The sequence below is a fragment of the Phallusia mammillata genome, chromosome 1 (assembly GCF_965637545.1).
Source record: "Phallusia mammillata chromosome 1, kaPhaMamm4.hap1.1, whole genome shotgun sequence".
Lineage (NCBI taxonomy): Eukaryota > Metazoa > Chordata > Ascidiacea > Phlebobranchia > Ascidiidae > Phallusia > Phallusia mammillata.
Window position 1 is genome coordinate 25,678,974 of NC_137252.1, and position 137,721 is coordinate 25,816,694.

A 137,721-nucleotide genomic window follows, 5' to 3' on the forward strand; every position below is an offset into this window, starting at 1 on the left:
GTCGCGTGTATTTTACGTTATCACATTTTTCTATCTATTTGTTGGCTGTTATGTATTGTTGTCCCCTCAAGGTGCTGAAGCTTATGACATCAAAGTACGTTAAAACTATATGCGTAAATAAACCCAATGAACCAATTGATTCAGCCAAATGACCAGGCTTACTAATGTGAACCAAAGCTGTTCCGGTGATATCGTACTTCGGAAGCAATTCATCGGCAGATTCAGAACACAGTGTATATTAACTAACAATAGGCGATGTCGTCACGCTTCGTCACATTTTGTGCATTACTGGAGCCATGAACAGCACTAACAGCTGTTGTACCTTATTTTCAAAGCAGTTTAAGCGGGATTCGACCACCAGCAAATTAAGAACTTTTATGATGAGATTGCACTCTAAAAGACTGTTTCTTGTGGCAGCTATGGTAATCGCTGGTTTTTTTCTTCATTTGAATGTCAAGTTGTCAATAAACAGGTTAGTTTCTTATAACAACTTTATGAATGTGAGAGCTCGTATTAAGTTGAGGTATAATTGCGCAACCGCAGTTCACCAGATATTGTTGGAGAACAGGCGTCAAAATTTTGTTATTTCAAGCAGCAGACTATTATGTAGTGAAAATTGTGACTCAATCTAGCTATCACTTTTCTGACATTTTGGTATAGGTCACGTGTATATAACCTCAAGAGTTTAAGAACATGATTAAGCATCAAGGGTAAGGTGATACCTCAGAAACTGTTTACAAACGAATTTTTAGTGATGACGTAAAACTAAATGTACCGCTAAGTCGTTTTTTTTTGTTAGTCGTCCTCTATAGCAGGGATCGGGAATCTTTGTTTGCCATTCGGACAGTTTTTGAAACTGAAATTGTATCGCGGACTGGCCTTCAAAAAACTACAAATATTCAGCAATGAAAACGACTAAGTTAGTTTATCACCCCCGGAATACATGGCAAAACGTTTTAAAGCATTTAACTGAAAAAATATACGGCCCTTGTCGACCACTGCTTTATATAGGCTAAATATCACAACAATAGCTTTAGCTTCTCGGCTTACTTATCTAATGCTACCACTATGTGGTTACCAACATTTGCCTGCTTGGGGTCTCGGAAATATCGTATTGGGTCCTGTGAGCAAAAGTGATCTTACAAAGTCAAAACACGTCCCAGAAATAGAAACATTTAATGTGTTTTGTGGGCACGACGGAAGTAATGAAAACTTTGTCAACATTAACTTGTATTAAAATGAGAAAAATTAAATGTTACTGAAAATATAGAGTTCGAAGTTCAGAATTTTTAATGCCTTTTAAATCAAAACGTTTCGATCCACGGAGTGAACACACTGATAGTGAGTTTAACTCCAAATCCTTTTTTCAGATTTAATCATCCTAATTATCACCATACATCAGTTACTTCTAAAAACACTAGAGGATTTTCTCAAACAATCAGGTAAATAAATATTATCAATCGTTTATCAAGCACCACTGCATGGATAACAAACGTAAAATAAACTTTACTAGCGAATATTTACTTATTTAGAACGTCCGGAACATCACTGATTTTGACAAGCAACTTGACTCCAAATGCGCTAAGACAATATCCAAACATAGAATCAAATCGAATCAATGGTTTTAACTCTTTTCAGCACAGGTAAACACGAATGTTCACAGCTAAACTCCACATAAATAAATAGAATATTTTATATATTTATTTAGCAACACTGTTAAAAAACAAATCTAATTTTTTAATGTCAAATTACGATGACACTAATTAAAATCCAAGTTGACAATCGAACTAATTGTTGTTCTGCATTACAGTTATGAAAAGTCACCAATGAAAAGTCATGAATGCGAAGGTAAAACTAACATCTCAACTTGTCAATTGTACTCAAACATTTAAATAACTTTGAGAGTCTTAATTTCGATTTAAAACATTTTTTGTTCCAGTGTTTGACTTGGGTTGCTTTGCATTCAAAAAATCAGTACCTGCCAGTAAGATGAGAGAAATTTCAAGCTTGGAGGAATGTTACGCCGCCTGTGATTCAGGGTACGTCCATGCAAGATGAAGTTTATGCAGTTATACAGTTGATATCGGTTTATAACATTGACAGAGTTGCAAAAGTGCTCGATACATTAGGTCCTGACCTGATAGTCATTTGACACAGAGTAAAAATTCAGGCTCCGGTTAGGGTCGGTTTCGACCCTGTTTACAACTCTGTTTCGAAACGCTGTAAGGTAGTGGACCTATTTGCTGCGTTTTAGACCAGGGGTCACCAAACTACGGCCCGCGGGCCGGATCCGGCCCGCGAGGTCATTTGATCCGGCCCGCGAACACATTTTTGGTTTGCCAAATCGTATTGATAACTTTGTAACATTCAAAAATTAATCTACTCCTTACGAAAGTTTTCCTGTCGCGATATGTAGAATTGATATTACCTATAGTTTTATAAAATTACAATGCCCAAGATTGATCCAAACCGGTTTGTTACGTCACAAACAAGACTACAAGTGTTAATTGTGCGCAAATAATTGCCTTATTTTGTTACTTGTGACGTAATATACAAGCATTGCTCGTAAGATGAGACCAACTATACAATTTAACGGTCGCATTACCAGATTTAAAATAGGATTCTAGAAAGACCATCTCTTGCCCCCCCAATAAAAATCGCCTCAAGGGCTAAGTTTGGAAAGACGGCGCTGGGGCGTGCAAACTATGCGGCCCGCGCTAACCATCATTAAATTTATCCGGCCCGCAGTCAAAAAAGTTTGATGACCCCTGTTTTAGACTAAAGTGAAGAAAGTTTGAATTTACCCTCTGCTTTGTTTTGATGACGTTTTGTGATGTACCGATAATTTTTTTTAGTCGATTTAACATGATCAACTCGACTCGAGTAAATTTAAACTTTATTGAGCGCAAAATGGTAAAGTACACGATTAGTGGATAATGGCTAAACGCGCTAAAGATTTGTAGTTTAAGCATTCGGGCAAAACCCGACCGCGATTTACAACTTAGATGTGCTAAACCAAGGGTGTGCAGTCTTTTTCGTCAGTGGGCCACATAACCAATTTCGGACATCAAGCGAGGGCCACACAATTTTTTTCATGTAACGTATTTACACGTTTTTTACCCTCCTGTTGGTGCAGCTAGCATTATAATATCATGTCGATATTATTTCCACACCCCTGCGTTTTTTTTTTTTTGCTTTTAAACTGAACTTTAAAATCGTCACAACACTTCCTTTCACAACAAAGTAATTGTTTACTATAGACAAAGAGGTGTATTACGTCACATTCGGTATAGATACGCACAAGCAAGTGCGAATATAAGACCATAGGTCTGGGTGAATTAAGTTCCATGCGCTGATTTAGCTTATTCTTGTTAGTTGTTACGTATAGCAACTTAGGAGATTTACCAAAAACTAGCTGGGATTTTTTGCTAAAATGTGCATTTTTACTTGCTCTGGCTCAGAGTGTTGTTGAGGGCCACACTAAACGGCTTGACGGGCCGGATTGTGGCCCGCGGGCCGCGGGTTGTACACCCCTGTGCTAAACGTTTTTCTGCGGAAATGTAATATTCACTTTACTCTTTAAGTTTGCATTAAAATAAAAATTAAGCACATATCAAATGACCGCGTTAAGTAAGTGTGACTGCCACAAAATTTTGACTTATTAAACAATGAAGCTCCAATTTGTCGCTGGGGTTGTATTAGATTCTGCGATATAAGCCACACTTAAATTTGCTATAACAAGTGTTGTGTTTTAGTTTCGCAGCAGTTGCCAGAGGCCGCTATTGCATCTGCAGTGCGAACAAGTATATTGAAATACGTAACATCAGCTCAAAAAGTTGCAACATAGCATGTCCACTACAATCTAACAAGAAATGTGGCGGAATCCATGTTGCAAGTTTGTACAGAGTTGTGCAATGCGTAAAAGGTTGGTTTGTTGGTAAAAACACGCACCCAAAGGAGCAATTAAAGGAACGCTTTTATATTGTGCTGAAAGAGAAACAACTCCCAAACAAACCAGCATTAATTATGCTTTTGCTTTGTAAGCAGCCTGTAACATTTTTAAACTTTCCCTTTTGATAGACCAATAGCAAACACAAGTGACTAGGAAATAAAGTGCGAAATAAAGTAAACTCTGTGAAGTGAATAACAACTGTTTTTTTTACAAACAGTCCATCTGTTAACAGAAGTATGAAATTCACATGTTAAATTGCAGTTAAACTAATGTACCTGCTCCACACTTTTTGCTTTGTGCAATAGTTCATTATTTTAAAACTTTTGGCCACATTTCAGTGCCTTTTCCTGATGATTTTGTGGAAACAAGGCGACTTGGTTGCTTTCACAAGCCGTTGAGCAACGCGGGATTTAAAACAGTTGAGGCAAATTCGTTGGATAATTGTCTGTTAAAGTGTGGAAGCCTGTTAGAACCAATAGCGGCCTTTGACTGGATCACGTGCCGTTGCGGAAAAATGACTGACAAGTAAGTCAACAAGTATCTTTTGCAACTTCTTTTTCAATCTATTTCTTGCCAATATAACTTCATAAATCCAATCCACACAAAACACTTTTGGCCATTTGAAGTTTTATTTCCCATGTTTCTGGAAGTTTCTAGCTAAATGAAAGCATACTTTAAAGACTTAACATACTTGATGTCTAATGTAGGTTAAGACGAACATGAATTCATAAAGGCTTCATAACTAAAATTAGCCCTGAAGCGTCCATGCAACGATCAAGGCACAGATATTCTAAAAACATAATATGTCAGGCCTATTAAAGACGTCATAACGAATCGCCCGGTCAACAAGCACCGTAAGCCTGCCTCGTATGCTGTGAAAGAAGATTGGCCAGTAATCAGTTTTTGTTATAATCTGCATGTAGTTTATATTTTTTTCTGCAGGTTTAACTTGACACATGCTGCCCCATCATGCTATGCGAACGCCACTCCGATATATAGGACTTTAGTGGAAGATAGGAGATGTAGCGTTCAACTTCTGCCGTCGGGGACCATGAGGATAACGACTTTATCGTCGTTTCCAGGATCTGGTAATACTTGGACCAGATATCTTTTGGAAAAGGCCACCGGGTTTTACACAGGAAGCGTTTACACGGATTCTTCCCTATTAAAATCAGGTACAAATAAATGACCAATTAGGTACAGTAATTCTACATTTAGACTTTCGCCTAAGATATTCCAAAACATATTTTAAAGGCAGTATTAACAGCTAATTACTAAATAAGATAAGTAGACATAGAAACAAAAATTTGAACTTTTGCAAAATACTGCTTTTAACTGTAACTTACAACAAGCAAGTTTCTTTTTTACGATTAATCGTGCGGAAATTTGAAAAACAAGATATTGTAATGCAGGTTTTCTGTGTGAATCGCAAAATCAACTCATATCCACCAACTGCCCGATTGTTAAGGATCACATATTTTACAAGAGAACGAAGTTTCATCAAACTATTGAGGTGATCAGAAACCCATACGACGCCATCCTAGCAAACATACAGCGTCGTCATAAAGGCCACACCGGAACCGTTGACTTCGATAAAATTCTGAGCGGTAAATAACATTTAATGCGGTTTTTTTTCTATATTGTTCGGTTAATAAGATAAATCATAATAGGTTTGTAGAAATTTTACAACAAAATAGCCTACCGATAAACGTTTTGTTAAAAAAAAGTTTTCTTTATTTTTCCATTTCTGAAACGATAAGTTCAAGGAACGTGCAAATAAATAAGGCAGCAACACAGGAGGATCAGTTGTTTAAATCAAAATCTTAACGGTTTAACCCTCTTTGTGTTAATGCAGTTTTAGATGACAACCTAAGACAAGGATCCCAGCGATGGCGAAACCACGTAGAGAGGGTTCTAATGGAAAATAAACCATTTCTTATTGTATATTATGAAGATCTTGTGAAAGATCCACTCAAAGAAATCGAGAAAATGGTACGATTTCTCCCCATTGGACAACGCCCCCCAGATTTACATCAACGCTTATCGTGTCTTAGTCAGGAACTTACCGGCTTTAACAAAAGAAAGAAGGTTAAATTTAATTTTGATCTAGTGTCAATCGAAGTTAAAAAACTTGTAGATGCTACAATCGACGATGTTCGACTACAATTAGCAAGAATTGGAATTAAAAACCCTTTGCCCAATTACAATAAACTTTTTTCTGGAGCTTGAAATGTTTCGCTTAAATTCTTTTTAAAAATGACAATAAAAATGTATATTTTTACTTTTATTAGTAAAATCATTGAGAAAAAAGTTCAATATAGTCTTTTTATTAAAGCTATGCTGTTGAAGAGGATTTTTGTGTACTATATATATTGTTTGCATCGTTTCTGTACAACTAAGCAGCAAGTTCAAGTTTCAAAAGTACAAAAACCTAATTGAAGATGGAATTCCACTTGCCCTTAGGGTTAGACAAGCTTGTTCAGTCAAGTGTTTGGCTGGTAGAACGTGATGAGACCATAGTGTAGTCACGTGACTATTTGGATGGGTAGAATTTTAAACAACGTCCCGCTTCAGTGAGTAGAAGTGTTGCACCTTTTTGCTGATATTGTATCTACAGGACTGCAATTTAGCCTTTTCAGCCTTCTGGTTAATTCAAAACATGTGGCGACAATGTCCGACAGATTTGGCTTGATTGTGCACCATAGATACTACATACATGTAGTATCTATGGACAGTAGCGAACTACTATATCAAAATGCTGAAGAAACTTATATGCACTAAACCGTGACGGAATGAATTAATGAAAAACTTTTCTTTTTATTTCAGGTTGAAGCGGCGATTTCTAAATTTATTTATGTGTTCAAAATCTTTTTTTTTTCGCTAAACTTATAACCTGAAATTACATTTTGAAATAAGGATTTAAAAAAGCATGAGTAAAAATCGTTAGCACTGTTAGCGGAAGTGATCGCAAACAAGGGATTTCATGACCAGCGTCATTCTGCCAGAATAATTCATTCAGAATACGGAACCGTACACACGAAATGTAAGGTACCATAACAAAATAAGGAACACTTAATTAATCGCGGTTGTTTATGTCCGATTTTAGCGCATTTTCTCACTTCGAAATTTGGTTTGCGATCGCAAATGGGAAAAGGTGTCTCAGGGAAAACGTTCTGCTGAAAAAACGCGCCAATGCTACCTCGTAATGTCAATTGGAAATGAAAGAGTAAGCTCTTCACTATAACATGATAGCCTTCTGATTGAAAGTTAACTCACAGAACAATTTAATAAGTGCGACTGTTTATGAATTTTTGTTTGTATTTTTTATTTTGTTATGTTACCTTACATTTCGTGTGTACTGTTCCGTATTCTGAATGAATTATTCTGGCAGAATGACGCTGTTATTTCATGTCAAGATGTCATCATTATTTCCTTTTGGATTCACAGGTGTTTGCTGGTTGTTACGAGTTTGCTATAGGTTATCGGAAGCTTAAAATCATATCATTCGGAAGCAAATGAACATATTAAAGAAGCTTATTAGCTTATTACAAAGTTTTTTCTATATAATATGACAATAGAAAACATTCATTTGCACCAATATCTTTAAGTTTTTTTACCAGAGAGAAGCCAGCGCCCAATCGCTTAACGCTAAAACTAAAAAAGATGCGATACTGAAATTTGCACACAATATTCTACGCTTTTAAAGCTTTTCAGCGCACAAACTTTCGAGAAAAAAATATTTTTCAGTTATTAATACGCGTATTTTGAAATTAATATTCAACGATATGAACGTCATAACGCCAGGGGTGCTCCATACAATGTATTGCAAAGTTTTCTCCTGAACACATGCTTTAAAATAAGTCCAAACACAATGTTCTAGCAAATCGGAATCGTGTCCAAATATTAATAACAATATGCCATATTCACCAAAATCATATTCAATGTGCACTGGCCTTAAAATTTAACTCAGCTCTTTGAAATTGACAAATGTTACTCCTTACATTCATACCTTTTAAATAAGCCATCACTCGAGCTTCTAGCAACAAGTTGGCTTTGCCAAATTCGCGGTTAATAATTTATAAATAATATCCAAAATCAACCCAAAAAGTAGTCGATGTGCGCTGGCCTTAAAATTCACTGCTGCCCTGTGAAATTTACATATGTTATTCTCGACAACTATACCTTTAAAATGAGCCATCACTCGAGCTTCTAGCAAATCGGAGTCGGCACCTAATACGCAAATGAAAATTCATAACCGACAACCCAAAACCGAAAAAATTTCACCCAAACAATATTCGATGTGCGCTGACCTTAAAATTTAACGCAGCTCTTTGAAATTGACAAATGTTACTCCTTACATTCATACCTTTAAAATAAGCCATCAGTCGAGCTTCTAGCAACAAGTTGGCTTTGCCAAATTCGCGGTTAATAATTCGTAAATAATATCCAAAATCCACCCAAACAATATGCGATGTGCGCTGGCCCTAAAATTCACCGCTGCCCTGTGAAATTTACATATGTTATTCTCGACAACTATACCTTTAAAATGAGCCATCACTCGAGCTTCTAGCAAATCAGAATCGGCACCTAATACGCAAATGAAAAGTCATAACCGACAACCCAAAACCGAAAAAATTCCAACCAAACAATATTCGATGTGCGCTGGCCTTAAAAATTTAACGCAGCTCTTTGAAATTGACAAATGTTACTCCTTACATTCATAAGATGAACATAAATTCATAACTGGGATCATTTGTGAATAGAGGATTGTACTGGTTTATGCCTAATTTTGAGCTCTTTTTATGCAGGATTCCAATCCCTTGCACATAAAATTATGGGGTGGGAACACAAATAAACAGAAGAATGCCTGATGACAAATATGATATAGATGTTTTGTCTGTTGTGAAATCACAAGGCTATGATAAGTATAAACAGAAACGAAGAAGCCATTCTCGAGATGATACTGTATATGTTTCACATGGATCGGAGAGTGAAATCAAAGAAGTATGCACAGGTAAAACAGCGTTTTATTTATTTTTTAACCTAAGCAGTTTCGATTGTAGTCTTGCACGGGATAAATATATATATATGTTAAATCCTGAAACTTTAATTCATTCTTAAATTTCAGCAGTTATATGTTATATAGACTGTACAGCAATCCTTTTTTGTTTAGTTTGCTTCAAACTCAGGGCAAGCATTACAGACTTCAACTATATACTGCTAACATACAAGTCTGGTTAATTACATGTTGGCAAAAACTTCATCACTTTATGACATTTACACAAAAATTGTTTTGCTTAATTGTAAGGAACTGAATTCGTAATTCTGAGGTAAAACCGATTGGGTGTTTATTTCGAAATGTTCAGTGGCTGATGTTTGTAACCATTTTAAAATCTAAATAAAGTTCCATTTACAAAATTTAAACGACAGGAATACAACAAAAGCAACTATTTAATGATGAAGAATGTACTAAAATAGAAGAGTGCATTAATGAGGTGGTAAGAAATGGTGAAAACAATATGTACAAGGAACACACTGTTGACAGGGCACCATTACGTGTTAAATACTTTTTCGGAGAGGTATGTCATGCATAAAAAATTAACTATGAAATCTAGTTGTGAACTTCTTGATGAAAGCAACATAATACAGCTTGCTTATGATATGTTAGGGTTATACTTATGGAAAACAAATGGATCAAAAAGGACCAGGTCAAGAAAGATTGTACCAGAAGGGCGTAGTTGATGCCATTCCTAGTTGGATAAACAAACTTCTTGTCAAGTAAGTCTTCAATTTTTAAGCAAACTAATGATTCTGTATGTTACCTTATATCTTTTTGAAAGAGTAAAATGTGACTCTGAACAAATGTGTTGTGTACCTATTTTTTTTAAATATGTGACTTGTCCAGGCTCTTCAACTGCTTTTAGGCATAACACAGACTTATTTTGTAGACCTTTAGAAGATGCTGGAATGATCAAGAAAAAGTGGGTGACATCGGCTGTGATCAATGATTACTATCCTGGAGGGTGTATTGTCTCACACATTGATCCTGTGCATATATTTGAGCGTCCAATTGTCAGGTGGATAATTCACAAGTATACTACAGACTAGCAGCAACAGTAGAAAAATTCGACAAAGAATTAAATTGAAAAAAAATTCATTAAGGTATGAAACACCTTTTAAGTTGAAATGTGATATGGTAGTCCGCAGTTCATTTGAGTGTTGGGTTAGGTGGCTATATGGTGTAATATCAATGTAAAAATATTCTTCCAAACCTTTGATTGTCACTGAGTTATTTTGATAGACACAGAACTGTAATATACAGCTTTCGGTAAAATATTTTAATCACCTTTTAAGGTTCTGGCAAATTTCATTAGGGAAAATAACACTGAATGTGCGTAGTACTCGATCAAGTCAATATTATACCTGGCAGCAACAGCTTACATAAATATATTTTAATGTTGCATACATTTTTGTAGTGTGTCCTTCTTCAGTACAGCAGCCCTGTCATTTGGTTGCCGATTTTCCTTCAAGCCAATCCGTGTTTCAGAGCCAGTTGTGTGTTTACCAATCAAGCGTGGAGTTGCCACAAGCATTAGGTTTGAAGTGTTTTTTCATTGAATAATGAATATGAAGTGTCGAACTGTAGCTATGTATCGGTGCTGGTGTGTGTGTGTGTGTGTGTGTGTGTATGTATGTATGTAACAATAGTGTTTAATGCTTGTATGTTACAGAGGATATGCAGCTGACTCAATCACGCATTGTATTCGTCCACAAGACATCAAGCAACGACGGGCTGTAATTATATTGCGCAGGTAATGTGTGTCTTCATTTCTAATTTTTTATGATCGTTCTTAACGGTTGGTAAACTTTAAAACCATGACATTTGTTTGTTTGTTTTAGTTTATCATCCAAGTGGTGAAACAAAAATTTATTGCCATCGGCTTGTAATAAATCCACCATTAAACAGGTCGAATGCTTAATTATGGTTTGTGGTGATTATTATTTACGTGACTGTTTTACTTTGACTCCTTAATGTGATTGTACTTAGCTTTTTTACTAAATATGTTCGAAAATACTATCCAACCGCAAAGGACCAAAACTGTTAGGATTATAAAACAGCCTTTTCCCTAAATTTATTAGTACATTATAAATAACTTTGTTTGTTAAATTAATCTGTTTTGCAGAACATATGATGATGCACCACGGCAAGGTGAAGTTATTCACCATCATACCATTTTGAATTCAGATCGAAACAAAAACCACAGGTGATAGGCTACTCTTTACTGACTAACTGTTTTTTTAGTTTTATTTTAAAAAGTTGTGTATCTTTCAACATGCTGCAACTGCTAAGTCTTTTAATCTCACTTGATCCTTTGCAATAAGCTTAGTTTTGTAAGTTTAAATAAAGTTAATGTTTACATGTACATTGCTTTCCAGTCGAAATCGATCCCTAGGCTCGACGGTGAATGAACGCAATTCAGCCAATCACAAGAGACCACGTCATAGCGAGGGGAACACGCCATATAACGGAGGCTCTTTGCCCAAACGACGCAGATCTGACGCCGATGCCAAACACCGTGAATTAAAGTCAAAGGTTCGCACTACAGTAAAGCAGTTTTATTCGAATTGGTCTGCACTTGTGGAGATGTTAGGGATAAGGATAACTGCTTGACCCAAAGCGTTGTTGTGTTGTTGGTGCGACTAGCAGCATTTGTATTTCATCACTAAAACAGCTGGACAAGAGACAGATGTAAAAGCACTTACGTTTTTAGTAATTCTTTTTTGCATGTTTTCCACTTACAGCATGCTAAACTGTTCACAGCAAAACTTTGCACCACCCGTGTGTGTGTGTGTGTTAAAGTTGTTGCAAAATGGAGAGCGTCATTTATTAACTTCCTCAAAATGATAATTATACAAACAGAAATCGACAAAAGATGACAAACCGAAAAAGCATCATCGGTCGAAATCGGAATCTGGCAACAGTCCCGAAAAACATATCTCCATAGTTGAGAAGTCCAACCAGAGGAGAGCCAAGCCGTTTTTCATGTAAATAACCGTTAACGTTAGCGGGGCTTCTCGCGATTTTTTCTGTTATATTACCGTTGTTTGGTACACATACAAACAAACTCTTACAAGCGAATATACATACGCCAAATAGGTTTGTTGATACATTGTTTTGTTCGCAATTTTCACCCAAATTGTACAAAACACTGTGTTATATATGTTTTTTGGTTGTTTTTTATTGAAAAATACGGTACAAAGCTGTCGAATGCGGCTTTGCAACATTACAAATCAACGTTGATGTCCAATAACTTTAAAGCTTTTCACAAAACATCTAAACTTTCGGTGATTAAAAAACAAAACCATACCGTTAACGGCCGAATTAAGACAGACGAACCGAGAAGCGAAAAACATACATATGTTCCACACCATGTTAGTAGTCGAATCAAAATCTTCCGGATACTGGTAAAGCGAGATGCTTTTAAGTGTCGAAAAAGACTGAGTTATGATAAGGGGAAGGCAGCAGATAGTAAAAGCCAAAAATATAAAAGTTAACACTTTGGCAACAGACTTCTCTCTTCGTCGGTAAGGTGATTCATAACGTTTTCCAGTTATTGCCGTGCAGTTATTGATCACGGCGCTTTGTTTACGCTTGAAAGCTAAGTACGTTGCGCCGCTTATTCCCCACAAAACTATCAAGCTACTTAGTAGAATACCTTGATACAGAAAAAGCTTGTCCATTTTCCGAGACAATGTCATTCCCATAGCGTGAACGTAGTATTCATCAAATGGGAGAACTATTGGTCCAAAACCAATGGCAGATGCGACAAGCCAGCAACAGATGATGCACTGCTTCGCAAGCCTTTTAAAGTGATTCCGCTGAGACGAGTAGATTTCAGGTTTGGCCACTGCAACGTATCTGAAAAAAACATTTACTTGACAGCTGGTTTTGAAGCAAAGATTAACTTATTAAACCAACTTTACCACAAAAGTCAAAATATGCATGCCAAATTAAAATGTTGCTATAGCCTACCAATAAACAGTGGTAGGCTTGAAATTTTTTGTTAGACGGTTCTATCACAAAAATCATATTTTTCAGTAGGATATTAAAAATCGATAAGAGGCAAAATTCTATTGACAGTAACCGGTTCGCTGATCTCATAAAATTTTGTGAGACTGTTCTATAAAACCGGTGCGAAACGGCTGAATCCCACCACTGCCAATAAATTAATTTCAGTTTCTATTTCACAGGTAGGCTAAACCTTACCATTCGCGCAAGTTTTGTATTGCAGTGTTGTCAATAGCTTAACAGTTTAGCTTGTGAATCGATTATTAAGTTGAAAAAAAAAACAAGATTAAAAGACGTAACGAAACAAACCTGAAGGCTGCTGAACACAATAGGGTTAGAAGGGATGCTGCTAGTGAAAGTGCAGTAAGAAAACCGATGACATTTGCACCAAACAAGTTTGTTTGATATGGCTTTCCGACTGGACTGGTGTACTTCTTGCTAAATGTGAATACAACGAAAGGCACGATCACTGTTCCAACTGTTAAATCGGCCACAGCCAAAGATACAACAAATCGCCTGTAAAAAATGTAAAAGTCAAGACCTTTTGTGCAAACGAATTGACATGTCCAATTTTCTCCGATACAGTCCTACTGCACCTTACTTTGCATATTAGACTTATGCTAATTTACAGTTTTGTTACAATCGACGTATGTATTTAATATAGCCTATGATTTTGGAGACCAAAAAGGTTTTATCTCGGGTATGATAGACATACGCGTCCAGTTGCAAGACTTCACAAGGTTATTGCTTGAAAATGTCGCCAAATAAAGGAGGGACACCAATTAGCCTAACAATGTAAACGGTGACGTCATAAACAGTTAAGAATCATCGGCAATATCCATTGGGTAAATCAATAGATTGAGATATCAATAACAATCTAAACTTTTAGGCTCGAGTTGGTTGGATGACTTTGATAAATAAACAACAAACTGTAACGCCTCACTTAACTTGAGACTCGATTCACTGCGTTTGGAACAAAAAAATACATAGTTACACTATTAAAACAAGCTAATATGGCGTTGAAGAGAAAAGGCTCAAAACTGTACCCGCATATTGATTGTAGATGCGTCGTCTTGTAATGAAACATCAAAATGAAGCTGTTTACCGTACAGATGTAGAGCGACAGACAAACGTCAAAAATAACGTGAAGGTAAAATGCAACGATGCAACATCCACTCATGTGCTCGAATATCAGTGACGAACTTTTACAAAACGTCTCACAAATTTCTCTGTTTGTTGTAGTCCAATATGGAATAACAAACACTGGACAAAACGTCATATCTTCAACGACAAACTCCATTAGTTGGACGTTGTTGGTTTTACTTGCCACATTTTCAAGGATGCACTGCAGTTGAGGAATTTGCTTATAGCGACTGGAACTGTCGTTTCGAATTTCTAGCCTGTGGTTGCAAAAGTATTCACAAACGAGTGTGTGATATTTAGAAATAGCACACAGTGTCTTCGTGGTGCAATTCTTTTGCTTTTTTGATGTTTGGTTGTATGCCAAATTCATCATGTAAACAAGAAATGAGTTCCTCTGTGGATTGTACGCATTGCTTGCTCTGGTTTTGTTTGTTGCCGAGTGGTAGACCAGTGAAAACGAGTGAGAAAATTCTTCCGGGCTTATTTCTCCGCAAGCATGTATCACCGCGATTTGGTAAGCAAGGTAAGTACACAGGCAACTGATCCACCACATTTTTTGTACTTCTTTTTTCAGACTTTCTTTTTTTGTAGTTTACTGAAGACAAAAAAATACAAAAATTACTGATGGATTTTTTCAGCATTTATTTTAGCAGGTTGTCTTTTTAAAACGTATCTTTTGGAAAACCACGATCCACCGAGTGCAAGGTTTTACACCAAGACGTATGATTAACTTTAAAAGTGTGGCGAGAATGTGGTTGATAGTATGGCCTAGTTTTAAAATCATAAATATTTAACAAGCATTTGGGTGTTAAGGTCACTGCTTGTATGGAAAGTAGGTGACACCACAACAAAGTTGTTGCACGCCAAATGGAATTATTGTCAAGGGAAAATCACATTATACAAAAAGTAATTAATGGCTGAAATTTAAACAATCGTATTTGAAAGCAGAAACCAGCAGATAACGGTACCATGTTTCTTAGACTTCTTATGCAATGTAATAGGTGCGTTTTTGTAATAGAACTTATTGTATTTTAGTCGATATGCGCCATATTTTTATGTGGAGATTCTTAGCGGCAACAACCCTTTTTTTAAAACGGCTTTCACCATTGATACGAAAAGGTATATCTGCTAACTTGCCTCCGCTAACTCGTGAAAATGTGTAACCAATACTATAATCGTAAAATATATATATAAAAAAAACCAATATATTTCTATTTTTTACAACAATTTTATACTTGTACATTTATAGCAAATTTTAACCAGTCACATAGCGTAAATCTCATTTTTTGACTATCACGAATTGAACTCGGTATAACCTGCGTTAATTTTCGGCATTAATTTATTATTGGTACAGTGACGTTAGTGTCGTAAACCCAACCGAAATCGATCTGCAAAATACTCAATAATTAAAATCTTTACTCACCTAATTTGATTTCCTACCGTGTTTACCAATTACTGTTTTTAATTTTAGATTAGTTAAATTTTTTATGATAAACGGTTTAGATTTCGGGGTCAAGTAAAATACTTTTTGCTCAAACGCAACAAACGTTTTTACACAAACATGCGAATAATACTTTTTGCAAAGCTTTTTCAACAAAAAATCTAAATTTGTAAAAGCGAGATATGACCTATCGTGGGTTCTAACTATTTTGCCAAAGCTATAAAACAAATTTTGTTGTAGATTTTTGACGCTTTTTTAATTTGCTGAAGATGCACACTTCGAGTGAAAATTTGTTGCGCAAATGGACAAATGACACTAATTCACTTGACGTTGACTTAAAAACTTTCTGACACGAGAATCCTTTCACGAACGAAATTGTAAACCACAATCTGGCTGGTTTACATTCCAACTGCGCTTTTTGATAATTACACACTAAACGATCCGGTATTTGTAAAGATTATGGTCAAGTCAAATTTCAATCATTTTTTCACCTATGCCAGGGGTGTCCAAACTTTTTAACGGGGGCCAAATTTTACCAGGTAATCACGCCCGCGGGCCAACGTTATTTCAGAATTAAGACACAAATTTACAGGATTTAAGGAAATTTTGTGATTTTGTTGAGTCAGCACCTTCCTTTTTACCGGTAAATGAAGTTCCATGGAAAGCTTTTGCGTGATGTAGCGTCGCCAAAACCCAAAAACTTAATCCAAAGTTCCAAACTATGGCGGGCCATACGCAAGACAATTAAAAAAAAACAGCCGCGGCCACTTAAAATGCCGTCGGGGGCCGCATTTGGCCCGCGGGCCGCAGTTTGGACACCCCTGACCTATGCGAACCAATGAGATGAAATAACGCGCAAAGACTGCGTAACATATAAACATTACTAAGATAAAATATTGTGGACATCATGGGGATATTATGACAGTGGTTATACCAACCATGGGGGAATTAGTACAAAAAGGGTTGGGAACCACTGTATTATAAAGAATATCCTGATGTTTTATGCTGGATTTTTGAAACATACGATCATTGTTATACACTATCTTTGACTTGAGACTTACTGAAACGCCGTTTCGGGAATAATTCCTTCAACGAAAAGACTCTCTTTTTTCACCACTGTTATTAACGACTAAACCTGTCACATTTGTAGCTATAAGTATAACCTACATTTTACAATCCCTGGTAAAAGATGGATATATAATCTGTTCGTTAAAAACTAAAGCGTTAAACGCGCGTTTAATAACTGATTGACCCTGCGTGTTGACTACCTTCCACCAAATTCACTATGAATATTTTTCAAAGCCAATTTTAATTGACAGGTGCCTTGGTGTGGCCAAAATGACTTTGCGAAACTACCTGCCAGCTAAAAAAGAACTAACGTTTTTGACCTGTGCTCATTTTGTTGCTGTTAGCCTCACGCCAAACTTACAGCATTTTTTCACACCGCATAAAGCACTGCCATTTTAGAAATCGATATATTCCTACAACTCGCTGATTTCAAAGTTTGTTGGTTAGAATACATTAGTTGGAGTTGTGTAGCTGCTGGATCAATATAGGGCATACATGACCAAAATAAAGGCTACATCAGCAAACTCTAGACAAGAAAAAATTTTCTGCCAATTTGATACTATAAGTCTGCTACACGAAATCATTAATTATTGATTATATGGCATGTTGAGTTATTGAGTCACCTACTAAAAGACTTTGTGATGCAAGCCGACAAGAGATGACTGCTGTTATCACTTTCTGATAACGACCTGATATGCACGATGCCATTGCTATATTTGCATGGAAATTTTAGTGTTTCACCGTTCAACATTATCCCCGAAACGGTATACCCAATGACATGCAATTGCCAGTTCAAACGCTTTGGCGGTTGCTATAACACATGGCATTTTGCGCTCTACGCTTTTAATTTATCCAACAACATATGCGATTTGAAATTCAATGCACACTTGAGGTATGAGGGGTCTCAAATTTGAACCTTAAACCATAATATTCCATGAACGCCCCAGTATTTATAATAGCATTAACGTATTTCACACACACTCACAGCTATAAATCGCTGATTTTAATTATTGTGTTTCTTTTTTCACAACACAACTACGTATGAGCTTGCCACAAACATTTTTAATGAGGGCTTTAAGAAGAAGAAAAAACTGACTTCGAAGAACCATTATATTGATTGCTATTGCATGATGTAAAACACTGTTTTTCAGAAGTAGGCTAAACCAGGGGTCGGCAAACTTTTTTTCTCCTGCGGACCGTTTTTGAAACTGAAAATTCATCGCGGACCGGCCTTCGTGAAATTACAAATATTTAGAAATGAAAACGCCTAAATCAGTTATTCATTCCCGGGATAAATGAGCAAAATGTTTTGAAGCATTTATTTGAAAAAGTATACTGCCCGGTGACGAACTCGTCCGAAAACATGTAAAAACCATGTAAAAACTTCGGAATAAATATTTCTCCTTAAAATGCCATTGTCAATTCTTGATTTAAATTGCTGTTTTAATTCAGGTAAACATAATGTGTAACTAACTCCAAAATCAGATTACGTTGTGTTTGGTTTGCACTTTGCCCCCGTGCTGCGGTATTCTCTGTTTATCATCAAGGTGCTGTGTGGGTTAATCGCTGCAAACGTACTTTATGTTAAGCTTACAGGATTGGTCCAGAGCACAATGTTTGACTAAGCACTAGCAGGGATAAATTAGATAAACTACAAAATGAAAGACGTTAAAGAAAGTATACATAGAGGTAATAGCTGGTGTTTGTGATTTCGTAAAAAGTTTAGCATTAAAGAGAAAGGTGGCTGTATCGGCCAAAGGCAAATTCGTCAATCATAGGTTCGTACAGAATACTCTACCTTCTTTATCCCATTACTAAGCGTGAACTTTTTGAACTGTGTCTGCGATACAAGATAAAACGGTCGATACTAATCCTATCGAAAAATCTTATTCGTGGCATTTAGTACAATGCTTCATTGATAACAAACGTGAGTAATTGTCGTGTCATGTGATTTTTCGAAATACGTAAAAGAACTACACTTAATATGCAAAAAACATCACCAGAGACTCAGTACTAGAGATGGAGACAACATGTCGCATATCATAACACAGTGGTCGGCAACCGCCGGTCCGCGGCCCGGTGCCGGACCGCGAGGAGTTCGTTACCGGGCCGTAGAATTTTGTAGGTTAAATGCTATAAAACATTTTGCCCATGTATCCCGGGGATGATAAACTAATTTAAGCGTTTTTATTGCTAAATATTTGTAGTCTTTTGAAGACCGGTCCGCGATAAAATTTTAGTTTCAAAAACGGTCCGCAGTGCAAAAAAGGTTGCCGTCCTAACAGACTGAAAACTTTAACGAGTCTGAAGTCAACCACCGTTTTTTTTTATGTTTAAATGTATATATACATTTCACCTGAGTAATAGGCATCACCAGTATATAAAAACAAACAGCGCTAAAGAATTGTACGCAAGTTAAACCGTAAAGCAATAACACGAGTAGTAAAAACCTGTTGACGGTCAGTTTGAGTTGCACGTGCTGTTAACACAGTCAAAACACACAGCAAAAGCAATCTGTGGCGGGGACAAAAACGCAGATAAGGACGTGCGGAGTCTAACAAAGCCCTGGACTGACTATTGGTTTGGAAATATTCTCCTGCGTCGGCCGAGCTTTCTGGGCTATGTTATTCTTTATTCGGAAGCTTATTGTTTCTTCTGCTTTTCGTGGTTCCTATCGGTCGTCTGCAGTAGCGAGTAAGTTCATTATTACGATTCTTAACGCTTGCTGCATAGAGCCGACATGATCCACAAAAGATCAATTTAGTTCTTGTCTTTTATTCTGGTTACGCAACACACATCAAGTCTCGTTTATCTCAAGGAAAGTAAACGGTGGAAAAGAGAAAGATCAACAATAAAACATTGGCTTTTAAACTGATGCTCCTTTTTCGTGCGATTATTCCAGAACAGTACCTTCCTTTACTCACATCAGTTATTAGTTTGTTTTAAGTTAAGCTCTTGCAAAGATATGCAGCATGCCTGCAATGGATTGCACAACTATTTCGAAACACTATTTCGAAACACCCGGTTTGAGAACAACGATACTGTACTTCAACATTTACAGAATTATGAGAACACATGAAACAGTAAAGTTACACCTTACACCGCTCAATACCATATGTCGCAAAAGCAGCATATAATTTCCATTGAACGAAAAGTCATGCTTGCAAAGTTAAAATTTTCGATTACTTAATGCTTAGCCAAACTAAAGTGTCATAACGGTAGTTTTGAAAGCACGTGACCTCTACAGACGTAAGACGAAAACGTTGTAAAACAATGGCGAAACACTGGTAAAAATGACAGCGCAATTTGCATACATGAATGAAAAGAATTATTTGTTATTTAATGTACGGTAAAGTCATGTTTTAAATATTGAGTTTAGCCCCTATCTTGCTTGCCCACTTTCATACATGTCCAGTAGATGGGTTGGTGGCTGTTCCAAAAACTGCACCCTAAAACATTTACTGATCAGGTCACGGGAATTGACGCTCTGCTCTATGGCATGTGGCTGATAAAGTGCTGCTTTTTCGTTCAAAGTTGACTGTAATACTTTGTGGTCTGTTTGCACAGAAACGACATTCTTTAAATGTAAACTTGGTAACAAACCCAAATAAGGTCTCACATATGTTTTATTGTTTTTACCTTAAATTTTTAGCTGCATAAAACTACTTTTTTCTAGTATAGGTTGGCAAGCTATTGCCTTGCCTATATAGCTTGGAATAAGCTAAACTAAAAAAATGGAATTTCATACAAATGGATCAACGCCACAATGTGCGCAATTTGCATTCTGCAAATGCAATTATCCTATTTGGCCAGTGTGGCAGCACAGCGGACTTTCGAATTGCTTTTATGATTCTTTTGCATCTTTCATGATGATTGTATTGGGTATTGCAACGTTCTACAAAATACTTAAACGCACAAGGTTTGCTTGCTATTAAATTATTATTATTTTTTAAAAAACATACAAGATAAATATGACATGGGATAAAAAAATTAAAAAATGAAGTATCTTTTTGACATGAAGTGATTTCTATGCTTAGTTTGCAAAATTTCCCGCCGAAACAAACAGATTTTTTTTCTGTAGGCACTTAAACTTCTTGCACCATCAACAATCCACATCAAAGTTGTTTAAATTTCAGATTGGTTTGCTTGTTATGTTAGTTTGTGAAACAGTCGCGAGAAGTGCAATTGTTTTTGCGTTGGAAAAGTGTTTCTGGAGTAGAAATTCTGTCTGTGTGCTCACGGTAAAAATCCAACCAAGCTTTTTCTGTATATTTTATGCACTGACCAAAGTTGATAGTTCTTACGTTTCAGGATACTTGCAACTTTGGGTTGTATGTGGCTCTTGTTTATGGAAGCAAAGACCTGCCCACCAAAGTTGCAGAACAAAAATGCAATCATGATTTGGTCTGTTTTTTCTGCTTTTGGAAGTTTTGTGCATTATTTCATGGAATAGTAGAACGTGGTGGTTTATTGATACAACATTGGTATCTCGGGTAAACAAAATAACTTTTCTTTTTTAAAGTTGAAGGTATGTAACTAATATACTTGCAGGTAAATTTGGGATTCTGGTGCTGTAGACTCAGCATAACATTGTGTTATTTCTTTACCATTTTTTTTCCATCCAAAGTCTATTTACTTGAAGTATAAAAGACTTGTTCAAACTTACCAAGACAGGTAAAATCATTTTACCTATTTTAATTCTAAATATAATGTGAAGGAAATTGTAGTAAACCATGACAACACTTTTTAAATTTATGCTGTTACTACGTAATCTAATTATTTTATGGACACACTTCAGTGATAATGTTTCAAAAAGTATGGTTATGGAACATCATCAACTTGGGAGGATTTTTGCAGAAAGGTGTGTATAAAGCAATTTTATGAGGTGTTGTATAAATGACTTTCATTTTTTTCAGATTTATATGTTATTTCCTTTTATGTGGCCAACAAAAAACATAATTTTGCAACTTCAATTGTTAGCATGTGTCGGTTTACTGGTTTCTGGAAGGATAGTTAACTTATATGTCCCAATATATTACAAAAACTTAGGTGGGTCACAAAATACATGTTTCTATTTAAAGGTATGTAACCATTAGTGACACAGTAAACTGTACAAACAAAAACTTGCAATGATGAAAAGTTGCACGGTATAAACATGGCCATTAATGGTACAAACTTAGTATATGCTTCATTAAATATATAACAAATGAATGATTTTATGCTTAGGTATAACATGAAGTTTCAATGTGATTTTTTAGTGAATGCATTGTCAAATCAAACATATTGGGAGAACTTTTGGAAGGAAACAGCTGTGTATGTGTGCATTAAATGTTTACAAGAAACTTCTGTTCCTTTTGGACTTTTATTTGTCCTTCGAGAATTTCTTACAATCAAAGTATCACTGTATAGCAAAAGGACCATTCAGGTAGAGTTTGGAGTGTATTTGAACAGCAAATATATATATATACTCATGTTAGTATTTATTAACTTGTTTCAAATCAGGTAACACTTTTCCGACATTTACATTTGCTGTCTACAAAATGGCATCTAAACTGCAAGATCGGTGAAGTAATGGAATCAATGCAGCGTGGAGTAACCAGTATTGACAAACTGCTTCAAGACATATTATTTAAATTAATACCTGCATTTTGTGATTGTGTGATTGCAATAGTATATTTTACAAGGAGTTTTAATGGTTGGTTTGGTTTACTGTTGTTTGTTTGGATTACTTCATATACAGGTAAGCAAAACACCTTTAATCTTTTTAGGTATTTACCAAAGTATTTATTTTTCTTTGTTTTGATAGTTGCAACTGTGTGGATGATAGAGTGGAAAACTAAATTTCAACGAGTCATGAATCTTAAAGATAACAAAGCAAAACATATTGCTTATGATTCTCTACTTAACTTTAAAACAGTAAGTTTTTTTTAATAACTAACTTTGTACTATCATTTTTAAAGTGGAATTTTCACATTAGGTTAAATGTTTTTCCTCAGAAGAATTTGAAGCACTAAAATTTCAGTCAGCTGTACTGGATTTTCAGGTAAGAACAAAAAATTATAATATACTTCATTTTTGATACTATTCTGGCAATTTAAACGACATTTAGGCTACCCTAAAGCATTGACATTTTTTGTAACTTACAGGTGTCAGAATTTTTCAAGCTATGGTCATTGTCACTATTGCATGTTGTGCAAACTTTAGTTAAATATGCTGGTTTGATTGGCGGTACACTGTTGTGTGGAAAATATGTTTTGGATGGAAAATTGCAGGTACACAATTTAAACAGATGCATGTCAAAATTTTGCAGTTACTCTGGTTCAGTACCCCATTATGTTTACACACTTACTTGGATTGTGTACTAAAAATAGTTTTGCTCTGTTATGCAACAAAACATTTGCCATTAAGTCCAGAACTATATAAGAGCTGAACATGTGTTGTGCATCTGTAGTAAATTGCATTACAAGTACTGTTTTCTAAGTAATATTTTATACACCCGAGTACATACAAATTTTTACAAAAGAGCTATTTAACCATGTAAAAATGTTATCAGCCAAGTACATAAAAAGATTTACAAAGGGTCATTTAACCATGGAAAAATCTTATCATTTTGTGTGAAAACACACTGATAGATTGGTGATTTTATATTGTGTGAAACATACATTGCCCAGTTGTATAAGCCACTTACCTCTCTTGGAAATGATTACATGGAAATTCAAATGAAATTTATTGACTTGGAAAACATTCTGGATTTGTTCAATGAGGTTTGTAAATAGATATGAAATGTTTGAAAAGTAACTTTCAGATTGAAACTTTACTAGCTAAATAATGATTATGTTGCAGAAAATTGATTTGAGAGACAAGAAAGATGCTGTGAAACTTAACTCTGGCACAACGTCTATTCACTTTAATGATGTTTGTTTTAGTTATTTACATCTAAAACCTATTCTGAATCATGTTAATTTTACAATCAATGCGGGACAACGAGTTGCGTTGGTAGGTATATGATTTGTTTTAGTTGTGTGGTATATTAACATTTGCTTTAGTATGTAAGTGTCTCTTACGGATCATATCCTCTGTCAACTGTTAAACTTTTAAAATCAGGGGTGTCCGAAGCTCGGCCTGCGTTGGCGTTTCACGTAGCCCGCGGTTGTAGTTTCAAATTGTTACCTCAGTTGAAGATTCGATTGAAATGTTTGGGAAACAAAACACATTTATTTCCAACCAGTGCTGATTACTCTGCTGCGTTTGTTAGCAGCTTTGGAAAGAAAAGTACATTTTTGTAGTCGTATATTTTTGTTTTAACTCTCCGGTTAAAAACTTCGCAAAAAAACGTTGGCCAGTGGCCGTCTTCACCTGATAAAAACTGGCCCCCATTAAAAAAAATTGGACACCGCTGCCTTGAAGCCCTTTTCCTACAATGAGGGGAATCGCAATTGACCAAGGGATGATTATAACACATAACCTTGTGGACGGTTGCGTTGTTTCGCCATTGATACTGTTTTCGGCTGCTTTTAGGTTGGAGCTCCTGGATCAGGTAAAACCACAATCATTCGACTTCTACTTAGATTTTTCGATCCAAACTCTGGAACCATTGAACTAAATGGGTCTAACATCAAAGATGTGCAGCAAAATTCACTGCGTGACATCATTGGTCTGGTGCCACAAGATTGTGACCTTTTCAGTGGTGATGTTATGTAGGAAACATTACATAACCTGCTGTTTTTGTATAATTAGCTTTATTGGACATATATATTTATACAAGGACCAACATTACATATGGAATGAGTACAACTGATGACAAAGTTACTGATGCTGCCAAATTGGTTGACATTCACGATCGTATTTTGGACATGCCCGACCAATATTTGACATATGTTGGTGAGAGGGGACAAATGTTAACTAGGGAAGAAAGGCAGCGACTTGTCATCGCGCGCACTATCACAAAAGATGCAAACATTCTTATATTTGATGAGGTAGGACGCGATTTCGAGTAGATACAGTCTGCGGGGTGCAGAAGTTACTTCCTAGTTAAAAAAACTTTCCACTGCGTTAGTCCTTTACTTTCACTTTATTGAAATCTACTACGTCCATATCTTTATGAAACTTTTTTGTTCAAAAAAGTTGTGACGAAAATAATTACGAATATATTGTTAGAAGAAGTACGTGTAAATGACGAAATTTGCCAGGTATCGACAAAGTAAAAGATGATTTTTACCTGGACTTAAAAACTTTTGCTTATCTAATGTAAGCAGGTTCCGGTCAATCTGTAATGTTTGCAATGAAAAAATGCGATGTTTATTTGACATTCCTTAAGGCCCGTCCGTGGTAGTTGGTTTGGCTAAGTGTTGCAAGATTTCTTTTTGGTTCTTGTTTCAGTATGCATAAAAAATGAACAATTTCAATTGCCATGTTTTTGCAGCCTACCTCCAATCTTGACAATATTGCCGCAGCAAAGATACTCCGTTCAATTAAAGAAACATACAGTGACAAGAAACATACTGTACTGATAGCAACTCACAACTTATCTATGGCTGTTGATTGTGACCGCATACTAGTAATTCATCAAGGAGAAATTGTCGAAAGCGGCAAGTACGTATTTTTCAGATTCCTGGTTGTAGTTGTGACTGACGTTGTGTTAGGAATTCTAGCCTTCAATGTTTTAGTCGGGGTGGAATCATGGCTCCCGCTTTAACTTACCATGTCAAAATTACCATTTTGCGACAACACTAAACGACAATAAATACCCGGAACATGTGAAATAGCTATGAACTGATGTGTTGGTTAGCTGACATTATGGCCTGATGAAGACGCCCCGAATGAGACGTCGAAACGTAGGGTGATTTGTTTACGTTGTTAAGCAAGAAGGAAATTTTACGAAACATGCCTGGCAACACAATATTTGATGCGTAGTACTGAATTCTAAACTGTTTTATCAAGGATATAAATAACCTGTACTGTAGGTCAGTGGTCGGCAACCGCCGGTCCACGGCCCGGTACCGGTCCGCGAGGAGTTCGTTACCGGTCCGTATAATTTTTCAAGTTAAATGCTATAAAACATTTTGCCCATGTATCCCGGGGATGATAAACTAATTTAAGCGTTTTTATTGCTAATATTTGTAGTTTTTTGAAGACCGGTCCGCGATAAAATTTCACTTCCAAAACCGGTCCGCAGTGCAAAAAAGGTTGCCGACCCCTGCTGTAGGTCATAGATTAAAAAGATTACCGAGCGGCTAGCGCAACCGCTTTGCGTTCGCGGGTTTTAATCTTGTCTCGGCCACTTGTGTTTTCCTGAGAATGAAATTTAAGCGGCGTTGCTCCAACCCAGTGAAATCTGATGGGATGGTGTGAAATTAGTCACCATCTCCCTAGTTCAAAAAAAGTGTTCTAATGTATTTAAAAAAACAGAAGGTCGACGGCGAACCGATTGTGAGTATAACGCAACGCATTCAGGCCCTGTGTGCCCACCGAGGATAAAAATTAAACAAACTAACTTGAGGTCGACGTTAGCCCTTCAATACAAAATGATTTGTTGTTTTTGTAAATAACTTAAATGTACTTGTTTGTATGTAGACACATCGATTTGATTCGGCTGAATGGAGTTTATACTCGAATGTGGCAACAGCAACCAGATCATGATGAGGAGAATATTTGCATGCCTGGCCTCTCTGGCCACTCAATTAACAGTTAATGTGTGCAGATGATTGCTTATAGTGTTGTAATAAAATTGAAATTTGGTTTAAACGATTCAATACATCGCTGTGACCACGACAAGAGAAGCGTTTGTAGTATCTTGACTGTGATTTTAGGCATGGTTTTAAATATTGCTTTCGATTTTTTACCCTTTTTCTGTTGAGTTAGACAGGACAATTAAAAATGAGTTTAAACACATATATACTTTATCTTCTGCGATTATCTATTGAAGTACTTGTGCGAAATACGCTGAGTGCAACGTTCACTACAGGGAAAAAAGTTTGCGTAACAGCCCCTTCTCTGAAGTCTGAACGCATTCGGATTGGTTGCGGATAAGAAAGATCAAAACAGAATCAGTCATGCATGATAAAGTCACTGGGTTACTCTGGGTCACGCCAGGAGTGGAGTCAGTTGACTTATTTCATTGTAGTGGGAGTGAATAACACAGACAGATAGACTATATTATGTTGTTGAGCCAGTCGTGTCGTGAATGTAAACATAAACGTTAGTTCTGTGTTTGATTTAAAGTGTGTTTATGTTGCAACAAATGCTTATGTTTCAGTTTTCAATAGGTTTTGGCATATTTGTTTAGTTTACCATATGTTGATGGGCAGCAAAGCAACAGCCCTTTTCTGTGTTATTTTGTGTTGTTTAGTTGAAATTTCACAACAGATTCAACAATTTGAAAAGCCTTTTAGCTGGAAACATGCGAATGGTTGTGTTGGCAGCGATTGCTTCAAGCGAAAGCCTGTGGTTATGGGTAAGATAATGTGTTTTATTTTGAGGTTTATTAGAAAAACAAGCATGGCAAGGTAAATGTGTTATATTTGTAAAAAATAACTGGGTAGATCACAAGAGTTTTTGCTGTCACATTACTGTAATTTTTTTAAAAAATATGTTTTTTATAGTTCCAGGAGTTCTAGGAACTCAACTGAAAGCCAAGCTTGACAAAACCAGTGTTCCTCACATTTTATGTGCAAAACATACAGACTGGTATAGTTTATGGCTGAATCTTGAGCAATTTCTTCCAGAGATTGTGGATTGTTGGGTGGACAACATTCGGTATGTGAAGTTCAATCGTTCCTAATAGTGGTTTGGCAAATTTTATGTTGTTGCGTATAATGTATATGTTTCAAATAGGGTAAAGCCCTTGTTTAAGATGGCAGTCAAAAAGTTTTATGAAATTTTAGTTTTAATGAAATTAAATTTGTTAAAATATATATCATTTCAATCAGAAACTGAAGATGCCAGTTAAGCTAAATATATGTACGCCATGTAAATTCATTGACTGATTCTGTTACTTGGAAAATGTTTTCCATTGTTGATTATTCTTAGTTGTTAACAGTGATTACCAATGACCATGCTGTCTGTTAAAGAGTCTGATACCGTTCGGTATCATCACTCTTAGTTCAAGTAAAACATGTTTGTGCCACATTGATACTGTTAGACATGCAATTTTGTTCTTAAATGGTGGGATTATAGTAATAGAAATTATGTAAACACTGTATAAGTTTACAGATACCAAATGGTGAATGTGGTTAATCACCAAATGAGAGTGATAAAAACATATGTATAAGGTTTATTTAGGGAAATCCGTTTTTCAGAATATGTTGTGCTTTCAGAATGATCTATGACAACAAAACAAGGCAAGTTCAAAACAATGAAGGTGTACAAACCCGAGTACCAAAGTTTGGATCCACAGAAGGCTTTGAATATTTGGACACAGATAAATATGCAGTAGGTTGGTACTGCTTGATATACACTCTTTTTATGGAATTTGCTAAGCTTACTAAACCCATACATTTTGTTTTTTACAGGAAGTGTGTACTTCGAACCATTGGTTTCACATTTGGTAAACACATGGGGATACACCAGAGGTAAAGACATTTATGGGGCTCCATTCGATTGGAGATTAGCTCCAGGTTTGTAAACGTTTGTGCATTTTAACCTGAATAGTACTGCCCCCAGTGGGTGTTTTGTAAAATTTAGTGTCTAGTGCACATTTTAGTCATACAATTATGTTGTTTGATGAAACAGCAACCAACATGTTGGTGAAGTATCAAAACGATAACTTTAGTAATAGATCAAAACCATCAACAGCATGTCTTAAACTGACGATCACTGTTTGCCTTTTGAACTTTAATACAGTAAAACCGAAAGACTGTAAATCCTTGGTTTAAACAGAATCAGTCGGTTTTAAATGAAGGAATATATATTTCGCCTATGTGGCATCATCAGTTCCTGTAACCGAAATACAATACGATATAAAAATGATTGCTGAAACAAACACGATAAAATAAATAAATAAAAGCAGTAAAACACTAAAACAAGATTTTACTTACTGTTGGTGAAGTATATGCTGCTTGCTCAATAAATTTTAGTTAATGGTTTATGGTTGCTTAGTATATTGCAGAAAGTGTCAAAAAAATTGTATTAACTGACAACAAGTATCATTTAAAGAGCTATAGTTACAAAAAAATTCTGGAATCTGCATGTGATATTTTGTTGCAAATCATTAGTTAGATACATGCATATAGATATATCACCGTGACTGTCATATTATTTTTCAGCCCAGCACAAAACCTTCATCAACAATTTGACTGCACTTGTGGAAACAGCTTACTATAATAACAATAACCAGAAAGTTGTTGTTCTTGGACATAGTATGGGGAATATGTTTATATATTACTGGCTCAAAAGGCAACCAATGTCTTGGAAGAATAAATTTATTGACAATTTTGTATCAATTTGTGGCCCGTACCTCGGCTCAGTAAAAGCTCTGAAAGCAGTTACCTCAGGTATGAAATTAGTAATAAATAACATCATAGAGTTAAAAAAGAATATAGTTTGTTGTGAGGTGGCCACGGACTCGTTTTCCAGTATCAAATGAACCTTTGGGCTCTAGGTTGGAAAACAATGTTTTGAGTGGTTTTACACTGTTTTGTTGTTGTGTGTTAAATGTTAAATACCATGTCACAAGTAGCAGTTTGCTGTAAAAATTTGCGTTGTTAGAGCAAACTGTTGTTAGGCAAAAACTACAGAATATTGTGATATGATTTTACCAGATCTTCACCTATTTGTGCAGGAGAGACTGAAGGCCATGACTGGGTTTTGCCAAGGTTAAAGTTGCGGGACGCTGTACGGACCGCGCCTGCCTTCCCCTTCATGTTTCCACGTCCAGATCTTTGGCCGAAGAACAAACAGACTGTAGTCGTGACTTTTCAGCGAAACTACACTGTGGACGACTACGAGAGTCTGTTCAAAAGAATCGGCTGCGAATGGTGTTATGAATTGTGGAAAGACAACGGATTGGCGCTAGGTTCTTTGCAGGCACCGTCTGTTCCTGTGCATTGTATATATTCCAGTCAGGTTCCTACAGCGGAGGTGAGTGTTTGAAAATTGCGTTGAATTCTTGTTTTGCGGAACTATGTCAATCTGAAACCTACAACTGTTGTAAAGTGTTAAAATCAACTTTCTCAGTAACAATTTTTCGTTATAACTGTCCTTTACTAGGCGTTACACCAGTGTAATCCAAAACCCAGTGTACAAGATATATGTATTTTGACAAATTCGTATGACGGTTAATTCTATAAACTGGGTTTTGGACTTCACTGTTATGTAACGTGTGGAGTTTATCTTTTTTTTCATCTTTTAAGATTATTGTGTTAAAAAAATGTAAGATCTGCGACGCATCTTTCAAACTGCAATTGATTTTTCAGACTTTAATATACGACGAAGATCTGTTTCCTGACGACTCTCCCAGTTTGGTGGACGGGAGTGGAGATGGAACCGTTAATGTATGGAGCGGATCAGCTTGCCTTAAATGGAGACAATCACAAACACAACCGGTTTACAATTTCGAAATGCCCGGTAATTCCCACGTCAAAATCCTATGGAACTCAACGCTCCATTCTTATTTAAAAAACGTCGTACTACGGTAACGTTTTCTTACATTGTTGCGATAGACACCTGGCGTACACCACATGCGCTTAAACCGTAACTTTGCGCTCTAAGTCAACGTAAACGTTAAAAACGTTAAGGACAAACGAATGCAATTTTTGTAACAGGGAATTTTACAATCGAGTTTTATTGCACCCAAGCGAGACTTGTCTGATACTTACAATAACAACGTGATTTACGATTCATCAGAAATGTGGACAGGCAGTAAAAGCACGCTTTTAGGCGCACAACAGACATAATGTTTTTGTTATTGTTAGCCTGGTGAGTTACACAAAAATATTCATGCATCAGGCGCAATGCATTCATTGTGTTTTAATGCATCTGCGTGCACTTTTTAATTTCATGTGTTATTCCTTAAACGTAGAAAAGGAGAATTTTTAGCGTGATTTTACGTTTTTTTGCTTGACAGTGTTTTCCTTAGTGACCCTTTTTTTCTTGCATTTTTCGAGGCGTTAAATTTGCGTGGACAAGTGTGCTGACATTCTTGTAACGACAAAAAGTGCCGTTTATTTCATCGGGTATGCTGTACTATAAAAAATACCAAGAATAAAAATAATTGCCACAGAACTCTATACACTGTGTGTGTCTTGTATCAACACGCTTTTGCAATAACGTCATCACTTTTGTTAGTTAGCTTGTTGGTTTTACCAAAAAATTGTCGACTGTTCTCATAGCGTCAAATGCTTAGTCATTTCCTCAATGAAATATTATAATTCTTTGTAATTTAGTTGATAAGGCATGTGTTTCCTTTTTGTGTGTGTAATAATTGCAGAATACGCGAAACTGTTTTAAAATAGCTGTTGTGCAAGTGTTTGGATGGCGAACAGAACAGAACAAATTAGAACCACCATTATTCGAATAACACTAACTACAATACAATGTCTCGCTTACAAAAAAAGTTTGCAATTTACCTAATGCCTGAAGCAGGGATTAGTGACAGTTACAATGCATTGCGGACAAAGTAGACGTTTTCAAGTTTTCGGCGAAACCTTTACTTTTCGAACCCTGGTCTTTGTTTTCTTCCTCCGCTTAATGACGGAATTGCGAAGCGGCGATTGTTTACATTTGGCGGCTCGAAATCGTCTCTCGCACTCTTCGAGCCACAAAACAGTCTGATCTGTTGACACAGGCAGTTCAATTGTTTAAAAATATCACTTAGACAACTTTTAATTACCCAACTTATCAAAACAAACAACCTTTTTTGTGACTTTAAATGGTAATAGACAAATAGAAGTCCAACCGCGCTTGTGAATATGGAACAGAATGTTCTATTCCGTTAACGGACAGATGTTGTGTTTGATAACACTGCTGAGCCACCTCCGCACTAATTAGGTCGGTTACAAATGTTTATCTTAACTAAGTGTGTTGCACCACTTGACCTAGAAGTTTATAAAGGTCTGCGGTGTTTGTTTTTTAACCGTGTTTTATTTTCCTTTTAACTGATCGCCCACCATGCTTTGTCAGGTCTAAGTTCAAGAAAAACAATATAGAAGCCCTTTAGTTGATCGTTTTATTGCACGTTGCCTGCAATTGTAGCTTGACAAGCACAACATTTCGCGACGATTGGTGATTCGGGGTTACTGCTGGTCATTAGGAAGTGTCATGTGCCCAAGGAAGTGAAATAGTTCCTCGTGACCACGTCTTATGTAACATCACGCGAGGCTAAATATAACTTCGCAAACATTCCGATTTTTTATATATGTCTTGAGCCAACAAACCTCTAACAAGAATGAGTGCAGTAAACACAGGTTAATGCACACCGGCTATGCCTGCACAAGCTTTGTTCACTTCAAAATGTGGTTACACGGGCCAGGAACGATAATTGTTAGTTTAAAGATATTTGCTTATAGGTACGCATACTTTCCTTATAGTGCATATATAGTCGGTTTGAGTAACGGTCATGTAAACTTGGGAATGAAAGTCTATCCGGGTAACACGAACTTTTTTCTGTTGGCGTGGAAGTCTTTCACATTCGAAATAATACAAAGGTTTTCGATGGTTCATAAGAATCCTTCATAGGTCGCAGTGGGCTCACAGGGAAGCCATGCATGTTTGGGGTTTGCAATTACTTAAAAACGTTTTGAGCTTGATTGTTGCAGAAAATGCTTCAACCGTTGCAAGGGTAAATAGTTTTCGTTCAATGCAGAACTGTAAATGGGCCTGAAATTGGAGTCCGCACCTGGCCAGAAGGCAATTTAAAAAAAACTCAAATCAGACCCAAAAGTTGGTAAAAATGTCAAATCGAAAGTCAGACCCAAGTCCGCCCACACTAACAACTCTGGTTCACTGTGTTGGTTGCGATATTGGGTCACCAAAACAAGCTATTCCCAGCAAACACATAAACTTACGTATTTGACCATTTGCTTCGGATGTGTCTTTCAATCCCCGTTCGATGAGCTGCATAATATCGGTCACTTTGTTCGTGGTTTCGTCCACCTCTGACTCATGACGAGGTGTCCACTGTTTTTCCGCCAACAGGGAAAAGATTGCCAGGTCGGCTTGTATGCCTCCGAGTTCGAGTAAGGCTTCGTACCACTCTTGCTCTTTCACTAGCGCCATGCAATAGTAAATGTGCTCGCTTATCGATTTGCCCGAATCAAGACTCACCTTAAAATCAAGATGACAATTCCAGATTAACAATTTTTGTAAAAATAAGTACAAAGGCTATTTTGCCTATGACATCTTTTCAACTAAAACCACAAATATTCCATTGGGGTCGCTAATAATTGGCAATCAGAACAAACAAAAATAAAAACAAAAAAGGCTTTTTTTACATATTTACTTGGAAAAAGTAGCCTACATTATTCAAACGTTTTCTTTTGTTCATATACCCTGGCTTAAACTGACAAACGTGTTTCACATTAGCTTTAACCATCGCAAGATCAATTTGATACGATATTTTTACGTTTCGTTTTTACAGTTACCCAGAGTCGAGAAGATTTCTTTTGAAAAAATTGGTAGTTTATGTCATCACATAATTTTAATGAAATTTTTATTTTAGTGGTTAGCGCAACCGCCTTGTGTTCACGTGGTTAGGGTAATTCCGACTTGGCTGCTTGTGTTTCCTTAAGTAATAGGATCTTAAGCGACATTATTGTAACCCTGTTGAACCGAAATGAAGTCACCGAGTCGCATAACGCCCAACTCATTGCGAGACAAAAAAGCATGCAGGCCAGGATAAAAATAAAATAGAAACATATCATTACAAAATGCCCGACCTTTGGATTGGTGCTGTTGATAAAACTCGAAGCTTCCCAAATTTCCCTTACAGCTGCTAAGTTATAATTGAAGGTTTCGTCTTTCTCTACAATGTATCTGTTGTTGTTTGGGACTTTCGCGAAGTATTTTGCAGCAAATCCGGAATCCCGGAAACTATATGCTTGTCGATGGTAAGATGTTGAACAAAAATATGATGTGGAGTCTCCATCTTCCGGGACGTAGTGAATAGAGTTTGCATCTGATGAAAAAGGGTTTGCAAAGGTCCCACTAAATTCCATTCAATATTCGGCACAAGCATGCCCAGAGTTGCAAGCGGGCCCGAAATCTGAGCCCGAACCCGGCCCGAACCCGAAAGCACAAGCCCGAAACCCGGCCCGAACCCGAAACGTTTTTGAGAAGCCCGTTTAGGCCCGAAATTTTGATTCACAGGCCTATCCACGAAAGCCTTGCAACAAAGGGTGAGAAAGAAATAAGGGAAACACAACAAACACCATGAGCAATAGTAGACAATAACGTAAACAATACCTTTGAAAGTAGGGTGAGCATGAGGTCAAAGCCACAGACTGTTACTTACCTGAGTGATTTTATTTAAAAAAATGGCGGTCACGAAACGCAAAGTCAGGCCCGTTTTAAGCCCGTTTTCTCACAAATACCTAAGCCCGAACCCGGCCCGAACCCGGCCCGAACCCGGCCCGAACCCGAACCCGGCCCGAAAAGCCCGGCCCGACTTGCAAGTCTGAGCATGCCTACTGAGATTTACAAATAGAGGTGTGAAAAAAAAACACGAAACGTTTAATCCCTTATAAAAATCACAAATTGGCAATTTTTACTTTTATAACAAACAGAAAGTTTGGAACTTGACAGCCTTAACCTCATATCAAGATTTCTTTCTAGCTGAACAGAAGGGATTCTGCCACCTTGCGCATAGTTCGAAAAAATGCAAGTTCTTAATTACACACAGGGTCCAAATTACACGACTTTTTCCTGTATAGGATGATACAATAGGAAGTCATGCACCATAGCGTTTTGTATCTTAATTATAACCAAATTGCTAGTAGGATTTTTTTTAAATGTGGTAAGCCAGCAGGTCAGCATTAAAAGAAGTTCGCATTGGGGCAGCAAAAATACGAATATTGTTAATTATGTATAGCAAATCCAGGAGCACTCATCTGTCATGTTTTCGGGCATAAATCCATACACTAAACAGACATGAGGTTGTTTTTTGCTTGCTTTGTGTTGTTTTCACACAATGTTTTTTTCGCAGTGTTTGTTCTTGGACTTAACCGTTCATTTGGGTCGCAAGAGTTAGGACTTTTTGGTGTTGGTCACGCCAAAACGTATTTGTGAATCCTGCGATCTATAGTACAAACTATGGTACTTTCACTAAATTATGTGTTAATTATAGGGTTGGACGAAATTGCGTGTGACCTAAATTGGTCCAACACCAATCATCTCATGACGAAAGTCGATTGTTTGTGCAAGCTTGGGATGTTATTGCGCCACACATACGTAACAATTAGTTAGTTTACGGCAGGGGTGTCCAACTCGAACACACCGCCGTGCCATTTTTGGTTTCAAAATATACTCGCGTGCCAACCTTTGGTACTTTTTCCAAACCATGTCTTAAACGTCATAACGGCACGGGCTCAATCCGAATATTTGGCCAATATGTAGAACCCTATTAAATGGTTAGAAAAAAATGTCGTCAAGTGCCAGTAAACTTGTTTATTATACTCCAGAAACCTTTTATTCTGTTTACACTACACAAGATACAAATAGTTTGCAAGGGACACTGGAGTACTTTGTGTAACATCAAAAATTTTACGTCAGTTTTAAAATGTATTTCCAACTAAACACAAATGCGTTTGTAGTCACGTAATTAATGGAACAGACATCGGTTGAAACGCAACAATTACAATTGTTTCGAAATAAACGGGCATTTTATTGCAACATAAACATGGCACGTTCACTAACGTTTTAGTATTATGTGGCGCATTTACTTTCTGAAATAAATAAAATTATAATTTTTTTGTTAATAAAGTCCATGGACCAACATTAAACAATGCAAGGGGCTTATAGCCGCGTTTCGATGTTGTTATGAAGGTTTGCATTAACGAGTCCTAAGCCGTGTTTAATGTCCATTTGCAAAGCACTGCAACGGCCCAAACTTGATTTAAGATGACCTAATTTAGGCGTCAACAATACACGGTCAGCTATATTTGAAACGTGAATTGGTTTTACTTTTATTTCCTGCGTAACAAGTTCTTTAAAAACTAAATCGTTATTAAAATTACTGATTCGGCAAATCGTCCTTTCGGTAGGTGCATACTTTATTAGACGCACAGCAAACACCCCAACCACACAAATAAATGTGTCAAGTGACTATTTACAATATAATGTGACAGAAACTGCAGGCTAAAACACAGAAAATGTATTGGTATTTAGTCGCATATACCGCACGGGTACATATATACTGCACATGGTATAGGTATCGGCGCTACTGATCAAAAGTCACACCTCTGGCATTTTTTGAAACTCTACGCCTATGGCAAGGAGGCTTTAAATTTTATCAAAAAACGAACAAATTAATGAGTGGGTTGTGTAACTTTACTACTGGTAATCTTTACAGAAGTTAGAAAAAAGACAAGAAGAATCAATAGAAACAAACTTAATTGCGTGACAAATCCTAATGTTTACCATCTGAATGTGCAAAAGCTCGCGTGCCATTTTCAAATGCTCGGCGTGCCACTTTTGGCACGCGTGCCACGTGTTGGACACCCCTGGTTTACGGTGTAGATTTTTTTCTTGACCAGAAAAAAGTCTTGAACACACAAAAAAGTAAGTTGCCAAAGACGGAGAAGGAAAAGCTTTTGATTCTTCTCGTTTTGCAATCCAATTTTTTGTATTCGTTGCTTCTCATTATTTTACGTTTCTCATGAACCATGAACTTTTACTAGTGTGTTTAAAATATGTTACTTATTCGTTTCGGCTAATTCTTGTCTACACAACGGATATGTCATTCACTTTTTTCAAAAGCAAAATGCCCACAACTTTTTCAACTGTATGTTCTCCTCGCTTTTTTGTTCTTCAAGCAGCCTTTTATTTAACTTCTTCCTCTCGATTACTCTAGGGCAGTGGTTCTCAACTCGTTTCGGGCCATGGACCACCGACCCAGTAAAAATAATATCGTGGACCATTTCTATTTGAAGCAAGAATGAAGTTTGCATACGAAACAACCATTTGGGCTTGAAACATAATTCTTTGAAACCAATTTTAAGAAGTGATATACAATTATTAACAGCTAACATTTTAATACTCTTTCAATATATAATATGCAATCATCTCTAGTTTATCAACAAATTTGGTGGACGTCCTGTGGACCACCCAAAAAGTCATCATGGACCACTAGTGGTTCATGGACCACCAGTTGAGAACCACTGCTCTAGGGTATAGGCTAACTAAAAAAATACCCCTAAGTTTTTTTAACACGATAATCTCAGCAAAATGCCACTACCTGAATGAATGAGGGTGTTATAAGTCGGATGTACATCAAGCATCATTTCCGACATCGCCTCCGCCTGCTCTGTATTATCCAACGGTGTAAGATGGCGTATTTCCATGAAAAACGTCTGTTCAAATATATAATTGAGGATACATTTAGTAAGTGCTAATAGGACTAACTTTTTATACAACTTAATTTGAAATATGTTGGCATAGATCGTCACGATCTAACCTTGATTTTCTTGTTTTTCGGCAGTTGTTTTTAATATGTTTGTCGAACCAGTGAGATAAGCCTCAGACTGAAAAACGTTGTTGTAGCACAAGTGATACCCAAAACTTAAACGAATCGAAAACTGAGGAAGCTTTTTAGTAGTTACGCGTTTTTGATAGTTTGCACAGTACAATACCGCAGAAGTAATTACCTTTATATTTGGCATTTCTGTTCGAGCATCGTCAAAAATTATTCTCCAATATTTGTTTATGACGCACTGCTCATGTTCTGCGTAGTGACAGTCGTCAGGATTTATTTCACTGATGGCGGCAAACCGAGTGAGGCTCTTTAGCGCTTCATGTGTACACTGCCGCCTCCTGTGGCCAATTGCACGCCAAAGATGAGAGAGCGTCAGATGCGGGGTTTCAACAATAGACCTGCAAACATTAAGCTAGTGTACATGTTTATATTTAAAACCATCCGAAATGTCCAACCTGCGGTCTGCGGCAGCATTCAACGTAGCTCGCAATTTGTGCAAATAACTAGTAAGTGTGGATGACACCAAAGTAGAGTGCGTCTTTATACAAACGTTTTCATGCAAAAAGTTATAAAAGAGTGTAATAAACGGTACAAAGTTCTTGCTCACAGTCGCACAAGTTAAACTTGTTGTTGTTGTTTGCTTTTATCTGACCTGTGTGCATGTTTTAGGCATAGTATTGGATTGTCCATTCGAAGTTGACAAAACGCAATTCGTTCGTGAGCAAGGCCTCTCGCAAACACAGTTCCTCCAACTGGTATCGCCTCAGTTGTGTTGTCAAACGGTAAACTCTGCAAATCGTAAGTTAATCAGTTGTACCGCGCAGATTTTTAGTAAAAACTCCTGGACAAATAATATGTTGAATATTGTTTACAGAAACTTAAAACGATTCTTTTTAGGTTTTGTTGTCGAAACTTTTTTGAAACAAACTGATATAGGAGTAAATAAGACTGAGTGCTCATATCCCTATTACAGAGTTAGACAGACGGGGCCTTTAATTTTGAGATGTGACTGAAACAAATTTGGACATAAATGCTTGTGACAGCAGAGAGTTTTAGAAAGCTTGCTGAAATACATAATTATTAACCTGCGCAAACTCCACTATGGTTTTGAATCTTGCAATCGCGAAACCATATTTTTCTTGGAGCAAAAGCTTTTGTGCTTCCTCAAAACTTTCGACACACTTGTCCAACGTCACAGCAGGCAGTGGCTTACCTGCACACAAAATAGTTTATCAATTGGCACAAAACTGCAATAAAAACGAAAAAAAATATAGCCTGGTTTTCAGCAGCTTAACATAATTGCATTAAATATCCTTAACCGCACACATTTAGTCAGTTTTAAACCATACTTACGGACTGAAAACCGCAAAATCAAATCTTCCAGAATTCTAATATCATCCTCATGCAAATCTCTCAACAACTGTGGATCAGGAAAATCATCTTCGTCTGGCGATGATTTGCTTCCATCAAACAAAGTTCGACAAACAGGTGTGGACTTACTCACCATTGTTTCTGTTTGTTTTACCAAATTCCCCGTTACAATGCCAAATGCACTGAATGTTGATTTCCTATTTGGTTGCTGATATTGTTCATTATGACGTAACAAGACTCAAATGCTTGGCAACTGCAAGGCGGCACTGTTTATGAGGTAACGTCAGCACAGTTAACGTTTTGCTATGCAGAATGTTAAAATTATGAAACTAAATGGCAGTGTTTTTTGTAGATTAGATTAATGACGCCAGTATCCACTTTTTGCACGCAAATGAAAGAACAGCACACTAATACATAATTGCATGAAGTGCATAAAACAGTAAGAAAAAAATGGGCTACCGTTTTTCAGGTTTAAATTTAAAGCCTGGTAGTATATATCATGTTAGTTTGAGCAGATGTTATTTACCAACATGATTTTAGAATAACATTTATAGGACCGAGGAATTTAATACGTTGATTTCTGTCAAATTGGATTACAGTTAAACATCGATGAACTTGCTCATGTAAAAAAGTTTTGATAGGAAAACCGAAATTGTTTATGATGCGACACAATTAATCCACGTCAAAAGAGCGTTCTTCTTGGTCTGAGAAGCAATGTAAGTATGCAAATTAAGTCCCACATAAAATAACACATACTTTAAATTGAACCAAAACTGTAAAAATAACAGCAGGTGAATAATTTTGAGTTGGTTAATTGCTGGTATTGTTTTAAACGACACAGCACACAATTAACTGATACCGTATCCAATCTTATAAGTGTGTATTGATTTTGACAATGATGCTGTGAAAAAAACTCATTGATTTTATTGATTTATCGTAATGATAAAGTAAAATCAGGTGAGAGATTGGACTTTGTTGTCTATGGATTATGGCGTGGTGTGATAATGCGACAGTAATCTTCTAGTTAGGCGGCTATAAGTGAATAGTGCTGTGTCAATAAAACAATAGCGACAATAAAACGTTTGTTTTGAACAGCGGGAAAAATAAAAACTTTAATTAATTCTTTCTTTTTTTGGGAAGTACTCAGGCCACAAACTCAATATTGTGTGTTTTTCTGGTACCAGTTTTTTTGACAGGTAAAAATGTCGGAAGTGCATCTTGAACGAAGTTCACATTTAAACGATACTCAACTGAGCGAAGGACTGAACGAAGATCATGTTGGGTAAGTTTTGTAATTAATAATTTTTTTCACTCGACTGAAAGGAAATGTTACCGATAAAGCTTGTATTCAATAAGTTTTATCATTTATTGCTGTTTAGTATGCACGAGACGGTTATGATCGTTCTGTTGGGGGCGACTGTAGTCTTTGGCGTTTTGATTGTGATATGGTGTCTCAAAAACGCATTTGAGGTGTGGGCGACCAGGCAAAGTTACAAGCAGTACCTTCGACACCAGCGCAACATGAAAGGAAAGCAAAAACGAACACGGGCCCACTTCAATTCGGGCACCTCATATTATCTTCATTCTCAGGTTAGTTTTGGTTGAACGAAGCAGAGAACAGAACTAATACACGATAAAAATACACGATCATTCTATGCAGCAGTTTGTCGCAACACATTTTTGTTATCCTGTTCAAATAAAAGCAAATAATTTCTGACAAAAATTAAATCATGTCATGAAATTTCTTTTACCGTCCTTGCAATCAAAATGACTCAAGTGTATGCATCACTGATGATGGCATGAGCATTTGCCGAAACGTTTGCTTTTTACGTCTATTTAGGCCGTTATTTTCACCATTAAACTTATAAATAGATCTGTATATAGTGTTGCAATAAAAATGTTTTTCTATTATATGAAACTGTTTTTTGTTTTGTTTTTGCAACAGAGATCTCAGTTTCCCAACACCACTCGTTCGTTGACGACCTTTCACCTAACTTCGTATTAAAGGAACCGAATACTGCACGGGTTACCAAACTGGAGTCCGCTGTTTCTTGGAGCTGATTTCGACCGGACGGACAATAGCTATAGAAGTTTTTTTACATTCTTATTTGATGGCATATCGTGTCACTGTATTAGTGAAAAGTTCCATAAATTGTGTGTCAATGTTGATGCTAAACGATGCTCTTTTATTTGGAAATCCATAAATTTACCTAAGACCTATATTTACTAATTACAAAACAACTTCTTACGTTTTCAATAAACGTCGAAATCAAATGTTTTGTTGGTTGTTAAGCGAACAAATTATTGTGAGTAATCATTTTGTCTCAGAATTCAGATCGGTTTAAAAGATATCGGCATGTCGAAAAAGCCGCATAAACGGAAGGGTAAACAACTTCCTAAGCCGGGACTTACATTTGAATTAATACGAGAATAAAAATAATTCCGCACAAGCAATTACAGATTAAAACGAAGCAGACACGAAAACAGTATAACATCCCCTGAGACCCGCATTTTGTTGAGTGCAAATGCAAAATGCTTGTTACCATTCGTACTTAATTACTTATTAATGATGTTTCCTTAGGGATTTGACAATTGGTGCTGCACACTAAATCAAACCAGCACCACACTCGCGTCGTTATTTGAGTTTTCTTGTATAGCCTATTATTTCAAGTCAACAGTAACATAATTTCAGCGGGATACTCATAATACATGCGTATTTTGTGCCAGACCGAATTTTAGGCTATATGTCAAACAACGTACTTTTTCAAAAAAAAAAGAATTTGACTTCCGGTAAAATATGTTGAAAATCGCCAACATGTTGACCACACACCTACACTTTTGTAGTACGCCCAGTGGTGGAATTCTCCCGCCGGTTCTATACAACCGCCTCACGAAATTTTGTGAGATCAGCGAACCGGTTAGCATTACTGGTCAATGGACTTTTTGTAACAGAACCGGCTGAAAAATATGACTTTTGTGATAGAACCGGCTGACAAAAAATTGGAATCCCACCACTGAGTACGGCTATTTATGATTAGTCGTGATACCACTTTTTACAAAACTTTGTCCTAAAACAAATAGCCTTGCTGACCATTAGAATTTTGAAGGAATTTTCTCTTCACATTGTCGCCGGTGCTCTTTACGTCACACTTCCGTGTTCTAAAAAAGTTTGTCTAATCTAAATTGTTTGTTTAGTTTCCTTAAAGAGCAAGCGCTTAGATATCAGTTAGATATCACTGGACACTGCAACAACAATCGGTTGGCAGTTCATTTCGTTCGGAGTGTTTCGCATAAAAAGATCGGTTCACTTTAATACCAGAAGTCCAGAACGGCAAAGTTTGAACAAGTTCTTTGATTTTATTTGGTCTTGCGGTCGATAATTTGAAATTTCTCCTAATCTTTTTAGTCCAAATAAATCACAAAAGCGCCAAGAAGGTTTTTGTATTTAATTTAAAGTTTTGACAATAAACACACAGCGATCATCCGGTGTAACTTAACCGACTTATTTTGAAGGCAAACATTTCTAGCTGGGAATGGGTTAATTTTTGCAACAATATTTGCTACAATGATAACAAAAATATGCTTGTGCAACAATTTATTGTTTAGGACGCATATTTTAAGCTAACTCTTGTATACCACTGTACAACAAAACGCAATGAAGTGTATTCACGTTGTTAGAAACAGCCCTACAGCATATAGTACCCTAAACTTTCTAGGTATTATGTCACAAAAGGATTTGTTTAAAACGAAACTTTTTTTCTCCTTGCTTGACAAAAGTTGATCAATTTGCGCATGTTATTTTTCAGTAGAAATTTTAAAACTAATAAGGCTGTTAGCCAGCATCGGTAGAAAGTCAATTCTTTGATTAAGCTCACAACTGAACAGTCATCTAGGTGGCAAAGAGTTTTGTGTAAATCGTTAGTTTTTCCATATTTCAATAAACTAAAAAGGCAAGAAAAATAATGATGGTTTCTAATGTCAACTAACAACTGTATTGCTTTATCATGCATGTTGTGGCGTTTGAGTTGAATTATATCAATAATTTCTTAATCAACGTTGTGTAAACAGTTGTTAAATAGTGTTTGTAGACAAAAAATAATTTAGTTTGATAGGCAGATCAGATTGGTAATTTTTGAGACAATATTGTCATTGTGAATGGAAAATTGCAGCTTTTGCACATTTTAATACACATTGATTACTTATTTATTTTATGTCTATGAGCAATAGATATAAAATTCTGCATAAAGTACATACCATAGATGTTTATTGGTTGATATGTTTGTTATAAAGCAGATATGAAATAGACTTTTATCTTATAATGACTGGAATGAATGTGCTTGCAAAAGCGATTTTTGACAACTTTGCGGAAAGTGGAGATGAGCTTGAATTTCATCGTGGTGATGTGGTTACCGTGATTGAACAAAACACTGCTGGTCTTGAAGGATGGTGGCTTTGTTCGTTTCATGGTAAGCAAGGCATAGCACCCGGAAACAGACTGCGTTTGTTGCCGGGAATGTTCGATAATAAACAGATTGAACCAGATCAGGATGTTTATGATGTTCCACCAAGCCACCAATGGAATAGTCCGCAGCATCAAGTAGATGATGATCAAGATGAAGAATATGATATTCCAAGAAGACAACCACAAATAACTGCTGGTGGTTATATGCCACAATCGCCCACTGAGATATATGATGTTCCAAGAGCAAGTCCTTTTCACCAAGTCAGTGACGATGGGGAAATTTATGACATACCAACATCTGCGATTGCTGCTCAGACAAGAGTATTTCATCCAGAAGATGACCAAGAGGTATATAACGTCCCAAGCAACTTGATGGCCATGAGTCAGACACCAGACCCGATGGAAGTTTATGATGTACCCCCTTTGGTATCACGAGGACCAGCACAAAATGAATTCCACCCTGAAGAAGTATATGATGTTCCTCCAAGAAGACCTGATGTAACTAGTGCTGATTTGATTGATGTTCAGCATCCTGAAGAAGTTTACGATGTCCCACCATCTGTTGCTAAAGGTGGTCCGAGAGTTAACTTCGCACAGTCCAGAAGTTCGCCTTCGCGCCAAGAGTCAACTGATTCAGATGTGGTTTACGACATACCCCAGTCCATTAGAACCAGAAACATCCCATCTGGTCTCAACAGCCTAAGAAGAATGAGGAGAGAAATAAATGCTCTATCCACAGCTTCAACTTCTGAAGCAACAACTCAAAGAGATCAACAACCTTCACAAGTTGACTATATTTATGATGTGCCTCCCCAGGTATCTCGAGACTCAAGCCGACAGGCAGCAAAAGACGATGAGGTGGTTAATGGATTGCTAAAACGGCTCTCAATGAACAATGATTTGGATGACAAAAGAAGCAATCGATTGTCAACAATATCAAAAGATTCCTTCAGCAGTTACATTGATGACAACCCTTTACAATACAGTGAGCTTAGGATGGACCTGAACAGTGCCCTTGAGCGTTTAATTGAATTGAAAAAAAATTTAGAAGACACAGTCTCAAAGTTGCTGACAATGGTAAAGAAAAATTGGAGGCAAAGGGAAAATCTTACTGGCAAAGTTTCAGACATTCAAAAAAATTTTGTTGATGTTTTGGTGGCAGTCACCCACTTCATAGCATTTGCTAGGGGTGCAACTGGCAATGCCTTCGCTGTAAGCGAACATGGGGAAGAAGGTGGAGCACCTAAAAATGTTAAGGCTGGTTTACGTAAGTTACTTGTTCCTGTTGAGGAGGATGCTGAAATGCTTAAGCGTGCCTTGGCTGAGTTAGATGAGGGTGGCTGGGATATTGAAAAATTGGTACTTGAGGATGGAATAGATGACGGCGTGGCTTTAGATGAAGTTGACAGCTTTGTTATGTCATCTCGCGCTGTTTCAGACGATGCTGCACAAATGGCTGTGTTTGTCCACACTCACGCTCATCATATTTTTAAGAAATCAATCGAAGTACAACCGGAGGTTGCAACGTCAGGTGTTACTACAAGTCCAGAAAGGGAAAGACCAGCACATGAAATCCATGCTTTGCAAGCACGCCCATTGCCATCTGTGCCCAAAACCAGTGCAACTACTAACTTTACTGCTCCAACCACCGCCATGCCAGGGGAAGATGCATGGTTAGAGGACTATGACTATGTGGCTCTGGAAGATAAGGATGAAACTGACAAACTTATGGGCACCCCTGATAGTTTATCTGGCCTAAACAAACGTCGCACACAAATGCTTGCTTTAGATAAGGAGCTGTCACCAACCATCATAAAATCAGAAACCAGCAAACTTAGCCCAAAGGAACGAATTGCTCTAAACAGTTTGGCTATAGATATTCCAGATTTAATGCATTGCCTCAGTAACTCCATTGAACAGTTTACCAATGCGGTGGAAAAAGGCAACCAGCCACATACATTTGTTGCACTCAGCAAACAAGTCATTCTCAGTGCACACAAACTTGTTTTTGTCGGTGACTGTGTTCACCAGCATGTGGACATACCCACAGTAAAGAATGCAATACAGAGTCATTGCAGTGATATGTGCACCACCCTAAAGCACACCGTGATGTCAACAAAGCTAGCAGCTCTGCAGTGGCCTGCGGTAGGAGCTGTGCAGGACATGATGGATAAAATGTATGACATTGCTAAGTGTGCCCATCAGATTAGACTGACTTTAAACAATATTTTGTACTGATCTAAATTTCAACTTCTTTTTAAAAAAAGTCTATTTTTGGCTGTTTTGTTAACATTTACCTTCAACAATATTTGTATCATTTCACTCTACGAATTTGTATTGTGCCAAATTTAGAATCTGTAGCAACACTAGGGGATGATCTTTAATAAGAAACCATTTAAAAGCATTGAAGGAAGTTATAGAGAGATATACTCATTGTCCAATTTCATGTCATGGTTTTTAGAATTGTTTTATTTTGGTAAAATTAGCGCAATATTTTGACTAACACTGTACAAATAAATGCTTGACAGAGTTAACATGGCTGTAAAAACGTATATCACCCAAAATACAATATGTTAGCTGTAGTTGGCTTACTTTGTTAAAACTTGAGTTAGATGCTTAAGTAATATTCTCTAAGAATTTGGGTAAAAAGCAACATTGCAAAGAAGTATAATTTTTTTATCACTGCTTTTATAGTGTCTTATTTTATGGTAGTGACTTATTAAACTTGTCATTGACAAAACTATCTTATATTTCATTTGTCTAATCATCCTAAATCTGTTTAAGTTTGCTTTTTTTGTATTTTTCTTGTCCTGGTTGTCATCCAATGCCCAGAGAAAATCACTTTTTCAAATGTAGAATAAGCTCAAAAAAGTGTCCTGACAGGTACTTTTTAGCATTTGTCTTTCGTTAAGGGCCAAAACAATAATGAAAAAGAACTTTTTTGGTCATGCAATCTGTGCCTTATTTTTGAATTATGTAAAACTAAATAAATTCATAGATATTAATAGCAATAAATGTTCCAGAGTTGCATGTACATTTTGAACAACTTTGATTGGTTAACATGCCAAGTTGGTTCAGGTTTGCTGATTCTGTGTAGGTAATTTTTGACTCCCTATCATTTCCACCTTAAAAAAATCACATGTAATAATTAAATAGTAAAGATTTTTACTGTTCATTCATATTTTAGTTAATTTTTGCTGTTTTGGGTAGCGATAATTATTGGTACTGCCTTTAAAAGGTACTTAAGCACTGTAGTTCTGGATAAATGTATTTTTGTGCATTCTAACTTTCTCCAGTGTTTTCATTGAACTGATTTTTCATTTTTCTGATATTTTTAGTTTGACTGGCAATGGCAGTTTGCTATTAGTACGTCAACCTAAAACTTTAGGTACTTTTTTGTGATTGTAACCTTTTTAATTTGATACAACTTTTCTTTGCTCGTATACTTTTATTGACCTTTTTGGTATGTTCATCTCAGTAAATTCTTTTGTACTTTAATTATTTGTTTAATGATGCATTGCCCAACAATGATGTGTATGGTAAAAATTTGTATGCTGATATCCTACTAATCTATTTGACAATATCATTAAAATAATGTTGCAATTTGAAGGTAAATGTATTTTTGATTAATAGTTTCATCATTTGAGAACTGTATACTTTATAATGGTACAATATTAAACTTTGGCACATTCTTTGCTATTGGTGCTTCATGCTTTCTAATGATATTCTGTTAACGCAAACTGTGTGAGAAATGTGTGTTGCATTTTAACTGTCAATGCATTTTTCTTGTAGGAACTAGGTTTCAAAAAATTTAACTGAGCTATATTTTTAAATTTGTTAACTTGTTAGAATCCATTTTTAAAACTCCTAGGCTTGAATAAGGTTTGGGATATATATATTTGTCATGTCATCTGTAAATGGGTCTTCTGGCGAAGGCAGCCACCGGGACATGGCAAACACACTGAAAGAAATGCTAAAAATTAACAGCAGCTCAGCCGATTCAGGTAAAGTATTCCTTAGCACGCTTGCATTGCATTTTTATAGGAAGTTATCATTAATTTTATCATACACCAGTAGAGAAATATTTATGTTGTCGGATTGAGTTATTTAATGTCATTAAGGACGTCAGGGCATGATGTACGTAATTGTACATTTTGGTTTAAAAATAGTTGTCTAGTCGGCATGCATGTCCTTATAAGCAAAGTTCATTTTGGGGTTGTGTACTGGCATGATTACCGTAATACCTTTTTCACAGTACTCCAAACCAATCACGTCGGTTCGGGTGATGGACTTCCTACTGATCCTCTACCTAACACGGAGGTACAAAATACCGCTGTTTACAAGAAAAGTATTTGAGTCATTCCATGTTTAGGTGTTACTGGTTTAAATTAATTAGAAGACCCATTTTTAGGAATGAATCATGTGCAGTATAATTTTCTTTTAATAATTATAATATGTGTTGTAAAGATAACTATTAAACAAAAATGGAACTAAAATGGCTTTGCTTTATTAATGGTTTTGTGTTTTGAATTAGCAGTTTCTGATTGTGTATTATTTGTGTTTACCCAAAATATCACATACCAGTGGTGTTGTTTTTGACACTGTTACAGGAAAACACATGCTCGGCTGCTGGTGATACATCCTCAAATGACCAAAACAACTCTGACCATCAAACAATGTATGTTAAAATGTTACATATCACTGCTGAATAATTTGGTATTTTTTTCTGAATTGTGTTGTAATTATGATACACTCATCACCTGTGTAGAGGTTTAATGTTGTACGTAAACTCACATGTTTTAAACTATTTGCTCAGTTTTATGAAAGATTTGGAAGACGGGCAAAGCGCCTTTCTTCATGGCAAAGAGACCACTATTGTAGCCAGTCCTCAATCTGAAATTGATAGTGAGGTTCCTGCAAGCAACAAAGTAAGTCTTCCACATATCCACTTACCTTTTTTTCTTGCCCTTACTAATTTGTCGTAAGTTTATAAACTTTCTTTTGGTTTGTATACGATCAAACACAAATTCTTTTGTTTTGGTGCTGCAGGTTAAAGTAAACACAATAACGAAGTTTGACTGGGAACACAAATACTACACAGGCAGCCTTATATCAGTAACTGACACCTACATTGCATACAGCATAAAAGGTAAATCATTTAATGTCAATAACCTTTTGTATTTTCCTTTTACAAGTTATAAATTATATCGACTATGTTTATCTGTAAGTAGTCAAAAACTTTTTTTAAACAGAACAATGATGTTCCCAAATAGATGAAAAAAATGGCCTGCCTTATTATTCATTCATTTTGTCAAATGCACATGCCGCCATCACTAATATGAGTGGCCATGCCAGTTACACCCATTTTTAACTACTTTAGTCACATAAAAGATTTATAAAATGGTGGCGTGGCATAAAAACGATAGACTAAAAGGTGCACAGGCAATGACATTAGTTTGAAAATGTTAGTTTATTAGAGTTTAAAGTTTGAATCCTAATAAATTTAAGTTTAAATTTCTTCATAGTGCTCCAAAGCATCCTAAAGGCATTACTCTTTCATTTCACTCATTTGTTTTAACCCATTACAACTAAGTATTATTACCAACCACTACAGGTCACACAGCCCATTCAGTGAGAGTGATCAACCGACACAACTCATCGGATCGCGTTTTATTGAAGGGCTTTACTGGTGTAGTTTGTGACGTTGCATTCTCCTCACCATGTTCTAATACAGTGGCGGCTGTGGACTCATTTGGAAATCTCATCGTCTGGCAGCTCAATGAACTGTCTGGAAACATTGTGTATCCTTTGTTTGTTTTGTTGTAAACACAAATTGTGAAAAAAATGAAAAGAGAAGGGTTCAAGCGTTGAATTTAAAAACCAGTAATTTTTTTTATCTATATCATTTCAAAGAATAATAAACAGTCTTTGCGATTTATAATTGTTTTAATGTAGAACTAAAAAAATGCTGGTTTAAATGCAAAGCAAAATTGAGAACATCCCAAGTTTCCATTATTAAACTTCAAATATATCCTTTTGGTACATAAATTATGCAGTTTTCTTTTTTGTTTTAATGTCTAATCAAGACCTTCAAATGTCTATTTTTTGCATGTAATAAGTTTCTAAGGGACATGCCATTTTACTTCTTAACCACCACAATTCACCAGTGCTGAGCGAATGATCCATATTGAAGCAGAAACAACAGGTACTTCTTCTGAGTCAAGTACATACAGAGTTGTATGGATTCCCTGTGTGAACTTCGACAGCAAGGGTAGTAGCATAGATGAAGGTGGAAATTCTTTCGGCGACTCGACAAAAAATGATGACAGTGATACACAAAAACTTCTTGCCTTGTCATATGGAAATATAGTAAGTTTGAACACTAAAAAAGTAGGTTCTAGCCTTATCTTGGCATCCAGCAGCCTAATTTGAAATCCTACATATAACAGGTTTTTGGTCAATTTATACTTCATTAGTTATAAAAAACCCTATTTTTTGTTTACCAATACTGTATTTACTAAAGGCAGAAGTTTGGGATCTAGACAGTGCCTTTGTTGTTGCCAAATCTAATGAAAAAGTTCAACGTTCTCAGCTTCCACAAGTGTTTGTGACGTTCGATGACCATCAAGCAGTAAGTTACATTTCAAGTATATTCTGTGCTCTGGTTAAACTAGTCATGTGGTTCCAAACTTTTTTTCCACAAATTCCCTCCCTTACAAATTCAAAACAATTTCATTCCTCCCCAATAGACTACACAGTAGATGCTAAACCACGGAAAGTTTAAGTCTTTTATTAACTTTATAGCTCATATTCCCAGAGCTTAAGTATCTTTTTACAAACCACAGCATGTACAAATTAAAGTAGTTCCTCCCCTTAAGTTTGAAAACTACTCCCTGGTTGGGAATCACTGAACTAGTTTATGTAATAACAACAATATTTGGTAAACATCACTTTATGATATTTGGAGCACAAAAATTAAAATGGCTTGTATGCAAAAGGATTGAACAAAACTTTGGCCACATTGAATCTATTAACAATAGATCACCTTTTGCTAAAAACAGGAAAAATTATTTTCTCCATTGAACTATATACCTTTTAATGACACAAAATGTGGTGGTTATAGTTAGCCATGAAATAATGTAAACTATTAAAATAGTGCACATTAAATGTCTTTTTGACTTGATTGAGATGTGATATGATAGCCACCAATTCGATACTTGATTGTTTACTATCGTTTTTTTACCACTTAATCACTCATAAATTTGACAGCTATATGATGAAGCACATGACTAACAAAACATGAGACATGCCATGTAGGAGGGGTGAAATTGTTTGTTGATTGTCTAGTTGCATTTAATGCATGCCAAGTTTTGTCTAGCCATTTGTTTATTCATTAGTCAAAGTGGAAATTTTGCAAAACTTGTCTGTGGGTTATGCAAGTGAGCATGACACTAAATTTTCATGGAAACTTCTCGGCTAAAATTTGTTAAGCCTTTTTCAAAAAATAGTATGTAGTTACTAAAACAAGTAATATACACAAGTACGACTTAAAATTGAAGAAATAAAAAAAAAAACATGCAAAAAAATTTGTTAATTATGGGTCCCCTTCCTTGAAGGGGACACATCTTGATTTTACTCGATTTCTTTTTTTTTTTTTTCTTTTTTTTTCTTCTTTTTTTTTTTCTTCCCTGAAGTTTGTCCACCCCATTTTGCCCTGAAATGTTTGATGGATTTGGATGAAACTTTCACAGATGGTAGATATAGTTGTGTAGATGTGCCATCTGCTTCGTTTGTCATGATAACCCCAGTATTTACCCCGCTAGACCCCAAAATGTAAAATGTGGTTTGTGCGCACCACAAACGTTAGTTTTGTGTGATGTTATAAAGACAACTACATATGGTACTCATGTTTAAGGATTGCTTGGTGAACGTGTTTGCGGATAGCAGTCAAGGGGGTTGTTCACAGCCTTGTGACGTCATAAGTCATTAGGTTGTTTGTTAAAACGCCCCCTAGTGGTCAAAATTGAAACATTGGCCAATTTGGACAAAATTTTACAGGATTGTTGTTTGGGTCATCTTGTGACGTCATAAGTTATTACGGTTGTTGGTTAAAACGCCCCCTAGTGGTCGAAATTGAAACATTGGCCGATTTGGACAAAATTTTACAGGATTGTTGTTTGGGTCATTGCAGTTTCATATTTTCAACATTAGGGTGAAGAACCCCATCAGTTACCCCACTAGCCCCCTAAAATGGGTGAATATTTAAACAGGGTCGGAATTGGCTGAAATTTGGATAGCTTGTATAATTTGCCATTTACAATTGATGATTGTTGTGTTAAAACCTGTAGCCCCAGCATTTACCCCACTAGCCCCCTAAAATGGGTGAATTTTTAAACAGGGTTGGATTTGGCTGAAATTTGGATAGCTTGTACAATTTGCCATTTACAAATGATGATTGTTGTGTTAAACCCTGTAGCCCCATCAGTTACCCCACTAGCCCCCTAAAAAGGATAAATTTTTTAAACAGGGTCGGAATTGGCTGAAATTTGGATAGCTTGTACAATTTGCCATTTACAAATGACGATTGTTGTGTTAAACCCTGTAGCCCCAATAGTCACCCTGCTAGCCCCCTAAAATGGGTGAGTTTTTAAACAGTGGGCAATTGTTGGAAATGTTATGCCATTTATAGGTATCGATTGTTGTGTTTTACTTCTTTGTTTTAAACTAGACAAACTTTAAACAATGCTTGAATTGAGTCGATTTGTATAGTTTGAACTTTGCATAGCATGACTATTTAATCCTAGTACCAATCACAGTGTTTTACTTTACAACACCAAAGTTTCTTATGGTTATCTCTTGAAATGCAGTGTTTACAACTTTGCATGTGTGGGGACCCATGAGTTTCTGCCTGCAGAAACAACTAACGTTTTAAAAGACGGTGGCAAATATGGGACCCAATATAAAATAAGTGAAGGAATTATATTTATGTTTTAAAATAGATCATAGTGTATGTGCAAGGGCAATATGTGCTAAGCCACCCTTCTAGTTATATTTTTACAATCCAGAGATTTTGTCCAACTGCTCTAAATTAATCTGAATCAGTGGCGTATCCAAGGGGGGGGGGGGGGGGTTTGGGGGTCCGGACCCCCCCCTTTTCAAAAAGTTGTGCGTAAATTAAATAGGCCAAAATCGTTCCGTTTACCACTGCGTGATAACAGGGAGTCGTTATCTCAAAGACGCGAGCCTTCAATCTCTTGTATTCGCTTGTTATCTAATCGCCAATTGTGACGTAACAAAGGTTTAATAAGGAGGTTTATGCGCTAACAATCGGAAAGTTACGTTCCGGCTAGGACGCTGGTAGCAGTTTCTTGCTAAGTGTAACTGCACTAAGTGCAACATATCAAACTGTTTTTGCATTTGAACAATGTAAAAGTGTTAAAAACGTGTAATGTTGTGTTGCTTTGATCCGCCAAACACGTAATAGTTTGTCAAAAACATTAGATCGATGTAAATCGAGTTATGTTATTAGGGTAATTTGGTGCTTACCAGGCACAATTTATGCCTTCTGCCGTTACCACCTTTAGTGCATTCGTGACTTTGCGCAACTTAACAGTAGGATTACCGCTTCAGCAAGAGATTTAGTTCTTTACAAATTGGACCCTGTGTTTTTAAGCAACGATTTTGATTACGTGACAGTAACGGTTATTTTGCAGCTGCAGTTTGGCTGAGTAAGCTAGATAGCAGCGGCAAAATCACAAAACTACAAAGCTTTTGCTAAAATAAAATTACCTGTTCTTCCTGTCAATTAAATGGGTAGAGATACCGCCAATTTGGAAAAAGTGCTTTGCCGCATAACGCGTCGTTCTGAACGACGTGTGACGTCATAATGACGTCATTAGGGATTTCCCCCAAAAAAATTTTTGGACCCCCCCCTTTAAAAATTTCTGGATACGCCCCTGATCTGAATGTTTTCTTCTGTAGGATATTAGTGACTGTGAACTTTCACCCATTGGAAATGTTCTAGCCACTGCATGCTATGATGGATATGTAAAATTTTGGCAGATCGATATTGAAGACACTGCTCCACCAGCGTAAGATAAAACAACAACAAATTTATTTTCACAGTCAAAATCTGATTTTTTTGTTATGCAGTTGCTTACATTCTTGGAAACCACATGGCGGCAATCCAGTATCTGCAGTTAAATTTGTCGACAACAAACAAAAACCTGCATTAAGGTAGTTTTATTCACATACATTCAACGACAATATAGTCTTCTATCTAGAAGTACAAATAAAATATACATAAAAAAAACATAGCTAAAGTTGTGAAATTTTTATCTATACATTTGTTTGAACATTTTTACTAAAGGTTTTACATTTGATACCTGTTTATATCTTAAAATTTGTTCAAAAAAAGGACAAAATAATATTTGCGTTCTCAAAATCAGTTACTTTTTATGCCAAGTAATTGCTATATTTTAAGGATGTATTTGAATTATATTAAGCTTTTCGTTCTTGGGTGCATTTCTAAACCAGGACTATTTGCTTTAGTGTGTATTGGAGGTTTCTGCTGACTGGCTGCGACAGAAACAGTGAATTGAAACTTTGGTGTGCAATTTCCTGGGATTGTTTGCAGGTGATTTATTTGTCACGTCCATCAACTATTGAACTGTTTGTGTAATGTTAACTTCTAATGGAACCCAGATTCACAATGTTTGGCTGCTTGTAAAAATGTTCAAAGTTTTGAATCTAAACTTTAGGATATGATCATAAATTGCTGCTTATATCATGTACCAGAAACATTTAATATATTGATTTTCGGAAGTAGTGCTATGTAAAAATTATTTGCTTTCCTGAGAATGCAATAGCCCAAAGAGAATGCAATATTTTGTTAAGTCCCAAAGTAGTGTTGTGGGAGACCATCACTTCTTAAAGTTGAACAAACACTACATTGCATTTTTCCTACTTGTCTGTTTGTGTTTTATGTCAAATTGAAACTTGAAATTTGCAAAGAATATGTTGGATTAATCCAAAAATTTTGCCATTAAGTTTTTAAAACTCCTAGCTAGATCCTTTTTGATTCTGTATTAAATGTTTAATTGCTTGCAACAGTTTTTATGTTTAGTTGATCAAGTTTGCACCATCCAGTCCTGCCCATGCTTTACCTGAACTCAATCTTGTACTGAATTTATCTGCAGACTATGTTGTGCTTACTGACATCAATCGAAAGGCAAGAACTGCAAAAATTCCTTTTTAAATACATTTTCATTTTGGTTATAAATAACTTTAATTTTTTATATTAATGGTATAACGTTTAATTTTACCTTTACTATCGCAAACTTGCACCGGACAAATTTGCAGTGTCAAACAGCTAATATATTTTTGTGCTTCTATAAATAGTTTAACTCAGCTAACAAATATACTTCATTTATTTTACAACAGGTCTTGTATGTGATGCAAATGCAAAATGTACAAGATGAAACAGCACAAGTTGCATCAGTGGCACAATTTCAACTCAAATCACCTCTACTGAGTGTAGCCTTTGTTGATGCCAAACTATGCAAGTTCAAGAATGTTCCCAATGGTGTAGAAGAAATTGTTGAAAAGGCAAAAGTTCTTGATGAATCATTTGATGAGGAAGAAGATGAACATAAATCACAAGATGGTGATTACAATGTTTGTGTTAAAATTGTCCTATTTTAACTACTGTATCTCAAAGTGATGCACTGAAGTTTCCATTGGTCCATTTTGTCAATGTTTCCAATTAGGCCTAAACTTTTTTTAAAATTCGGCCTGGTTCTTAGGCCTCAGGGCTGAATATTTGGTTTTTGGTCCAAACTTTTTGAGGCAAGTTTGTTACATCACTTTCAAGTATCTTTTACATCTTTAACTGTGGTAACACTTTTTTTACACTTCTGCTTAAATGTGTAACTTCATTTTGCATCCTTTCCTCAGAGCAAATTATTATTTCAGTTTTTCTCTGATCTTGGTTTCTGCCTTTGATTTTGTCAAGAAAGAGTGAATAAAACTAATTCCAAATCACACAAATAGTGAATAGATATTAGTTCATCCATAGGGTTTCACATGCATTGTTTGTTTAAAATTAAGTAATATATGCACCAAATTGTTAAATAAGATCAAGTACATATAAGTCAGTTAAATATAGAAAAGCAACCTAAATTTGATGTTACTTAATAATAGTTAAATATAGATTACTGATGTATTTTGTAAAAAAGTATAACTCGGACCCAAATTTTGTTAAAAATCTTATTCCACATATTCACAGAAATTAACAGTAATATTATCATAATTCAATTTTCAGAAACAGAAGAACCCACAGATGTGAAGAAATTGGATGGAGTGTTGATCAAGCTATTGGCAATTCAATCAAAGTATGTTGATTGAGAATTTATGTTTTTCATTTGATCAATGTTTCTCTTCATCAAATGCATTTTTTTGAACAAAAATCTAGTTATGTAAAGAAAATACATTGCTAGGTTCTCAAGTTAATTTTAACCATATGTTTAGTTTGTATAATTTGCAATCCCTGTAATATCGTGACGCCATCACTATTAAGCATCAGGAATGAGCCAAATTTGTCATGAATGTAATTTTTATGAAGTCACTTTTAGATAGCAATAAATCAAAGTCAAATCTTGCATTATTTTGAAATAAGCTATTGCTGCCAGGCATAATGTATGACCAAGTATTGCTCATCCAGCAGTTTTATTGTAAACAATCGACGTTTCGACGTCCTATACAAGACGCCTTCATCAGGATAATGACATAACTTGCAGGACAAATTATACAAGACGCCTTCATCAGGATAATGACATAACTTGCAGGACAAATATTTGTCCTGCAAGTTATGTCATTATCCTGATGAAGGCGTCTTGTATAGGACGTCGAAACGTCGATTGTTTACAATAAAACTGCTGGATGAGCAATACTTGGTCTTGCATTATTTTGTTTTGAAATATGTTTGCAGGAGTTTGCAAAGCTTGGATGTTCGATTTATCTCAAATGAGAGTGGTGCAAATGAAGGTGGCATCAGTCACGACACTTTAAGCACCTACAACACTATTTCTGATGATATAAGTAAGTTTTTTCGTGCAAAATCTACCAAAATTTTGTTTGTCAATATTACACAAAAAAATAGGCGTCCAGAAAAAAGCGTTTTTTGGTATTGTAAAGGTTGTATAGAATGCCTAATGCAAAAAGTGAAACTAATAAAAAACATAATTTACAGAGGACACTGTAAGTTTGAGCAGCGCTGATGAAAATCTTTTCCAACCAAGCAAATCTGAAGATCTGCCCGAGCAGGAACCAGTTGTCAGTGTTAATGGATCACTCAGTGACCTGATTGCTTCACATTCTTTTAACTTAATGGAATCACACGAATACAAGCCAGATTTCCAAGAGGAGCGTAAAGATTCAAACCATGATGATGTAAGTTTGGTTGCAAAGCATGTAAAATTGTAGATCATATGGGATATAGCTGTGGGTGAATTTAGAAAAATCAGAGAAGCTTTAATAAATATAGTTTAAAAGTTTGCAAATCACTAACATAAACGAATTTCTTTTGACTGGTTTTGGAAGGATGAGGAGTGCAATGTAGTTTTAAGTTTTCAACACATTAATCAGAGTCAACATAGCATAAAACAAATTCTTCTTGTAATCCAAGAGTTTCAACAAAACTATTGCCATCTTCAGTAAAATATTGTAAGCCAAGCCAAACATCATGTTAAATACCAATAAACAGGACAGAGAATCAGTAAGATTCATGGTGGTGCAATGTTATTATGGGTCACCTTCCTTGAAGGGGGCGCATCTTGATTTCACTCAGTTTTTTTTCTTTTTTCTCCGGTGAAGTTTGTCCATGCACTTTTGGCATGAAATCTTTGGTGAATTTGAATGAAACTTTCACAGATGGTAGATATAGTTATGCAGATATGCCATTTGCTTTGTTTGACTTGATAACCCCAGTATTTACCCCGCTAGACCATAAAGTGTAAAACGTTTTTGTATGTTGCTGCGCACCACAAACGAAAGATTTCTGTGGTGTACTGCAAAAAACAAAACATTTGTATCGTCTGTTTCATTGATGCTTTCTCACAAATAACCCTATAAATGTTTTATTTGAACATACTAAACTAAATTGTTATGTTATTGCATAACAAAAAACACAGACAGAAAGGTTCAGTTTAGTATGAATATTATCCAAAATTGGAATCGACTGTAATGAGCGCATGTTGGTTCAGGACGATTTCTGTATAAGCACAGTTTTTATGTTTATTTGAAGACAATCGTTGCGAATCAGACACCGACATCACCAGAAGCTTCAATTCCTCTTCATTCTCTTCCTCACTCATCAACACAGGAAAAGTCAGTTGCTCCTGATCTTACTCGATCTGTGTCCCCCTCTCCTCAGCAACCTCCAGTTCTACTCACTCCTGATGCATTTATGGCTCCTATGAAAAGTGTAAGTTGGTATTGTTTGCTGCATTTATAAAATTTATTTTGAAGAGTATCCCTTCAAAATAAATTTTATAAATGCAGCAAACAATAGCATCAACAGAATTATGTCTTGCTTTTAATTTAGGCTGAGAATAGTGCCCAGTTTTTATGCATAGTGCTTATTCCGAGTACAAAGTAATTTTAAATGTTTGACCAAAATTGCTAAACATCATGTAATCATAAGCACAAAGTTTAACAAAATCTAACAAAAAAAAAAAAATCAATTTAGGGAAATATGGCGATGTATGTTTTACGTCATGCATGTGTGGACTTGTTGTAGATCATAGGTCATGCTTGGCCAAACAGAACTCTTGGAATTTTTATATCTATTATAAGAATGACATAATTTTGCAGCCAAACAATCCTGTACAATCAACAAACACCAGTTTTACTGCAGTCACTCCTTACAGCAACAGGGAAGAATCTTATTACCAACCCAGCCAAGATCTTCTACTTGGTTAGTACTGCAAACCTAGCATCGTTTTATGTTACCCAATGTTAACATGGTTTGTTCCTACTAAAATTAAGTCTTAGCAAACCAATTGTTTATTGCTAACATCCGGAAGTATTTTTCATTATCTAGGCTCCATGTCGAGAAACCCTTTATCCAACATGGTCCTAAGCCCATCAACAGTTGCATCCGAAGTTCCTCCCATGATGATTCCTCCTGAAGCAGATGATCCAGCTACTCCTCCTTCTTCCCCTGTCCTCCCGCGTGCCTCCTCATCACCAGCAAGAGCCGATCCTCTTCCTGTAGCCAGGACTCGATCAGTGAAGTCTCCTGATCTGATCTCTTCCACTTCCACACAGGATGGAGATCAGAACAAAGAGCTGAATGATCTGGCATCTAACAATCAACCTTCATTGTCTCACAGTCACTCGAGTTTGCTTAGCATGGGATTCGCTGCTTCTGCTTCAGGTATAAACCCTTTTAACAAATAAACTGGATTTGATTCAGCTTGTACTGTTAGCTTTTCTAAAAATTGCTATTTTGTATTACGCAATGTCAGTTTAATGAAAAACAATTAAAACATGCTAGTGTGGGGAAAACACCCAGTTGTCGCACTAGCACATATTTTTGAGTTTGCCTCAAAAAGCTGAACTGACCTACAATTCCATAGTACTAAATATGTAGATTTTAGTACATCTCATAGACGTTTTCTTCGTTTTGAATGGCATTAGTGTCTGCAAGTATCAACCGTTATATTAAAAAATGGACTGCTATTCTACATTCCCGCTTCGGTTTAGCTTTTTTGGCTATTTCTGCCATGGTCGTGTCTGATTTGTAAACACAGCCCTTCAATTTTCCTTCTTTTTGCTTAAGAAATGTAACGCTATTTCCTTGTAGGATCTGGATCGCATGTTTCTTCTGCACCTATGGATTCATTCCCTCCTATTCTGATGCAAACCTCATCCGGAGGTCAAACTGGGACATCATGGCCCAAAGCTCCTGACGTCACAATGTCACGTTCAATGTCATCCAGGTTTCTAGTACAATATGCTTTATATATATATTTTTTTTCACGGGGTTCGAACCCAGGACACTCCCGGGGACGAATCCCGATCAAGGTTTTTTTTATGTCTGTATGTGGGCCAGGCGCGCGTGACCAATCGGCCAAGTTCCTGCCCACTGCTTTATATATTTGCCGCAACGTAATTTTTTTTTCTGTGTAGATCACCACCAGGTGGCAGTATGCAGATTAATCTTGAACCATCTGTACAACAAGAGATTCCACCTCAACAAGTTGATGAAGTGCAACAACCAATTGAGGTTAATACAGCAAAACTAATATGATGTCATTAGTAACTTTCGGTTTCCACCGGGCCATACACTACACTCGCCTTACAAATGTTCATAAAACATGAAAAAAACATAAAAGACACGACTTGTTAGATGTTTTACTTTTCAGTGCAAGTAAATTCGTGTATGACTCTTTAATGCACATTCAATAATTTATAAGTTGCGCAAGGCGAAAAATATTTCACACACAACGTGGCTTGTGTTTTTAAAGGTGTGTTAAAATATTACGTTTCATTGGTCGACTGTGAAATCAGCTTTTGATTTCATACAAAAAAAGTTCGTTCATACAAAAAAATCTGTCGAATTCTCAAAAAAATCGGGGACGAAACCGTAACATCATCACGGCATATTCGGCCGAAATGTTTCGGCCTACCGAGACTTTGATGCATGACTAGTGTCTATGTTTCCTAATACAGGGGTCGACATCCCCTGAAACGCGTGCCAACGTTGCCAGAAGGCAGACCAAACGATTAGCAAATTCATGTTCAAGCATTTTTACCTCAGTTTGTTATGATGTAATAGTCTTAAAATCCAGTCTATGCACGCACGAATCAGTCTGCTCTTGAAAATGATTAAAGTCAGCCGACGCAAACCACTGTTGCACACAAAATTGTTAACATGCGAAGTCATTATGATTTTTAACAAAACAAGTATATTGGCATGCGGCGTTCAAAAAATTACCAAGCTTCGCTCTGAACTTGCAAAGTCAGTAGGATTATCTTTTGTGTTTATTGTCTGCAGCCGAGACCTGCACTGGACGTCCAAGAACTTGTTCGAATTCTCACCGAGCTTCGACATCAGCAACGTGACCTGCTAAACGACCACCAGAGGGAGCTACAGACCATGACCAAGAAACAGAGTCAAGTACAGAAACAAAACGACACATCTCTGAAGCGATCTGAGCAACAAGGTATCGTGGGGAAAAATTGATTTATCTTTACTGATCAAAGCAACGAAGTTTTAAACAACATTCAATGTAGCGCTTTTAAATCTGACTTGGTGAAAATATTGAAAAATATCAGTAGTTTGTAACTGATTACATTTAACGTTTTTTACCAATAACTAAGTTACGCAAAGAGCAATTAGCCCCTAAATGACCTAAGACTATTTATTTTCTGAAGTGTTAAAGTTTTGTTAACTGAGTAGAAAAAAAACTATAAATAAATAAAAACATAAAAAGTTTGTTTCGAGTGAAATTTGTTAATCTAAAAATCCATACAATGCATATTTTTTAACAGGCGACAGACTGGAAAAGTCTCTAAAATCTGTGTCGGAAAATCAACGTCGCATGTTGAACGACATGAAGGCTATGCAAACTGGTGTGACCGAAGCTACAGCAAATAAGATAGGCAGGGTTATCAAGACTGAAATCAAGCAGTCCGTTTTACCAGGTAGGGCTGTATGACAATGACACAAGGTGATGTCTATAGGTGTGTTTTGGTCCTGTTACATTATGGTAAAATACGAACTTTTTAGTGGTAGAAAAAAAAAGAAATTTTTTTATGCACCTTTTATTAAAGGCTGATTGGTTAAGTGCTTATTTAAAGAGGTATTTTTGGGTAAAGTTTTTACCGTTAGACGCTACCTAACAAATGTGTCGCCTCAGGATTGGCTGGTAGCCTCGAACCCATCAAGGAACAACTGAGTCAGTCGGTTGTCCAGAAGCTTACTGCAACTGATCACGTGATGAAAGAAAACATTGCAAAATTGGTGAAATCGAAGGTGAAAAATTATTAAAAACAAATTGGCTTAATTAATTTAAAAGGTTGCCATAAAGTTTACGTTTACATTTGCTAAAGACTACGTACCAAATACGTAACAGTTTTAAGATGAAAATGATTTTTGTGTTACTTCCGAAACGATTTGCAAATTTCGTTTTTTACCTACAACGATGTCCTGATACTTGCCGAAAATTGGATAAAACTTACGGATATTTACAAAAAAGTAATGAAACTTATAGATACTTACCTAAAAGCGAGTAAAGATTGTTAATGTTTGACTAAAAATAGCAAAACTTATAGAGACTTGCCTAAATATAATAATAAAGATTGTAAATATTTACCTAAAAAAGTTACAAGATTTATAGATATTTACCTGAAAAGTAAATGTGATTTATGAATATTTACCAAAACGTAATGATTAAAAAACAAAAAAACTGAGTTCACGTGTGAATATACTTGTGTAGGAAATGGTGGACAGCATTGCAGCAAGTACAGCGAAATCCCTTCATGGACAAATCGTCAGCAGTCTTCCTGAGATTCTCTTCAATGCTGTTGTTCCACCCGTCGAACGATCAAGTCAAGCAATGTTCCAACAACTGGCGGAAACCTACAATAGGGGAATGCAAGAACGTATGCTATTGCTTTGTTTGTTATTCAGGGTTGTAAGTGAACCTGGAATTGCCCAAACCCGGTTTTTAAACGAAGCCCAAAAGTTCTTTGAACTGTGGCAAAAAGAGTGTGAAGATAGGCCTGAGCCTTGACCGAAAAGCCTTTTTTGCCGATTTGTGTGCAGTACATCTAAAAACGGCACTGTAAAACGTCTTGTTACCTTGCGCAGATCGAAACACAATAAACCATAGGAATTTTATTCTCGCCTTCGATGAACACGAAAGATTTATTTTGTGTTCTAACACGCGGTGAATAATTTATTTCAAAGTAAACCTTTATTCCTCATTCGAATCGCACATTGAACGCAGGTTATTTTTCTCCCTCTTGTTTGCATTTTTATTACTCATTTAACGTTTCTGACTACTTAAAATGCTGAGACAATGAAACCTAGTTAAATTCCACACACAAAATTTTAAGAGAACTACAAACAAAACACGTCTTCAACTTCAATTATGTTAAAATTTAGCTAACCTGCGCCAACATAATACGTGAAAATAATTTCTGGTGAAAATGCATTTTAACAAATCTCAAATTTTTGTGAAGTTGTGGCAAAAATGGAGAAGCAACTTCAGTATCGCTTGAAACCTGAACAAGACCGTCTGCAGAATCTCATCAAGGAATCGTTCGATGCCACAAGTCAACTGCAAGCTGCAAGTAAACGTCTTTCATCGGACGTTGCGAATGTTTTGCAAAAACAAATTCCTGCTGAAGTAGAGAAATCGCTTACCAGGTTAGATGGTTAAAATTCTTGTCAATTCCTGTTGTATAGTGTACCTTATAACTCATATGACCCACTGGATTGTTTTTGGCCCTACCCTAAACCTGTAGTTTTCAAGTTTCCTTTGCCTTGAAATGAAGAAAAATATGTAAGTCCGAATAGCACAAACATAGCGTTTTTATCGAAAGCTGTACTCTAGACTTGGGATTACAGTGCATTTTTATGCTCAATGGTTTAATTTAAATGCTAAGTTTTTTTAAAAAAACAGTTTGCTGATCTGTCATAATAAATATGATAAAATATAACTGAAGTGTGTATGAAGAACTCCCTGCATCCTTGAAAATTACGAAAGGAATCGGTTCCATTCATTTCAAAAGCGAATCCTACATACCCTTTAGAATCAATACTTCAGTACCATTACAATACTTCCATCTACACACAGATGCGAGGAACGTATTACCAATAGTGTTCTGGAGGCTGTCAAAAAACAACAGCAGTCAGCATTCGCCGAACAAACTAAAGCAATAGGTGACGTGGTTCGTGGAATCGTCACTGCCACCCTCGATGACAAGCTGGCAGCGTCAGGTGACAGTAGCACCTTGGCACCTGGCACATCGCCGGTAGCAGGAGCCCTTGGTTCTCGTCCACAAAGTAGGGCCAACATTTTGGACCAACAACAGCAGATTCTTAAGTTATTGCAACAAGGAAACGTTAACACTGCATTCCAGACGGTATGTTGAACTCATTTATAATAGCGAACACGCTTTGGATGGTTTAAATCTAAACTAAATTGCTTACCTAGAGCTGGTCTTTTTCAATACAGGTCTAAAACCAGGCATTTTGTTCATGAGTTTCCAATGGGTCAAATGTGCCGTTGAAAACAGTTTTTTTACGTATGTTTTTCAACAAAGTAACAGGAAATATGTTTTTAGGCTTTGACGGCTTCTGATCTAAACCTTGTGATGTATGTTTGTGAAACTGTGGATCCGTCTGTGGTGTTTGGAGTGACACCTTGTCCGTTACAGCAACCAATACTACTATCTCTAATACAACAACTATCTAGCGATCTTACGACTAAAACTGAAATCAAATGGAAGTAAGTTTTTGTTTGTATCTCTTAAAGCAAATCTACTCTTGCTCCGTATGTAAATTTTATACGTTTTTGTAAAGATGTTTAAAATCAACAAATGTTCTTTGCCTCCGACATTGAAACATTGCATTAGTTTCATGGATGCTTGGCCGGTTTCTATAGTATTACTCTATAGCCAACAAACACTTTAATTATATTTATTTATTATGTTTTATACAATACTTTTAACTTTAGAATTAGAATCACCCACCTCGTTGCTTGGTGAATAAAGATTTTAATAAACCTTATATGTCTATCATGAAAAACAAGTCATTCGTCCTTGAGTTTTTAAGGTAGCCTTGCGAAAATAAATTTGTTTTTCAAGAACTTGCGATTTATACTTCGAAACCGAAACCAATTTTAACTGTAGTTTTGCAACGATCCCAGCCATTTACCAAGACGTAAGTGCCAAAAATGTTGGTGATGCGCAGATCTTGTTTTGCTTCATTGCCCCAAACAAAATTCTGTTTGAATAGTGAATTTGAAGTTGAATTTTTATTACGATTACTGTTTCGAAACAAGTGTTTTTTTGCAACAGGTATCTGCAAGAAGCGGTAATGAACCTTGATCGCCGCCACCAGGTGACGCAAGAGTACATGCATAGCGTGTTAAGTGCCCTTGTGCAGAAATTGCAAACTTGCGCTCAAGGACCGCTTGAAACGCCATCACTTGCCAAAGATCTTAAAATGCTTTCCATGGCTGCTCAGTCTCTCATGAAGTAAAGGATCCTACTGTGAACTCATTTCAAAGGACTTGCGCCACAAGAACGGTAGAACATAGTGTCCACCCTGGGCGTTGAAAACGTTGTTGGGAATACTTGTTTGAAATTCAGTATTTGGAATTTTGCAATGTGCTTCAATGCAATAGCGAAAAATTTGCAACGGTGCAACCTTAAATGTTTTTAGTTAGGTAAACTACTAAGAAAAATGTATAACTGGAGCGACAGAACGATATTGTGCCTTACCTATTCCAAAACTAAATACAATAAGTTGTTATGGTGCTCTATCGTGTACTACCTATAACTTTAAAGCAATATAACATTGTGTAATTATCCAGTGGACCATTTCGACCAGCAGTTTATGTGCCAATCATCAACTTTCGTTTTGTTAATATGCTGTGGTGTCTGTAAATCGGCTAAGTTGGACAATTGTTTTCCTTACAGCCAACAACGTTTGTCATAAATGCAGCCATGTGCATGTAGCGCTGGTTGCAAGAATTAGGGTAGACCATTATCTTCTATGAAACATATTTCGTTTTACTGTTCGTTTTCTTTGATTTTTGCTAGTAGACCCGATTTGTTGTGCTGGAACAGCATTTTCATTCATTTCGTTTCCTGCAACTCCCTGTTTTATGCGAAACCATTTTCTAGACTTTTGAAAACTTTACCGGTTCAGGCGCTATTTCCTTCTCGTGTCGACCTTCATAAATTTCGGTTCAAAACATGCTTTTATTCATTCACTTCAGTATGGTTATGTGGTTTTTTCAAACAGAATTGGATAGTAAGGCGATCTAACACAGGGACTCGTAACTTTTTTTCTTATTTTATCTAGAAAACATGTTGTAATTTTCTCATGGCCCACTATTCTGATCATAAGGTTCCTTCACTAATGCTTATTGTAACACATACACGTGTTGTTTTAGATAGTGATTTAATTTATTATAAACTTACAGATGAACTCAAAAAAAGGTTCTTTGTCAAAAAAACTAAGTAAGACTTTTACGAGTTGGGAAAAGCATTTTTGCCTAGCTTCGTAGCGGACTGGTTGAGAACTGATTCAGCAGGTTCAGCTAGAAAACTGTTATTGCAAATTAAAATCAAAATTGCGCGGCCTTGACCGACAATTACCATATTGATGTCTCAGATAAAACACAATCGTATATATTTTTTAGTTTGGAAAGGATTCACCTATTTCTGGTAAAACTCACTTAACATCGGTTAAAATTTTGAAGCTAACCAACAGATTGTTTTGGGAAAACTAACACTACAAGGGGATTTTTTGAATTCAATTTTAATTTTTAAACGCCACACACAACAATCACAACTGAATTATAAATGTATTAACAGTCGCGATATAATAAAACAAGTAAATTAACAAAATATAAATATATATACGAAAAGTTCAAATTGGATTCATAAAAAGCGATGAAACGGTCATAAAGGTCGTACAAACTGATGCCTTTAATATAAAGGGAGTATCGTACGTTTGACATATCAGAACAATTGAAGAAACAAGCTGTACTCAATCATTGACAATAACATACTAATTTGTGTATCGCATTGTAAAATGTGTCAGTGAAAACCAAGAATCTCGTTCAACAAACGGAAGCAAAAGCCATGGGCTGTACGTGCGTCAAAAGTGATTGCTTTGAACACGAAAATTAAAAACATACAATTTCTTGATTGTAGGTTGCCCCGAAAAATAAGTCACAAAATGAAAGTGTATCTAGAATATTTGTAGCATGTAAGAAGACAACCTAACTAAGTACGTAAAAATCTACTACAAGCTTGGAGCGCATTGTGGAGACCTTTTATAGTCTGTAAAAAAGTACAATATTTAACCAATTGTAGCACATGGTCACAAGACCATGCGGTTTGATATGGGGCAACAACTGTCCCTAATCATCTTGTACTTTCTCGGACTCGGAAATACAAGGCAGCAAGACCGATCAGCCGAAATCCAACCAGTAGGGCGATCATGACACCGATGTCTCGTCCAAAGTTTGCCTAAACATAGAAATGGAATTAAAATACAGCAGCAAAGCAGTAAATATGAGACACATATGTTATACATGCCAAACTTTATTTAACACCGATAATGTCTTACTACTATAGCCTATAGGCTATACTATAGTAGATTATAATCTACTGGCAATCTGGCACGAATTGCAATAATCTTTCGAAACTTGTTTTATCAATCTAAATCAGTGGTTCTCAAACTTTTTTATTGTCGGGACCAAAAAGTATTTTTTAAGTGTGTGGGGAGCCGCAAAAAAACGAAACCTTGAGAAAATCACTAAAGAATACGACTTTGAAAGGTAAAATAGCAATGTTTGGTGGTTTTCTGAGGTCTGGTGCGAGCCGCCAAGTAAGTAGTTGGGAGCCGCATGCGGCCCCGAAAACCGAGTTTGAGAACCACTGATCTAAATAGTACTTGGCTTTGGCGACTGGAACAGTTTGGTTCTAAATCTTGTTGCCAAAGAAATTGTCACTTACATTATGAAAGCCTAAACTGAGTAAAACCGCCTCTCCGTCCTGGAACAGACACGGTTGACTTGTATCTTCTACTGTGCTTGTCATACTTTCCTCTGTGAGGTTTTTATACTGCGGACAACCTGTGGAACATATTTAAATATTACCAAACGAAAACAACTTATTGTCGTGCGTTAGCTCAATATGTATTGTTTGGTTCTTACCCAAGTATCCCACGCTGTCCCATTGGTTGATATTTAAAAGTTCGTTGGTGTAGAAAAACCAAGAGAGGTATTTCAGCCAAATCAAGTACACCGGGATGTTACTGCGATAAAGTAAAGCAAAAATAACTTCAGATGTAGCGAAATTTATAACCCAAACTAATAAAGTGCCTGTAGTGCCAATCTCGAATTTACTTTTACTAGATTTCTGCTGCTATATATTCCAAAAAAGTCGAATTTTTATTTGAATAAGTCAATTGACTATACTCAGGGTTGCCATACGAAACAAAACCATATTTTTAAACATTTTTTTGCATTTATACGAGTCATGACAAATCACATGCCACATTTTTGCCAGAAACAATCTGTCCCAGCAAAGACAAATCAAGGACAAAAACCAGGACATTTCCCAGAAAAAATGACAATAATTGTTTCTTAGACATAGCCCTTCGAAGTAAGGTCGGTGCTAAACAATTGTGGTTACATTGTTGAAAAATTACTACAAAGTTAGATGTCCACACATAAAGGGGTAATAAGAAACGATTTTTTGCCATAGCTGAATTTATCTAAAGTTGGCTAAAAGTTGCAGCAATATACTTACTCGCTTGAAATAAAGAATCCTCCAAGCAACAGCAGGGGCATCAGCACAGCCGGCCCAACTGCAAGTGCCACTGCCGTGCTAGGTGACATACAAGAAACCATGTAACCGAATGATATACAAGTGTTAGTGAGCAGAACAACCAGCCCGAAAAAAACGAAAAACTTGGTCGCCGTCGGGAAAAGACCTGCAACAAAGAAATGCAACAATTTTAACGCATAGCCAGTTAGCTTCAATTTAAACGACATAAAAAAATTGGCGATTAGTGAGTGAATCACATAATTAAAAGCGATTAAGTGAATCACATAATTAAAAGCGATTAAGTGAATCACATAATTAAAATTATCCAAATAAGTGATTTATGCGATCATACGATTTATGGATTTCATCAAATCATGCGATTAAACAAACGTAGCGTTTAAGCGAGTTATTCGATTAAGTGAATCATGCCTTTGTGCGTTTAAACAGTTTTCGCGATTAGTTGATTCCTGCGTTTGACAGGAGGTGTGTTAAATTCATTTGTTAAAGACGTTGTAATAAACTTCTAAAACTAAATGCTCTTGAAATATATCAGTTGGATAAAGCATACAAGTAAAAGTTTACCAAACATGAAGTAGACGATTACTGAGTAGACGAGCGGGAGTATCACGTATGTCGGCAATTCCGCCAAACTTTTGGTAAAAAAGTAAACTGCCGTACTGTACATGCCGCTGAAGTGTTCGCGTCGAAAGAGTGGGATTTCAGAAGGAAATGACTGTCAAATAAAACAATTGGTGTCAAAAATCAATTTAAGAACAAGTAAATAAGTTCGCGTACGTTGAGAACAGATGTAACATTCGAGAAAGTCATGTTGGTTATGACAAGAAAAAGTGATCCGATTACGGTTGTGGCTTCGGAACTTTTGTACGGTTGACCATAGGGACGAAGATAGACCAACCCAACAATCACAGCGGCAAACTGAAACAAAACTAATTCTGTTGAATGATTCAATTTTGCACAAAATTTATGTCAGTACGTTACTTCAGTTTAATTTATCCAGCAGTTAGCTGGTATTCTAATCTTTTGTACAAGTCAATTAAATGGGTTTTTTAAGAAATTTAAAAAAAAATTCTACAACTTTATTTGCCAGTTTTGTCTAAACAAGCGTCACCAGTTTAAGCAGACATGTGATCTCGACTTCAAATTTTTAAGCCAAGTTTTATTTTTATTGTTTTTGAAAATTTAAATAAATGGGACTATAATGACCCTAAAATAATAAAGCATGTTGCTTTTAACGTCTGTTTAGTTCGTTTTATTTTCCTAACTTTATAATTTTCTAAAATAACTCAATTATTTATGTTTTTTGTAGCTATCTAAAATTACTTTGTAAAAAAGAGAAATACACTTTAAACGCGTTGTCAGTTTTTTTTCGCATTGTGTAGACAGTTGTACTTACGATAGTTTGAGCGAGCTTGACTTGAGACAGCAGAGGGTTTCGGTAAGTGGTTTTCAAAGCGCGGACCATGCAGGCGTAAAACTGACCAAAAAATCCGACCCTGTAGCGTGGCTTGTTCTTCTTTCGTCTGACGTGAGTCTACGAATTTACAAAGTATCAATCAAAAACTCAATGTCCAAATCCTGGTTAGTTAAGTAATGAGTAATTGTCGAAAATGTCTGAAAATTGTCATGCAAAATAGAAGCACAATCTCACCAACAGTTCGTCTCCAACGGGACAGTCATTAGTTGTGGAGTTAACAAACTTGTCCACATCCTGGGAAAAAGCTGATTGGTCGTATTTGTCGGCAAACATCGCTATCTTATCTCTGGAACATAATAACAATCAGTTTTATAAAATCCACTTCGTGTCCCCGATAATTCTCAATGTGCTGTCAGCGGTACCGTTTTCTCTATTAGCATATTTACTGACTATCAGTTTCTGCAAAAGACACTTACAGTTTGTTGACACAAAACGCCGTTTATTTTAAAGACAAAGACTTTTTAGTTATTTAGAAACTTATACGACACCGTAAATTTAAATTTTATTTGCCACTATTTTAAACATAAACAATTAATAGTCAGTTAACGCACTTTGATTCTTGTTCCTTTCCCGGGATAACCGACACTTCCATGATGTAGAAATCGGCCGGATTGTAGTTCATTGGGCAAGGATAACCGACACTGCACAACAATATCAAAATACAAATGCAATAATTTGTTAATAGTTCTTTCTTTTTTTGTTACGTAAAGTAGACATATTAAATAAAAACACAACTGCACTTACTTGGAGTAATGATCTACTGCCTGCTTCGCGTCACCATGATAAATAACTCGACCCAATGATAAAAGTAACAACCGATCAAAAATTTCAAACACTTCGGAGCTTGGTTGATGAATTGTGCACAAAACGGTACAACCTAAATTACAGACAAGTATTATCGTTCATACTGTACAATAGTAAAATTCGCCATTGCCAAGCTCTTTTTCTTTTAAAGTTCACTAAAAGTTTTATTAAAGATCGTTCAAAGAATGTTTGTTCTTAATAAACAACTCATATCTTACAGTTAAATGAGGTTTACCTTGCGCACATACGGTGTGCATACATTCCACTACAATCTTTGCAAGATACGAATCTAATCCAGATGTGGGCTCGTCACAGAAAAAAATAGATGGGTTGTTCAAAAGCTGTCAAAAGAAGTTAAAATGAAGAAGAAAAAAATGTTTTATAAAGTGAAAGAAACGTTAAGGCATTATTACTTTAGTTAACATACAATAAAACAAGAAAACAAATACCACAGATTAAGTACATAACTTTAGTATTTTTTGACTTGCATCACTGACAAACTCTACACCCCGTTATGGACATTGTTCACAATACTTAGAAAATGTCATTGTACGTGTATTTGAATACAAACAACAAGAATCAGTACCTCAGCAGCAAAACTCAATCGCTTCATTTCTCCGCCCGAAATCGTCTTGGATTTTCCTGGTGTTCCGATTTTCGTATTTTCACACTTCTTCAGTCCCATTTGTCCCAACACTTCCTGTACCCGCGCACTTTTAACTCTGTCTGAGAGCGAAGCATCCATTCGAAGACGAGCCTACTCAAAAATTGTTTTTTTAGATTTAAAGAAGCTTCATTATGCTCCTTGGAATGAATACATTTAATGCATGTAACAATGTATGCTAATAATACGTTTGAGCGTTGTAATTTCGTGCTGTTTTTTCCAATATAAAGTTTTTTTTTATTTTTCTCATATCTGCGGGTGTTTCTTGTCAAAAGCTTCTCACCACATTAACAAATATTATCGCACAAACTGATACATTGCCGCTGAAACTCATTCTCTTTCCTATACTTTAATTAAAAATCTTGAGTTTATTTAAGTTATGTTTCGACGACAGCACAAATTTACTTTTGTCAATCATACGACGCTTTTCGCTTTGTGTAACCTCTGTACACACTTTATTACTGTAGGGAAATAACATGTATCCATCAACGTCGCTAAACCAAACTTATTCAATGTGTTAAAACGTGTATTCAAAAGTTCATAGTGTAATATAATATCCATGTATTTGAAGTGGCGCTGTCTTGATTTTAGGGAGAAAACTCACTGTAAACATCAAGTGTTCTTTGACGGTCAATTCTCCCATGAATAAATCATCTTGCTGGACATAGGCGGAAATATTTGTTATGTCTGGACCCAAAGCTACGCCATTGGCTAGTATCTGCACAATGTACAATACAATTAAATCAATATGATACAGTCTTATTTCATCTACACAACTTTAAAGTACTTCTCCGGAGATAGAAAGGTTTTGTCGGTTTCTCCAAGTCAGTATATTTAACAGCGTAGACTTTCCTGCCCCACTGGATCCCATGATCGCAAGCAATGTTCCCGGTTCCGCATATCCAGTGACTAAAAAAAGCAAACTATTTACTGGTTCAAAAATGTGGATTTTGTACGGCCAAACAATATCGACAAAATCAGGTAAATCATGTTTTATCTCTCAAAAATGAAAAACAGGTGCTTTCTTATTTTTACCCCCATAAGCAGAACTTACCCCTGTTAATAAGCCCTGTAGTGAACAGTTAAAGCGATCGAGGTTTTGTATTTTTTTAAAACAACCCTCGACATTAGATCATTTTTGCAAATAAAAAATTACCTCCGGTGAGAATTTGCTTCTCTGGTGAAGTTTGTTTGCCAATGAGGTTAGTTTTAGCGGGAACTTTCACATTTACATCTTTCCAAGTCAGTCGAACCTTTTTCGGTTTCTGTTCCTCCATCGAAACATGTTCGTCAATTGTGAAAACATTTCTCCCACTTTCTGTTAGATTATTTGCTGGAAATACAACAATAAATAGACGTTTGAACTCTAATTCAAGCAGATATGGCCCAAGATGAAATTTTATCAATCAAAAAAATGTTTACTGAAAAACTATAAAATGGGCTGATTAGCAAAAGATTCAAAAATTGTTTCTCTACAGTTAAAATTTCTGAGGAAAAATGCGTTTAGGTGCAAAGTATTTGTAGATAATTAAGGTTCAAAAACTTTTCCAATTTATGACTAAAATATATGTTTAACATAAGTTTTACTTATGACCGTGTTACGATTTCGTTAGTCGTTCCGCGATCAATAAATACATACACATATATAAAATATTTATGTGCATATATATATAATCAAACACAAAGCAAAAACAGAGGTTTGTTGATTGAGACTTTGCAGACACAATAACTAATAAAAACAACCGTTGTTTCTTACTTGATATCCCATTGGAATTGTAAACTCCAAGGCCGACGTTGGAATGCGTTTCCTAGGGTTAAATGGACAAGTGCGTTATTGATTGTTAATGTTTGTTCAGTAATTGAAAGAGAAACCAAATTTACCTTGCTTATCCCGGTTTCATGGTGATCACTATTTTCATTTTCCAACGTAAAAGCATAATTATTGTGCATGATTTTCCTACACCTAATAGTATTGGGTCGTTTGAGAGTTTGTTAAGTTAAAGAACGCTGTAAAAACTTCGAAAAAAAAAATTGTTTAGATTATTTTTCATCATATTTTACGCAATAACTTTTTTTATGTTTTTTTCAATTAAAAAGTCCACTGCAGCCTAAAGTTTGTGGTTCAAGTCCCACCCTATTTGTTGTTGAGACTTTTTCCGGCAAATGCGCTACTCCTACCCAGCGTTACGTACTCAGGGCCGCATAAAATTCTGTTCTATATCAGGAAAGCACTCAGGCTGTTTGGCCATGCACTTCTTGTGAGCAAACAATCCACTAAAGAATTTTGTTTGAAAACAAAGAACAATTCAGAAAACTAACATTGCAAATCTTGAGACCTTTGTTACTTTTTGAATAAGTTCTTTTTAATAAGTTTTTGAATAAGTTGTAACTTTTTAACTATCTGGTTTATTTCTACAATGAACTAAATTTGCATCTTCACTTCTGAGTTTGTCCACAAACCTAATTTATTTATTAAAACTGTTTTGGTGGAAATTATCTTCAAACGTTTTCAACACATAAAAACTAAGTGTTGCAAATTAATTCTGTCTCGCTTTATATACTTCGTTTCACAAACCTTCCAATACCAATACACCACCTCATGTCGAAGCATTGAATTATGTCACCTTTAGAACATCACCAGCGATTACATAAGCTTAAAAGCTTGAAGTGCCCTGGCAAAAAATACTTCACATCACAATTAACCCATGAGTGAGAAATACTTTTTTCCAAACTGTTACATCAGACCGTGGAGGTCGTCTACCCTGGTTTTATTTGCTTTTGGGTTGCCCGGATTCGAGCATACGCCTTATATTTGATGTCGGGTGGGACTCGGGCCACATAACAAACACCAATATACATCTTACCTTCGTTCATAGTCCACACTCACGTTGCTCAGCACTGGACGGTTATACGCACGTGACAATCCTGAGTCATGGGGAGCTACTAAACTTTCACCCACATAACGCAAATGCCAAGTCACCCGAATAACAGTTGATGCCTGTGGAGTATTTCCACTTGATACGATATTGCTTAATCCAACATGGTGTGATTTTGCAAAAGCCAACAAGCCTTATGGCAACACAGACAACGACTCATTTCCGTCAAGATTCATATTACACGCGGAACGTTTTGCCAACACAAGGTAGGATGTCATGTCCTTTGCACAAGACTCGGTTTACTCGGATAAGGACAAAAACGTTTAGGCTTGCCGTAGTTAAATACAAAAACCACTTGCATTATCAAAATGCACTGCGGAATCTTTCTCGCAGCTGTTGTGTTTATGCGCATTTTTAATCTCTTTTTAGTGTGTTTTAAAGAAACCTACCACAGAAGCCAGCGAGAGGGCATGAACGCCTCACCCTGGCTGCGTGGGGGCAGATGTTTCAAGTTTAGGGTTAAGACTGGATGTGTTAAACTGAAGCATAGACTACAAGTATTTGTTAATTTTATACTGCTGTAAAAGTAGCTTGACTGTTGTCCTATAACATTATGCACATATTTAACTTTATCCGACCTGAAGCGGAAATGTAATGCTTGGTTTAAGCTGGTTTGAATTATTACGACAGTCCTGACATGACGGGTTTGTAGAAAGTTGTCGATTCATGGTTTGTTTTTCTGTTGTAAGACCATGATATTACAACTTGAGAATTTCTCGTCGAGCTGCTAAACAAATATTAAAGTAAACAGTACAAGGGTTAGTTTTAACTTGTTTCTTGGCACAAAGATTTTTTTGTTCTTCGTTATGTCTGACTAAGAAAAAGTGACATACATGTAAAATGTAGTAGGCATAAGTGTGACTATAATTTATTTACCATTAACATAAGGCAATAATCACTTACAAGCAAAATTGTACTAAACAACATAGATTGAACTAACTCAGACCAGTAAATATTGCAAACCGAATTTTCTCCATGCAACAACATAATATAGCACAATACACCAACACAAATATTTTTTTGAAGTTTATGTGCACCATAGTAATCAATTATATCAATAATATTCTAAACACCGAAGCGCGAATATATGGTTAATGATGTGTGGCAGCACACAGTTTGTAGCATTACCGAAACGACACCAGTCATGTAACCCAAATTTGCAAAACAAGTTATAATTACATGGTCAACGTTACTCACTTTTTACTTTCTGTTTATAAATACGCCAAAATCCAACACCATTTTACAGCACCATCCAAAAATTCTAGTTCCAGTTTGTTTTAAATCGAATTTCGGGTGGGTGTAAGGAATTTTGGGTTTACGCTTAGATTGTGTAGTTCCTTTCTGTCAGAAAAAGTTTGAGTCAAAAAAAGCTTTGAAACCTTTCAAAATATATTTTTTATGTCAAATCTATAAATTTAAACATTGATTTCGAAAGGAAATACTTACAACTTTGTCTCTGTTATAAAGTAACACGCTTTGTATGTGGTAAATCCGTTGAAACCAATCTTTGTCATTGCTGAATAACCTTCTAAATCTACATGTATAACCGAACAGTATTTGAACAACTTCATAACACCAACCAGCATTTCAAGCAAATAACTGCTTTCGAACAGTGATTCGGGGCACAGTTGTAAGTCGGGCAGAGCTTGTCGGCCCGAGTTCGGGCTTAGGTTTCTTCAAAAAGGGCCTGTGACTTTACAGTCTGTGTCAGTATTTTTTTAAATCAATTTAACCAGCTAAGTAGCTAGGTGCTGGACTTGACCTATTGTCAAACAATCCCAAAACGCCTTGTTCAAGATCAATTGTCTCTTATTGTCTATTGTTTGTTTTTTTGTCTTGGTCTTTCCTGATGCTTCAAATACCTGTCAATTATACTTTTGGGCCTAAATGGGCTTATCAGAAAAGATTCGGGTTTAGGCCGGGTTTCGGGCTTGTACTTTCGAATTCGGGCTGGGTTCGGGCTGTAATTTCAAGCCCGTTTACAACTCTGATTTGGGAGCCCTGGTCTATGTAATAAATCAATCGGCTAAAAAAATGAAACCAAAGCACAAGTATAATTATTTGCCGGGTAGTGCCCAAAAACATTTATGAAAAAAATAATAAAATATTTTTTTTAACAAAGCGAAACAATTCTTCGCAAAACCCACCGTTCCAAAACATCCAATCACCAATGTTCAGTTCAACTATACTTGTATCTTGAGATATAATGTCCATCCCGGTACAAGATACCCCGTATACAGTGGTGGGTTTCAAAGCTTTGCCTTGGACTTCCTGATGAAAAGATTATTTTTCTCATATAAAGCTTAACAATTGAAAAATACTTCAGTATACATATAGGCCTACTCAACTATATATAATAATTAATTCTTAACTATAGGGTTGTTTTTTAAAAAAGAATAAGTTTGGGCCCCAAATATACAGCCGAATAATTATTAACAGCTAGAAAATTTCCTAATAGATATTTAGGGTTTAAACAGCCAAAAACGTTTAGCTGAAAGTTACTAAATTCACTATTATCGCTTTCTGAAAAGCAAATGATTTTTTTATGTGCGAACATCAATAAACAGTATGCCTATGTGAGTTGAAAATTTAAGACCCCAATACAAGGTCAACATCTCCTCTTTGCAGTATTAAGAAAAGCCTTACCTTTAAAGGAACTGGCGTTAGTTTCGCGTTTTCCATGTAGACAATCAGAAAGCTGTTGCACATACTTTCAGCCACATGATACGACACCCGACCTGGTAAAAATTATATTTAATAAAAAAACGTAAGGTTAGATGCCAATGCCACAGCTTTCATTCTTACGTTGCGTTTAGAAGTTCTTTGTCCAATAAATATGATAATTACATTACAGGCGTTCTACAGGAAGATATATCGTGCAATTAGGTTTCAACGTTTTAGTTTTGTTGTGCATTCAATGTTTAGGTAAAATTCAGGACTATTATACCAATTTAGTAATTAGATCTGTGATCAGTAAAACTATTTAATCACCCACCGTCGGTCACGGATGCAGGTTGCAATCGAAAAGGCTGGCCCGGGAAAATACCTGCCGGGTTCTGCAATTATTTTTACTCCGCTTTCCGCAGGAAAATAAGTGTCCAATGCTTCACGGATAACAGTTGTCATCTACCAAAAGCAACAACCTAAAACTAATTTAAGTCCGATATTACCTAAAATTTAAGATAACGGTTATAACCGAAAAAAAGAAGCTTACTGATTCAAATGAAGCTACAGTATCAACTTCCTCGGATCCAGGAAATCCCCCACCAATGTCCAATATTTCAAAGTTAAAACCGCTTTTCCGGGCAAAGTCAAACAACAATTTTGAATCCTGTATTGCCTTTCGAAAAGTTTGAGGATTTGGGCCACTGCTACCAACGTGGAAACTGTTGCAAAAGTTTGCAACTCAAAATTTAGCACAATTTACATTGACTGTGTAAACCAGTGGCTTCCAACCTTTTTTGACAAATTTCTCCCCTATCAATGCAAAAATGCTAGTTCCTCCCCAATACACTACATAGCAGATGCTGAATCACACAAAGATAATCTAAAATGGTATTTTTTATCAACTTCACAGGTTATATTCCAAGAGCTTTAGTGCCTATATACAAATCACATGTAAAAATTGGAGTAAATTCCTTCCCTCAAGTTTCAAAATTCCTCTCTTGGGAGGAATTCTTATTCGGAAACCACTGGTATAAGCTGTATATTTTTCAGTTTATAATTTATTCAGGCTTTTAGAAACTGTATGATTGTTGTATTAAATGTGTTATAAGTTTAAACAATAATTTTATGTTGCAAAGAATGTACCTGATTCCAATCACATCCAACATCAAATTCTTGGCTTTCTCAATGAGTGTTTTCGAATATTCAACTGAAGCACCAAACTTATCTCCAAACACGGTTCGAGCTTGTGTGTCTTTAGTTTTAATGCGAAGTATAAGCCTTAAAAGTTCATAATCTGGTTTAAGTGAAGTCATGCAGATTGGCAATAAAAAGGTCCAAGCAAACGTATGATGCTTAGCATGAAATTGGGGACCTTATGCCAACAATATGATAGATGTATATCATGTGTAGGCAGTGGTGATGTCTGTTCTATCACAAAAGTCTATTGACAGTAACCAGGAATGCTAACCGGTTTGCCGATCTCATAATATTTCTTGAGACGTTTTCATAGAACTGGTGCGAACCGGCTATAACGTCATAACGGCATTTCTTTAAGGCAAAACATGGACAAGAAATTCTTGATGTGTGTTTGGGGTAAAAACAATAACCATTATAGGTGGGCTATTTTCACATGTAGTTTATGACAAACTTCGTTGCGTAAACTGGCAATGTTTTTTTCTAAAAGCTAACATATGAAGTATATGCGACATAAGGTGTATCAAATTTCAAATTAAATTTAAACCTTACTTTCGGAAAGAGTTGTTTGATTTTTAGTAGCTCCTCTTTGTTGTCAAACGTCATTGTTGTGACGCCACGATCCCTGGCGTAGCAAAGATGTGACACCATTTTACAACAGTGTGCGTAGATAATTTTTTCCGGCTCCACTCCCATATCCAATATCAAAGATAACTCATTCTAAAAAAACTTATTTGTTACTACCAGGACATTGGAATTGACGTTGCGTTTTTGGAGAGAACAGAAGTGCAAGTCTGGTTTCGTTTAGTTTATGTTTTTGTTTTGAAATCTGTTGCTAATGTTCAAATTTTGCAAAAGACAAAAGTATTAAAGCCAAATGTGTTCTTTTATAAGGTTGATTTTGGGGTAATGTTAACCGATACAAAGTGGCCAAGTTTTGATTTGCGTTTAAGTTTTTAAAAAAAAAATTTGTTGGACTTTTTTGCCAAAAAATGTGCAAGTTAAATGACCTCTGGTTACTGCCAAATCAAATTGGTTAGAAACAGAAGTCATACTACCTTACTGGCACAGTCAAATCCGCATCCCAATGCAGCGATTGTGTTAATGACAGGTCGCAAAGCATTGGCTTTCACTGCGTAAAACACTTCCACTTGAGGCAGTTCTTTCTTCCACTTTTTGTATTGATCTAAAATTCGCCCAATATCTCCAACTAGAAAAGATTCATCCCAATCCTGTATAAGCGCAGCAGTATTAATTTCCGGTAGATAGCGCACGCAACTATTTCATATGCAATCTGTTAAAAAAATGAAGGTCAAGGCCATTAGAATTGGTCTAAGGTTTCATAATAACAATAAAATGAACCTAAAACCCAGTTCTTTGTGTTATATTCAGTCCCTAAACCTATCCCCAGTCTCATTGTTATTTTAAAAAACTGCGTTCGTTACGCCATTTATCGGTATTTCGAAAATCTTTTAAACCGTAAATTCTTACGTTAGTAGCTCTACAAATTGTTTTTGACAAAAAATTGGTATCTTTCGCTAAAAACTAGAGATGTACCGAATATTCGGTTTGCCGAATTTATTCGGCCGAATCGATCATTTTTGCAAAGATTCGGTTTCGGCCGAATAATTTGTTGCGATTCGGCCGAAACCGAATCTTTTACGAACACAAATTTAAATCGTTAAACGTGTCTTTTCTGCTTATTATGGTCCACGCAATCTTTCAAAACCCCAAACATAACGAAAATTGCGTCAATGTTTATCTTTTTCAACACATTATCGTTTTTTCACGGTAGTAAAAAAATTAGTAATTCATTGGTAGGTTGCCAATCATGCTTAAGGCAGTTTTAAACCCCACAGAACTGAAATAAGGACGAAACACAACTATTTTGCACTGGTTGCCTGGTAGATGAACATTTTTTTCACGTTAAACGCGAAGCGTGCGACTTCGCGTGACGTCATAAATGATTCGGTTGATTCGGCCGAATTTATTCGGCAAAACCGCCGAATATTCGGTTTCGGCCGAATCGAAATTTAGCCGATTCGGTACATCACTACTAAAAACTGTGTCAACGAAAATCCCTAACCCTATCCTATGTAATCGGTGCTTACCCTGTGACCATTTGCCTCATATTTTTGCATGATCTTGTCAAACTTAATTCAGAATTACACTTTCAAACTTTGATGGTTTAAAAACAATTAATAGTACAACTATTACTTCTTTATTTCTGTTTCGATTAGCGATTGCTTGTGCCGCTTTCTTTAAGGTTGTATCATCTCCAACCACTGCCACTTGCTGATGCTCAGGAGAGTGAAGAGGAAGGGACATAAAGTTATCGTTGTCTTTAGTTTCAGCATCCATTCTAATTGTAAATTCTTTAAAACTGATGAAATGTGCCAGATATGTTTCTCCTGTACTAACAAACTAAAACTCTTGCTAATATCAATTTCATCAACAATGTATTGAATTTAATAAGTCCTTTTAGTTGACGCAAATGTGGAAAATTTACCCTACTATATGAAAAGGTTAACCCACTTACTACAGTGTTTCAAACCCATTGTATTTACATAGTTGTCGGTTCTAATCCCATTTTGATCACTAACCAAAACGTTTAAGAGACAATGCCTCAACCCAATGGTATCTGATGTGGGGAAATAAATAGCCATATCTAAAAACCGAAAAAATCAATTACAATGTGACCCTACAGACAACCAACAGAATGCAGACAACTCATAAGTAGCTACCAATAAACATGAAGTCAATCAAAAAAAATAAACAAAACACATTAAACGTCTGAGCAATACCCCAAGCGGTTACCAGACTTTCAAATATAACTTATCTCAAATGACAATTAGAACTCATTTTTGTATACTGTGGTCTGTTCGCCACCAACATTCGGAACAGTACCAAGTACACATAAACTGCAGATATACTAATATAGGGCATGAAAGGCAAACTATGAACTGAACCATGGTTGAAATAACACTTAAGCACGCATAATCAACACCAAACACTCCAAAATTGTCACGAGGGTATTGCTTCTGCGGAACTTGATGATTTATAATGTACAAAGCATATGCAGTATGGTTAAAGAAAACGAGATCAACATTCTCGAAAACTGTGTGAAGCGCATTTTCGGTATTTTTCACTTACGGCCTTGTAAAACGTAAAGGGCCAATTTGTAAAAAAAATCAATTTGTAATGAAATACAATTAAACTTATGCAGCAACAAAATCAAACAAAGCCCAAGTCACAACAACTGCAGCAGTATAAGGATGCTCAACACAATTGCGGATGTGACGTTGCACAGAGATAATTGTGGGTATTTGTTATCGTGTTTAGTTTCCTTCCACACTCCCGGTCCAAGCTAAATATGTACCTTCGCAAAACAAGTTTTAGTTAACAAACTAAGAATTTATTTACTTTTTGCCAATGATTCCAGATTAATTACAAATAGGCTATATTACAGCAAGACTATAGACGCTATCTACTTTGCGGTGGTAGTTCGTGGCCTTAATTGGCAGAGGTTCTGTGCAAAAAAGGGCAACTATTTCTAAAATTGTGATTATTCGTTGCAATTGTGTCGGTGTATGGAACGTATGTTCAGCATTAACTACAAATTTCCCCGTTATATTCGGCACCAAATTAAACAAACTACATATGGTTTTAAGTTGACGTAATTGTTCACAAAAGAGTTCTCCTAAGCGTATTGGCGCCTAAGCGTATTCAAACCACCTGTGCCGAGCGCATCGAGAATCGGAGAAGTCTAATACGCTTTGCCTTTTTTCTTTTTCGAAAACGAGAGAAATGCGTATCGAATACGCTTAAACGCTCCATGTAAAGAGGCTTAATGGCTGCATTGGGATGCGGATGTGACTGTGCCAGTAAGGTATTGCGACTTCTGTTTCTAACCGATTTGAGTTGGTAGTAACAAATGAGGTTTTTTAGAATGAGTTATCTTTGATATTGGTAATGGGGCATAATGCAATTTTCCATTAACTCGGAAATACCGTTAGCGAAACCGTTCCGAGTAACAAAATTTCGTTCCAAATTGAACAATTTCGTTTCGGAACGAAAATTTTGTTCCGAATTTTGTTCCAAGTTACAAAAATTTCTGGTATGTCGTAACGAAAATTTTTGAACAGAAAAACATCGTTAAATTGGGTGTAACAAAAAATGTTGTTATCGTATTTTTTTTTTACCGTATATTAGTTCATTAGGTGGCGACAAAGAGAATTTTTAAGCATATTTTAAACATTTTGTGTTTTAAATCTGCACATACATGGTGAAACCATAAAAATTGAATTTCGTTCCCAAAAGTGTTAGCTGTCACAAAATTTTGATACAAAATTGTTAATTGGAAGAAATTACGTTACAAAACTATTTGGTGGAACAAAATTTTGTTACGGAAAAGTGTTAGCTGGAACTAAAATGTGTTAGAAAAGGTATTTGTTAGCAGAAAATTTGGTCACGGAAAAGTGATAGTTGGAACAAAATTTTGTTGCGAAAAGTATTAGCTGGAAACAAACTTTAAGTTTCAAAATCATCGGTTTTAAACAAATTTAGCTCCCAAAAAGCTATAGCTGCAAGAAAATTTTGTTACGGAAAAGTGTTAGTTAGAACAAAATTGTTACGAAAAGTGTTAGCTGGAACAAAATTTTGTAGCGGAAAGTATTAGCTGGAAACATACTTTAAGTTTCAAAATCATCGGTTTTAAACAAATTTAGCTCCCAAAAAGCTAAAGCTCTAAGAAAATTTGTTACGGAAAAGTGTTAGCTGTAACAAAATTTTGTTACGAAAAGTGTTAGCTGTAACAAAATTTTGTTACGAAAAGTGTTAGTTTGAAACATACTTTAAGTTGCGAAAATCACCGGTTTTCAATAAATTTAGCTCGCAAAACGCTAAAGCTCTAAGAAAATTTGTTACGGAAAAGTGTTAGCTGGAACAAAATTTTGTTACAAAAACATAGTTAGTTGGAACAAAATTTTGTTGCGAAAAGTGTTAGTTGGAACAAAATTTTGTTACAAAAAATGTTAGCTTAAACAAAATTTTGTTACAAAAAGTGTTAGTTGGAACAAAATTTTGTTACGAAAAGTGTTAGCTGGAACAAAATTTTGTTACGGAAAGTTTTAGTTGGAACAAAATTTTGTTACGGCAAACTGTTAGATGGAACAAAATTTTGTTACGAAAAGTGTTAGCTGGAACAAAATTTTGTTACGAAAAGTGTTAGTTGGAACAAAATTTTGTTACGGAAAACTGTCAGATGGAACAAAATTTTGTTACGAAAAGTGTTAGCTGGAACAAAATTTTGTTGCGAAAAGTGTTAGCTGGAACAAAATTTTGTTACGAAAAGTGTTAGCTGTAACAAAATTTTGTTACGAAAAGTGTTAGTTGGAACAAAATTTTGTTACGAAAAGTGTTGGCTGTAACAAAATTTTGTTACGAAAAGTGTTAGTTGGAACAAAATTTTGTTACGAAAAGTGTTGGCTGGAACAAAATTTTGTTACGAAAAGTGTTAGTTGGAACAAAATTTTGTTACGAAAAGTGTTGGCTGGAACAAAATTTTGTTGCGAAAAGTGTTAGCTGGAACAAAATTTTGTTACGAAAAGTGTTAGTTTGAAACATACTTTAAGTTGCGAAAATCATCGGTTTTCAATCAATTTAGCTCCCAAAAAGCTAAAGCTCTAAGGAAATTTGTTACGGAAAGTGTTAGTTTGAAACATACTTTAAGTTGCGAAAATCACCGGTTTTCAATCAATTTAGCTCCCAAAAAGCTAAAGCTCTGAGGAAATTTGTTACGGAAAGTGTTAGTTTGAAACATACTTTAAGTTGCGAAAATCATCGGTTTTCAATACATTTAGCTCCCAAAAAGCTAAAGCTCTAAGGAAATTTGTTACGGAAAAGTGTTAGTTGGAACAAATTTGTTACGGAAAAGTGTTAGTTGGAACAAAATTGTTACGAAAAGTGTTAGTTGGAACAAATTTTTGTTACGAAAAGTGTTAGTTTGAAACATACTTTAAGTTGCGAAAATCATCGGTTTTCAATCAATTTAGCTCCCAAAAAGCTAAAGCTCTAAGGAAATTTGTTACGGAAAAGTGTTAGTTGGAACAAATTTGTTACGGAAAAGTGTTAGTTGGAACAAAATTGTTGCGAAAAGTGTTAGCTGGAACAGAATTTTGTTACGAAAAGTGTTAGTTTGAAACATACTTTAAGTTGCGAAAATCACCGGTTTTCAATACATTTAGCTCCCAAAAAGCTAAAGCTCTAAGGAAATTTGTTACGGAAAAGTGTTAGTTGGAACAAAATTGTTAGGAAAGGGGTTAGTTGGAACAAATTTTTGTTACGAAAAGTGTTAGTTTGAAACATACTTTAAGTTGCGAAAATCACCGGTTTTCAATACATTTAGCTCCCAAAAAGCTAAAGCTCTAAGGAAATTTGTTACGGAAAAGTGTTAGTTGGAACAAATTTGTTACGGAAAAGTGTTAGTTGGAACAAAATTGTTGCGAAAAGTGTTAGCTGGAACAAAATTTTGTTACGAAAAGTGTTAGTTTGAAACATACTTTAAGTTGCGAAAATCATCGGTTTTCAATCAATTTAGCTCCCAAAAAGCTAAAGCTCTAAGGAAATTTGTTACGGAAAGTGTTAGTTTGAAACATACTTTAAGTTGCGAAAATCACCGGTTTTCAATCAATTTAGCTCCCAAAAAGCTAAAGCTCTAAGGAAATTTGTTACGGAAAGTGTTAGTTTGAAACATACTTTAAGTTGCGAAAATCACCGGTTTTCAATCAATTTAGCTCCCAAAAAGCTAAAGCTCTAAGGAAATTTGTTACGGAAAAGTGTTAGTTGGAACAAAATTGTTACGAAAAGTGTTAGTTGGAACAAATTTTTGTTACGAAAAGTGTTAGCTGTAACAAAATTTTGTTACGAAAAGTGTTAGTTTGAAACATACTTTAAGTTGCGAAAATCATCGGTTTTCAATAAATTTAGCTCGCAAAAAGCTAAAGCTCTAAGAAAATTTGTTACGGAAAAGTGTTAGTTGGAACAAAATTTTGTTACGAAAAGTGTTGGCTGGAACAAAATTTTGTTACGAAAAGTGTTGGCTGGAACAAAATTTTGTTACAAAAAAATAGTTAGTTGGAACAAAATTTTGTTGCAAAAAATGTTAGTTGGAACAAAATTTTGTTGCGAAAAGTGTTAGTTGGAACAAAATTTTGTTACGAAAAGTGTTGGCTGGAACAAAATTTTGTTACAAAAAAATAGTTAGTTGGAACAAAATTTTGTTGCAAAAAATGTTAGATGGAACAAAATTTTGTTACAAAAAAATAGTTAGTTGGAACAAAATTTTGTTGCGAAAAGTGTTAGTTGGAACAAAATTTTGTTACAAAAAATGTTAGTTGGAACAAAATTTTGTTACGAAAAGTGTTAGATGAAACAAAATTTTGTTACGAAAAGTGATAGTTGTAAGAAAATTTGTTACATGAACTGTTAGCTTCAACCATCCTTTAAGTTGCAAAAATCATCGGTTTTGAATAAATTTAGCTCGCAAAAAGCTTTAGCCGTAAGAAAAGTTTGTTTCGGAAAAGTGTTAGCTGGAAAAAAATTGTTACGAAAAGTACTAGTTGGAACAGAGTTTTGTTACGAAAAGTGTTTGCAAACACGCTAGACCGCACGATACTGAATACGTAATTCACATGCTAAACTGCCACTAACTCCAATTGACAGAAAGAACAAATAATTTTCGCGACAGCTTTGTATTTTACTGGTTTTGCCGCTGGTATCTAGCTTAATCAGCAAAACTGCAGCTGCAAGATAAGCGATAAGCGACAGGTGATCAAAATCGTTGCTTAAAAAGGGGGAACAGATTCTCAAGGACTGAACGCCTTTCTAAAGCGATAATGCTAAAGTTGCGCAATGTCACGAATGCACTAAAGTTGGTTACTGTAGAAGGCATAAATTGTGGCAGTCACAAATTCCGTGTACCCTAATAACATAACTCGATTAACATCGATCTAATGTTTGGGACAAAACTATTACGTGTTTGGCAGGTCGAAACAATACAAATGCAAAAACAGTTTGATATGTTGCATTAAGTGCAGTTAACACCAACCAAGAAATTGCAACCAGCGTTCCAGCCGGAACGTAACTTTCCGACTGTTAGCGCATAAAACTCCTTATTAAACCCTTGTTACGTCATAATTGGCGATTAGATAACAAGCGAATACAAGAGATTGAAGGCTCAGGGCTTTGAGATAACGACTCCCTGTTATCAGCGGTAAACGGAAACGATTTGGGCCTATTTAATTTACGCAAAACTTTTTAAAAAGGGGGGGGCCCGGATTTATTATCACATTAATTTACAACATGATGAACAGATTGAGTTGCACAATAAAGATCAGTTTTAATGTATATTACGTCATAATCTATATTGTGATGCTTTTACTACCTGTTTTATCGCATTGTTTGCACACAATAGGCCTACAAAAAGATTGACGCATATGACTGCTAGGCTTGTAATACTCTTTTCAGTAACACAACATCTGTTTCGGGCAGTTTGAAAATCAAAAGTTTTGGCAAAGGAGTTTTAATTACATCACGGCCGCCAGGACATATATTTTAATATGGTCGTACGGCCGCAGATTGTACAGCCTTGACTGAAAGTATGAGGAACGGTTTAATTACTATCGTTTCTATTCATAACATAATAATTTGTATTTACAAATTAAATTTCGCTAAATGTCTGTTTATATAATAGCTTTGAAAAGTAAGAAAAATTTAGTTTTATCAGAAAAATCTAAAAAAAATACTACAATTGTTATTGACTGTTCGTGAGCCGCATGCGGCCGACGGGCCGAGAGTTTGACAAGCCTGCTGTATCTGACTGCAATTTGGAGTTGGCCAGTGAAAACCGTTTAAATTTATGTCAAACCGTTCGTGTGTTTTATAATCGAAAGGTGTTTGTCTGTATGTCAGCTAGCCTTAATTTTAACGGTCGTGACCTGCCCAAAATGACCATGTACGCTGCTTATTTCCGATTTACTCATTGGAATGACCTGAAACTTTGCATGCTGTATCTAACTGTAATTTTGAGTTGGCCAGTGAAAACCGTTTGAATTTATGTCAAACCGTTCGTGTTTTATAACCGAAAGGTGTTTGTCTGTATGTCAGCGCGCCTAATTTTAATGGTCGTTCCTTGCGAATAATGACCATGTACGCTTCTAAATTCCGATTCACTCATTGGAATGACCTATAACTTTGCATGCTGTATCTGAGTGCAATTTGGAGTTGGCCAGTGAAAACCGTTTAAATTTATGTCAAACCGTTCGTGTTTTATAACCGAAAGGTGTTTGTCTGTATGTCAGCGCGCCTAATTTTAATGGTCGTTCCTTGCGAATAATGACCATGTACGCTTCTAAATTCCGATTCACTCATTGGAATGACCTATAACTTTGCATGCTGTATCTGAGTGCAATTTGGAGTTGGCCAGTGAAAACCGTTTAAATTTATGTCAAACCGTTCGTGTTTTATAACCGAAAGGTGTTTGTCTGTATGTCAGCGCGCCTAATTTTAATGGTCGTTCCTTGCGAATAATGACCATGTACGCTTCTAAATTCCGATTCACTCATTGGAATGACCTATAACTTTGCATGCTGTATCTGAGTGCAATTTGGAGTTGGCCAGTGAAAACCGTTTAAATTTATGTCAAACCGTTCGTGTTTTATAATCGAAAGGTGTTTGTCTGTATGTCAGCGCGCCTTAATTTTAACGGTCGTGACCTGCCCAAAATGACCATGTACGCTGCTTATTTCAGATTTACTCATTGGAATGACCTGAAACTTTGCATGCTGTATCTAAGTGAAATTTGTAGTTGGCCAGTGAAAACTGTTTGAATTTATGTCAAACCGTTCGTGTTTTATAACCGAAAGGTGCTTGTCTGTATGTCAGCTAGCCTTAATTTTAACGGTCGTTCATTGCGAATAATGACCATGTACGCTTCTGAATTCCGATTCACTCATTGGAATGACCTGAAACTTTGCATGCTGTATCTAACTGCAATTTGTAGATGGCCAGTGAAAACCGTTTGAATTTATGTCAAACCGTTCGTGTTTTATAACCGAAAGGTGCTTGTCTGTATGTCAGCGCGCCTTAATTTTAACGGTCGTTCCTTGCGAATAATGACCATGTACGCTTCTGAATTCCGATTCACTCATTGGAATGACCTATAACTTTGCATGCTGTATCTGAGTGAAATATGGAGTTGGCCAGTGAAAACCGTTTGAATTTATGTCAAACCGTTCGTGTTTTATAACCGAAAGGTCTTTGTCTGTATGTCAGCTAGCCTTAATTTTTAACGGTCGTTCCTTGCGAATAATGAGAATGTACGCTTCTGAATTCCGATTCACTCATTGGAATGACCTGAAACTTTGTACGCTGCATCTGACTGCAATTTGGAGTTGGCCAGTGAAAACCGTTTGAATTTATGTCAAACCGTTCGTGTTTTATAATCGAAAGGTGCTTGTCTGTATGTCAGCGCGCCTTAATTTTCACGGTCGTGACCTGCGAATAATGATGATGTATACGCTTCTGAATTCCGATTCACTCATTGGAATGACCTATAACTTTGCATGCTGTATCTAAGTGAAATTTGGAGTTGGCCAGTGAAAACCGTTTGAATTTATGTCAAACCGTTCGTGTTTTATAACCGAAAGGTGCTTGTCTGTATGTCAACGGGCCTTAATTTTAACGGTCGTTCCTTGCGAATGATGACGTTGTGCGCTTCTCAGCTGCATTAAGTCTTAAATTTTGGAGCTGATATTGTACGTCATAACATTAGGCCTACTGTTCACATAAAAATTCGCTAATGTAGCACTAGATAGTCTGTAAACACTGCATTCCTCTCAGCACACAATCAAATATTCACTTCTTTAGAAGTATGAAAAAAAGTTTCAAGTGCACTGGTTAAAAACAAGTACTCTACGACAGATGTAATCAAATCATGAACTACAGAAATTGCCAAAGATTAGAACAACAACAGAAAGGATCACTTTTAACAAAATCATTTAAAGCCATGTGCAAAATATGGGTGTACGTTATCTAGTGATGTGTTATGTATTCTATTAAAATGATGAAATCTATCACTGTTTCGTGTTTGTTTTGTGTCATGTTCATTGTACCTTGATGTGTGTAATTTTGATTGGAATGGAAGCAATAATTTACCAACCAAAGTATTTTATCGTTTTGTAACACACCTTTTGTTACAACTTTTGTTAATGCTATAGCTAATGTTACAAAAAAAGGAATATATTCTTTAGAATCATTTTGAACTAGCTATGGGACGTCTTGACAATAATTGATGAGTCAACAATATACAACTTGCTGATTCAGCACTTATTGTCACTGTAAAAGCCTACGCTCCGTTGCGTCATCTACCACAAATTCAGAAAGAAACAGAAAGAGAAACGTGAACAATATGTAAAAGAAAAAAGTAGAAAGAAGCTTAAGGATCTCGACACACCAAAGAAAGCAATCTTGCAATATGAAAACAACAACAACATCACAAAAGAAATGGACAGGATCCGTCAAACTAAGTTTGGAAACTTAAAAAAAAAACAATTGGAGCTTTTGTTGGGCGACATTTTCTGTCGTGTTATATGCAGACTAGGATGCAGGGGTGGAATATTTAGAGCAGGGGCGGGCAACATACGGCCCGCGGGCCGGATCCGGCCCGCGAGGTCATTTCATCCGGCCCACGACCATATCTTTGGTTTGCCAAATTGTATTATTAACTTTGTAACATTAAAAGTTAATCTACTCCTTACAAAAGCTCTCCTGTCGAGATATTCCGAATTGATATTACCGTGTTTCATAGGATTATAACGCCCAGGAGTTATCCAAAGCCAGATTGTTACATAACAGACAAGACTACAAGTGTTAATTGTGCGCAAACAATTGCCTTCTTTTGTCACTTGTGGCGTAATATACAAGCATCGCTTGTAAGATGAGAATAATTATACACTTTAACAGTCTCTGACCAGCTTTTGAATGGGATTGTAGAAAGACCATGTATTGGCACACCTATAAAATCGCTTCGCGGGCTAAGTTTGGAAAGACGGCGCTAGGGCATGTAAACTATTCGGCCCGCGCAAATCATTATTAGCACTCATCCGGTTCGCAGTGAAAAAGGTTTGGTGACCCCTGGTTAAGGTGGTCAAAAATCCGTTTTAAATCACTGGATAAATACGCAATTAATGTATCGATTCAGGAATCCGGCCCGCCAAGTACTTCATTTTCTCACATCAGGCCCGCCGATTGGAGAAGTTGCCCGCCCCTGATTTAGAGGAATGAGGCGAGATGAACTGTTAGGAAAAGAGGAAACTGCCCAAGGAATTTTTCAATTTTAGTTGAAAAGCAGAAAGAACAAAATCGACATGGTTGCATTGTTTTGTCCAAACTTGAATATGATCACCTCAAGGTTGCATCTGACCATGTATGGGCTTTTTTGAAACATAAGCCGGGAGAGAAATCTCAAGCTTTTCCATCATTGGTTACTGCTGGTGCTGAAATGGAAGCCACTACATTCAATAGGCTTTTCAAACTGGTTTTTATCAACGTAAATGGCAGTTTCAGCAACTGATGTCAGAAAAGTAATAACAACCAAAATGCGAGATGCTCCAGCAGAAGTTCAAAAAGCAGTTGCCAGGGCCGAGGGGCACTCAATCGAAATGGCAAATCGGGTGTATGACTTGTCTCATCCTTTGGAAATTGTTGAAACAGCTAGGATGGCTATGGAGGAGGTGGTTTCAAGTAAGCACCCATTTACTAATTCATTTTCAACTACCCAACAGGATTTTTCTTCAATAGTTTCTGTTTCGCAATTTGGTCAGTTAAAACCTTTTCATCATTATATTCTAGATGATATAAGTATGTTTTAATATGATATTAAATAGTTGTTTGTTTTGTACAGAAGATATATCTCAATCTCAACCGGATCAGGAGTCGTCAGAATCTGGTATGTATATGACTTACATACTACAATCAATGTTAGACAGGCATTTACATGTTATAAGTAAGCAATCTAGTTGTACATGGTGTGCTTGCCACCTATACAGTCATTCCATAACGACCATTGGGGTAATCTAACTTTATATTACATTATACAAAAGCAGCAATGCCAATAAATTTGACATAAGAGTCACAACTCAAGCATCTTCCTGCCATAAGAAGGAAATTTTAAACTAAACTCTGCAAGAATTTTGACTGTTATGTCAAATATACTGACTTCGTTATTTTTAGAGTTACGCTTATTTTGCACTAACTTAATATTATACTTGTCTAATTTCATTTACTGTGTCACAGAAAGTGGAGAAACAATCGCAACCACAACGTCAGAAAATCAAAAACTCAGCACTGGTAGGCTTGCGTTTTTTGCTTTTAGTATTTTATTTATGTCAATGCAATTTTAATAACTGACAAGTTTACTTGATTGCAACCAATCGCTGTCATGAACTACCTCTGAACATAGTGCATTGAAGTTGTCATAGTCCAAGTCATGGCAGTTATAATTGTATTTACAATTATTTATATTATGTTTCTTTCTTCATACCTAATGTCAGACACTCTAAAGTAGTTGCCTTCAACCTATAGGTAAACTCCGCTCCCTAGGGTCGTCTAAACCTTTCTGGGGTCGTGATATAAAGTCCCAAAATTCAAATAATTATCGAAAAACAAAACTATATTTTTTTTGTTGTAGTTCGAAACCCCAACTCACGTTTTGCAGTACAGCTTCGCTAGTGAAAATTGGTTGGCTTTACCGCTCATTTGATTGGCCAAATTGAATAAAACGTTTGGGTTGAGTTGTTGAGTTGAGTTCTAAATTTTAAAGGGGTATCTCACGTTGGTCGCTGAATGTAATATTTTAAGATTACATAAAAAAATAAGCACGCAAATTTACATGAAAATTAGTTTCAGCTTCAGCATTACTTCAATGAGTTCGCATGTTAGTGTTGATTTGGTTTTCTTTAAATTGGGGTCGCTTTTGAAACAGGGTTGGGAACCACTGCTATATAGTATTGTTTTTAACAGTTTTTGTCGCTGCACCCGCATTACACAAGGGAATTCTTGCAACATCAAACCAGCTAATTGTCAGATAAAGACAAGCAAACAATAGTTACATTAATTATCTTAAATTAAAGAAGAAAAAATAAAGCCGACCAGTCACAAATTGAGCAAGTGGGTATAACTGCTTCCACGTTTGTGAGAGTTGTGAGATTTGTGAGACCAAAGTTTGAATCCTAAATTTCTTTCACCCACCCGAAGTTCGATCTAAAACAACTCGGAATTATAAAGAAATTAGGAACTGTACTGTAAAATAGTGTTGAGTTTAACTTCCATACGTCATTAACCATATGTTTGCGCTTCGGTATTTATCAAATTGTTGAAATAATTAATTACGCTGATGAACCAAATAGAAATAAAAACAAAAGAATTTTTGTTGGTGCATTGTGTGTCTTTCTTGTTGCGAATAATTCCAGATTAATCATAAGTAGGCTGTAGTACTGCAAGACTATAGGCCAGGGCTGGGCAAACTTTTCAGTGCAAGGGCCGCATTCAAAAGTTCTAAATCTTATCGGGCCGCATAGTATTTCACCAACAGCCGCCAATTGCTTGCTTGTTTTTGTTTTAAAATAACTGGTGTAAAGAATTAGGTTTATATTATATATATACCATTTAAAGCCACCTAAAATGCTTAAATTATTAGTTTCTAACATGGTGCATAAGTTTAGCTAAACGAAGCTGATGGTTTATGACATCATAATCTGTATTGTGACGATTGCTGTGCCTGTTTTTTCGGATTCTTTGCAAACAATAAGCGGATAAACAGGCACCGCATATAGTTAATAGGCTGGTAATCTTTTTTCCAGTCACACGAAATCTGTTTTTAGCAGTTTAAAATAGTTGGCAAAATAGTTTTAGTTACGTCACGGCCTTCAGTGCATGTATTTTAATAAACATGGTCACAGCCGCACAAACCCGTCTCCGCGGCCGCATGTGGTCGTACATGCCTGATTTAGCCCAAATGTTAACATAGCATATTTTCAGCTATAAACATAAATTTGTTGTCACTTGATTGGACAAACATTGGTTGAAACGCTACAATTGTAATTGTTTCAAAATAAACAAGCACGTTGTTTTGTTAATAAATTCCTTGCGCCAACATTAAACAATGCGAGCCGCATTTAGTATCCATCTTTAGGTGTTGTGCGGGTCTGTGTTAACGATTCTGAAGCTATTTTTTGTCTGTTTGCAAAGTACTGCAAAGACGTAAACTTGATCCAAAGTGACCAAAGTTTTCGCGTCAACAGTGCAAAGTGGGCTGTATTTAAAAACGTGAATCGCTTTCACTTTTATCGAACGAAGAAGTTATGTCAAGTGACGATTTGTTTAAGAACGTGGCAGAAACAACAGGCTAAAGCACGAAAAAAGTATCTGTGTTAAGTTCCAAAGTATGGTACGGTTACAGATACTGCACATGGTATTGGTATCGGCAAGTCGCAACCGCGGTATTTATTTTTATTTTTTTTAACTGTACGCCTGTGCTTATAATACTATTCAGCGTTGCTCGGTAACTATCTTTTTAAAATTTACTAACATTTGGCGGGCCGCATGAACTTCTTTGCCGGGCCGCATGCGGCCCGCCCCTCCTATAGGCTTTGCCCACCCCTGCTATAGGCTTTGCCCACCCCTGCTATAGGCTATAATTTGGGCTGGCAGTTCGTGGCCTAAATTCTCAGAGGTTCTGTGCAATAAAGTTAACCTTTTTGATGTTATGTAAACGTAAACAATCAAGAAAAGACAGATAAAAATTATAATTATGAAAATAAATACATTTACAAAAGAACATGCCAAATATTTGTTACTCACTATAACGAAAAACACAATTTTACTTTTTTTCGTTTAATTAAGGTCCTTTTAAACCTGGTGGAGGAGTGTTTTAAGTTATAAATTATATAATGTACAAAAAAACTATAAAAAAAACTGGTAGCCTCATTGCTAAAGCGACAAAATGGAAAAAAGTAGGTGAGGTAGAATAAAACGTGGACATTTATTAAGCAGACGCTTTGACAAAACAAGTATAATTATTGAATGGATTAGACTACTTACACACCAACTTGACTGACTGGATCACAGTTATTTTGCAAACAACTGAGTCAAATAAGATTGCCATAAGGCGGATATGAAGCTATGCAAAGGTAGTAAAGTGCCCACGTTAGGTACTGCTGTGGATTTACTGTGGAGGTAGTTAAGTCACCACGTTGATTAAGGCACTTGTTGATGATGCGATTAGTAACGTTTCAATGTTGCGCGTAAAATCTAAACTCTACTTAGCAGCACGTGCAGCTAAAACCATTTGTGGCTCGGTGAATGTTCGGCGCAACTTTGTCGCTGATATATTGATCCTAATAGTGCCATAAAAAAATTTGGCTGTTCAGGTGCAAGCGCTGTGGAGTTTAGATTTTAAGCTAAATAAAAAATACTTTTAATTATTACACTAACTAGTTAGGTATGTTTTGAAATGTTTCATCCCTGTCAAACGCAATGAGTCGCTGAAGAAAATTAATAAATTAAAAGGGTTGGAAATTCAAAAATGCGCTGTTGAATTTCAGTAAAGTATGCTGTATTCTGCATTACATTTTTCTTGCAATTCCAACCACTGTTCCCATGCGACCCTTTAAAAGTTGAATAGGCGGCAACATACAAGTTTATTTCGGATCCACGGGACACATTGGCAAAGGAATACAAAACAATCTTTACTTGTAATGAAATACAATCAAACTTATGTAGCAACTAAAAAAAGACTTCAGTCAATAATTGCAGCAGTATAAGGATAAATACGTGTATAGCGTGTGGTGTGTGGGTTCAATATATTGAAATACCCACAACTAACTCTGTGCAACGTCACTTCCGCAATTGTATTATGTATACATAATACAATTGTATACATAATATTATGTATACATAATATTATGTATTATGTATACATAATACAATTGCGGAAGTGACGTTGCACAGATTTAAATGTGCGTATTTGTCATCGCGTTATGTTTCCTCCTGCATTCCCGGTCTAAGCTGAATATGTACCTCAGCAACACAAAAGTTTGAGTTATCAACTAAGCATTTTTGTACTTGTTGCGAATGATTCAAGATTAGTTACAAGTAGGCTATATTACCGCAAGACTAGGTTATACTCTGCGGTGGCAATTCGTGGCCAAAATTGGTAGATGTTCTGTGCAAAAAGGTAAACCTTTGTTTTGATGTTATGTAAACGGAAACATTGAAGAAAATACAGATAAAGTTTACTAATTATGGAAGTATATACATTTACAAACAGTGCACAACCTACACGATCTCATCAGTGCAGCTAGGGACAAGACCTAGGCGGTATTGGCAAGTGCAGCCATCTATAACGCCATTCCAATTGAAAGCTGAAAAGTCATCCCTTACCAATTCTGTTCGATGTCACAGCTTGGCATAAACCTTACAGGTTGAAACAGTGTGCACTGTCTGCAACTTAATTGGAACGATGTTTTAAAGTTGCTTACTTAGTTTGTTTGCAATACTCCTCGCATTAGAACGTAACATATGGTTCAATTACCACACTTGACGATTCCGCTTTTCGGTAATGTGCTATGGTGGGGTAAAAAGGGACGTTTGTAACAGAAAATTTGGCCTACTCGGCCATGATCACTTGATTGCGCCATAACTGAGGTCACCAGATAGAAACTAAACACAACTTTGAAATGGTAAATGCATAACAACATTTTAGTTTAATTGTTTAGTTTAATTGTTTTTTGTTACAATTTTGTTTTGTTGTGCTGTTACAACAGTGACAAGGGAATAGGAATGTTTTTGATGTGTTGGGCCAACCCTATTTTTATAGTATAAATATTTTCGAACTTTGTGTTTTCAAAACGTTTACCATGTGTTGTGTTATTAATACGTATATCAAGTTATAGTAAATGGGATACTATAGTATGATTCTTTTTTAAGCTTGAAGTGTGTAAACAAAAAAAATGTAGACACTGGCCGCCGTTGGTAAAATACCGACACATGTCTAACTATGAACAAACGCTTATAAAATGTTAGGTAAACTTCACAGATTTCCAACGCAACTTGTCGCGTTTAATGAAGTGCTTAAAACATACTGAACCTGTCGTCGTAATTTAACTTTTTACTCACTTCCTTTTTTGCTTATAGCATGCACCATGCCTAGCGTGAAGCATTTTACATCTGAAATTTAAAAATAATTTGTTTTGTTGCTTTTTAGTGTATTTAAAAAGTTAAAACTTATTGTTCGTACAGACAATTTGAAGCCATTATGCATAAGCTTTCCAAAGTAGCCCATTGGGGAGAAAAATTTGCTTTACGTTTTCCATCGCCGTTTACACTAAGGCATGTCTCTCGATGCACTTATGCGTCCCACCCTCTAAAAGGGTTGAAGGGCCAAGCAGCAGTTTTTGTTGCCACAGCAGTAATGGGTGCTGGAGGCTACGTTGTATATAAGGTCGTCAAAAGTGACCAATATATGAAAGAAATACTCCGACGGTTTAAAGACAATGGTGGCATCCCAAGCGCATGGAAAAGTGTTAGCCTGCAGATGGAAGGGGTGACTGAAAATAATGAAGTTGCAAACCGAAATAACGAAGGCTTCCGATCTGAAGAGATTTTTAAGAAAATTTATAATTGCCTTGAAGATTATTGGAAAGCTTTTAAACAACAAGTTGGTGACTCAATAAACGTCAAAATCAATATGTCCACAGTAGAATGTAAAGCAAACCATTATTTGGAAAATGACATCAAGCAAAAAACTGAAAAGGTAATATGTTACATGACACACCTGTGTACAGCCGAGCCACTTCGTCGCACAGATCACACAGGTCAATGCCATTTGAATCTTGCCAACTGTAATGGTAATGGCTTAAATATGCATACAAGCAAAGCATGTATAACTATAGGCTCACCAACTTACCGGTAAATAAACCAAGTTGCAACTTGGATTCGCTATAATATAGAACACGTGCTCTCAATAACAGGTTCTGTAACATCGAATGCTCAATTTAACTCAAGAGTTGACATATGTCAAATATATTCGTTAACAGTTTGAACATTGTCAATAAATTTCCTACTTACAGCATATATCCGTTAGTTATCTATTACAATAGCACGACAATAAATTTGACGTCACAAAGTCATTGTTGCCAATAGCGATGTCAGGATGATATTGCCCACACCCGTTCATGACAGTTTATGGCGCCAACAGAGGCGAGAAATCTTACATTAGGGCTTTCATAAGAGGAGACCCGCAGAAATGCAATGCACTTATTTACCCATTTTACGAAAACATCTGCTGCATTATAAAAATACGTTGAAGTGAAATTCGCTCATTTCGCCAAGAGCATCACAAGAGTTACTAGGCCCAGAGTTGCAAGCGGGCCCAAAATCTAGGCCCGAACCCGAAAGTATAAGCCCGAAGCCCGAAGCCCGGTCCGAACCCGAAACGTTTTTGAGAAGCCGGTTTAGGGCCGAAATTTTGATTGACAGGCCTATCCACGAAAGCCTTGCAACAAAGGATCAGAAATATAAACAGAAATATGGACAATGGCGTAAACAATATGCTTTAAAGTCGGGTGGGCATTAGGTCAAAGCCAGAGACTTGTTATGCCCGAACCCGGCCCAAAAAGCCCGGCCCAACTTGCAACTCTGAGTAGGTCACACATTTTAAAGTAATTTTAAAATACGTTTAATTCTTGCAAAGTTGATGAAGATTTTCAACGATCCTGTTCATGGCACAATGATTTTTCCTCCAAAGCTGGTGGAAGTCATCGACACTCCACAGTTTCAACGTCTAAGAAACATCAAACAACTTGGAACAACTTACCATGTCTACCCTGGTGCGTCGCATAACAGATTTGAACACAGTTTGGGGTAAGCAATGCCTTTTTAATACTTTTGTAATTAACTGAAAATTTCTTGCGCATTCAAACAACAGAACAGCCCACTTAGCTGGAAAATTCATTCGAATGCTTCAATTGAACCAACCCGAGTTGGACATTACTGAAGATGATGTTCTTTGTGTGGAAATTGCTGGACTCTGTCACGATCTTGGTAAAGTTCTAAGTTTGCATATGTAGCATACAAATGTCAGCCTCACGTGTAAAAAACATTCGCACGTTTATAATTTCTCGTAACCACTGTTTAATACAAAGTAAAATAATTGTTTATCAGCTAAACTTAATCAATTTTTGACTAATAACATAGCTCGATGTCGCGTGCTAAACGACTTTGTGTACCGCTTGTACAAAGACATGCATAACAATGTTTATGACTACTGTTATTTTAATTTGTCTCTTGTTTAGTATGATAATTTATGACTTATAAATATGCTTTCGTTGGGTAGTCAACAGTCTAAACCAGTGATTCTCAAACTGTGTGCCGTAAGAGATTTCCAGGTGTGCCGCGAAATATTTGCTGTTTTATAGTTTAAACATCCTCTCGTGTTTTAGAACTTTATGACGAAACACTGGTGTGTATGACAACGTTTTAAAGCTCATATTTTAGTTATTGTAATAAAAAGCACCCTTATGCACCAAAATAAATGAAAAATTAACATTCTTTGAACAACTTTTGTTATCTTAAATTGCGAAGTGTGTCGCGGAAGAAGTTTTAGTTTTGGAATGCGCCGCAAGCTTAAAAAGTTTGAGAACCAAATTCATAGCAATAAGTGACTTTTTTATTTGTTTTTCACATTTTTTTGCAGGTCATGGACCATTTTCACACATGTTTGACCAAATGTTTCTCTCGGCTGTAGATGGAAAAAACGAGCAGTGGCAGGTATAACTATACTCCGTTTTCATGTTAAAGCCACAACAAAACATAGATCGAAGTGATCTAATGTCGCCTTTTTCACCCCACGAGTAAAGGCTAACGAAGTTTGCGTTCCTAAATTTTCAAAAGCATTTAACACAAGGAACGTTTTATATTTGTTTTGATTAAGTGGTTGTAAAATATTGTCGGGTAAAACCCAAACATAACATAATCATAAAATCTGAGTTTTCGGAGTTTAAATTCGATAAATTATCAACTGGTTTGTATTTCCATTATTAATTTCAGCACGAGCAAGGTTCCTGCGACATGTTTGATTACATTCTGAGAACCCATAATATCAAACTTTCAAAATGCGATGAACGTCACACAAAAATGGCAAAAATGATTAAATTGATGATAAAACCACCAAAGGTATGTAAAATAGTTCTAAATCGGATATTGCCTTTTAAAATCATCTATGTTAAAGTAACAGACACTGTGATTATTTTTACAGAAAAATGGCCCTCAAGAAGACCGGGACTTAGTGAAGGAAAAACCGTTTTTGTATGAGGTAAACACATAATTAATCATGCGTTTGGTTAGTGATTTTCAACCCGGGTGATTCATACGAGCATGAAACAACCCAATCGAAATTGTGAAGTTAGTTTTCTTTAAAACTTTTTGTTGTTGTTGTGTTTAAAACTAGATCATATCAAATGAGCGAAACAAGGTTGATGTTGACAAGTGGGACTACTTTGCTCGCGACTGCCACCAGCTGGGCATTCGAAATAGCTTCGATCATGAGAGGTTTATGAGATTGTGCAGAGTAATAGAAGTAGATGGGGTGAAAACTATTTGTGCACATCAAAAGGTAAAATTTGTTTACCAAAGTAAATTTAATTGTGATGGATCTAGTATATTGATGTTTATGTCAGGAAAGCAAGAACTTGTACGAGATGTTTCATATAAGGGCAGCTTTGCATAAGCGTGCATATCAACACAGAATCAGCTCTGCTGTAAACTTGATGTAAGTTGAACACACAAATTGATTCTAACTTATAAAACCTCCATATATAACGTCAAGAGTAGGAATTTTAAAATATATAAATTATAATTTAAAGCAGAATTTGTAAACTTATTTCTAGTTATAATTTGTAAATAATTTTGTGATATTTTGACCTGCTGCAGTATTCCTGACATTTGCATCATTTTAGTTTTTTTTACAAGAACACACTACCAACAACAAATTACAAACGGAAACCTAAAAGCAACAAACAAACTTTTTTTTCTGCTTTTTCCATCTTATTGGTTTCAAACAAATTTGGTTATTAACAGCCTTAATAGTAAAACAGACAGTTAGACTAATGCCATACTTCAGCCTCATTAGCTGTATACACCGATTGTTGACAACAGAGCTACACAGAAGATTTAACAGCAGTGTATCTGTTTATACTACTTAGGATTTGTGACGCTTTTATATCCGCTGAAAAGAACGGCTTTTGTGTTGGTGAGTACAAAATGTCCGAGGTGATGGAAGATATGAAGACGTACACAGATTTTGATGACAATGTAAGTGAAAGTTTAAACTTGTTTGTCGTTTATTTATTGCTTTAACCCCACTGCGACTGGTAATTCACTTTTACCAACATTTTGAAAAGACGGGGATTCCTTGTTTTAGTAAAGATTTCAGTTGGTGTGCCTTTCAATGCATTATATTGTGTAGTAACTAATAACAGGTATAACCTTAACAGATCATTGACCGGATCATGCAATCCAAGTTGGCTGGTATGGAGAAATCTCAGGACATTTTGAAAAGAGTTAAAAGTCGCGACTTTTACCGTTTTGTGGGATCGAAAATAATACCACTAAGTCAAAAAGAAAAGGTACGTTTTGTGTAATTCGTATTCATCATGTTAAATAAGAAAATCTTTCTATGTGAAACATATAGGGAGAACCTTTGTTTAGTGTTACCAACCGAAATAAAACATGTATCTTTTCGTACGTTACCTTTACTACAAGCCAGATGTAAATTTCTATGAAGTGTAACATATGTGTAACATAACAAAAAAAAGCTCAAGCAATGTCTTGACCGTTATAAAACTCGCAGTGTGATGATCGCAAAGCAATTGCTGAAAAAATTGCAAACATCGCTGGTTTACCCTCGGACAGAAACGTGCACGAACTTGTTGCTGTTAACGTAAGTGTTTTCGGTATTTAAAAGTAAGATGGATGTCAGATTAAATAAGGAACCCTTTGACTTTTGAAGGTGGCAAAATTTGACTACGGCATGAAACATAAAAATCCATGCGACGAATTTTACTTCTACGCGAAAGAAAAACCGAATGTGGCATTCAAGGTGAAATCTGAAGAAGTTTCAGAAATGCTTCCAAAAGTCTATGGGGTTAGCAAACTTTTTTCAATTGTTAAAAAGCCACCATTTGATAAAAAAAATTGCCTCAATGTTTGTTTAGGAATATGAGATTCAAGTATTCTGCAAAGATAAAGTATACGAGAAAAAGGTCAAAGAAGCATTCAAGACATGGGCAGAAAATGTTCTTTAAATACATAAATGTTTAATAATACTTGCTTCTTATTATACAATAATTATTAAAGATCATAATTATGTTACTTTAATCTAGTCTGATTATATTAATATTAACATGTATATAGTTTTGTGGTAAAGCTATCAATAAAAACTCATTTGATATGTCAACTAAACAATTATTTCGACTGATTCACGAAAGTGGTATTCGATTAGTTTTAATCACATTTCAGATTTGCACGTTTGTTTGCTTTGCCTCTGTAATTGCATTGATTGATTAGTAATTTTTATTGTAGGAACGTAATAAAGTGGAATAGTTACCAAGCTGCAGTGGTGATTTTAGAAACCGTTTGTTTCGGCAATAGGCAGTAAGTTTCAAACTAACACAAAAATATGAAAAGTGGTTTCAATGATATTATCATACCAAAGCCTCAGTTTGTAGCAAAACGTTTTCTGTATCACTGAAATTTCTTAATTAAAATAGCAAACATTTCTGAAATTGACATTTACATTATAGGTAATCTGCAGACACTGATTAGACCTATAAGATCATTGTAGATGGTGACAAGGCGAAGGCCGTATTGGCTTGTGTAACATGTAGGACGACATTTCAGTTCGTTGGAAATAACAAGATAAAAAGCCATGCCTCACAAATTCTGTTCGATGCCACCTCTAAGCAGAGTGGTGAGACCTAAATAAATTTATCACAAGCACTCCAATCTTATTTTTGATGAGTGATAGATTGTAATAAGTTAACATACTAAATGGAGAAAAAGACGTAAAAGATTAGGAAGCCTCTGCATGTACTTTATCTCTGGGTAAGCCTTTGCCCAACACAGTGTCACACCTAATTTGTAGTTTGTCAGTTGGAAAAATACAACTTTCGTTTTAGTCGAAGAGATTTACAAGCTTTTATAGCCTTTTTGTAGACTTTTGTTATGATACTTTATTATATGGGCGTTTCCATACTTTCGTCATAATACTTTAATATTTCGAATGTAAATTACACAAGCAAAATCAAACGTAACTAAATATGAGCAAACCGCTGTCTTATTTTACAATATATAAGTCCGATACTAATTTACATTTTAACGGTTGTTTAAACTACGGTACTATACCCAACATGCATAGTGCGACCGTGCAGAAATCAGATTTACATTTATCCGCAAACTAGTTTTACAGGATTATGGAGGTGTACAAAAATTTTGATCACCTCCGACATAGACTGTTAGCAGAATAGGTCCATTGTGCAATTATATCTAGACTATCTTTATGTTGTTATGAGATGTACAATTAGAAATATCTGATTATGTTAACTAAAAGGATACATGCCACCAAAGATTTGGGTCAATATTGCATAAATAATTAGTTTGTAAAAGCATCAAGCCAATATATGATAAATAACCTGCAAACAGTGCAAACTGTTTCGACCTACAAAGTATCATAAGTGTGACTGGTGACAAGACATAAGTCATATTGGCTAGAGTAGCCATCTGACGGTAGTTCAGTTTGTTTGAAATAATAACCAAAAGCTACGCCTCGACCAGTTCTGTTCGATGCCACAATTAGGCATAAACCACAGAGGAAACGAACGAGACCTTATATTATAGTTTAAAACTGACGGGACCTTATAGTTTGAAACACTGTGTGCTTAATTAGAACTGTATTTTGAAATTGCTTACTTACAATGCTTTGTTTGCAATGCTCTTCAAATTACAACGTAACAGATCGTTCAATTACGTTGTCACAGTATTTACACTTGATGTATTGTGCGCAACAGTCTGCTTACATATTGGTTGATTATTTACGAAACCGTATTATTCGCATACAAAATAAAAAAAGATACACTACAAAGGTAGGTTTCCGTGACCTTGATTAGGTTTCGCTGTCACTAAGCCTTTGAGCAAGATTGAAACAGGTTCAAGATGTCGATTGAAGTAAGTGAATTTTGGGGTATGATTATAGTGAATGTAGTGAAGTGACGTTGCTCATTTTGTTGGTTTCAGTAGGCTGCAAACTAGTGATGTTTGAAAACTTTTCTTTTAAAAACAACAAATACAAATAAATCAAATACGACTCTTGACTCAATATTTACTTGTGGTGGATTGTGCGCAACTGTCTGCATACATATGGTGGATTATTAATGAAATTATTTTATTCACCGTTAAACGACAAGGTGCTCATTACATCTGTATACATTTGTATACCTATAGGTCTTCTAAACCTAAATAATTTTGGTTGTCTCTCAGTGTTTAAGCAATATTTCTGACACATTTTCAAGATGTCTAAGGAAGTAAGTAGATTTTTGTGATCTTTAATACTGTTTCTTATTACTTAACTTCAAAAAATATTTCTTAAATTATAAAATTATTATTTCGAATTTCAATCTTTTGATTGTGATTTTTAAATAAAGGGGCGAAAATAAAATACTTTTCAGTGGAAGTTGCTTATGTTGTCAGGGGCATGAGACCCACAGCTAGTGAACATAGAAAAGTATATTTCAAAATAATTCTTGCAAAACAGATGAAGATTTTTAACGATCCTGTTCATGGCACAATGATGTTTCCTCCCAAGCTTGTGGAAGTCATCGACACTCCACAATTTCAACGTCTAAGGAACATCAAACAACTTGGAACAGTTTACCATGTCTACCCTGGTGCGTCACATAACAGATTTGAACACAGTTTGGGGTAAGCGATGCCTGTTTAATACTTTTGTAACTAACTGATAATTTCGTATTGAAACAACAGAACAGCCCACTTAGCTGGTAAATTCATACGAATGCTTCAATCCAACCAACCCGAGTTGGACATTACTGAAGATGATGTTCTTTGTGTGGAAATTGCTGGACTCTGTCACGATCTAGGTGAAGTTCTGATTCTACAAGTAAATCCTACAACTGTCCGCACAAAGTGTTCTTGTGTAAAATAACATTTTCTCGTTTCCCATTTCTCGTTGCCAGTGTTTGTAACAAAAGTAACATAACTGTTTAGCAGCTAAACTTAATGTAATCAAACATTGAGAAATATCAGAGCTTAATGTCGCAATGTGTGCTGAAAGTCCTTCGCGTACCACTTGTACAAATACGCAAACCACAATTTATTTAAACTTCTACAAATATTCCAATCTGATAGTTTCTTAATAATTTATGGCTCATAAATTTATTTTTGTTTGATAACCGACAGCAAAATCTCAAAGCGGCCATGTATTTCTCCATATTTGCAGGCCATGGACCATTTTCACACATGTTTGACCAAATGTTTCTCTCGGCTGTAGGTGGAAAGAATCGAAAGTGGAAAGTATGAACTTTCGTTCTTTTTATCAAAGTTTATTACAAAATAGTTTTCGAAGGTTGAATTCCAAAGTATTGAGTGGAACTTGGTATATGTGCTAATTGTTAATTGCATTATTGATTTCAGCACGAGCAGGGTTCACGCGACATGTTTGATTACATTCTGACAACCCATAATATCAAACTTTCAATAGACCCTGACCTTGATGATAAAATGGTGAAAATGATTAAACTGATGATAAAACCACCAAAAGTAAGTACAAAAGTTCTAAGTAGGGTTTATAATGAATTGAAAAACAATTAGGGTAATATTTTAAGCAATTAATTTTTGTTAAGGAAAACGCCCCTAAAGAAGATCAAAACTTGGTAAAGAAGAAGCCGTTTTTGTATGAGGTGAGCATAAATAGTGCATTATATTAGTGATTTTAATCGAGGGTACCAACATACAGAAAATAGCAATCTCGGAAACTTATTTACTTTCGCCCACGTGGCAACGGTTTCAATCCATCAGTTGTTTGATTTCTTACTGTTTCAAGAATTTATGTCTCCTCGATTTTAATTTTCCTTCCTGATATTGCTAAACGGAAGTATTGTAACCGTTTTTTCAATGACAAAAATTGTTTATGATTTTTACCATTATCAGTCTGTCCATGCAAGTTGTTTGTATGGTACTTTGAAACTCTGAGGCACAGTAAGGTGGTATAATCTTGCGCGTAATGAAAAGATATGATTTGCTTAAACTAACGTAAAAGTAAAAAATAACCAAATCGAAATAGTTGAGCCTAATTGGTTAAAACTGCAGTGGCGGGATTCACATTTTTAGTCAGCTGTTACAAAATTTCCATTGACAGTAACTAGTAATGCTAACCGGTTTGCTGATCTCAAAAAATTTCGTGGGACGGTTCTAAGAATAATTGTATATAGTTCCCATACAGCTTGCGTAAAGTGTGTTGATTGAACATTTACAGGATTTGCGACGCTTTTATTTCCGCTGAAAAGAACGACTTTCGTTTTGGAGGGCACAAAATGTCAGATGTGATGAATCACATGGAAGTGTACACAGAATTTGATGACAATGTAAGTGGACTTTACATTGTATTTAATATACTTTTTCTTATTTTATGATCTTAAATAAAGATAAAGATTATCTCACGTTCATTCATATAGATCTTGCTTTTCAGCTTTGTTGACAGAAAAAAATATCACATTTTGTATTTCGTGCAATTTCACTGATATCCAGTGGGATACGAAGTTAAATAATGAAATTTGATAGTGGCAAATACATCTTGTGCAGATCATTGACCGCATCATGCAGACCGATTTGGAAAATTCTAAAACCCTTTTGCGGAGAATTAAGGAGCGCAAATTTTATCGTTTTGTGGGATCAGAGATGTTGACCATCAAAGAAAAAGATAAGGTATACAACAATACGGCTGTAAATGCAAATTCATTAAAATGACTATCCAAAGTACCAATTCGTTTTTTTAGTTTATTTTAACACGACATGCATATGGAAGGCGTAATACCGATCAAGTAATTCTTATACCTACGTGGCACTAACTCGAAAAATCTAGCCAAAACATTAGGGGCTGATCTCAATATAAATGTTTTCATCTTAGTTGACTTTAGCATCTTTGTTTAAACTCAGTACGGTGATGGAATCGAGAACAAAATCAGGAAGGAAATTCTCAACAACTTACCAAAAGACATAAAAAAGGCTGAAAGTGAAAGTGTTGCTGTGCATGTAAGAGTTCAATTAGTTCATACTGTTCATATTTGTTTGTATTTTAATAGACAAGTAACTTTTTGTCCATTATTAAGTTGGCCAAATTTGTTTGTTTTTATTTTAATAGACAAGTAACTTTTTGTCCATTATTAAGTTGGCCAAATTTGTTTGTTTGTAATTTAATAAACAAGTAACTTTCTGTCTATTATAAAGTTGGCCAAATTTGACTATGGGATGAAACGGGACAATCCGTGCGAAAAATTTAAATTCTACAGTAAAAAGAATCCGGACAAAGCGGTGTCAGTGGATAAGAAAAAAGTTTCAGAAATGCTTCCGAGTGTGTTTGAGGTCCGTAAGTTTTACTCATAAATCATACCCGTTTGTCCAACTTACTGTAATGTTTAACAGGAATATGAGATCCAAGTGTTTTACAAGAATTCACAGGATTCTATTGTTCTAGTCCACAAGGCCTTTATCCAATGGCAAGAAAGCAAAAATATTTAAATAATCTTTGACTTTAAGGTCAATTATATTTGATTTTTCAAAAAATATTATTTTTAGATTGTTTGTTGGCTGTAGCCGTGTTACTAAAATTTAGTTTACTGTCGAATGCTTTTAAATAAAAATATTGATTTGTACAAACAATATCAAATGCACCAAAATGTTTGAAGTTAATTCTGGCCTATGCTGATTATCACTAGATATGAAGAATCAAATCGAGACGTTTCTGTAATAAAAACGCTGTGTAATTGTTTTGTGTGCAATTGAAGTTGTGTGTTTAAGGGACCGGATGTTGTTGATTAAATAAACGGGACTAAACTTCTGGTTGTCATGTAGAGTAACTATACAGCATTTTGTGTTATACTGAAGAAATTGTGTCCTAAAACGTTACGTTTGATGGTTCCAGTAAAATGGTAATGCTATAATTCAATTCAGTAGCAGAAATGTCAGTATAAGTAAATTAGATATTGTTTTGCATTTTTGCTTCGGATATTATAATGTTTAGTAAACAAATTTTTACAATCCGTAAGTTGCTAAACTGCTACAGTATGCTGTTAGCGCACAAAATATTCAATATACTTTTTACCCACTTGTTTTAAAAAAAACAGTAGGATAGGTAATAAGAAAAACAATTTCTATTTATAACAATGGTAAATTAAATTGTGTTTCGCGTCGTCGGCAAAAAAGAAGGTTCAGTCACATATGTCTTTAGTTCATTTCTGTTGAAATATAAGAAAGTTATTTTATAAAGTGTGATTAAAATCAAACAAGATATCGTTTACTTACAGTTTGGCTTTGGTGATAAAGAAACAGGCTTTGTATGTTGTGAAACCGTTGAAACCAAATCTTGTCAGTGTTGAATAACCGCCAGTATCTTCAAAATATTAAACGTAAACAAATATAGCTTTGTGGGCAATACTTAACTTTCATGATTTGAAATAATATCTCGATGTTTATTATTAGCGTGACTACCGTAGAAGGTTATAAGATACTGATTCAGAGAATAAAATGAGCAATATTTCATACCTTTCCAATACAGCCAATCTCCAATGTTAACCTTCTCAAGCAAGATGTCTTTGGCAACAATATCAAGACCACTACACGAGACCCCGTAAATAGTGGTAAGATGAAAATCTTCGCCTTTGGACTAAATGTTTGAAAATACACTATATGTTGTTGCATATTATCATTGGTGTCTTATTTAATTGGCAAACCTCTAATGGAATCGGATTATATTTTGCATTCTCCACCGCAACCCCAGTGAAGCTGTTGTATACTCCGTCACCAACGTGGTAATACATTCGATCTGAAATACATATACAATCGTTACAACGTATAAATATGCCAAAACACCATCAAAAACTTAAAGAACCTTGTGTAACTTTTTTCGCCGAAACGTTTGTAACCAGTGCCATAGAGAGGGCAGGGAAGAAGCGCCCCGGCTCTGCTATTATTTTTACGTCGCTTTCCGCATCAAAGTGACGATTTAAAGACTTACGTATGACATGTGTTATCTATAAAAGTAGTCGCTCATATAAATTTTACAGTACACCACTTTTTTACACATTATTGCACTTGCACGTTGCACCTCTTCAAAGGGCGACTCGTTGTTTTCTTCCCCACTTCCTGGAAATCCACCACCGAGGTCCAGCAGTTTAAAGTAAAAGCCACATTCTTGGCCAAACACAGTGTCAGACAAGTCAAACAGTGTTTTGGCGTCTTCGATTGCTTTTGCGTAAGATTGGATATCTGGGCAACCGCTTCCAACGTGAAAACTTGCAAAACAAATTTTACGTTTGAATACATTCCCTGCGTAAAAAATAGTGTTTTTGATTTAATAACATTGTTTACAAACGGACAAGTAAACTGTGTAATGCCATTTAAAATAACTGTAGTAAGCACCCCATAACCTTAACACTACCTGATACCAATCACTTCAAGCCCCAGTTCTCTTGCTTTCGCGAGTAACAATTTCGCGTATTCTGTTGATGCACCGAACTTGTTTCCGAAATACGTGCGTGCTTTCTTGTCGTCAGTTTTTAGGCGAAGTACCAATCTGAAAAGAATAGTCTCATTTGGTAGTTTCAGATACTTTTATAGGCGTTTTAGATGTAATCAATTGTAATTCTGTTTTAAATTTTATTTTAACTGGCTTTGAATTACTACATTTTCAATGATGATGTATTTTATCCTTGCCTTGCAGTAGAGAAAATCTTTCTGATTTTTAACAATTCCTCTTCGTTGTCAAACGTCATAATCCTGACGTCATTGTCTCTTGCGTAAGTGAGGTGTGAGATCATTTTACATAGATGAGCATAGATAATCTTATCTGGCTTAACGCCACAGCTTAACACCAACGCGATTTCGTTCTGAAAAGTAAGAAATTACTTTTGAATAAAAGCAAAATTTATCTAAAAGCTAACGCTATACTTCTTGTGTGCTTAGTGCTTGCCCGTATATTGTCAATGCCATTTATTTGGTATTAAGTTTTTTTTTTGTATTTTTCTTCTATTTAATTAGTAATGCACATAGCGGATGTTTGCATCTATAATATGTACAGTAATGAGATACTTCTTTATTATTTTTAAAATGATCAATACGAACTGGAAAACCAGCAATTTTTGTAGCAATTTGTTTGTGTTGTGTTTCAATTTTTTTATGGGGTTTGAACCCAGGACACTCCCGGGGACGAATCCCGATCATTTTTGTGTGTCTGCATGTGGGCCATGCGCGCCAGACCATTCGGACAAGTTTCTGCCCTTTATGTCTCACCTTACTGGCACAGTCAAATCCGCAGCCCAATGCTGCCATGGTGCGTATGACGGGACGAAGAGCGTTTGCCTTTACTGCATAAAATACTTCAACTTGAGGGAGTTCCTTCTTCCAGCGTTTGTATTGATCCAATATGCGACCAATGTCACAGACTTGAAAAGTTTCATCCCAATCCTAAACCAAATCACGTTCCTTTATTGCAAATCTATTGCATGTGCGCATGAATTGGCTAATACCTCTTTATGTTTATTTCTTTCTGCAATTTGCCGTGCAACTTCAATGGAGGTCAATTCGTCATCCACTAAAGAAACTTGTTGATTTACGGGTGAGTGAATTGGCAGTGGAAGGTAGTTGTCATTATTATATTCTGCATCCATCGCCCGATAAGGGTTTATCAGTTCAATCTTGCAAATATAAAGTAAGCAATATGAAATCTCGTCAATAGTAAAAATTCTTCGGTTTAATGACCATTATCTAAAAGTTCTGGTAAATTGATTCTGGGAATCATTTTCTGTTCTATTCTTGCAACGATTTCCACCCATCATTATTTGTATCATAAGTTGGGAAACGTTTATTTCCAGGTTAAAATCAGTTTACAATCTTGTAAAGAACAAATATATTTCACTAAATAGGTAACTTCAGTGTTATAAAAGGCTATAAAACGAGATAAAAATTAGAAAAGGCTGATTATAACCTGGAAATAACATTTTCCAACTTGTAATTGCAAATAAACACGCAAAACACTAAGAAACTCAATAAAACAATACATTTTATATACAGGTAAGTTTTAGCATTTAAACCAAACACGTGTAAACAGCATTTTTTTCAGCACCTAACACGTGTAAACACATAAACGGTCTGCCACAACTTATATGGAACACAAATTTTTTGACACTTTCTTCGCATTATCTCGCTTATAGTCCTGCTCTCAGCCATGTAAGTCTTCATTTAACGTTAATCCAAAGTCTCATTGACCACCCACAGTCATGTACCAGCTCAGCCAGTCAAATACTTTAGGTGTTAAATAGATCTGACATGACAAAAGAACTGACAAAAAGAAAGTGAAACAGTTTCTTGTTGGCAGATATTCTCAATTTTAAAATTCGTTCTATCATTACAAGTTTTTTGCAATGGTTTACTTCAAATAAAGTACTAAAAATCGTATTTTAGGGTAAGTAATTGACAAAATATAAGAAATACGCTGGAAAATATGTTATAGCACTGCTATTCTATCGCGGCTTCTCTTGATCACGATCTTTTTCAGAAACATGTTGTATCGTATTACACACCAGCACCCAAAAAATGTGATTAATCAGCGTTTGTTTCCTTTACATGCAGTTACTAAGTAAACAGTTACTTGCGAGAAATTTGCTTTCACAGTTTCAGAAACTTTTGTGGAAACGCAGCAAATGGTTAGTCAATATACATCCTGAAGGATCGTTAACCCATGTACCAATTTAAATAAACATGAAAGATGCTTTTAGAGTTCGAGCCTTTCCAAGCATATAATAAATGTCTGTACGTTTTGCATCTAAATTTAATTGACATGCTGCACGTAACTTTAACCATATTGGCGAGGATATATGCTGCTGATAAAAAACGTAGCCAGAAAAGAAACTTGATATATCTTACTGACTATGATGCAATGTTTGCCGCAAGAACGGCAGTTATACAATAAAAAAACCAGTACCGTTTTAGGCAAATGCAGCATACCGACAGCTTTTTTTTAGCTCTCATCCTGTTTATGCGGTCTAAATAGCAATACAAAGTCTATTTGAATTTATGCAGTGTGTCAGCAAAATATTTTCAATTGAGTATACTCGCGTAACGTGTCCATCTGATTTCTGCGTGTACTTTATTTATGTTTGTTAAAAATTGGATTTTTTTTTAAAATTAGATTTTTTTTTAAATTAGTGTTGCATAATCCAACATGGTGTGATTTCAGCACAGACTTAGACTGATTTCCGTTTTCTTTGAAACTCTCTCTTTTGAAACGCGATCAGGTTTCAAAATGCACGCTTATTTGTTAATTGTGACTGCAAGCCAAGTTATCTCATAAACAATTTTACAATTTTTTGAAGTTCGCGGCGATTAGCAAAAGTAGAAATAGAGAAGATAGAACTAAAATGGAAAACATAAATGCAAGTAGAATAGAAGTTTGCGACACGAATTGTTTGAAACAAGCTGATACTGACAACTTTTTGTCACTGCCTCTTTATTCCCCACTGCCACAGCAAGTAGCAGTAGTTCCGGATGGTACAACTTCTATAGAAGCTGCCAGAGCAGTTACGGCTAGAAACGAAGGAAAAGGGGTAAGTCGATATATGTTACTTAAGTTTATGTTGCTGTAAATAAAATGACAACATTTAACAAAGTCAAACCTCGTTTTGGGTCAATGTTTTAGGTAGGCTATTTGAGACGGAATTTTTAATTGTAGAACAAACCTCTGCCTATTAACGGTTTTTGAACACTATTAGTTAAACGTAAGTGTAATGTCATAGCAGTCTACAAGAATCAGCCTGTGTAACAGGGTGGTAACCGACAGATCTGTCTTCACTTATCAGACGTACAAAATATTGTACCATTGGTTAAACAGTTCTGTAAAAAGTAAACATTTGCACATTGTTAGGATTGGGATGAAACCTTCATGATTGGTGACCTGGGAATGGTGTTTAAACTTTACAAAAGATGGAATAGGGAACTACCTCGTGTGGAACTGTTTTACGCACTGAAGGCAAATGGTTTGCGACCTGTGGTCAACACAATGGCTGCATTAGGATGTGGATTTGACTGTGCCAGTAAGGTACGTAAGCTTTTTTGAAGGAAACAGTAAATACTTTTATCAGGCAATTTAAATAGAAATTAAAACTTGTAGAATTGCCGCAAGCTTGGACCTTTTAATACAACCAAAATACAAGGCTATCCACTAAAACAAATTCAAAATCTGTTATTACATCGCGTTTTTTGCTAAATAAATTAACAATAATCCAAGTATTTTAAAGTACCAGTGCATTAACAATTGCGTTATATTTGTCCAATCTTCCCGTTTAGAATGAGATGGCCCTTGTTTTGGGCTGTGGGGTAAAACCCGAAAAGATCATTTATGCACATACGTGCAAAATGATGTCACACCTCACCTACGCACGAGATCATGACGTCGAGTTGATGACGTTTGACAACGAGGAAGAGTTGTTGAAAGTAAAAAAGATCTATCCAACAGCGAGGTAAAAAAATGTCTAACACGTTTTCAGAGAGATATTTTAGCTCTTTTAGGTATATGACTTCAGTTTTAAATGTGTTGTTGTAGCAAAGAAAGTATGGGACAATGTTTGTGTAACTTTACCCAGATCTTTCAGCCTGTAACCTATCGAAAATGTGGAGGCCTTTAGACGCCGTATGTTCTCCTCTGACACTCAATGTTCTAATTTCAGTTCGACAAATTCATTACCGTTGTAGTAAAACAAGAACTCAGAATGTTAACTGTGGCCACATTTATGTATTGTATCCAATAGACTCGTGCTGCGCCTGAAAGCTGACGACTCAAAGGCACGAATGACGTTTGGTGACAAGTTTGGGGCCCCATTCGATTACTGCAAATATCTGATCAAGAAAGCCAAAGATCTGGACTTAGATTTGATAGGTATCAGGTAAAAGAAATTTCAAATTTTTATAGCCATATGTTTAGGGTCGTTTCTTATGCAGTTACGAAGCCAAATAGCAACCAGAAATCAAAAATCCTAGTAAAAACTCTGATAAAGGTAGACTTTAACATAGCACTTTTAAATTAACCCAGTCAATGGTGGCAGAAAACGATGTTTGATCCAAATTAAACGGGCCGGAAATCGTGTGGATTTTGAACGGTTTAGTTCTATTCAAATTCAGCATTATTCTGTATTCTCTTACGAACTGCATAGCAGAACAAAACTTTGAGTTTTCTCTTGCAGCTTTCATGTTGGAACCGGCTGCCCGGGTTTGGAAGCAATTGCCACCGCTATTGAAGAGTCGCGTATGTTGTTCGAATTTGCTCGGGATGTCGGTTTTGCATTCACACTGCTCGATATCGGCGGAGGATTTCCTGGAACCGAGGAAGCAGATACAGTTCTTCCCTTTGAAACAGTTGGATTTACAACAGCAGTTCTCACACTCTTTTAATTTTTGTTGTAACAGTCTCTTAGCAATTTTTTTGATAATTTTTAAAAGTTAATTTATTCCTTTCGAAAGTATTGCCACAACAACATGTAGAATAAATATAGTTTTGTTTCCTATTACTTTGCGTGGGAATGTTTCAAGGACAATTTATTACGTCACAACCACGACATAAACAGTACAAATAAAGTGCGCGAACAATCGCCTCTGTTTGCTACTTGAAAATGAAGCAATAGACCACTTCTGATCAAAATTTTTTTCCGTATAATTTTTTCTTGTACACTCACAAGGCAAAAGTTACACTCACAATCTAAAAATAAACAAGATTGAAGGAAAGCTCCTCGCAGGCCCTCTGAAATCCCGTGGCGGACTCCTAACGGACCGCGAACCCCAGTTTTGAACAACATTTCCTAGTACATTGGTTTCATAACATGCATAATTATTATTTACCGCAGATGGCAGCTATAATTCGCGGTGAACTTGACAAACATTTTCCTGAGGAATGCGGGGTGAGAATAATTGCCGAACCTGGCCGCTACGTTCCCGGGAGAGCGTTTGGACTTGTCACAAACATATCGGCCAAAAAAGTCATTAAAGGTAATACTAACGCCGCGCTCTGTTGTACCTTTTAAAAAAGACCATGCATCTTTGCAACTGACCGAAAAAAAGACCATGCAACTAACCGCCCATTGACATCGTCCTGTACTTTGAACAGATAATTATAACTTTGCGGATTTAAACCATTCTTAAACAGAAATTAAACAAATAGGCACAACACGTTACCATCTGTCAACTTCGAATGTACAAACATATGTTTTACTACAGACCGTATGATATACCATGTCAGCGACTGCATCTTTCACAGCTTCTTCCTCTGTAATTTGGAATCTGTAAAACTGAGGCCAGTTCCACTCAAGGTATAAATACACTTGCTTCCGGTTACCGTTTTGATTTTAACATGCCTAATTTTCATTTGCCTACTTTATTTCCTTTTTCCCTACTGTCATCATAAACCGTTGGTGCCAAAAACACAAAGGATCTATAGGAGGGCCGAAAGCTTCAGAAGTGTTAATCGACGTTTATTGGTTTCGGAATATTTTTTCTGGGCAAAGGGATGAGTTAACCCAACGTAGATGTAAAATAATAGTAAATATTTTTGGTATTTTTAAAGAATTTCAAATATAGATTATTAAAATACGCTGATTTATTTCAACGCGAATCATTTAAATACATATTTGTAGCCAGGAAAGGAAAAACTTCATCCTACCACAGTCTACGGAGTTTCTATGAGCGGTGTCGATGTCATTGAGAAAGATACTCTAATGGAGGAAGCATATGTAGGGGACTGGTTGTACTGGAAAGGTAGACTCTTTTTTACCATATAATTATTTGAGAAAATCGCGCATATATGTACTAATAATTTTATATAACTTATCCGACGTTTTGACGTCCCAATTAAGAGGACTTTATCAAGATATTGGCACACTACCAAAATCTTGTATAAATTAGAAAAAATGCCGGAAGAGCAAATGGTTTATGATTAAAACCTTTTCTGATTCGCGAGTTGAAAAAAAAAACTGAAACATAAAAAAAAGGAATTAAGTTTAAAATAAGCTGCTATGCGGCAATCTATAGAATTATACTTTCAATTTTCAGTTGGGAGGGACTTATACTTGCATGTGACATTTAACATAACTAATTTGATTTCTAGATGAAGGAGGATACTCGGCACTCATAAGATATGGCTTCAACGGCTTCACAATGTACAAAGCTTGTTACTTTATTTCAGAGTCAGATTGGTACGTTTAAAACAAAAACACGCATACAAACAATAAAAGTAACACTTACCACTCGAAAATGTAATTCATATTATTAATAAACATTTGGCTAAAAATATAACTCCTTACTATTAAGTAAAATGCAGTAGAATTGTGATTAATCATTATTTACAAAAACAACACCTAAGCTTTTTATATTCACAGGAAAGAACTCCAATCTGCATCGCTCTATCCGAAATTGCTACCTGATACCAGAGATTTTATTTAGTGCCAAAGATATCAAAGATTATATTTAAACTGAACAAAGGAGAGACCTCAATACTTAGAATCTAACTGACAATGCTCGCTGTATTAAGAGGAGATATATAGTGTATTTTCGTGTTTATATGCTTGCAAATAAATTATTGTTACGGAGAGTGGTGTACAGTGATGAATTTAGCCAAAACCCAAATTGGACTCTATACCAGTGGGTTTGCATATAGCCTCAGGGGATTGTCTATGTCCGACTGTAATGTCGAGAGTAAAAATACGAGAGTTGAATAGTCTGAAAACTCATTCATTTGTGCCTAAGACTTTCTTTGGTGTTGAATTTTGTTACGACAGTTGACATGGAGCCCCCCGCCCACGATAATGGAATATAGGGTGCATTATCTTAGTTGATTTGTTTGAGGGTTTTTCATTTGGTGTTACGAAACAACATTGTTGTAACTTATGAGGTGAAGAGCTAAAATGAAAAACTGAAGAGTAACTCAGGCACCAGCTGTACATGAAGTGGCTTTCGTTGCATAAATGTTGCATTTGCAACAACATTCTCTTTTTGCGTTGTAGTAATACATTAGTAAAAGTCGAAAGCCGTGCTTGATTCTTTTATTTATTTTAGCGTGTTTATTTTAGCACTCATTTTTATATATCGATTTGTATTTCGATTTCCAGGAATGATTATGCCACATAGGCGAAATATATCTTCCTTTATTTGAACCGACTGATTCTGTTTTACTATGAATTTTATCGTCCATTGATTTTACTGTATTATTTCAACCGACTGATTCTGTTTTACCAAGGACTTTCTCGTCCATTAGTTTTCTTGTTAAAAGGGCAAACATTGATCGTCCGTTTAGGCCAGTGGTTCTTAACCTTTTTTCTGTTGTTACCCACAAAATGTTTTGATGGATATCAATTACCCCTTAATAGAAACGTTTGCCATCGAAGTTACTTCTTTTTTATTTTGAAAATGTGGCAGGACGCCGATAAATCTATTAAGATTGAATTTTTATTGAATTATTTTGAATACATTTTACCCTCATTACAAAATGTTTGCTGGTTGCAATAATGATAACCAAGAATCTAATGATAACTATAACAGAAAATCTATGTTACCCCTTTTAAAATGCCAAATTACCCCTTTGGGGGTAATTACCCACAGGTTAAGAACCACTGGTTTAGGCCATGCTGTAGATGGTTTTGATCTATTACTAAAGTTGTCATTTTGAGATATAAAAGAAACACGAAAATTGTATCACTTGCCGTACCCTATAGACTAGAGCAGTGGTTCACAACCTATGGGTCGCGACCCAAAGTTGGGTCGCCTGAACATTCTGTTGGGTCGCTTGTTTTAGTGACAATTACAGCATCTACTTTTTGACACCTCGTAACGTTACTTTTATATTACCCAAGGGCTTTAAATTGTTGCCCAATAACAACTTCACCACAACTTGTCGTGATAGTGGTTAAAACTGTTTGTGACGTCATAAAGTGATGTGTTAGCTCACAGAAGAGCGTTGTTTTTAGCTCACAGAACAACAGCGTTTGTTCGTTATAAGGTTACTGATTTGCTAAACTGGCATAGTAATTTTCAAAAAGCTTTCCCAACTTACAGACAAAAATACAACTAAAATAGCATGTCCATGGGTCGCGAGAAACCACAAAACTAAATTTTGGTAAGTATTTGGGTCGCGTTAAAAAAAGGTTGGGAACCACTGCTATAGAGTATACTCCCTATTTTCGAGCTCCTTTACGGTATGTTGGTTGAAATTACAATGATTTTGACCATATACAAGTAGCATAGTGTTTTCACGAAGTAAGGCAGTAAACATATTTTGTGTTTTACAAACATTAACTTAGATAGAGATAATAATTAAATACTTTCAGTATGGGCTTAAGACACGATTTTTTGTTTCTTTCAATGATTTTTTGTTTTGCTTTTAATCTTAGAGGCAGTTCTTGCTACAGTTAAAGCGTTGACAGGACATTGCGGTTTTGATGATTGTGATATTTCCTCTGGCTGTTTCACGAAGTGCCACATATCCGTTTAGTTCAAATGAATTGCTTGCAGTACAGCCATTACTTTCAACATACTGAGTCTAAATTTTGGGTATGTGCTAAGCTATAGGACATGACTGAAAATTTGTAAAGGCTGATTTATATGACTTGTTTGTGGCAAATTATTTTAGCAATATTAACCAGTTAGATATGAGTCACCGTACACGAACCTACTATATAAATGGTTAATATGACCGCATGAATAGTAAGCATAAAACTATAGAATGATTGTATAGTATGAGGTTGTTGTTGTTGTTTTTCAGAGCAAAAAGAAAGTCTGTAGTTGGATAAAAATCAAGACAGGGCAAATTAATATGGAAGTGTACAACACAAAATTCTCAAAACAAGCTGATACTGACAACTTTTTGTCGCTGCCCCTTTATTCCCCTCTACCACAGCAAGTAGCAATTGTTCCAGATGGCACAACTTGCAAAGAAGCTGCCTTAGCTGTTATTACAAGAAACATAAGAAAAGAGGTAGGGTAAAGTTTGTAAAAATGTCAATTTAATCGTGTCGGGTTAACAGTTATATCAAACCTAGATTCGAATACTTATTTGGAATTTATTTGTTGTTATTTGCACAAACGCATGCAGGTAAATCTTACTTACGGCAAATCTGAATATCATTTTGTAGGACTCTCCGTTTAAAGGCTATAATAGAACTAAAACTGCACCTGGAGTAAACACTTATCGGTATATAGGCTACAAACAGAACACAAAACCCTAAAAAACAGCTTAAAGTTTATCTATTTGATAATTAAATTAAATTTATCATTAACAAACGATAAATATTCAACATTGCTGAAATTAACATTGATTTAACTTGACCAACTTATACTCATCTAAAGGATTGGGATGAATCGTTTGCAATTGGTGACCTAGGAGTCATGTTGAAGCAATATAAGCGCTGGAAGAAAGAACTTCCTCGGGTTGAGGTGTTTTATTCAGTAAGTGCGAACGCACTCCCTCCTGTTATCAACACAATGGCTGCATTGGGATGTGGATTCAACTGTGCCAGTAAGGTAATGACAAGTTACTGAATGTTGCGAATGTGCTTCTTTGATATACTTACAATCATTTGTACCAGTTTAACTCGGATTTTGCCAAAGTATCATTAAACAGCCATATTTACCTTGTTGAGATCATTTTGCAAGTGCATTGTATGAAAACATTGTGTCTTTACACTACAATACATGCGTTTTTATTCAACAAAAGCAAGAAATACTTCTAATGGCAAAGAATGGCGCTAACAGTTTCTTTTGTTTTAGAACGAGATGGCTCTTGTGTTAAAGTGTAGGGTGAAACCCGAAAAAATATTTTGCGTCCATACGTGCAAAATGTTGTCACACCTCACCTACGCACGAGATAATGACGTCACGATGATGACGTTTGACAATGAGGAAGAGCTGTTAAAAATTCAGAAGTATTTTCCTTCGGCCAGGTAAAACCTTTGAATAAAAGATACGATTATTTAGACACTAATGTTTTCACAAGTAAACAATTTTTTACAAGTAAAAATGTCTAATATAGTGATTCCCAAACATTTTTGTCCTGTGCACCCTTTTAGTCGATATTCAAATCTAATTCCCCCCTTCAAATTTAGTTTGCTAAAATATCCCTTACAACGACATTTCAATGTAATTCTTACAACAGAAATTAAACTGCCTAAAATCGATTATACGAGAACTTTTCTAGAGATTAATATTGTGACACAAATTTCCCCCTACAAATTACAAAATCCCCCCTCCCCTAGTGGTGAATTCACCCCTGGCTGGGAACCACTGGTATAGGTTGCTTGGACAGTTTCTGTGAACAGGTTCAAATGTTAGTTGGATAGTTTACAGAGACCTACAACAGTGGCTCATCAACTCAAAGTGGCTGATAAATTGCTTATTTTTCCGAACAGACTTATTTTGCTCTTCAAAGTTGGGGAATCGCAAGCAGAAACGAATTATGAAACCAAATTTGGAGCGTCGTTTGAATACTGCAAATTTCTGATCAAAAAAGCCAGGCAACTAGAATTGGACATAAGTGGAATCAGGTATGTACTTCAGACAGATGTTTTTTTTTTAGTTATTGTAAACACTTGTGTAAACAATAACTTAGAAACCATGGCCACAGAGACACAAAGCTAACTGTGAAGATTTAAAAAACAAAAATTGTTGGTAGTTTTGTAACACTGTTTATTCTGATTATCTAAAAATGACCCAAAAACGCTTAATGTAAAGCCATGTCGTTTGTTGGCAGTTGTCACGTGGCAAGCGATCGATCCAATCTAAAATCAATTTCCACCGCTATTGAAGAATCGCGTATGCTGTTCGACTTTGCCTGCGAGGTCGGGTGTTCAATTAAACTGCTTGACATCGGCGGAGGATTTCCTGGAACCGAGAAAGAGAATACGGCACCGGCACTGCCTTTTGAAACAGTCAGATCAAAGTTTGTTCGCTCAACATATGCTTTGCACATGATTCATTTTTCAGATAGCTGCAGCGATTAGCGATGGACTGGACAAACATTTTCCTGATGGATGCGGAGTTAGAATAATTGCCGAACTGGGTCGATACATTACTGGAACGGCGTTCGGACTTGTCACGAACATAACAGCAAAGAAAGTTGCTGAAGGTATATCTGCTTCTTCTCAGTCACTTTGCCCTTTTAGATTATGTCAAAATAAACGACTTTTGCGAACTACTACAAGATGTGCTTCGAAGACTTTGTCTTTGCCGTATCACGTCTGTCTGTAACACCTTTTTATCAGTAGAAAAAAACTGTAAAAGCTTTTCGTCCACCATGTTGCATATTTAACAAATCTGTCATTTAACTGGTGTGACGCTAAACAAAATACTAGTTGCTTTTTAGAACTTACCAGAACGGTAGAGTTTCTTCATAGCAATGACGTGAAATATTTGCGAGCACACAAGCAAAAATGCGCAAGAGCATGTGTGGCGAAACGTCATCAAGTTCTTAAAAAACAACTTTTATGTTTGGCATTACACCAGTTGAACGACAAATTTGTTAAATGTCATCCATGCTATTCAAGCAACTTCATGAAATACCCCCCCCCAAAAAAAAAAAAAAATTGGGCTTGTTTGTTTTAGATCGTGTTGTATATCACATTGCCGACACTATCTACAACAGCTTTTCCCCTGATTGCCCAGACGCAGTAAAGCTTGCGCCTGTCCCCTTGAAGGTAAACTAATCATTAGATTTGGTAGTATTCTTTGTACTTTTTAACTTACACTGCGACACATTATACAGTATTTTTTTAAATTCGCGATTGCACTATAAAACTCGTCTTCAGCTTTTATAGCTAACGTAATTGTGTTCTTAAATTAATCATGTCAGTCTTGACTAAATTACTACAATGATGCGTGAGTTGTCTTAAGTTACTGTTATTTAAACCTTTGCAGTTTCAAACGGTCCTATTTACACGTATATAGGCTAGACAAATCCGCAATAAACTTGATTCAAATGTTCGCAATTTCAGTCAGAGGAAAGTGATATCCATCCCACCACCATTTATGGAGTGAGCTGTAGTGGTTGGGATATTGTTTGTAAAGAAACCTTGGCGAAAGAAGCAAATGTTGGAGAATGGTTGTACTGGAAAGGTAGGTTGTTAGTTCATTGCCACAATGCTATAGGTTATTCTAGTAGCCTATTTAAATTGATAAAGAACATACAGTTCCAATATGAAAAAGAAACCATTTACCCACAGCCTAGTACTATGTTAGTGATTCTTTATCTTTCATAACCTGAAACCATATACAACTCTCATAATCCCGTACCCCTCAACTAACCTAAAAATGTAGATGGTAAACTTGTGAAACTTATTGTCACAAAATTGGTAAGAAAATAAATTCGAATAACCCTGGTAATCGAATGCACGTGAGCACATCCTCTTGTGATGAAACCAAATTTGCAAAAATATTAGCAAAAGGGCTGTTGTTTTGGCGTTTGTGGGTGTCGTATTAAGAGCCTTGCCTGGTCTTTTAAGAGCGCAGCAAAACACCTATTGGCCCAATGAGCTCCGACTAGCAAATGCTGTTCCATACATGCTAAGGTCATGTATGTGCTCGTCATGCAAACTATGAAAACCCGTAAATCTACGTAAGGGTATTTATGCATTACGGAATTCAATTTATTTTTTGTCAGATCACGGAGGTGGTGCTGCACTGGTAAGATTTGGATTCAACGGATATTCGATGTACAAAGGGTGTTATATCATCACAAAATCAGACTGGTAATGGTAGATTAAACTCAAAAGATACAAAATGGAAAATTACCGACTGGTATTATTGTCGATACTGCGTAATATTGACGATTCAATTTTCAGCAAACATTAAAAAATCTTGACTTAAGGTTAATATACGAAAGGTTTTATGATTAAAAATTATAACAACGAATATTGCAGGTCTTTAGGAAATATAGCCTTACTTGGAGAGTTGTTTGCAATCCTATCTATTTTCAGGGAAGAGCTTCAAGCCGCTTCAACATATCCATCGATGTTGCCCAACACAAGAGATTTTATTTAAACTTTGACGAATTAGTGTCGTTAATGCAGTGTAACTTAATTCTGAGGAGGCTATCTGAAATGTGTGTCACATATTCTTTGGTTTTTGTGCTAAAGAAAGTTTTTGCAGAAAATAGTGTACAAACTCGTTTCCTATCAGCTCGTATACATCTGTGTTTTAGTCGCATTGTACATTATTGTATTTGAGACACATTTATCAAAGGAACATGACGCTATCGGACCGTATCTGTACATTGTGTTGTATATATTTTGCCTTCTACATGTCTCTTACAATTATAAAGATGAATATTACCCTAATAGGCGTAACGACGTTTGAATGCTTAAGTAATGCAGTCAAAGTTTCTTCCTTATAGGAACAACACAAACAGCCCAAGCAGGATTAGAGCCCACAACCTTGTAATCACAGGGCAACTTTGTAACCTTATGGCCAATTTGTTCGGTGCTTAAAGTGCCATGTTCTTCGAGTTGCAGTACTACAAACGAAATGTAAGCTTAGTTGTAAAAATAATGCTTTTTGTCTCTGCCGCGATTTGAATCTTCACGCACAGATCGTAAAAGCTTAAAGCGTATCATTTTCACCCAATAACGTATCGCAGATTATTCAAAACTCGACCAAAATTGACATTGCGTCAAACAATATAAGTTTTGAAGCATTATCGCCAAAATGCACTGTTTACGTGATAAACAATGCGTCAGAGTTGTGAGTCGGGCTGGGCTTTTCGGGTGGGGTTCGGGCTTAGTATAGGCCCGTCAATTACACTTTCGGGCCTACACGGGTTTCTCAAAAACGATTCGGGTGCGGACCGGGTTTCGGCTTTGTACTTTCGGGTTCGGGCTTCAATTTCAGACCCGTTTACAACTCTGTAGAGCACTAGCAAAGCAAGTTTAGTTACATTTCTGGTGTAATAAGTTGAGTTTAAATTTAGAAATACTGTTTACACGTACGGACTAGAAAACTATCTTAAGTCAAGAAATAAACTCAAAATACCTGTAATAAACGCCACCGTCTGTTTTTAGCCGAAGTAGGCTACCAATCTGTGCAGAATAGTTTAAGATGTCAGTTTCAAATGCTCCTATTGGTCATAGTTCTGACGGCTTTGTCTTGCGCGTAAGTGAGGTCCGAGATCATTTGCGGGAATGACCGTAAATAATTTTATCTGGATTAACGCCAAAGTACCAAAGATATTTCGTTCTAAAAAGTAAAGGTTAAATCAAAATTTTGAAAAAACGCGACCGCGTAAAAGTTTGCAGTAATAAGGTCTTTCTTTGAAAATGACAAAAAATACAATAAGAATCTAAGTATTTTTGTCTCATCTCACACTTTTTTACGGAGTTCGAACCTAGGACACTGCGGGGGACGCATCCTGATTAAGGTTTTTTGTGTCTGTGTATGGGTCAGGCGCGCCGGGGCATTCGGCCAAGTGCACATGCAATGATTACAAACCCTTTGTTGTTTTGTTTTTCCTGCAATTTGCCATGCAACTTCAATAGAGGTTAATTGCTCATCCACCACAGAAACTTGTTGCTTTAGCGGGGAGTAAATTAGCAGTGGGAGGTGATTGTCATTGTTATATTTTGACAAAATAACTCCTACAAGTTAAAAACGTGTATCAGTGGTTTCCAACCTCTTTTGTCCTGTGCACCCTTTTCGCCGAAATTCAAATCCAAGTCCCCAGCACTACAAATTTAGTTTGCTAAAATATCTACATTTATCCTTTTTTTTTTCTCAGCTCATATATGGCAAATGCAGCAAAAACACATAGCACAGACAACCAGTAAGAAATTAATATTGTGACAAAAAATCCTCCTACAAATTACTAAATTCCTCCCTGGTCGGGAACCACTGTGCTACAGCATAGACTATTCAATCACAGTTTTGTTTAGTCACGATCTTTTTCTGAAACATGTCGTTTCATTTTACACACCAGGAAATATTTTGTGATTGATCAGCGTTTGTTTCCGTTTCAATAAATCATAGTTACTGACAAGACACTTGCTTTTACAGTTTGAAAACTTTCGGGTGAGAGCAAATGATTAGTCAGTATGCATCACAAGGGACGATTATCTGTGTAGCTTTTTAAGTAAACTTGAAGAAATGTTTTTGAGGTTATTTCTTTTTATGCAGCCAGTGCGCGCGCGTTTTGCTTTAAAATTTTATTGGCATGCTGTATGTAAATTTACCCATGTTGGCAAGGATATATGCTGCTGTTAAGAAACGTAGTCAGAAAATGAAGTTTGACATATCTTATCAAATTTATGAAGTTTTTAACAACAGCAGTTATATACAAAATGAAAACTACAGTACTGTATTGAGCAAATGCAACAAAACAACAGCCTTTACTTCCTGTTTAGCTGTCATCCAGCTTATCCGGATTTATAGCAATACAACGTCTTACTGATTAAATGTGGTGTGCCAGCAAAATAATTTCCAGTCAGAACTGGTATGCCGTGTGTAACGTTTTCTGTCGCGTGTTCCCCTTTTTTCACGCAAACGTCACACAATGTGGCTCAATAAAAAACGCGGACACCATAAAGGAACGACAATTCGTTTTAATGGTATGGTCAATTCCGGTTTTTCTGCACAAGAAAAACGAAAGCATATAAAGCATGAATCACAATATAACACGCAATAAAGTAAACATACCGACTGTTTGGCCACAGGGGTTTTGGTATTAAATGATGCTTCAAAGGCCGAACAAATCCTGCACAAACAACCAAACATTTACAGGTTTAGAACAAAACTTCACATTACAGTACAAAGCCAAACTTACCAGCAAAATGGTTCACAAATGCAGCTTTATCAAACTCAGCAATTTATTTATACTTTCTAGCTGCTAAATAAAGGTATCAGAGTTTAGATTGATGGCTCGAATTCAAATTCTGCCTGTCAGCAGTTCACAAACGTACACCACGAGGCAAGTTACAAATGATTGCAACATACACAGTACACAAAAACTGTTGCGTCACAGGACAATTGTTATACGTTTGCTGGACAAAGTTATATTTACAGCAGTTGACAAAAACGACGTAACATACCCCCACCCGAATGTATCTCCAGAGGGACATACATTCTAAAACACAAAACGTCGTTGAATACATACCGAACAAAACAAACGAAAATGAACATCGCAAAACCGTTTACAATTTGCCGGTCGCGCAATCACCGCGGGAGTCCATCACCAAACACAGTTTGGTGATCGGTCGTCTGACAGAGGTGGCACCGGTTCTCACCAGTGCAGAGCGCACGACACCATGCGCATCCGGAAAGGTCGACATCACTCGGCCGATTCTCCAACGTGCTCGCGGAATGGATTCGTCTACAACCAACACTAGGTCGCCTGCCTCGATGTTCCTCTGCTTCGAAAACCACTTCTGTCGTTCAATGACAGTGGGTAAGTATTCACGCACCCAGCGACGCCAAAACTGGTCAGCTAGGTATTGCACTTGTCGCCAATGGTGGCGAACATAACAGTCCTTCTTCACGAATGGGCGACGACCGCAACAAAATCAAATGATTGGGAGTCAGCGGCTCGTCCGATTGTGGGTCCATAACCACTGGAACAATGGGTCTACTGTTGAGAATTGACTCCGCTTCAACAAGCACCGTTTCAAGAGTGTCGCGGGTCACGCTTTGTGCCGTCAGCAACGCAGAAAGAACTCTTCTTACAGACCTGATCATTCTTTCCCAGACACCGCCCGTATGGCTTGCCACAGGAGGATTAAACGACCATTGGATGTCCTGTTGTCTCAAGAAGTCATCAATGCTCTGTTGATTCCATCTTCCGATAGCCTCTTTTAGCTCACGCACGGCTCCGACAAAGTTTGTTCCATTGTCGCTACAAATCTTAGTTGGTCTGCCACGTCGTCCGATAAATCTTCGCAGGCAGTTGATAAAAGCATTCGTTGACAAACTGTCAGCTACCTCCAGATGCACTGCCCTGACCGTCATGCAGGTAAATAGACAGCCGTACACCTTCACTTGGCTTCTTGCTTGGCGCACCATTAGCGGTCCAAAATAATCAACGCCAACGTACGTGAACGCAGGCCTATGGGAGTTCACACGATCAATCGGCAATCTGGCCATAAGTTGCTCGCCAACGGGCGCATTTCGTTTCCTGCAAACACACAATTGCCCAACACACGGCGTACAGCAGCTCCGCCCTTTATAATCCAAAATTTTTGACGGATTTCAGACCAAGTGTGACTCATTCCTGAGTGACCTACGTCTCTATGAAACTTGACAATCAGCAAGTCGGTGAGGTGATGTCTGCCTGGAAGTATAATAGGATGCTTCGCATAATCCGAAATAGAAGCCAATTCAAGTCTCCCTCCAACGCGTAGGAGACCGTTGCTAAGGGTGGGGCCAAGCTTGTCAAACGTTCGAGAGTGCTTCGTTTTCTTCCACTGACCATTGCCTTTTCGCAGATTTTCAAGCACCTCTGGAAAGGCTTGTTGTTGCACAATTCGAAACAGTGCCAATTCAGCTTCTTGAAGCTCTTGAACCTGGAGGGTTCCTTTCGGAATGGTCGTATTTCTATCTGCACACCGTTTCGACAATAAAACGCGCTTATACCGTAACAACCAAGCGGTTGCACGTCGTAGGCGATTCCAATCGGAGTAATGATTGATCAGTTTTGAGAGAGAATCCGTCTCGCAAGCGGTTCCACAAGTGAAATTTGCACTGACCTTCTTTGCTTCCATTAAAAAATCATTTCTATTTGAAACTTCTTCTTCTTTAGGCCAAGCTGATTCGTCATCCCAAAGAAACCGTGGGCCGGTTAGCCAAACGTTGTTATTCACCATTTTCTTCACAGACAAGCCACGTGAGGCGTCGTCGGCAGGGTTTAATTTGGACGGAACATGTCGCCACTGCTCACTTCTGCTTCCACTGTCAATCTTTGCCAATCGGTTTGCTACAAAGGTTTCGAAACGTTTTGTAGAATTCCTAATGCTCATCAACACCGACATGGAATCTGTCCAGAACGTCGATTCGCAGTCGGGGCAGTCCAACTCTCGTCGCAGAAAGCCATCCATTTTAACCGCTAGCACCGCTGCCGTCAACTCCAAGCGTGGTATGGATACCGTATGTATCGGTGCAAGTCGTGACTTGCCAAGCAAAAAACAACAGTGCACCTGCGTATTGTGGTTAACAAGGCGCAGATAAGACACCGCCCCGTAGGCCGAAGACGATGCGTCAGCAAAATGGTGCATTTCCATCTTAACTATTTTTCCAAAGGAAGGAGGTTTAATGCAGCGTTGAACTCGTACTTGGCTTAACATAGGAAGTCCCCCCATCCAGCTTCTCCAACGATCAGCATCTTCATTTAAAATGTCTTCGTCCCATCCCAACCCTTGACGACAAAGGTCCTGCAACAGTATTTTGGCACTTACTGTTACAGGAGCAACAAGACCCAAGGGGTCGTACAGCGCACTGACGGCAGACAAAATTCCACGGCGCGTCACCGACTTATTCGGCATCTGCACATCGAATTCGTCATTTGGGACGTTGTCAGGCTTGCGCGGGTGCAAAACAGGGTGGTGTGGAAGATACCACTCTCGTTTACTTTGGCCGCGACCTTGCGAAGAGATCCTTTTCGCGTATCCCTTTTGGATATAGGTTTCCACTGTGTCAACGTATCGCTCACGAAGTTTCTCGTCCTTCTTTAGTCTTCGTTCAAGAGAACGGAGTCTTCTTTCTGCCAACACGCGGTTGGGCGGAAGTTGAGTTTGATTTCCTTTCCACATCAAGGGCAGCTGATAATGACCGTCTACATGCAACACGTCATGTTTCATAATTTTGAGCGCCGATCGGTCTTCACGCGAAATTCTCTTGTCATCAATAACGGTTAAATCAGAAAAATCGGTTCTCCACAGACAGTCGATCTCTTTGCTCATGTTGTCGTCAAAACTACTTACGTAGTTTAAATCCGCTGGTGGGCGCAAACGATGGCCCCAACAAAGACCACCCAAGGGCCGTTTTTACTGCAATGGGTTGTTCGCGGCTCCCGCAGCGCGTCTCCTGGAAAACCATCAGTTCAGGAGCATCAACACCAATCATGAGTGTCACTTCTCCACCTTCGATCTGTGGAAACTCTAAACCGCGCAAGTATGACATCCTTTTCAGTTTTGCCTTTGATGGTAACTTGTTAGTTTTTACCGGAAGCTTATCTATAGCCATTACACTATTAAGATTAATACTAGGTCCATCATCAAAGGCAGGGGCAACAGACAGGGAAACTACTTTCGTTGGCATAGTTTGCTCGTGGCCTACAGTTCGAAGCGATACAGTACGAGACTCCCCTTGCAAGTGTAGGGCATCCACTAGCCGTTGACTACACATAGATTTAGTGGCACCGGAGTCCAAAAATGCATAAGTGAGAAATTCTAGGTTGCCATTTCGCGCCCGAACTGGTACGATATTCATGTACATATCACCACATATACTGGTATTGCCACATATTGCCGAAGGCTTGGAATCCGATGCCAAGTGAAATGAATTAACTTCACTGGGTACCTTTTCTACAGGTGCAGAACTGCGGTTGGCTTCTGCTCCAAAAACCTCCCGATGTAGCAGCGTATGATGAGAGTTGGAATCACAACCGGAGATCTTGCACTGATCCTCCTCCTTGCAATCTCTTGCATTATGTCCTTTCTGCAAACACTTAAAGCACAGTCTTTGCCTCCGTGCGAATTCGTATCGTTGGTAGACAGGCTTCTTTTCAAACGAGTTGCAAGTAGTCAAATCATGAAGTCCTGTGCAAAACAAACAGCGAGCCTGCGGGGCTTCAGTTCCCTATTTTTTCTTTGACCACTAGGCGTCTCCCGTACAGGGCGATTGGCCCGTCTAAACGACGAACTCGCCACGTCAGCTTGATTATCGACAAATTCGGTCAGGTCATCGAAATTAGGTTCTCGATCATAGGTTTTAATTATACGGGCGACGTCTTTGTCCCATTGCTCTTGCATGTCACTGGACAAACGACGCACAATTGCCAACAAATTTTGAAATGTGTCCAAACCTGCGTTCCCTTCGATTTGGGATAGTCCTCGGCGTATCCTCCTTCTCCACTGAGCATGGAACAATGCTTAATCAAATCGTTAGCATCACCGACACAAAATTGCTGCAAGTAACTGAGGCGCTTGTCGTCGTCAGAAACATGGTCAGCAATATGGCATTTAAAGCTACGAATAAAGGCATGGTGCTCCATAGGATCACCGGCAAACTTTGATATTTGTGGGGGTGGCAGTCTAGCGTCTTTCTTAACAGGTCGCTGTTTACTAGTTGACGGTTGGGTCTCCGGCAAAGCGCATACGGGCAGATCAGACATTGACAATTCGCGGACTTCGCCAACAACACTACTGGTGTTTGCACAATTACAACGACATTTGGGCACGAACGGATTGGCTTCGGGCTTCAAATCTAGTTTTCTGGGTTTAATAGGTGACGGAACGGACTTACTTGGTTCGTCGGATTTTGTAACCAAGGGCTGTGCAACTGCCGTATCTAATCCTACCAATGGAACAGATAGGGGTACTTCAACGGGGTCTTCCTCGTAGGAGTTCACTTCCAGCTCTGCCATGTGAAGTGCATGTTTGAGTCGGATTGCCTTTTCTATCTCATCCAACTTCCGTCGCTCTTCACGGCGCTGACTTTCTTCTTCGCGGCGCTGACTTTCTTCTTCACGTCGACGAAGTTCTTCCTCGCGTTCAACACGTTCCTTCTCCCTCTGAATAGACTGTAACTCATAATTCTGCTGTATTCGCAGACGTAAATTTTGTAGTTTTAATTTCGATCTCCGCTTCATTTCTAAGATAGCCGAACTAGATAATGTGCGCACGCTACTTATCACGGAACCATCCACTGATGGTGGGCGTTGCGCTACATTCTCCAGCGGATTCGATGTAGTGGGCTCGCCATCGCGGAAGGAGTGAACACTCGCTTCGACCCATTCTTCCGTGCGTTGGTTCACGTCGTCTAACTCGAATTCGGGATCGTCTGCTGCCATCTTCGTCGTGGTTGTGTTGGTACTGAACAATTGACAAACGGCCAGTCGAAAAACTTTTATGTAACGTTTTCTGTCGCGTGTTCCCCTTTTTTCACGCAAACGTCACACAATGTGGCTCAATAAAAAACGCGGACACCATAAAGGAACGACAATTCGTTTTAATGGTATGGTCAATTCCGGTTTTTCTGCACAAGAAAAACGAAAGCATATAAAGCATGAATCACAATATAACACGCAATAAAGTAAACATACCGACTGTTTGGCCACAGGGGTTTTGGTATTAAATGATGCTTCAAAGGGCGAACAAATCCTGCACAAACAACCAAACATTTACAGGTTTAGAACAAAACTTCACATTACAGTACAAAGCCAAACTTACCAGCAAAATGGTTCACAAATGCAGCTTTATCAAACTCAGCAATTTATTTATACTTTCTAGCTGCTAAATAAAGGTATCAGAGTTTAGATTGATGGCTTCAATTCAAATTCTGCCTGTCAGCAGTTCACAAACGTACGCCACGAGGCAAGTTACAAACAGGGCTGCCAATGAGAATTTCAACAAAACCCAAGACTCACAGCAAAATAGCCAAAGAATTTAAATGAAAACCCAAGAATGCAAAATGTGTTTAGAAATGCAATTAATTAGGAAATTTACTCGTTTCATTGACAAATATTTGACAATTTACAGTCCGGAAATGCAACTTTACAAACTTTTGGTAGGAAATGGTCAATGCAAGCAAAGGGAATATTATGTTCAATAAAATATGCAGCAATCGCCAGTTCGCTCTTGGCTGTTTGATGATCATCATCTGTTTTCTTTTTCATAAAATTAGTAATGTCTACAGTATATTTAAAAGCTTTAAAACTTCTTTGATGGTTCGCAGTTTTTATGTTTAACGAACATTGATCTATTTGCATTTTTATTGCTTTCACTGTATACTTATCTACGATTGCTTTCACTGTATACTTATCTAGAAAGAATTAAGGTCTAGAATAGAGAGAAAATAAAAGAGATGATAAAAGGGCCCAAACAGTGCAGCTACCCGAAAAACTTTTCTCGTTAAAATAGTTCTTACATATATCTATTTCATCAATAGGACTCAAAACCCAAGAATTGCTATAAATTTCAAAATAAAACCCAAGAACCCAAGACGTCAAGTAAAAACCCAAGCTTTGGCAGCCCTGGTTACAAATGATTGCAACATACACAGTACACAGGCAATTGACGTCACGCATTGGAACATTAATTGTCACGCAATGGTACACTAACTGTTGCGTCACAGGACAATTGTTATACGTTTGCTGGACAAAGTTATATTTACAGCAGTTGACAAAAACGACGTAACACCGTGTCCATTTGACTTCTGGCAACATTAAAAGACGTATTGATAATGTCCGAGTTTTTTCCTGTTTTTCACAAGATAATGGAAGAAAATTCGATTCGAAAAAGCACGCGGTTTGCATTTACACCTGTTGAAAATCAGATTCAAAAAAGTGTTGGAAATGTAAAAACAGCATTTAGTTTATGTCATGACTTTAAGACAAAAATTATCTCACTGATATTTTATACATGGTCATGGGTGTCCGCAGGAAAAAATACAGGGGAGGGCAAAACTATCGTCACATCGCCGTTCGATAAACGGTATTTCAGAACAAAAATCATCTGACTGTGCTACTCATTCTTGCCAATCCCAAAGTAGCAAAGTAATACAATAAACACAATATTAAACATCACTGAAGTATGTGGTAGGTTGGCAAATACTTTTTAACGGAAGTAGGATTTACATTGAAGATATCACATAATGCCTGTTTGACACATCCATCAATGACGTAATAATATGCTTGTTACCGAACTATTGTTAAGTAATAATGTTCGATTCACTTAATTTGTTGTAAAACCTTATTCTGTTCTGTTACAGTTACACTTGTAATAAAGGGGTGGAGACCCAGGGCGTCTTCAATTTACGTTCCAGGAATAGTTTTTGTATCACACTGTGTGAATGTTCATTGTGTTTTGTTTTAAGTTGCGGATACCGTTTGCGTTTTTCTTTTTTCCAGGGGGGACAATTATCCATTCGTGTAGAAATTTCCAACTGTTCCGTGGCGGTTAGAAAACGTAGAAATAGACACGATAAAACGAAAATGGATATAAGAAATGCAAGTACAATGGAAGTTTGCGATACAAATTATTCGAAACAAGCCGATACTGACAACTTTTTGTCACTGCCTCTTTATTCCCCTCTACCTCAGCAAGTAGCTGTAGTTCCAGATGGCACAACTCCTATAGAAGCTGCCAGAGCTATTACGGCTAGAAATCAAGGAAAAGAGGCATGTTGTCGGTATTACATAGGTTATTTGATGTATATGTAAAAAGAAGATCCAACAGGATGCCAACTTCGCTTTTTAAAACATTTTGGGTGGAATTTTTAATGACACTACAAACCTGTGCATAGAAGCGTAATTATAAAGTTTCAGCAAAATGTAAACATTACCACATTGTTCAGGATTGGGATGAAACCTTCATGATTGGTGACCTTGGGATGGTACTTAAACATTACAAAAGATGGAATAGGGAATTACCTCGAGTGGAACTGTTTTACGCACTGAAGGCAAATGGTTTGCGACCTGTGGTCAACACAATTGCGGCTTTGGGGTGTGGATTTGACTGTGCCAGTAAGGTACGAAAGCTATTTTTCTGTACACAGTAAATATAATTACACCAGGCAAACTAAAAAGAAAGTAAACTATATAATAACCAAATTTCAAACTTAATGTTACTTTATTTATAGAATTACCACTGGCTTGGAAAAAACAAAACTAAGTTTATAGTGTAGCATATTTTCTGCCACAAACACACTGCTTCACTCACAACACCCTTGTATTGAATGACCCCTAAGCGCTTTGACTAACAGCAACGCAATGAAATACACCCACTTCACGCCACATCAGTACACCGGTTCATGCACACAAAGATAATACGCTACAATAGCAAAGAAGAAAATGCTAAATAATCAACGATAATCCAAGTAGCTTAAAGTAACAGTGCATTTACAATCGAGGTATATTTGGTAATCTTTCTGTTTAGAATGAAATGGCCCTTGCGTTGAGTTGTGGGGTAAAACCTGAAAAGATAATTTATGCCCATACGTGCAAAATGATGTCACACCTCACCTACGCACGAGATCATGACGTCGGGCTAATGACGTTTGACAACAAGGAAGAGTTGTTGAAAATAAAAAAGATTTATCCAAAAGCGAGGTAAAACTTGGCTAACACGTTTTTGAACAGACTGTACTTATCAATATGCATTCTTAGCTTATTTCTGTTTGAAAAATCCGTAGACGATTGTTGTCTGCTCAGCATGTGGTTTGAAGCAAAGAAAATAAGCAGAAACGTTTATAGAATTTTACCAACAGTTTTTACCCTGTAACTTGTCAAAATTGCCTTGGTAGTCAGACCAGTGATATACCGAATATTCGGCTTGCCGAATTTATTCCATTTTACTAAAATACGGGTTCGGTCGAGTAATCCGAATCTTTTACAAACACAATTAAAACCGTAAAACGCGTCTTTTCAGCGTAACAGGACACACAACCTTGCAAACTATGCCATGAGTGAAATCGCTTCAATTATTATGATTTTTTAACATTATCGTTGTCCACATCAGACAAGTCAGTTATTTATTGACAGGCTGGCAACCATATACTCAGCAGAACTAAACTAATAATGAAACACAACCATTATGCTGTGTAACACCACTGTTTGCCTGCTGGTAGAAAAAAACGCTTGTTGTCAGTTTCAAACGCACAGCTTAGTACTTCGCGTGACGTCATCAATGAATCGTTTGATTTGGCCGAAATTTTAATTCAAGCGTCTTTGCAGCCCGGTATCATGGAAAGTCCTGATATAAATTCATCATTTTCAAATTGTTGAAGTGTAATTGTTTTATGAAATCTTGTTCCCTGTTACCTGTCAAATATGTGTAGGCATTCAGATGTCTTTTGTCCTGTTTTGAACAGGCAAAGTCCTGATTTGAATTCGACCTTTTTATTGCCGTTTCTACAAAATTGTTTAAGTGTGACTGTTATACCATATTACACTTTTATGTGTTGTTTCCAACAGCCTTGTGCTACGTCTGAAAGCTGACGACTCAAAGGCACGAATGAAGTTTGGTGACAAGTTTGGGGCCCCATTCGATTACTGCAAATATTTGATCAAAAAAGCTAAAGATCTGGACTTGGATTTGATAGGTATAAGGTAAATGATTTTTCCATCAATTTAATAGTCATTTTAAAATTTATTTGAAGGGCGTCTCCTATTCAGTTCCAAAGCCAAATAGCCACCATAAAAAATAATCTCTTCACATTACATATTTAAACGCAGTTTAAACCTACAATAAACGAATTGGAAACCATGTTTAGTGTGGTTGAGATTCAGCATTATGAAACATAATAAAGCAAGTGAAAGAGTTTTCGTTGCAGCTTTCATGCAGGAACGGGCTGCCCGGGTTTGGAATCAATTGCCACCGCTATTGAAGAATCGCGTATGTTGTTCGAATTTGCTCGTGAAGTCGGTTTTTCCTTCACACTGCTCGATATCGGCGGGGGATTCCCCGGAACTGAAGAAACAGATAAAGAGCTTCCCTTCGAAACAGTTGGGTTTTCGAATTTCATCATTCATCGAGAACATACTAATTTCGTAACAAGAATAATTATACCGCAGATGGCAGCTATTATTCGCGGTGAGCTTGACAAACATTTTCCTGAGGAATGCGGGGTGAGAATAATTGCCGAACCAGGCCGTTACGTTCCCGGAAGAGCGTTTGGACTTGTCACAAACATATCAGCCAAAAAAGTCATCAAAGGTAATACGAACGCGGCGTTCTATTGTACCCTTCCGATCTAATGCTGATCAAGGTGTTTTTTCTGTGTCTGTCTGTGTGTGGGTCAGAAAGTAGATTTGAAACAACAAAGAACATAGAAGCACAAAAGGATGTGGTTAAATCTAAAAACAGTTCTTTTTCTACAGACCGCATGATTTACCAGGTCAACGACTGCATCTTTAACAGTTTTTTCCTTTGTTGCTTGGAATATGTAAGACGGACGCCAGTTCTTCTAAAGGTAAAAAAGTTTTATCTGGATAGCCGTGATAATTTTTATGTGCTTTTTATCTTTTCTTTTTTTGCCGTTGTCATAGTGAAAAAACTTGCAAAACATATTAAGCGCAATGGATTTAAAAGGAGGGCTTTTCAAAAATAAAGCTTTATGTACATCATTGGTAGTCAACGTTTTTGGGTCGCGGATTTTTTGCCCCCAAAAAACTAGTAATAATGTTTTTTTACGTTTCAAGGGTCATGGCCTATCAAAAACCTAAAACAGTCGCATTTCAGTTCTCAGATTTAGAATTAAAAAAAATCAGCTATGACACAACGCAGGCAAAAAAATAAACCTGTGGTCAAATATACACCCAAATGGGGCCCTGCTCCTACATTTAACTTGAAATAATTTTTAGCCTATATAGCCGAATCGTTAAACCGGTGCCTAATTGATTTTAGTCAGGAAAGAAAAAACTCCATCCCACCACAGTTCACGGAGTTACTATGAGCGGTGTCGATATCATCGAGAAAGATACTCTAATGGAGGAAGCATATGTGGGGGACTGGTTGTACTGGAAAGGTATAGTCTATTTTTACCATACAGTTGCAGCTAAATGATACATAACACGTTTTGAGACATTTACACAAAGTTGGTAAAATTTACAATTAGTAAGCATCAGTATTTCCAACAAATATACGAATTGCTAGTGTTTTTCCCAGACATATTTTGTACACCATTTTTTACTCCACCGGCGTTTTTACACAACGCTTCGTAGCCTTATTCAAAACGGCTTTATTTGGTATAGCAGATAAGTCACATACAATTGACGGTAGAGCAAATAGTTTTAAGAAAAAAAATCTTTCAAATAATTAGAAAATCGGAAAAAGAGAATTGGTTCTTAAACGGTTGTGTATTGCCATATACCGTATACGCGGAATCTTTGAAATCAGACTTTCATTTACGCGTTAATTAAGCGTGACCTATGCTTGCATTTGACATTTAATATGACAAATTTGATTCTCAGATGAAGGAGGATATTCCGCACTCATAAGATATGGATTCAACAGCTTCACAATGTACAAAGCTTGTTATATAATTTCCGAATCAGAATGGTGAGTGTATAATAAAATGGATGCAGTCAAAACAGTTCAATAATTTCCACTCGCAAATCAAATTGAAACGATTAATCAACATTTGGCTAAGGTATAAACAACCAAATCTATTTGTTCTCAAAGAACGGTAAACACAAAACAGTTAAGTGAGTCGATTTAAATATGTAAAAATGCAATAGAAAAGTTAATATTATTACATAACTACTAACTTCATTCGCATGTTCACAGGAAAGAACTCCAATCCGTATCACTGTTTCCGGACCTACTACCTGATGGCAGAGATTTCATTTAGTAGCTGAGATATCAGAAATTGCATTTAAAAAGAACAAAGGAAATACTTTTCAGAATGTAACTAACCATGCTCGTTGTAAGAAGAGATAATTAATGTAATGTTTGTATTTACACGCTTGCATATATTGTTTTGTCGCAGAGTGGTGTGCAGTTACGAAATTGCCAAAACACATATTGTAGTCTAAGTCGGTTGGTTTGAAACATATAGTCTTAGAGCAGTGGTTCTCAACGTTTCGTGGCCCTGGCCCCCTAAAAGTAATTTTTTGGCCTCGTGCACCCATTCATGTAACCTTGTAAGACTTGTGGCTTCTGTGGCCCCCTTAAAAATGTAAATGGCAAACTTGTGTTGGAATTCGGTACTAATTTCGGCTTTAAACAGGTCGAATAGAGTAAACAAGAATCTAATCAAGAAAAACCCCAATATAGACAAAAGTGTGTAAAATAGTCGAATACATTAGGAATAAAGTTAAAGTTATCAAAAAACAGAATGGCTTTTATTGGGTGTTTCTGGTGAATTTACACCCGTTGGGTTTGGCGAAGCAACATGTAAAGTAAAGACGAGCTTATAAACACTAGAGAGTGACTGCCAATAGAAATTTTTAGACACATTTTGCTGTTTGTTTTTAAACCATGCAAATTGTCTTTTAGGAAAGGAATTTGAACACTAGAAGAAGTCATAGATATTGAGTCATAGATACAACAAAAACAGAAAAGTAGCCAATGTCTATGTGACGTGCCATATATCCTTCTTTAGTCCATAAGAGCTCGTATCGTATCGTATTTTATTTTGTTCACGTGCACTTGAACACGACAAGCACGGTTGAAAAAACGCTAAAATAGTACCAAGGGAGGAAGGGTAACAGTAAACGGTGACACACATACAGACATAAAAAACTCTGATCGCAATTCGTCCCCGGGAGTGTTCTGGGTTCAAACCCCGTGAAAAAAAATACACAGCTAAAGAGGGCCTGAGAGGTTGGAATCTCGTTGGAGTAACGAGTGGCGCAAAGCAACGCGACTCGGGTTTGACAACATGGGTGGATAACGTGGATTCCAGCCGGTTAAATAATTTTAAAATAATTTAAAGAATTTTTTGTAAAAAATGTTAAAGCAGTGGTACCCAGACTTTTTCATTATTTTTTCAAAACGGTCCCTTTGCGATTATTTCGTGGGCTCGCGGTCCGTAAGTCAGAATTTGTATTGTAGAAAATCGAAAGTTGATTGCAGGATTTCAGCTAAAGATCCACAGACAGTTTGTGAAATCACAGACAAGAAA

At 36.5% G+C, this 137,721-nt stretch overlaps 20 protein-coding genes across 23 annotated transcripts; 13 read left to right on the forward strand and 7 right to left on the reverse strand.

Annotated features, from left to right (window-relative positions):
• Nucleotides 1–273: 273 nt before the first annotated feature.
• LOC145229649 (sialate:O-sulfotransferase 2-like) lies at nt 274–6,233 on the forward strand. The gene is made up of 10 exons (XM_080094987.1): nt 274–472; nt 1,371–1,442; nt 1,533–1,643; nt 1,811–1,848; nt 1,940–2,039; nt 3,756–3,925; nt 4,291–4,477; nt 4,895–5,127; nt 5,365–5,559; nt 5,808–6,233. Exons 1-10 carry the CDS (start codon nt 297–299, stop codon nt 6,179–6,181), a joined length of 1,656 nt encoding a protein of 551 aa, XP_079951113.1. The 5' UTR covers nt 274–296; the 3' UTR covers nt 6,182–6,233.
• Nucleotides 6,234–7,325: 1,092 nt separating this feature from the next.
• LOC145237753 (RNA demethylase ALKBH5-like) lies at nt 7,326–12,179 on the forward strand. Its single transcript, XM_080100736.1, has 10 exons — nt 7,326–7,399; nt 8,761–8,966; nt 9,383–9,531; nt 9,621–9,730; nt 9,901–10,029; nt 10,429–10,548; nt 10,684–10,764; nt 11,137–11,217; nt 11,390–11,546; nt 11,874–12,179. The coding sequence occupies exons 2-10, from the start codon at nt 8,816–8,818 to the stop codon at nt 12,000–12,002; spliced, it is 1,107 nt and encodes a 368-aa protein (XP_079956862.1). The 5' UTR covers nt 7,326–7,399; nt 8,761–8,815; the 3' UTR covers nt 12,003–12,179.
• Nucleotides 12,180–12,244: 65 nt separating this feature from the next.
• LOC145209608 (adenosine receptor A2a-like) lies at nt 12,245–13,630 on the reverse strand. Its single transcript, XM_080079932.1, has 3 exons — nt 13,624–13,630; nt 13,332–13,563; nt 12,245–12,872 (listed from the first exon to the last, which is right to left on the reverse strand). Exons 1-3 carry the CDS (start codon nt 13,628–13,630, stop codon nt 12,245–12,247), a joined length of 867 nt encoding a protein of 288 aa, XP_079936058.1.
• Nucleotides 13,631–20,743: 7,113 nt separating this feature from the next.
• Nucleotides 20,744–26,418, forward strand: LOC145224591 (ATP-binding cassette sub-family B member 6-like). Of its 3 annotated transcripts, XM_080091144.1 has the most exons (15): nt 20,744–20,915; nt 20,986–21,167; nt 21,226–21,348; nt 21,473–21,535; nt 21,933–22,099; nt 22,177–22,414; nt 22,481–22,590; nt 22,652–22,717; nt 22,821–22,946; nt 23,307–23,438; nt 23,518–23,670; nt 24,193–24,371; nt 24,440–24,650; nt 25,097–25,266; nt 26,248–26,418. In XM_080091144.1, exons 4-15 carry the CDS (start codon nt 21,478–21,480, stop codon nt 26,363–26,365), a joined length of 1,728 nt encoding a protein of 575 aa, XP_079947270.1. In that variant the 5' UTR covers nt 20,744–20,915; nt 20,986–21,167; nt 21,226–21,348; nt 21,473–21,477; the 3' UTR covers nt 26,366–26,418. The 3 variants fall into 3 exon arrangements, with proteins under 3 accessions (XP_079947270.1, XP_079947260.1, XP_079947264.1); XM_080091134.1 differs by lacking the exons at nt 20,744–20,915; nt 20,986–21,167; nt 21,226–21,348 and adding an exon at nt 21,591–21,723 and having other exon boundaries at nt 21,485–21,535; XM_080091138.1 differs by lacking the exons at nt 20,744–20,915; nt 20,986–21,167; nt 21,226–21,348 and adding an exon at nt 21,591–21,723 and having other exon boundaries at nt 21,485–21,535; nt 23,346–23,438.
• Nucleotides 26,419–26,909: 491 nt separating this feature from the next.
• Nucleotides 26,910–30,899, forward strand: LOC145224615 (lysosomal phospholipase A and acyltransferase-like). The gene is made up of 7 exons (XM_080091155.1): nt 26,910–27,127; nt 27,276–27,429; nt 27,990–28,108; nt 28,185–28,289; nt 28,938–29,165; nt 29,453–29,751; nt 30,087–30,899. The coding sequence occupies exons 1-7, from the start codon at nt 26,968–26,970 to the stop codon at nt 30,306–30,308; spliced, it is 1,287 nt and encodes a 428-aa protein (XP_079947281.1). The 5' UTR covers nt 26,910–26,967; the 3' UTR covers nt 30,309–30,899.
• LOC145209622 (spermatogenesis-associated protein 16-like) lies at nt 30,289–38,804 on the reverse strand. Its single transcript, XM_080079933.1, has 8 exons — nt 38,651–38,804; nt 38,383–38,510; nt 37,950–38,086; nt 37,470–37,695; nt 37,061–37,175; nt 33,546–33,784; nt 32,676–32,934; nt 30,289–31,444 (listed from the first exon to the last, which is right to left on the reverse strand). The coding sequence occupies exons 1-8, from the start codon at nt 38,802–38,804 to the stop codon at nt 31,299–31,301; spliced, it is 1,404 nt and encodes a 467-aa protein (XP_079936059.1). The 3' UTR covers nt 30,289–31,298.
• An 823-nt stretch (nt 38,805–39,627) lies between these two features.
• Nucleotides 39,628–40,936, forward strand: LOC145204688 (uncharacterized). The gene is made up of 3 exons (XM_080077284.1): nt 39,628–39,950; nt 40,048–40,258; nt 40,614–40,936. The coding sequence occupies exons 1-3, from the start codon at nt 39,871–39,873 to the stop codon at nt 40,671–40,673; spliced, it is 351 nt and encodes a 116-aa protein (XP_079933410.1). The 5' UTR covers nt 39,628–39,870; the 3' UTR covers nt 40,674–40,936.
• Nucleotides 40,937–42,930: 1,994 nt separating this feature from the next.
• LOC145214693 (breast cancer anti-estrogen resistance protein 1-like) lies at nt 42,931–46,925 on the forward strand. The gene has a single exon (XM_080083279.1). The coding sequence runs from the start codon at nt 42,987–42,989 to the stop codon at nt 45,366–45,368; it is 2,382 nt and encodes a 793-aa protein (XP_079939405.1). The 5' UTR covers nt 42,931–42,986; the 3' UTR covers nt 45,369–46,925.
• A 36-nt stretch (nt 46,926–46,961) lies between these two features.
• On the forward strand, nt 46,962–65,143 carry LOC145214685 (enhancer of mRNA-decapping protein 4-like). The gene is made up of 29 exons (XM_080083269.1): nt 46,962–47,134; nt 47,386–47,450; nt 47,741–47,808; nt 47,947–48,058; nt 48,180–48,279; nt 48,745–48,931; nt 49,298–49,499; nt 49,654–49,761; nt 53,112–53,221; nt 53,283–53,366; nt 53,682–53,766; nt 54,256–54,360; nt 54,573–54,795; nt 55,453–55,522; nt 56,119–56,228; nt 56,380–56,579; nt 57,433–57,612; nt 58,002–58,104; nt 58,231–58,566; nt 58,996–59,131; nt 59,322–59,418; nt 60,190–60,358; nt 60,687–60,839; nt 61,055–61,170; nt 61,634–61,799; nt 62,382–62,568; nt 62,999–63,287; nt 63,489–63,652; nt 64,224–65,143. Exons 1-29 carry the CDS (start codon nt 47,035–47,037, stop codon nt 64,405–64,407), a joined length of 4,209 nt encoding a protein of 1,402 aa, XP_079939395.1. The 5' UTR covers nt 46,962–47,034; the 3' UTR covers nt 64,408–65,143.
• A 605-nt stretch (nt 65,144–65,748) lies between these two features.
• LOC145209638 (protein white-like) lies at nt 65,749–79,836 on the reverse strand. The gene is made up of 23 exons (XM_080079935.1): nt 79,693–79,836; nt 78,539–78,707; nt 77,425–77,575; nt 76,829–77,000; nt 75,762–75,885; nt 73,543–73,747; nt 72,560–72,641; nt 72,435–72,486; nt 71,835–72,011; nt 71,466–71,587; nt 71,283–71,396; nt 70,601–70,771; nt 70,250–70,355; nt 69,955–70,087; nt 69,762–69,851; nt 69,385–69,496; nt 69,130–69,267; nt 68,511–68,651; nt 68,298–68,448; nt 67,698–67,881; nt 67,100–67,200; nt 66,900–67,018; nt 65,749–66,410 (listed from the first exon to the last, which is right to left on the reverse strand). Exons 1-23 carry the CDS (start codon nt 79,834–79,836, stop codon nt 66,306–66,308), a joined length of 3,063 nt encoding a protein of 1,020 aa, XP_079936061.1. The 3' UTR covers nt 65,749–66,305.
• A 9,948-nt stretch (nt 79,837–89,784) lies between these two features.
• Nucleotides 89,785–91,014, forward strand: LOC145209321 (uncharacterized). The gene is made up of 3 exons (XM_080079597.1): nt 89,785–90,276; nt 90,437–90,481; nt 90,829–91,014. The coding sequence occupies exons 1-3, from the start codon at nt 90,087–90,089 to the stop codon at nt 90,933–90,935; spliced, it is 342 nt and encodes a 113-aa protein (XP_079935723.1). The 5' UTR covers nt 89,785–90,086; the 3' UTR covers nt 90,936–91,014.
• Nucleotides 91,015–97,287: 6,273 nt separating this feature from the next.
• Nucleotides 97,288–101,187, forward strand: LOC145209654 (deoxynucleoside triphosphate triphosphohydrolase SAMHD1-like). Its single transcript, XM_080079936.1, has 12 exons — nt 97,288–97,455; nt 97,520–97,635; nt 98,288–98,361; nt 98,641–98,766; nt 98,849–98,905; nt 99,041–99,205; nt 99,270–99,361; nt 99,795–99,903; nt 100,086–100,217; nt 100,442–100,531; nt 100,601–100,735; nt 100,806–101,187. The coding sequence occupies exons 1-12, from the start codon at nt 97,289–97,291 to the stop codon at nt 100,893–100,895; spliced, it is 1,353 nt and encodes a 450-aa protein (XP_079936062.1). The 5' UTR covers nt 97,288; the 3' UTR covers nt 100,896–101,187.
• A 1,970-nt stretch (nt 101,188–103,157) lies between these two features.
• LOC145209670 (deoxynucleoside triphosphate triphosphohydrolase SAMHD1-like) lies at nt 103,158–104,588 on the forward strand. The gene is made up of 6 exons (XM_080079937.1): nt 103,158–103,169; nt 103,400–103,566; nt 103,627–103,762; nt 104,062–104,175; nt 104,296–104,421; nt 104,505–104,588. Exons 1-6 carry the CDS (start codon nt 103,158–103,160, stop codon nt 104,586–104,588), a joined length of 639 nt encoding a protein of 212 aa, XP_079936063.1.
• Nucleotides 104,589–107,561: 2,973 nt separating this feature from the next.
• On the reverse strand, nt 107,562–109,544 carry LOC145209686 (ornithine decarboxylase-like). Its single transcript, XM_080079938.1, has 6 exons — nt 109,404–109,544; nt 109,168–109,341; nt 108,592–108,764; nt 108,317–108,451; nt 107,971–108,170; nt 107,562–107,701 (listed from the first exon to the last, which is right to left on the reverse strand). The coding sequence occupies exons 1-6, from the start codon at nt 109,542–109,544 to the stop codon at nt 107,562–107,564; spliced, it is 963 nt and encodes a 320-aa protein (XP_079936064.1).
• A 1,709-nt stretch (nt 109,545–111,253) lies between these two features.
• LOC145231831 (ornithine decarboxylase-like) lies at nt 111,254–115,507 on the forward strand. Of its 2 annotated transcripts, none has more exons than XM_080096365.1 (10): nt 111,254–111,479; nt 111,797–111,970; nt 112,219–112,391; nt 112,680–112,814; nt 113,112–113,301; nt 113,769–113,910; nt 114,139–114,230; nt 114,555–114,675; nt 115,025–115,112; nt 115,296–115,507. In XM_080096365.1, exons 1-10 carry the CDS (start codon nt 111,294–111,296, stop codon nt 115,357–115,359), a joined length of 1,365 nt encoding a protein of 454 aa, XP_079952491.1. In that variant the 5' UTR covers nt 111,254–111,293; the 3' UTR covers nt 115,360–115,507. The 2 variants fall into 2 exon arrangements, with proteins under 2 accessions (XP_079952491.1, XP_079952492.1); XM_080096366.1 differs by having other exon boundaries at nt 113,112–113,283.
• Nucleotides 115,508–117,679: 2,172 nt separating this feature from the next.
• LOC145209415 (ornithine decarboxylase-like) lies at nt 117,680–122,165 on the forward strand. The gene is made up of 10 exons (XM_080079694.1): nt 117,680–117,886; nt 118,258–118,431; nt 118,678–118,850; nt 119,316–119,450; nt 119,657–119,834; nt 119,890–120,031; nt 120,508–120,599; nt 120,897–121,017; nt 121,562–121,649; nt 121,878–122,165. Exons 1-10 carry the CDS (start codon nt 117,725–117,727, stop codon nt 121,939–121,941), a joined length of 1,329 nt encoding a protein of 442 aa, XP_079935820.1. The 5' UTR covers nt 117,680–117,724; the 3' UTR covers nt 121,942–122,165.
• A 3,202-nt stretch (nt 122,166–125,367) lies between these two features.
• On the reverse strand, nt 125,368–125,889 carry LOC145209702 (uncharacterized). Its single transcript, XM_080079939.1, has one exon. The coding sequence runs from the start codon at nt 125,887–125,889 to the stop codon at nt 125,368–125,370; it is 522 nt and encodes a 173-aa protein (XP_079936065.1).
• Nucleotides 125,890–125,996: 107 nt separating this feature from the next.
• LOC145209718 (uncharacterized) lies at nt 125,997–127,835 on the reverse strand. Its single transcript, XM_080079940.1, has one exon. It carries the CDS (start codon nt 127,833–127,835, stop codon nt 125,997–125,999), a length of 1,839 nt encoding a protein of 612 aa, XP_079936066.1.
• A 1,034-nt stretch (nt 127,836–128,869) lies between these two features.
• On the reverse strand, nt 128,870–129,969 carry LOC145209734 (uncharacterized). The gene has a single exon (XM_080079941.1). It carries the CDS (start codon nt 129,944–129,946, stop codon nt 128,870–128,872), a length of 1,077 nt encoding a protein of 358 aa, XP_079936067.1. The 5' UTR covers nt 129,947–129,969.
• A 931-nt stretch (nt 129,970–130,900) lies between these two features.
• On the forward strand, nt 130,901–136,630 carry LOC145235035 (ornithine decarboxylase-like). The gene is made up of 10 exons (XM_080099557.1): nt 130,901–132,274; nt 132,451–132,624; nt 133,032–133,204; nt 134,069–134,203; nt 134,428–134,599; nt 134,669–134,810; nt 134,975–135,066; nt 135,501–135,621; nt 136,067–136,154; nt 136,383–136,630. Exons 1-10 carry the CDS (start codon nt 132,089–132,091, stop codon nt 136,444–136,446), a joined length of 1,347 nt encoding a protein of 448 aa, XP_079955683.1. The 5' UTR covers nt 130,901–132,088; the 3' UTR covers nt 136,447–136,630.
• The last annotated feature ends 1,091 nt before the right edge of the window (nt 136,631–137,721 follow it).

Excerpts from the sequence above, each read along its gene's own strand:
- LOC145229649 (XM_080094987.1), top strand. The coding sequence starts at position 297 with ATGAACAGCACTAACAGCTGTTGTACCTTATTTTCAAAGCAGTTTAAG. Across the intron at positions 3,926-4,290 it reads AGTTGTGCAATGCGTAAAAG|TGCCTTTTCCTGATGATTTT; the intron begins GTTGGTTTGTTG and ends GCCACATTTCAG. Across the intron at positions 4,478-4,894 it reads TGCGGAAAAATGACTGACAA|GTTTAACTTGACACATGCTG; the intron begins GTAAGTCAACAA and ends TTTTTTCTGCAG.
- LOC145237753 (XM_080100736.1), top strand. The coding sequence starts at position 8,816 with ATGCCTGATGACAAATATGATATAGATGTTTTGTCTGTTGTGAAATCA. Across the intron at positions 8,967-9,382 it reads AATCAAAGAAGTATGCACAG|GAATACAACAAAAGCAACTA; the intron begins GTAAAACAGCGT and ends TTTAAACGACAG. Across the intron at positions 10,030-10,428 it reads TTTGAGCGTCCAATTGTCAG|TGTGTCCTTCTTCAGTACAG; the intron begins GTGGATAATTCA and ends ACATTTTTGTAG.
- LOC145209608 (XM_080079932.1), bottom strand. Across the intron at positions 12,873-13,331 it reads TTGTGTTCAGCAGCCTTCAG|ATACGTTGCAGTGGCCAAAC; the intron begins GTTTGTTTCGTT and ends TGTTTTTTTCAG.
- LOC145224591 (XM_080091134.1), top strand. The coding sequence starts at position 21,597 with ATGTTATTTCCTTTTATGTGGCCAACAAAAAACATAATTTTGCAACTT. Across the intron at positions 22,100-22,176 it reads ATAGCAAAAGGACCATTCAG|GTAACACTTTTCCGACATTT; the intron begins GTAGAGTTTGGA and ends GTTTCAAATCAG. Across the intron at positions 22,415-22,480 it reads TTGGATTACTTCATATACAG|TTGCAACTGTGTGGATGATA; the intron begins GTAAGCAAAACA and ends TTGTTTTGATAG.
- LOC145224615 (XM_080091155.1), top strand. The coding sequence starts at position 26,968 with ATGTTGATGGGCAGCAAAGCAACAGCCCTTTTCTGTGTTATTTTGTGT. Across the intron at positions 28,109-28,184 it reads CACAGATAAATATGCAGTAG|GAAGTGTGTACTTCGAACCA; the intron begins GTTGGTACTGCT and ends TGTTTTTTACAG. Across the intron at positions 29,166-29,452 it reads TCTGAAAGCAGTTACCTCAG|GAGAGACTGAAGGCCATGAC; the intron begins GTATGAAATTAG and ends CTATTTGTGCAG.
- LOC145209622 (XM_080079933.1), bottom strand. The coding sequence starts at position 38,804 with ATGGTGAGTAAGTCCACACCTGTTTGTCGAACTTTGTTTGATGGAAGC. Across the intron at positions 38,087-38,382 it reads CCATAGTGGAGTTTGCGCAG|AGTTTACCGTTTGACAACAC; the intron begins GTTAATAATTAT and ends TACGATTTGCAG. Across the intron at positions 31,445-32,675 it reads CGAAGCAAATGGTCAAATAC|ATCAGACTGTTTTGTGGCTC; the intron begins GTAAGTTTATGT and ends CTGTGTCAACAG.
- LOC145204688 (XM_080077284.1), top strand. The coding sequence starts at position 39,871 with ATGTCGGAAGTGCATCTTGAACGAAGTTCACATTTAAACGATACTCAA. Across the intron at positions 39,951-40,047 it reads CTGAACGAAGATCATGTTGG|TATGCACGAGACGGTTATGA; the intron begins GTAAGTTTTGTA and ends ATTGCTGTTTAG. Across the intron at positions 40,259-40,613 it reads CATATTATCTTCATTCTCAG|AGATCTCAGTTTCCCAACAC; the intron begins GTTAGTTTTGGT and ends TTTTTGCAACAG.
- LOC145214693 (XM_080083279.1), top strand. The coding sequence starts at position 42,987 with ATGACTGGAATGAATGTGCTTGCAAAAGCGATTTTTGACAACTTTGCG.
- LOC145214685 (XM_080083269.1), top strand. The coding sequence starts at position 47,035 with ATGTCATCTGTAAATGGGTCTTCTGGCGAAGGCAGCCACCGGGACATG. Across the intron at positions 55,523-56,118 it reads CTATTGGCAATTCAATCAAA|GAGTTTGCAAAGCTTGGATG; the intron begins GTATGTTGATTG and ends ATATGTTTGCAG. Across the intron at positions 58,105-58,230 it reads CAGCCAAGATCTTCTACTTG|GCTCCATGTCGAGAAACCCT; the intron begins GTTAGTACTGCA and ends TTCATTATCTAG.
- LOC145209638 (XM_080079935.1), bottom strand. The coding sequence starts at position 79,836 with ATGGATGCTGAAACTAAAGACAACGATAACTTTATGTCCCTTCCTCTT. Across the intron at positions 72,012-72,434 it reads CAATTCCAATGGGATATCAA|CAAATAATCTAACAGAAAGT; the intron begins GTAAGAAACAAC and ends TTGTATTTCCAG. Across the intron at positions 71,397-71,465 it reads ACCTTTCTATCTCCGGAGAA|ATACTAGCCAATGGCGTAGC; the intron begins GTACTTTAAAGT and ends TACATTGTGCAG.
- LOC145209321 (XM_080079597.1), top strand. The coding sequence starts at position 90,087 with ATGGCAGTTTCAGCAACTGATGTCAGAAAAGTAATAACAACCAAAATG. Across the intron at positions 90,277-90,436 it reads TATGGAGGAGGTGGTTTCAA|AAGATATATCTCAATCTCAA; the intron begins GTAAGCACCCAT and ends TGTTTTGTACAG. Across the intron at positions 90,482-90,828 it reads TCAGGAGTCGTCAGAATCTG|AAAGTGGAGAAACAATCGCA; the intron begins GTATGTATATGA and ends ACTGTGTCACAG.
- LOC145209654 (XM_080079936.1), top strand. The coding sequence starts at position 97,289 with ATGAAGATTTTCAACGATCCTGTTCATGGCACAATGATTTTTCCTCCA. Across the intron at positions 98,362-98,640 it reads GAAAAAACGAGCAGTGGCAG|CACGAGCAAGGTTCCTGCGA; the intron begins GTATAACTATAC and ends TATTAATTTCAG. Across the intron at positions 98,767-98,848 it reads TGATGATAAAACCACCAAAG|AAAAATGGCCCTCAAGAAGA; the intron begins GTATGTAAAATA and ends TTATTTTTACAG.
- LOC145209670 (XM_080079937.1), top strand. Across the intron at positions 103,763-104,061 it reads GTGAAGTTCTGATTCTACAA|CAAAATCTCAAAGCGGCCAT; the intron begins GTAAATCCTACA and ends GATAACCGACAG. Across the intron at positions 104,176-104,295 it reads GAAAGAATCGAAAGTGGAAA|CACGAGCAGGGTTCACGCGA; the intron begins GTATGAACTTTC and ends TATTGATTTCAG.
- LOC145209686 (XM_080079938.1), bottom strand. The coding sequence starts at position 109,544 with ATGGATGCAGAATATAATAATGACAACTACCTTCCACTGCCAATTCAC. Across the intron at positions 109,342-109,403 it reads AAAGAAATAAACATAAAGAG|GATTGGGATGAAACTTTTCA; the intron begins GTATTAGCCAAT and ends GATTTGGTTTAG. Across the intron at positions 108,452-108,591 it reads AAGATTTTCTCTACTGCAAG|ATTGGTACTTCGCCTAAAAA; the intron begins GCAAGGATAAAA and ends TATTCTTTTCAG.
- LOC145231831 (XM_080096365.1), top strand. The coding sequence starts at position 111,294 with ATGGAAAACATAAATGCAAGTAGAATAGAAGTTTGCGACACGAATTGT. Across the intron at positions 111,971-112,218 it reads GATTTGACTGTGCCAGTAAG|AATGAGATGGCCCTTGTTTT; the intron begins GTACGTAAGCTT and ends CTTCCCGTTTAG. Across the intron at positions 114,676-115,024 it reads GGACTGGTTGTACTGGAAAG|ATGAAGGAGGATACTCGGCA; the intron begins GTAGACTCTTTT and ends TTTGATTTCTAG.
- LOC145209415 (XM_080079694.1), top strand. The coding sequence starts at position 117,725 with ATGGAAGTGTACAACACAAAATTCTCAAAACAAGCTGATACTGACAAC. Across the intron at positions 118,851-119,315 it reads AAGTATTTTCCTTCGGCCAG|ACTTATTTTGCTCTTCAAAG; the intron begins GTAAAACCTTTG and ends TTTTCCGAACAG. Across the intron at positions 119,835-119,889 it reads CGGCACTGCCTTTTGAAACA|ATAGCTGCAGCGATTAGCGA; the intron begins GTCAGATCAAAG and ends TTCATTTTTCAG.
- LOC145209702 (XM_080079939.1), bottom strand. The coding sequence starts at position 125,889 with ATGACGGTCAGGGCAGTGCATCTGGAGGTAGCTGACAGTTTGTCAACG.
- LOC145209718 (XM_080079940.1), bottom strand. The coding sequence starts at position 127,835 with ATGAGCAAAGAGATCGACTGTCTGTGGAGAACCGATTTTTCTGATTTA.
- LOC145209734 (XM_080079941.1), bottom strand. The coding sequence starts at position 129,946 with ATGGCAGCAGACGATCCCGAATTCGAGTTAGACGACGTGAACCAACGC.
- LOC145235035 (XM_080099557.1), top strand. The coding sequence starts at position 132,089 with ATGGATATAAGAAATGCAAGTACAATGGAAGTTTGCGATACAAATTAT. Across the intron at positions 132,625-133,031 it reads GATTTGACTGTGCCAGTAAG|AATGAAATGGCCCTTGCGTT; the intron begins GTACGAAAGCTA and ends CTTTCTGTTTAG. Across the intron at positions 134,811-134,974 it reads AGCCAAAAAAGTCATCAAAG|ACCGCATGATTTACCAGGTC; the intron begins GTAATACGAACG and ends CTTTTTCTACAG.